This window comes from Agelaius phoeniceus, chromosome 17 (genome assembly GCF_051311805.1).
Source record: "Agelaius phoeniceus isolate bAgePho1 chromosome 17, bAgePho1.hap1, whole genome shotgun sequence".
Taxonomy (NCBI): domain Eukaryota; kingdom Metazoa; phylum Chordata; class Aves; order Passeriformes; family Icteridae; genus Agelaius; species Agelaius phoeniceus.
In genome coordinates this window covers 2,150,804-2,262,103 of record NC_135281.1, presented here as the reverse complement: position 1 = coordinate 2,262,103, position 111,300 = coordinate 2,150,804, and the positions used below count along the sequence as shown (strand labels likewise).

Below are 111,300 nucleotides of genomic sequence, written 5' to 3'. Positions count from 1 at the left end.
TACGGGCAGACATTGCTATGTGAAGTAAGGCACTGTGTAGGAACACACCAGGAGAACACAACGTGTGAAGAACTGCAGAGGAGCAGAGATCAGCTCACCTTGGAGCTACTGAACTCCACACAGGCAACCAGGGAATGAAAAACTGGCTGGAGAGTTGATGTAATCAATTAGCCTTTTATCTACAAAATCCCCTGGGATTAAATTAAATTAAGTAATGTAAAAGATAAATGTGTGCCCTGGAATAATCATGGGCATGGAATAACAGTCAATGGAGTAGGGATGGCCGTGCCTGAGTGTGAACCAGCACATCCAGACACCAGGCTCTAAGACAGCTGGGATGAATCATGTCCCCAAGGGACTATCACTCTCCATGGACTACAGCTGAGTGGGATGATTAGTTTGGATTAGCTGTCTGGTCTCTGGATGCCTGAATTCAGGATGAAGCCTCAGCAGGACTGCAAATGGCAAGAACACTGCATTGATTGAATCAGAAAACAGAAGTTGGCTGCCAGTTGGCTGTGAGCAAGGGCAAAGTAGGGATGGGACAAAACTATAACAAAGCTGCTGGCACAGAAGTGTTAGGGGTGAAAGTAAATGCTAGAACAGCTTCAAGACTAAATTAAAATGTGAAGTGAACACCCAACCCAGTGTAAGGAAGTTTGGGAGAGTAACAAAGGGAAGGAGCTGTAACATGGTGAGTGTTTTTCTGGAGCTGCTTTGCCAGGGTGATAACAGAAAAGAAGTGTACCATCACCCTACTTTTTGCCTTCCTAAAGAGCTGAAAAGAGTGTGAATTTTAAAAGAGGTAATCAAATGCATATTTTCTGCTGCTGATTCGATAAAGGAGATTTGTAAAGGGATTTGCACTGTTTGCTAATGATCTACTCTCCCTCCAGTAATTTCTCATGTCCTCAGCACATGAAAGCACACACGATGTAAACATCTCCAGCCCAGCTCGTCAGGCTGGGCTCCTTCAGGGTTGGTGGGGAGAGGCAGAGACTTCCAGGAGTCAGTTACCTCACCCTGCAGCAGACACCTGGAACAGGTTGGATGAAAGGTGCCTGGGAAGCTCTTATCTCCCCCCACTGACAGCAGGAGCTCGGGCTGCCCAAGTCAGTGACAGAGGTTTGCCATGCACACATCTAAAATTAGATGTGTCCTGTCCCTGCTGTCTGGCAAAAGGGCTCTAATTGGCACTCCAGAGGCTGATTGGCCAACACAGGATGTGGGAATCTCATCAGCCTATTTTTGCCAGCTAAAAGCTGGGATCTTATCTGGAAGTCTTGTCTACACACCTTCTGCAATCAACAGAGAAAGACAAGGGGAAAATTCCCTCTGGCTGAACGCACGCCCCAAGTGCCACTGCCAAGTCAATGTCTCTGGGCAGCTCTGCTCTGGCTGATAACTGAGCTCAGCATTAGGCAATACTTCATTCTTCCATCCCACAGATGTTCTTGGAGCTCAGCAAACACAAACACCTTGCCTGGGCTCTCCACAGAATGTACCTGCTGCTTCCTCTTCACGCACACATGGAGGCAGCCTGCCAGCCTGTTTCCTGATAGCTCTTGGAGAGCATTCACCCGGGAACACTAGAAGCCAGATTTCCTTTTTTCCCTCCTCTATTTCAGACTGAAACCCAATCTTCCATCTCAAAACATCAGGGTGCTCCTCAGTGCTGTACCAGCATTTCTGGATGGCACTGCACAGCAGTGCTCCACTGCAGGATTCACTGGCCAGATGCACTCAGCCAGCACAGCTGGATGAGAGAAGTCCCAGTTTTAGTTCCTGCACTGAGCTCTGTCAGCACTGAACCCACAGAGCAAAGTCAAATATCCCCATTTTTTGTCCAAGATTCCCAGCCATGGTGTTACACAATCCAAGCACAGTGGCAGCACATGAATTCCATGTTTCATCTTTACCATTCATTTGTTAAGACCCTCTCAATCAGGGGAGAGGCAGCCTCACACCTGCACAGCTGAAGGAGGGCACTGGACACCAGTTGCCAGCCACAGGCCAATGATCCAACCACAAAGGATGTCAGGGGAGCAGGGACCCCCCAGCCCTGCTGCCCCTGCCCAGTGCTGTGCCCAGCACAGAGCTTCTGTCCCGTTGCAGCTCCAAGGTCTCCACACCCCTGTGCCATGCAGGGAAGCCAACGTGAGTCCATGGAGCTGCTGCAGTGCAGCCCCGAGCTGCTCAGGGGGCTGATGCTCAGCTGGCAGGAGAGGGACACAGAGCTGCTTCCTTCAGCTGCTGCCCCAGACTGAACATGGGAAAAGCACTTCCAGACACCCCTTCTGTGTCTCCTTCCAAAGGGAATCCACAGAGACAGAACTGGGTGTTGTAACATCACTGGGTCTGGCTACCAGCAGGAAGAGGGTGCACAGGGAAGGATGTGGGACCTTGAGTAAATCTGCCTAAGATGCCTGGTTTTGACAGGATGTGGAGCAGCCCAGGAGCTGGCAGGTGGGATGAGGCATGAAGGATCCCAGCTCATTGTGATGCAGTTATTAATGAAGGCTCTGACTCCTCACTTCTACAATGAGCACGAGGGAGCTCTCACCTCTGGAGGAGCTGCAGCAGCTCCCAACAGGATCCAGGCTCAGCAGCTTGTGCAGGGCCCTCCCAGATGAACATACCTGCACGAGACAGCAACAGCAGGACAGAGGATGCTGCTGGTAACAGATGTTGCTCTTTACATGACAAGTTAAACTGACAAAGTTTGTTTTGGAAAAAAAAAAAACAAAATGCCTTTTTTAATATGCAGAAGGCTCCCTAAAAGATTAAAAAAATTCAAGACAGTGTTTGGAAGTGTTTCCACTAACCTGCCCCAGGTCCCTCTGACAGTTCTATTGCCACTTGACCTGAACTCCCTGGCTGCTCCCAGCAAATCACATCTGGAGCAGCCACCGAGATGTAACAGCAGAAGGTGGAATCCCTCCCATGTGAGCTCTGCATTCCCAGTGGAAGGATGAGGCCCAGCCATCACTTCTGTCCCACAAATGAGCAGAGCAAGCTGCCCAGCAGGTTGAATGACTGTAAGCAAAACAAGCACTCCCTCAACATGTTCAGCAACTTCAGGAAGAACACATGTAGGATGCACAGGGCCTTTTTTAACCACTGCCTGAAGAAGGGGCAGTGGTTGACAAAACCCTCACCAGATGAGTCTGGGAAGGATTACAGGATTGTTAATACTCAACTGCCCCATCAGGGTGCAGGAGGCCGGGCAGCCCATGGCACCCACAGGTGACAGTCCCTCTGCAGGCAGAGGAGGGGTGGGCACTGTGTAAGCAGCAGAGCCCACTGGTCACCCCTGCTGAGCCTCAGGGTCTCTCCTATGTCCTTGTCAGCTTTCCCAGGCTCTCACATAAGCTGCTGCCCTTTCCTTGCCTTCTCAGACCTTCAGGAGAACATGGAGCATGCTGAGGGCCAGGCTGTGCTGACACAACGTGCCCAAAGATGCTGATCCTGTTCCAGTGGCACAGGGACATCGTCACCCAGAGAGCTGGGACAGGTGTCCCTCCAGCCTGGGAGAGCTGGACACAGTGCAGGTCAGTGGGAAGGACAGGACACAGGTTCATCACAGCTTCTTGCAGAGAAAAGAGCAAAGAAGCCTTGATTAGAGTTCATTAATCAGGGAGACAACAGAGATCAGACAAAGCAGGGCAGATGTGAAGAGGCAGACGGGGAGGGAAGGAGCCCATACAGAGAAGTCTCCACCAGGAACCCTGGACAATGCTCTCAGGCACAGGGTGGGATTCCTGGGGTCCTGTACACAGCCAGGAGCTGGACTCTGATCCTGATGGGTCCCTTCCAGGTCAGGGTGTTCCATGATTCTAAATTAGCTGCCACCAGCATCAGCCAAGAAAAATGCTCGTGTACAAGGCTGTGGCCAGGACCAAACCCCACACTGGGGCTGAAATAACCACTCCATTTGTGGCACAGCTCTCTTAGCAGAAGAATTAGGAAGACACAGCAGTTCTAGGTATGGATCAACTTAAACACTTTAAATTCCCTACAGTGGGACTTTTCTCTTCCTGGAAGGAAGGAAGCACCCAGTGCAGCACCCCTGGAGAGGAGATCAGCAAACCTCTCCAAATGCTCAAGCACTACTCCAGCACATCCCTGGGATGCAGGCAACCACCAGGATTAAACCATTCTCCAACAAGTAGGAGAATGTGGAAAATACAAGTGGGTCATAAGGTAGGGCATGGCTCCCAGTGCTCCTCAGAGTGGTGCCAGGCAGTGGCAGTGGCACATGTCACAGGGACCAAGCTTGCACAACCAGTCCCCTCCCAGCTGATGCTCACCCCCCCAGCTTTGCTACTCTTCACCTACTCTACATTAATCTCATTTACAGCTCTGGTTCTTAGCTCTGGTTCTTGTTCTGTGTCCAGGTTCTGCTTCCCACATTTGCTGAGGCACGGGCAGGGAGACAGGAGAGTGGTTAATTCCAACTGCCAGGTCAGGAGCAGCAGTTCTGACCTGGGGCTTGGTGGGGCAGAGACACAACTGAAAATATCACCTTGGGCAAGGTGAGGATGGGAGTCACAAATCTGGGAAGTGGCAACAGCACTTAAGCACTGGCTAGCACAGGAGTGTGGAGATCATGGAGGATGCCTGTGCTCCCAGCACTGCAGCACTTTGAAGATGCAGGAGAAAACAGTTCCACACCCAAAGGTGGTGTGAGCACAGCAGCCAAGATGACACAGGAAAACATTTAATCACCTAAAATAGAGAGTGGGCATTGAAGAGAATCAGATGACTCCCCTCTACTCCAAAACATCTCAAAAATACCAGCCTAAAGCAAGAGACTTCCCAAGTTGGACCCTGAGAGGAAAAACATGCTCCTACTCTCCCATGGTGCAAAACAGAAGAGAGGAAAGACAGTGAGTGCTGATCCTTCTATCCACAGAGAGCAACCCAGGATCCAGCTGAAATCATGAATGCTTCCTAGGGGCTCATGTCTCTTCATTTTAAGACACCTGGAAAAGTTAAGAGTTAAGTTCTTTGGAATTCTAAGTGATGTCCAAATGCTGTCTATGAGGCAGGAGATCAGGCTGGATGGTGAAGTGGTTCCTTCCAGAAGAAATTCACATCGATATGTTCATTTAAATACAGTAAGTGCCTCTAAGCTGATGGTCTGAGACCACTTTCCAAAAACCCAACAGCATAAACAAAGAACTGTCCATAAGTGAAACACCTTCAATCATTCCCTCTGGAAAACTTTGAAAATAGGAGAAGACAGGCTTTACAATGTTTGGTTAAACCCCCTTTGTTCTGCTGCCCTTGAAGCAGAGCTGTGCATAGGAACCACTCACCTGCCAATCTCTGCTGCTGGAACACTGCAGAGGGCAGATTTTGCTACTGGGAATGTATTTTCTTTCCTTCTGTCTTATGTAAGATACTGGCAATGGCAGCTTCACCTCTTGAGAGCAACAGGGGTCACATTAAAATCCCAGAATGGGTTGGAAGGAACTTTGAAGTTCATCTCATTCCACCCCCTGCCATGGCAGGGACACCTTCCACTGTCCCAGGCTGCTCCAAGCCCCGTCCAACCTGGCCTTGGAGAGGTCCAGGGGATCTCTTGGGGCAGCCCCAGCTGCTCTGGGCACCCTGTGCCAGGGCCTGCCCACCCTCACAGGGAAGGATTTCTTCCTGCTCTCCAATCTAATACTGTAGGATCCTGTCTGGGTAACCAATGACTGGGAAGCAAAGTCTTCCCTGGTCCTGCGTAGCCTCCAGTGGATTTTGCCTCTGTAACAAATTACCCTTTTAACTCAGAGACAGTATCTGCCTTGTTTTCTCAGCAGGCCCCACACGCCCAAGCACAGCCCACTGCTGGCTCAGCCCTTCCAGCGGGTGGTGAAGGCATTTCATGGCCCAGGCAGGGATGTGATTACAGCCCTTTATCCTCACCCTAATAAAAGGTGCAGGGGCAGATGCCAACGACTCCAATCTGGCACCATCACTTGTGGAGTCTCCTGCCCATAAACACAGGGGAGGGTTCAGTTTGACCACACACTATCCCACATCCAGAGCACAAAGGTGTTCTCCCCTCCAGGCCAGCCCAGGGATTCCAGCAGCTCTCCAGCCTCGATGGTGCCGCGCTCCCAGCCCCTGTTCCCATGGCATGGAGAACATGAGCTCAGGTTTAAATTACACAGCAGGAAAGGGGTTAAAGTTTAAATAACTGTTTTGTATATGAATTAATGTATGTAGTTTTGAGCCAAAATATCTACCATTAATTTTTCCACCTATTTCAGGAGCAGTAAGATACACAAAGTAAAGTTTATTTTGGTACTTGGTATACTTCACTCTCATTAAAAATAAATTAATCAGCAAATTCCTACACAGCTCAGCCTTCTTTTATGTAAATACAAGCCAGCTGTAATGAATTACAAGGTGTTATTATCTCACACACACTGTATAATACTTCACACATAAGAGGTTTCTCTGCTTAGCTCAGCTTTCAACAAAAGCATCTTAAATAAACTGCAAGCAAGTTGTTTGGGCTGTAATGTTTTCACAGAGAAGGGATACACCTCACACAGAGAGAGGGGCTCTTTACATGCCTCATTTTATAACAAGTTAAACTGAGGAAGCTCGTTCTGGAAAAAAAAAAGCCTTTTTTATACACAGAAGGCTCCCTAAAAGATTAAAAAAAAAAAACCCCACAAGTCAGTGTTTGGGAGCCTCTATGCTGCATCCCACTGCTTTCTACACAGGGAAGAGATGGCAAATATTCCCCAACAGAAACACAAAGAAAGCAACTTGAGAAGGAAGAATAGTCACAACCAGGCAAAGTTTCACTTTCACCAGAGTAAGGAGTCACAAATTAAGGATTAAATTTGTAAATTAAGGATTATCACCTTCTATTTTTGCTTAATACTTTTATTAGGAATAACTCCTGATTTTATAGGGCTTATTCTTATCAAAAGGACACATGGCACAGAAAACAAACACACAGCAATTTAACCCAGACTGACATTTATTATTGACTCAGATTTTGGACAGGAGAGAAATAAAAACTCTTTTTGCCACTGACCTGGAAACAGCCTGGTGAACCATCCACCCACACAGAGCACCTCAGCCTCTGCTGATCTCATCAGTGCAGCTCCTGCTCCCCTAATTACTGTATTTGCCTGCACAGCCATACAAAGTTTTCACTGGTGTTGAAGGATCTTGCTAAAACCCCCAGACTGCTGCTGTAGGGGATGGAGGATGGCAGAGTCCTGTCCCAGGGACACAACAGGGATGTTCTTTTCATAAAGGAGTTCCTAGAAGACAATTCTACAAAGAATATGGAAGTATCAGCAAGGCAGACTGAACAACAAGTTCTGGGGCAGCTTTTAGTGCCAGCCCAGCCAGAACTGGGGTTTTAATCTCCCTCAGACAGCCAAAGTCACAGAGGATTGCTGGGGACTGTGCATTATTCTTTGCATTCTCTCACCCTTGTGCAACAAAACGGAGAGTTCCTAAAAGGGATTTTCACAGAAAACCCTTCAGAATGTTAAAGCAATTCTTAACTCCACTAATGCAAAGATGGACCATTCCATCTTGGTATCAGGCATTTAAAATATATACTTAATATCTAAGTATGCAAAGCTCAGATTTACAATTACAACCATTCAGGGAGCAGAGGACACCACTGTGTCTCTGAGTAGCAGCTCTTTAAACAAGGCAAGGGACAGAAATGTCTTTTTGAGAGAACTCTACATCATGGTGAATACCTGGTTTCCTAAAGGCAGAAGGCAGCTCTGTCCACGTCAGCAAGGGCCCCTCAGGTCCATAAAAAGGACAGAGGTTCTTAAAACAATGAGCATTTATTTGCAGGTGAAGATTCGGGAGTACGGCTGTCCAGGAGGCTACCGAGGCACCACGGATGGGAGAGCAAATGAAATGTTTTCCTTCCAACAGCAAACTGTTCTTCCCAACCACACAGCCTCAGCCCAGTCCCATTGCAGCCATGCTTCCCAAGCTGTTCTGGCACGTGGATCTCAGAGTCCTTCATCGTTGTAAACGGGGGACAGGGGCTTGAGGATGCTGCGGGCGTTGCTCTCCACCAGCGGCCGCCAGCTCACCTCGCCCGTGAGCAGCAGATCCTCCCCGCTCAGCGCGTCCAGGTGCTGCACCTGCAAGCACAGCAAGTCACTGCCACCTCCCCATGGCCCAGGCAGCTCCCTCAGCAGCTACACAAACACTTCGTTCCAAAAAAACAACACAACAGGGACATTTCAGCCTACTCTGCCATTTCTGTGAGGTGGACCTAAAACGGTCACTTCCGACTGCGAAGCGTCATGGGAAGGCCAGGATAAGGATCTGCAGATCCTCTGGAGTCACCTGCGTCACTGATGCCTCCTCTGAAGTTTGGCAACAGGGCAAAGAGGAGCCAGCAAAGCTGCCATGAGTCACTTCATCCTCCTGGTGGTTACTGCAGGGAACACTGCCCAGGCCAGAACCCCATGGAGAGCTCCCACCCTGCACACAACCGAGGCTTCAGCTACAGAAAAATGGCCTGAGCAGCAGGGAACACCTGGGGTTCATCACATCAAAGCACATGAGCTGGAAGAGGTGAACATGCAATGAATGCTCATCCTCCCAACAGAAGAATTCCCTGAATGGTTTGGGTTGGAAGGGACCTTAAAACCCATCCAGTGCCACCCCCTGCCATGGTCAGGAACACCTTCCACTGTCCCAGGCTGCTCCAAGCCCTGTCCAGCTTGGCCTTGAACACTTCCAGGGATGGGGCATCCACAACCCCTCTGGGCGAGATAGTTAGGATCTATTGTAATTTCAGGGAGTAATATAAGCAAAATAAAAAAAAAACAAACCCTCTCATCATATAGCAGAGGGTCAGCTGGCTGCCACTGGTCACCCTAGATATGGGAAATGGGGGAAAAAAAAAGTCATTCAAGGATGAGTCAAAGACAATCCCACCACCATTAGCTCAGGAAGGCTGGGAGAGCTGACCAGGGGCACAGTACATGCTGTGCTGTCACCATGTTCTCCTCTGGCACCCACTAACAGCCACTGTTAAAGACAGGATCCACAAGAAACTGGGGACAACCTGGTACACAATGTTATAGAAACAAAGGATAATTGGACAAGGAGTTTCTCAACAGGGGAATGAATGACCCATGGTCACAGAGGGTCACACTGGGAAGCCACCTAAGCACAGTGTCCTGTTCCTGACAGTCACCACCAGCAGCTTCCCCAGGAGGAGTTAAACACAGCACACAATGCTCTCTTCCTTGTTCATTTTCCCTCCCTCTCAGAATCTGTTCATTCACAGATTTTGAGTCTGAAGTGTTGTGGATTTAATAGCCCTGGACAAACTTTTCTTCCATAAATCTTGCCAGTGGCTTTGGAACCCCATGTGCAATTGCAGCATCCCAATCACCTGTGTCAATGCTCTGTCCCCACATTCTTGTGTCCCTGAATGCCTTTCCTTCCTCACCTTTCACATGCCTTCAGGACTTCCCAGAGATGTCTCCCATTTTTTCTCCCATTCTTTTTTTGGGCAGGGGATTCCACTCATTGCTACAAAAGGAGCAGTTTCACTGTCACCCTTAGTGCTCCTCTCTGAGCCTTCTTCAGGTAATGTTTGATCTGTTCTGGTCGTCAGCACCCAAACCAGACACATTGTTCCAGCTCACAATGGTACCAGACATGTAAAACTGGCACCACAGCAGTATTTTATCCTCTATTTCTTCCCTAGTAGTTCTGAGGATTTGTTTTACATTTTTTTAAACACTATGGAGTGCTGAACTGACATTTTTATAATAGAACTCAAAGCCTCATTCCTGTGTGCTAACAGTTCAGAGCTCATTGGTACCTATGTAAAGCTGGGAATGCCTTCCTCAAGTGCACCACTTGTCTGCAGGAATGATCTGTCTGCACAGAACCTGTGCTCATTCCTCCCCAATGTGCCACATTTTCCTGCCTGATCATTCTTTCCTATTCAACTGCTGATTGCTTCAGACCTATCCTTTGCTTGAATATCCAGAAATGCAACAAATTGCCCATGTGGCAAGAAATTATCCCAAATTACATACTTTTTATATGTGCTTGTCCCCAGCAAACTTTCCTACAGCTTCACCACTGAGCATCAGCAACCTTCAGTATTTAAGCCAGTCCCTCCCGAGAACTCTCTGGCATCCCCAAAGTGTCCTCAGTCCCTTAGGAAGCTCAGCCCCTTATTTCTCATTTTCTCAGACACAAACTTACATACTGTCTCTCCATACCTCTATCTGTTCCTGAATATGGTATTGGAAACATTACAGAGAATGATGTTGTGAAAGGTCTGGTCTTCAATTTCCTGTCCAACACCCTCCACTTTTACTCCATAACCTCTCTCACCCCCTTTCTTTGGTGCCCAAATGGATTTTATCCCACCATTTCCTAGAGATCTGGTTCACAAAACTCCTCTGGGCTGAGAGGACAAACACTACTCAGTGCTGCCTCCTCCAGGTTGTAACTGAAAGAATCAGAAATAATTCTGGAAAACAAACCTGTTTGCTTCTTTTCCTCAAAGGTCACCAAGAGACTTTCAAGCTCTATGTGCTATTCCACTATGAGGAGAAGCCCAACTCTGTAACACTGGTAACAATTCTACAACAAATTTGCAGGCTATTTCTGGCACATTTTGTCAAGCCACTCTGTAGCACAGGTCCAGAAATAGCTGAGCAGGACTGCTTTCAATATTCCATTAATTTCTCTGCAGCCATTTGTCATCAAACTGCAGTAATGATCTGTTCTCTCTGGTGCCCAGGGACAGGACCCAGGGCATGGCTGGAGCTGTGCCAGGGAGGCTCAGGCTGGATACCAGGGAAAGGCTCTTCCCCAGAGGGTGCTGGCACTGCCCAGGCTGCCCAGGGAATGGGCACGGCCCCGAGGCTGCCAGAGCTGCAGGAGCTGCCAGGGATGCCCAGGGTGGGGCTGTTGGGGGGTCTGGGCAGGGCCAGGGGTTGGATTGCATGATCCCAGTGGGTCCCTTCCCACTCAGGATGTTCTGTGATTCTATGATTCTTTAATTTATTCTGATAAATATATCAGGATAAATTAAAGAATGCTGCCTCTTGGTACAGATCAAGCACATTTTTGCAGCACTCTCTAAATATGGAAGCCAAGCTCACAGCTCTTATCTTAAACAAATGTAGGCAAATTAGTTTAGACCCTTCAACTCTTATGTGTACACTGACTAACATTATATTTCTTCTAAATAAAGGAAAAAAACCCCTGCCATGGGTGATCCTAGGGGTCCCTCCCAGCTCAGGACATTCCATGACTCTGTAATAAATATCATCCAGTTTTCAGATTTTTCCTTTCTTCTCCTTAAAAATGATCACTGAATATTAGAATCAGGTTTATTGATGAGAATGAGCTCAGGGAAGCAGTGGAAGCTGCCCGTGCAGGGCCGCACCTGTTTGCGCACGTACTCCACGAGCAGCTCCAGGTGCCGAGGGTCCTCACAGTTCCTGTTAAAAAGGTTCCTCCAAAGAGCTGATGCCAGAACACGATCATCACACAGGATTCCCTAAAGGGAAGGACAGAGGGGGATTAAAAACTGCACGTGAAGAAGGTCTGAACACGAGACACCCCCACTGATGTACTTGGCCCCTGGCCACGGCACCTGCCCCAGAGCCCACAGCTGCCGTGGGCTCTGCACATGGAAAGGCAGCAACATCACTCTTTCCCAGAATGGAAAAACAGCCCTGGCCTTAAATTAATTTACAGAGCAGCCTGTAACCAACCAATTTTCTGGCAAGTTAATTTGGAAAAAACCTGGGTCAGGGTATTCCTAATGTCGGAGTTGATAACTGCATTTCTATGTTATGAAATATTTACCATAAAAATGGTGATCTTACAGAGAAGGCAGCACCACCTCATGGGAATGTGTGAAATCTATGACACTTTAAAAGAAAAATTAAAGGATATTTAATCCAACGTTGCAGAACTGTAGTCTGGAGTTTGCTGTTTTTCTTTGCTTTTTTACTTTTCATTCTAAATGAGAGAGAAACCCTGCTCATCAAGAACTATCTAGATTTTTCCAGTTAAATCAAATTTTAGCTTTGGTTTATACAAGAACCACATCCATTAATGTTTTTTGTCCAAATTCTCTTGCACTTTTATTGTCTTTTTAGATTATGTAGTGCTGTCACCACAGGCTCATAACTCCTGTCCTCTGCTGACACATTTACCAAAGGCAAATGACTTTAAAATATTCAGTTAAAAATTTTAAAAAGTCAACATTTGTCTTTGATCAAAGCAAACATTTTGTTTCCAAAAAGACTGTCAACAAAGCACAAGCAGACACATCCTGGTTATACTTCAAACTAGATTAAACCTTGCATGTGTAACACTGTCCACAATTCTATGAGGTTACATTTACAATATAATAATAAGCAAATCACTGTGCAAAAAAACCAATATCATGATGTGAATAAGAGCATCTGAAGAGCAACACTCACAAGAGCAAAAAACCCAATGTAATTGTATTTTCCTCTTGAAGGTCCTGCAGACACTTGTGCAGAGTGGTGCTTTTGCCTCCCTGTCTTATTAGATACTGCCTGTAAATATTCTTGCATAGACTCCCTATAAATACTCTATAAATCCTCTCTTTGCTTTCAAAGTACAGCTGAGTACAGCAGTATTCAGACAGAGGAAATGACTTAGTGGTGGCCACTAAGGGATGGTGAAACAGCAGAAAGAACACCCTACCTTCCACACCCCTGGTTTAAATCCATATGCCCTGTGCAGTTTTCTTCTAAGAACTTTCATTCAAGGCTGCTTCCCTAATGTAATATTTCTCAAAAAAAATAGGCAGTGAATGTTTGCCCCACCTGGACTATTCTGTGTTCAGGAATTAGATGGTCTACTTGTACATTCCCTGGAAACAGCTTTCTTACCTCATCATATCCAAACAGAGCTGCATAGAAATTTTCTGCCATCCTTTTCAAGTCTTCTTTTAGAACAGTAGAATTAATCTGAAAAACAAACCAGAAAACCATCAGTAGAGGCTTTAAGGAAGAGATGAGGAGAAAATATTCCCAGTTTCACTGTGAGTGGACAAAGAGCCACCAGTGCCCCAGCCCACCTGAGTGAGATTTGGCTGCAAGCAGGAGTCAGTCCCTCTGGAACCCCCCTGACACAGCTGAGCTTGGTGTTACCCAGCTCACAACTGGCAGGAGCATCCCAGCCAACAGCTCTGCCACCAGCTGCAGGAGGGGAGAGAAAATGCTGCTGGGGGAGTGTGAAGCACAGTCCAAGAGCATGGAGACCCCTCTGTAGTCAACTATTGAGCAGCTATTCCAGACCTTCATTCATTCATCCATAGAAACTCAAAGGTTTTTCAATGTTTTTTTTTTTTTTTTTTTGTCCCCAAAGCACAGACTGCAGGGATGGATGTGCTACTACAGTGGAAGTACAGGAATGCTAAAGACAGAGACGCCACCCTGCCACTGCTCCTCCTGCACTGTTCAGACTCTCAGCCAGCAAGAACATGAATTCTGCCTCCCCAGCATCTCTAGCAGCTCAGACTCATAAGTTTTTGACTATGATTAAACTTCTTTCAGAGTCTGTGATGACACAGCAACTTCCCCCATGCTCTGTGTGACTCAGTCCAAGTTCCACACTGACCTTTAACTAAATTTAGTAATTGCTTCAGTGTTTGCTGGGTTGGCCTAAGCCACCCATTGATGTGAGAACTGACCCCATGTGAGCTTAAAATGGGACTGGACCAACTGCTGGGTGCAGAGGGATGGCTGAAATGCCTCCTGTGCATCTCCCTCACCCACACTGCCTGTCCCTCTTGCCTCTGCTCTTTACCTCTGCCAACAAAGTGATGCAGTTCCTCTCCCAAGGGCCCAGCTACACTTTGGTAAAGCTTCTTCTTTGTACTGACTCCCATGAGGGATCCAAGAGACACAAGGCATTTCTCTTCTACAGCTCTCACATGCTCCAGAAGTACAGAAGACAAGGCCAATAAGCCCTGCACACCAGCAGGACACTCAGGTGTGACACTGCACTTTGCAGAGACAGGATTCACACACAAGAGACACCAGCCCAGCACATCCACCACACTGGGAACCCCTTGTCCTGAATTCTCTCTCAGTATCTTTGTGAGTATTCACCTTGACAATTACACAACAGCTTTTCTATCAAAATATGAGTTAGTTTCTGTCAAGTGAACAAATTTCCAGTTCATATACTCTTCCCTTAAACCACTGTCTTTTTTCATCTGTTGGTTTTTATAGCAATGCACATAGTGCAAACACAAGGAAAATTCCTTTTATGTCAGTTACTCATATTTTTCCATTAATATAAACTATTAAAATTCATGCAGATATTTTATAGGCTATCAAGATTTGGAGACTGGTTATTACTGAATGTTTAAAAAAAGAACTAAACATAAGAAATCAGAGGGTTAAATGATGACTGCAACTTCTGTAATGACTTAATTAAATTTTTATTGAGTACATAAACTATGATGTCATTTCTACCCAACCATGCTCAAACCTTCTGTGCATGTCAGAGATCGTGGTTTTTCTCAATAGAACATACTTCTAAATAAGCTGCACTTCTACAGCTCTAATAAGGGGGAGCAGGTCTCATGTAACACACTCAATAAATTATCCTTCCATTTTAAACAAACAAATTCCATGAGTTATTATATATTTGCCACGCACTTTTTATGACATAATAAAAATGTTACCTCAAGGATTACTTAACACATACTACAAATGTTACAGCAGGCAACTGCAAGGGGCAAAGAAAACAAATAGTCCCATTACAGAGACAAGTCCTGGACTATACATCCCTGGGGAAGCAGCTTTCCCTACTAAAACCAAAGAGCAGCAGCTTTAGGTTAGCAAGAAACAGACTGATGAAGGAGATAAGCAAGTTAAACAAACATGGCAATAAATACATCTTAAAAGACAGTTTCAGATAAAAAATCTGAGTTTGGGGATGGAGCTGTATCTTATGCAATGAAATGATAGTTAAAGAAATATTGCAGTTTCTGAAGAATACAACTGGCATCAGTCAAGTACAAACACTGAAGGGAAAAAAAATCCTTCTTTATAAATCAAGAAAAATGAGCACATCCAAAGCAGTGTTTGCTGGAATTGCTTCCTCTTTCAAAGCTTGTACAAGTTCTTGCCACTGGCAAGTTTCAGGATCTGGTTGGTTGTGATTCTGCTGACTCTTCCACGGTTTGTTATTAAGAAGAAAAACTGCTAGAGAATTCCAAGTGAGTAATTGCTAATAACAAGGAAAAAATCAGTAACATCTGGAGCTCTTCTTGGGACTTTGCCCCTTTGCCTTCCTTGGAGCAGCCCAGTGCAGAGCTGTCACTGGACAGATTTATGGGCTGAGTGACACAGGACTGTGTTAGTTCAAAACAAGGAACCCATTTTTGGTACACATCTCACCTTTACAAGACCTCTGAAACAAGGAAATGTACAGCTAACATTATCTCCCTGCTACAGGTCACAACTGTTCTCTGTGGGCCTTCCTCTGGGAGCCTTTCTGTTCTGCCTGTGGGACAACTGCAGCAAGCAGCTGCTGGATTTTCCATGTCACAGCGAAGAAACCATCTTCAGCCTCAGGGAATTCATGTGCATCATCCAACAGCCACGTGCTGAGGGTGACTCTGCAGCTCAGTCTCACAGAAGGTTTTGTATTCTAAGAAGATTTTTAGGGAAGTAAGAGCACAGTGCTCTCTTGCACTGCTGGCACATAGCAAAAGACCTAACACATGGCCATGGTGTTCAAAGTGAATGCTGCTCTGGAATTAGTCCACGTCAGTGTCCTCTGAAGGACCAAGAGCTTCCTCTGGAAATCAATCTCCTCCTCCTCCTCCCCACTTGCTTTGGCTCACAGTGCAGAGTAGGATCAGTGTGCACAGACTGGAAGGTAACAAATGACAGGGCAAGAGGAACAGCCTCAAGTTGTACCAGGAGAGGTTTAGATTGGACATGAAGGAAAAGAAACAACAGAAAGACTTTTAAAACACTGGCACAGGCTGCCCAGGGCAGTGGTGGAGTCATCATCCCTGGTTCAAAAATCGTGTGGATGTGGCAGTTGAGGACATGGTTTGATGGTGAACATGGAGGTGCTGTTACACTGACTGATGGGGACTGGATGATCTGGATGGTGTTCCCCAATCTTAACAATTCTGTGGGCTCTGATGTGCTCTGCCTGCTCAGAGGTGCAGCCCATCCCCTCAGAGCAGGACAGGGCATCCCTGGCAGTGTCACTGCACACCTGTGTCCTGCCAGCACTGCCCCAGCTGGGATGGCCATGGGCTGCACTGCCTTGAGCACTGCAACAGGAGTTTCTTTCTGCTTCAGCTTTTGCCCAGCATGTGTTGCACCCTTAAGCTACTTTAACACATTAATCCTTCCATAGACTATAAAGCCAGAAGGGGCACTTCTAACTGCCTTGTACAAGCACTAGTCATTGAATTCCAGGCAGCAATTCCTCTCTTTAGGCTGTAAGTTATGCTTGAACTAGACTTTTTTATGAAGAGATTTCAGCCAGAAGAAATGATTAGATCATAGAACCTGACCCTCTGCATATCACAGACCATTACATTTCACCGAGTTCCCCCTGCCCTAAGCTCACTAAGTTGTGTTTGGCTAAAGCATATCACCCTCACAGTTGAACATGTGTATCTCATTTCATATTTGAATTTTCTGGCTTGGGTTTCCACCCCCTCATTCTCGTTATACCAATCCTGCTAGAATAAATAGCCTCTTCTGTACAATGTGTTTGCTCCTGTACCTGTACAGGATGCATGTGCCAGCAGAGTCATCTCTTCAAACCAGGACTGGGCTCTTCCAGGTGTCACACCACACCAGCAGCACCCTCCTGGAGTGGTCAAAGTTGCAACAGCAAAGCAGTGGTTTATGCTGATACAGTACAAATTAATCCATCCCTTGTGCAAAACAAGTTCCACAGGTCTGAGTACACTCATCTTGTCATGGCTGAGTCCACTCTGGGGGCTTCTGCAGCCCCACTGCCATAAACATCAGCCACTCTCACTGACACTTCTGACTGCTGGAGCAGGAATATCAACAAAAGTTCCTGAAGGAGATACAGGACTGAACTTCCATGGTAAAAAATGCCACTCCACAAATATTTAGGTTTTTTAATGCCCCCTCTCTCAAGCTGGAATAGGACAGAATTACTTGTAATATGGTTTATGTTATTTATAAATAATATATAAGCACTCGCAGTTATATATGGGCTTTTTGAGTGTTTGCTCAAAATACTGTGTTAAAACACACATGACATTAAATGGGCAAACACAGCCCTTTAATTTCATCCTGTAACATCACTACTGCTTGCAGGACAGTAATTTCAACATGACTGAGACTGTAGCTAGAATCAAAAAGATTAAATTAATAAAAAAGATTAGGAAGAGTCCTGTAGCAAGGGGCCATAACAGCCAGTTCCTTCAGGCACATACTTGTGAAATGACAAAGGTATTAAAGAAATTATTTTTCCAATCTTCAATTTTTGAGCCTTTTATTAACTGCTCTGCTACTTTGTCTGCAAAGCAGATCACTGCTTGTAATTAGCCACAGCTTGAGTCCCGTATGTTTTAAATATTAACTCTTCTGACAAATTCTCTATTTTTTAATTAGAAGTAATTTTGTAATACACCTCCATAATCATTAACTTCAGAGAACAATCTTTAAAGCCTTCTTCAATATTCAGTGATAACCTAGCACAATATTCTTTTAACCTAGACAAAAGGTAAATGTTGGGTTGTAGCAGAACCAGCTCCTGCCAAAATCTTCAATCCATAAAATACACCATGTTAATGGAAAAAGTTGTGCGTGCTCTACCTTCACAACAATTGTGCAATCATCAATAAGTTATACAACATTACCTACATCTTTCAGCAAAAGCAGATGCTCACCCCTACCTTTCTGCTACCCAGAAAATGAAGTTTGTTCCCATCTTGCAGTTTATTAATTTGGAAGCTCTGCCATGGTAACAGTTACAGATGCAGAGCAGATCACAGTACAATCTGATCTGCATTCAATGGCTTACTCCAAATTCCTGCTTCCCTGCAGAACGTGGCTGGCAGAGTTCACTGATAACTTCTCAAGAGAAGGATCAGGGAGAAGAGGTCAAATTGCTGTGCTCTGTCAAGTTGTGCTGATTCTCTGTAAGGTGAGCAGCTGTCAAGGGATTTTCTTGTAATGCCTCTTGAAAAACCTAGTTGCTAAAAGCCTAAAGCTAACCAATGTGTTTCTGAACACACCAGAATCAGGAATTCAGCCTGATAAACTGATAAGGGCTATTTCAGAACCAAGTTTGAAAGAAGCACCTGGAGAGACAGCAGCAAAGGCAGATAAATCATTAAGCACTCATTAACCATGAGCACTCACAGAGTTCCTGTAAAGCTCCAGCTCCTCACTGAGTCAAACCTCAGGGCCTGTCAGGAAGTGTCACACACCAGGAACACTGACCAGACCAAGGGGCCACCTACCAGGGTATCCTGCCTTCAACAGCAACCAGAATCCCTGAGAAAAGGCCAAACCCTAGAAAAGCTGATATATACTCCCTCCAAGGATTCTCCCAACTAATTTCAGCTAAGGATACTTCCCAACTTTTGCTATTTGTTTAGAGAGTAACCTCCAGAAGGTCTCCATGTCCAGCAGCTTGTGCAGGGAACTTTCTGCACTCACCATGTGCTTCAGCAAGAAGCACCCTGGTCTGCTACCCCCAAGGAGATCAATCTCCTCCTGTGGGCCCCCTGAAACTGGCTCCTGCTGGCTGCATCTGCTGGCCCAGTCTTTCCACAGGATCAGGCAGTGAATTGCTCCATCACCTTCTCAGAGCACTCAGGATTCTGAGGGTCAGAGAACGATCCCAGACTGGTTTGGGTTGGAAGAAGGGACCTTCAAGCCCATCCATTTCCACCCCTTACCATGGGCAGGGACACCTTCCACCAGACCAGGTTGCTCCAAGCCCTGTCCACCCTGGCCTTGGACACTCCCAGTCCATCATATTCCAGATGTGATCCACCCATAGAGAAAGGCTTCTGAAAACTTAATAAAAGTCAAGAACAACGAAATTCCAGGCATCATAAAGTGCTAAACTAAATTAAACATCTTAGCTAACATTACCAGGGCTGCAGAGACAGGAAAGGTGACATCCATTCTGAAAAGTCTTTCAGCAGAAACAGGTAAGTACAAATTAGTAGAAAATACAGTAGATGAAAATAAAAATCACAGTTAATTATGACCAGTAATATTCAATGCTGATAAAGGTACTTGTAGTAGGTGTTTAAAAAAAACTCCATAAAACCTATTTAACAACATGCACACATTTGGCAGCTACAGTTTTGAAATGGATCTTTAAGAGAAAAAAATTAAGTTGAACAATTCAATAGTGAAGAAAAAGATACATAAATTTTAGGAATTATTATGAAAGGAATATAAACCAAAAGAGGAACCCTATTCTGCATAAATCCATAATGTACTGCATATAAAATGGTGTGCATAATTGTTAGCTTTTGATCTCTGAACAAATCTAAAAGTAGTAGAAAACACACAGAAAAGACCATGATGACACATAGGAGCAAACACTCAGGAAACTTTTCAGGATGAAATGAGGAAGAAGAGATGATGGAGAGGCAAAGTCACAACTGGTATCAAGCAGATAAACAAGGAATTATTGTCCACTGTTTCTCATTAAAAAAGATGTAGAAAAGAATCTAATGAAATGATGAAATAATATTTTAAAATATAGGTGTTTTCTCATGCAACGCATTTAAGTGGCAGGAGTCACTGCCACAGGGCATTAAAGAGCAAAAATGATGGAAGAGGTAACAAAGAGCTGCACATTCCTGGAGGATTCCTGTCAGTGATCCCCGTGCAGCTCTCAGGTTACTCCTTAGTGAATGCCAGGAGAATGTACCAGAAGGAACTGACCCACAGTTCTGTTTCTTATCCTTTATCCCAAATATCTCTGGTCATTGGCAGCCACAGCACACACTGGATCTTCATCTGACAGCAGCAGGAGCTCTGAACATGCTCAGCTTTGTCCCTTTTTTGCTGACCTTTGCAGATATTGCTGGTATCTCTCCTCTCTGGGTCTCTGTCCTTTCCTGCCCTGACTTCCAGCAGATCAGGCACAGCTCATTAGATGATCCTGGACACCAGACATCAGATCACTTTGCTGACTTGGCAGGAATTTCACCTGAAAAGTGCTAGTGCTATTAAAAAACCCTGCTCCCTTAGCATAGCCTTTAACACCCTCATGGGAAGAGGCTACATTTTATGTAGCAATATGAGCAAGAATGATCCCGCTCATACCAAACAGGTCATCCTCCCCTAGGGGAAAAATAGTTAAGAACACAAAAAACCATTTTTTCTCCAGAATTTGGGACCAGGACAAGCTTCTGTTGGAGGGGAACAGCAAGGCACCCATCTCCTCTCCTAAAAAAACTGTCCAAAAAATGTTTGTTTCATTTCAAATGGAGTGACAATTGCTAGAGTCCATACAATTAGTCAGCAATTAACCAGCCTAATTCTTACTGCTACAACCTTCATCCAGTGACAGAGGCCAGGACAAAGGCAAATACTCACAATTACTATCACCTTTTCAAATTCATTTCTGTATGCCTGGCAGACTGGCTGATTTGTGTTTGCTCCATCAGCCTCCCCACTCTCTCCTGGCAGGGCCCTGCTCGTACGTGACCTGTTTGACATTCTCCCATCAGTTCCACATTTGGGTAAAATTCTAATTTGAAGTCACATTGCTTTCACCTTCTACCAATATTCTGCACCTTCTGGTTTCAATCATAAGCTGAGAAAAACCTGATTTCCCCAAGCATTCCTCCTCCCCAGGGCTTCAAACACACACAGGCCACAGAACAGTTAACAGTTAAATATTTTCTTGCCAATATTTTAAGAGTGCAGAAGGTTCCAAATTGCTGGTAAAATAAACAATGCCAGACTGTGAAAACTCCTGCCTGCCATATACTCTGATGTTAACAAGAGTTTCTTTATTACTGTAACCTTTCAGAAGAGAACAAAAATTATTTCTCTACCCTAGTTCTGCCCTCAAGTAAAAGGCAAAGGAGGAAAGCGAACCATGAAAAGGCTGCATGGTAAGAGATTGTGAGTTTTCCATCTTACTTCTGCATTTCATTCAGATTCGATGCTGCTGTGAATAAATAAACTTCCAGAAGATCCTAAAAACATGGGCAAGGATTTTTCCTTACACAGTTTCCTGAATAACACGGATTAAACCTATATATGGGTTATCTTCCCTCCTACAAGGACATAATAAAACAGGAAATACAAAGAGGTAAATTTAGGATGCTCTCAAGGAGACACATTATTTTTAAGCTCTTGGTACCTGGCTTTGTCCTCTGAGGCTTTAGTCCTGTATTTCTACCAATTACAGGGGCTCTGACACTTCCCCACTTTTAAAAAATGAAGTCTTCAAACAGCCCCTCCAAACAGAATTGCTGGTACTCAGCATCAATGAGACAAGTGACTCCAAAGCTCAGGGGACACCCCCTAAAACCCCTGCTCACCCACAGGCCTGCCTTCTGCTCCCTGCCAGATCCTTCTGCATGCCCAAGCCCTGTGAAAACCCTCTCAGACCAGGGTTGTTCATTTTACATTACAGACCAAGACAGCAGTGACCCCATCTCCCATCCATGACAGCCCAGCCATAAAATCGTCCCTTTTGTGTGCATTTACTCTCCTGGCCTCAAGGCCCCCTGACTAACTTGAAAATCAACATGATGAACACTTTGCTACCAACTAAGAGAGATCTCCATGATTAGATATGCTGGTATTTTAAGCTTTGGCATTATTTCCTGACCTTTGAATGAAATAAAAACATTCAAGCTCTTACGGAAGTGTAATCGGAATTAACTAATTAATAGAGACAAAGCAAGTGCTGTGTAAGACCAGGAAGAGAAGAGGAAGACTGAGGACAGAAAAAGGAATAGAATCCATTGAGATTCCCAGAATGGAAAACAGAAAAGCACCTCAGTATCCCTAGGCTGTACAGAAGTTTCCTATGCTGTTGCTTTAGTAGGGTTGTAAAAGAAACCAGAGGAGTCAGCAAGTGTGGAAGCAGGCACTGGGATTGCTGCAGGGATTGCACTTGCACTTCCTGATCATTATCTTTTCTTCTCCTGTGGGAGCAAATAGCAAAGGCAGTCAAAAAAAAAATAAAAAAGTTTCAAAGAGCTGCCAGTTCTGTAAATGGATAAAACGGGTCAGAGAACTCAGAAAATGGAAGCAAAAAATAAACAAAGCTCCAGCAATAAAATACAAGACTCACTCCTGAAGTGGAAGAAGATATCAGTGACTTTCTATCTGCAGAGAAAAGCACAAGCAACAATGTGATTAAAATGTATGGGAACAGCAGAGAAGCTCTCAATGGTTTGTTTGGCTCGATTTAGAACAGACTCTGGTCTTGGCATTATTTCTGTTTTTATGGAGGAGCTTGAAAGCACATTCTGGGGGAAGAACTTTCCCTATATAACAGACACAGAGTAATATAACACTGAAAAATACATAATTCTGAAGAAAAGGTATCTCTAGAAAAGGTGCCACAAGGCAGCTTCCAGTGTAATTCCTGCAGGCACTCAAGCAAGGCACAGAACATGCCAACAATCACCTTACAGTAACAGGATCCAACACATCTGGGAAATTTAAATTGATTTTTTTTGTGTCAGAATTGATTTTTTTATGCCAGAAAACTGGGGCAGGCCATCTGAAGAGAAACCAAGCATTTATTATACCTTGATTTCAATACCAGCTATCCTCAGCATGGCCCAAACATTCCACCAAGGTGTGCTGGTTCCACAGATGCTGTCTCTAGAACAACTACATAACAAACAACTTGAGAAAGAGATCCATATTTCAAAGCTCCACGTGCTGGTAAAGCTACATTTGCATCATTACAGTTTGTTCCAGACAGCATCACAGCTGAGATAATTCAAGGTAACATTCCATGCACATGCACTATCCTAGATATTTAAGTTATTAAGATTTCCAGAATCAAATTTACTGAATTTCCTCTGGAAAAGTACCTACTATTATTCATCCATGAAATGACAAAGTACTGGAAACTTAAGTGTGAACTTTCAAGCTCTTTGAGAAAAGATCAAGGGTTGATTAACTTTTTTTGGTGATGTTCTTGAAACAGTAACTTCAGGTAAAACTAATTGTACAATGTCTGGTATCCTATTTTAAGAAAGCCACAAAAACTATACAGAACAATTTTCTATCTCACTACTTTGGCAGGGATTTAGTTTCATTGTTGTTTTTAAAGGGAACTAGAAACTGGTGAAATTTTATATATTCCAACTGGTCATCAAAAATCGTAACATTTTTCTCCTTAAAATGTCCTAGTAAAGCATTTCAAAATATACATAGATAATTTAAAACTCAAACTTCTCTTCTTTAGTTTTATAGGTATTTAAAAACCTTTTTCAACTGTACTGAACACTATCCTCTGTCTCCTATCCCAGTCCATTTCCTCAGATAAAATCAATACCTTCTCTGCAATGTTTTGCTTCAGTACATTCCCTTCATCCCAACTCCCCGTTCCAGCCCCAAAATACTGCACCCACTTTCCTCCTGCCCCATTCTCTCTCAAAAATGTAGTTTCACTCCTGTGCATCCAAAACTGACTCCATGACTCCCCATCAGATTTTAGAGGCAGGCCTGGAGAGGACCCCTGGACATCCCAGGGCAGCAGCTTCCCACTTCAATTCATACAAAGATCAAGTTCTATTTCAAATTTGTATCCATTTTACACCCTGTCCTCTCATCCTCTAAAGCCATTCTACAACTTGCTAGTCTCACCCTGACCATGCCTTCTCAGTCTTTAGTCACAAGGCTCAAACTTTTTGTTCTCCACAGTAAGAATAACCTAAACAGAATTAAACTGAGTTTAGGAAATTCTGTAGCTCCTGTAAGGGAAATAAGCATTTTTAATCAACTGAAATTTTCTAATTATGAAAAGACAGAAAATAGTGCTCAAGTTCCCAGAGCCAATTTCAGCTCTCAGTTACATGTATTGATTCTGATGCTGTTACTTCAGATGTACATGAGTGTAATTGAGAGCAAATTATGGGTCACTGGGTATAAACAGCTCCAGCTAAAAGTGTAACAAAGGCTGTATTGTGCTACACACAGCAGAGCCAATAAACGAATTCAAAAGACACCTAGATGTGTTCCTGGAAAAAAAAGGGGGTAGGAGTCTAAATGGTCTGGTGGGAAAACAGGAAAGTGAGATTATGACAAATTAAAACAGATTTGGCACACTGGGCTGGACAGCCCCTCCTAGTCCTATCTCTTTTAGAACATTTATTTATTATAAAATGAATGGGTGGCTTTTAGAACATTTATTAATTATAAAATGGATTGTCATTTTGCACTGAAAACAACTTTAATTTATTTCAGCAGCAGAATGCCACCACCACAAACATGACCAAGGCAGGTAAAGTGAGCCTGCAACCAGTTACAAGTATTGGAATAAAGCCTGGTGGATCTTCCTGAGACACCACAGGATTTGCACCCAAAAGTATTAGTGGGGGGTGCTTGGAGGAGGGAGAAGGAGTGTGGAGGTTTTTTTGGGTTGGGACTTTTTGAGTGGTTGAAAGTCTGTTATTTATTTATTTAACCCTCATATCTCCTGTCCTGTTATCAGCTGAAATCCTGTTCCAGGGAATACCTACATGTCCTTCCTATCAACTCTGCAGCTTCATCTAAGGGTATTAAAACACACTTAAACTTTTATCACAACTTTTAAATCCACCCTGTTACTAAAGCACAATACTGATATCAACCAGGTTAATTCTCAGGTGGCTCCAGAACTCCCTTAGGGAGAAAACAGCAGCAATGTCCAGTCCTGAGAGAATTCCCTTTGCAAACTGATGAGGCAGCTGCCAGCTTGCACAGTGTAAATCTATTCCCTGCAAGCCACGAGGTGGAGATCTCTGGCAAAGCAGGATCCAAAGGAAGTCTTTTACCCAGCCTAATGTTACTATTAACACTTGGAGCCATTGCATCAAGCCAATTTTTCTGTTTGTTTTTAAAGTTTGATAGAAATGTCACTAGTGGAAAAATTAAGTAAAGAGCACTGGTTAGCCACAGAACTGGACACACCTGGCTGCAAACCCACCAAAAGAGACTGACTTCATTAGTACTAGGGACAGCAGAGTAAAATTTATATCTGAAATATGCCTGCACCAGTAGAATTTGCTGAGGCCACAGACTCTCTGTGTGTTTTTACAGCTGTGTCAAGTTTGGGTTTCTGACTCTTGCCGACATTCAGGAGTGCTGAAGGAGCTCAGGCTAACAGGTCCCAAAACTTTGTAGCAGAGATTTAGATCTCAGCAGTTTTAACAACCAGGTTTTGAAATAATACAAACTCAATTTGGAGCTGGAGCTGATGTAAATTTGCAGTTCAAATGCTTTACATTCTACCCCTTTTGGCTCCAATGAACCAGTTAAGAGCAGATGGCACATTTCAATAAACCATCAGCATCACCTCAGGAATACAGTGTCCATTTTCTGCATCAAGTGCCAGCATTGTTGCTAGACTGGAAGCAAGCTAAAGAACTGCAACTTTGTATGTCAGCAAGTTAAACTAATTGCATCCAGGCAGCAATTCCACCCAGATGCTCTGTCACTTGTACCACAATACAGGAATCAGAGTTAAATCTTTACCTCTGATACACTGCATGAGAGAAAAGGCAAAGAATGTAATTTCCTAACCTTCTAGGATCTATGCAAATGAAAATTTAGTTCTCTGAATGTAGTCAGTAAAGTTTCTTTTCACTTATCTTATTTCTGAGAAAGACTCAGATTCTGAAATTTAAGAGCATCAACACAGGAACATTAGTGTCATCTTCTTTTTATCTACTATTGTTGATGTGTTTGACCACCTTCTTTTGGAGGCAGAATATTTACTGATTGCAGGACTACATTACTTGAAAATAGATTGCTGGTATACATATCCTTCCATCAGGTCACAAACCCTCTGTCATTACCTCAGCTTCAGTTTAAAAAAATCATTAGGGATAAAGAGGTCAAGATGAATAAAAAGCATGTAGCACTTGGGAAACTGCCTTTTATTGGTCACTCAAAACTCCTTGCAATTGCCAAAGGTGAGAAGTGAGAAAGATTTCAGTCAGGGTACAGCTCTGTGAAGGGAAGGAAGGTGAGTGGAGAAGAGTGAACAAGCATGGAAAAAACAGGAACTGCCTGTGCAGGGGCATGAGTGAAGTGGGATATGAAGCCAGAATCACTGGCAAAGACAAAGGAAAATGAAGCAGTGACAAGGAGCAAGGGAACTGGTAACATCTTCAAACATCAGGGCAGAGATAATTTTCATCTAACATACAGTAAATATTACCAGAAGAGACCAAAAAGTTTATTCATCTCAACAAAATCCCAGAACTTTTGGGTCATCCCATTCCACCTCCTGCCATGGCAGGGACACCTTCCACTGTCCCAGGGTGCTCCAAGCTCCATCCAGCCTGGCCTTGGAAACTTCCAGGGATCCAGGGGCAGCCACAGCTGCTCTGGGCACCTGTGCCAGGGCCTGCCCACCCTGACAGGGAAGAACTCCTTCCACATGTCTGACCTAAATTTCCTCCCTTTCATTGTGAAGCCATCCCCCCCTTGTCCTGTCACTGCAGTTCCTGAGGAAGGGTCCCCCTCTGGCTTCCCTGGAGCCCCTTCAGACTCTGGACAGTGCTTGGAGGTCTCCACACAACCTTCCCTCCTCCAGCCTCAACAGCCCCAACCTTCCCAGCCCATCTCCATAGGGGACTGACTACAAATAATGACTGAAAGATCGGGAATAAATAAAAGATTAAAAAACCAAACCAAACCAAACCACTGCAGATAACGAAAGCCCTCCCCAAGACTACAGTGAAGAGAACATTCCTGATTTCCAAATTTACCCCCCAGGAGAGTCCACTCTGCTTTCTCACCCCCCCTCAGTGCCTGCTCAGGAGTTCACTTCTCACCCAAGGAGGCTCATTAAACCAAGGGGCCCCTGTGCAGCTCAGCTGTACTAAATACACCCAGGTGTAACTGCCTTGCAGATTAATCCCTGAAATGTGCAGCTTCTTCCTCTGAGCATCTGCTATGGCCACGTAAAGGCTGTGTTAGCACCAGGCCACAGTCTGGTGACTTACAGGAATCACAGCAGGGCAAGCTAAGCACACTGGAGATTCCACTGCAGGGTCATTCCTACAAGGACTGCACAATTTAAATCCAAGGGTGAACTGACCACATGCCTAACTTGACAAGGCAGGGAATAAATGGCATTTCTGCAACTTCAGAGCTCCTTGCAGTTGCATCACACAGCAACCATGCTGCTGCAAAATGCATGTATAAACACTTCAGGGTACAGACTGGATAAAAAGATAAAGACACTGATAGGTTTTTTTATACTTCAAGGAATTTTGTGGAGAAATGGGATAGTTTAGTTTGCATAAATGGAAACCCTGTGCATCCGTTTAAAAATAACTGACTGCAAACACTATTTTTTCCCCTAAAGTTTACTGTAAAGCTCTCAATGCAGGCCTAACCTGCAGCATTCTTCACTTTGGAGCCCTGCATGGCTTGGAAGGGCAGCAAACAGCCAGCTCTGCTCCTCTTTTCTGACTGCTGCTTCCTACCCTGCACAGAAATCTACAAGCCAGCACTTTGTTCATATAAGACAAAATTAGGGACAAAAGAAACAGACAAATAATTTTCTTTTCCAAAGGTCATTTTCTCCATGGAATCAGACAGATACTTTCAGGTGCTTTGGAAGGCGACATGTTTGACTGGAGTTTGTTTTGGGTTTGGGGGAATTTTTTTGCTTTTCAAGAAGAAGAACCTTAAATTTACACCCAGAGTAAAGATCTGAGCTGTGTATAGCTCCTAGAGAAAGCAGAATGAACCAGAGATATGATATGGAAGGCATTGGATAAGGACAAAAAATGCAGAAGCTCTTTCATTCAGTCTTTTTCTCCAGTACATCTGATTTTTTAGGCTCACTCACACTGCCCCACCAGAAAGAGGAGATTCCCACACTGGAATTTATCTAAGCACATTAACATAGCAAAAAATCCTCAGATATACGAATTTAAATTTAATTCAAAGAAGATTAACAGGATGTCTTGTCTTTAAGAGCAATGTGCAACAAAGTAAAGCTACAGAAGTCCCAACAACTAGGAACAAATCCTACTGCTAAAGGAATAACTGAAGTTATACCAGAACCAACACCTTCTAAAACCACATACAAAATAGAGAATCAGAGAGAAACTTCTTGAATTTCTAATGTGATTGCATCCCAAATCCTAACTCACTGGTTAATTCCCTTGTCTGGCACCACCAGGAACATCCTGGCAGCTTCTCCAATAGAACTGACAGCTAAGGCTTAACAAATAAGGAATTAATTATTGCTATATGAAAACTGTCACTTCTCTAACACTGAATCACTGAACAGTTCTCTTCCTTTTTGACAACACAGTTGTTGCCAGCCCTGTTCTCCCACAGAAGTGCCCTGAACACAGGCAGCCTCACCTGCATCAGGTCTGCTATCACCTACTTCCACTGCCTCTGCAATGCCTTCTCTTCAGGCAAACACCAACACAGGACTGGAGAAACACTTTTCTTTTTTTTGTGATAAAGATTAGGTATAGTGAAAATCCAAAATTAAAGATACACTAAGGACTAGGTATAGTCATGTGCAGGAACTTGACAAAAACCCCTTGTTGATTAACTTCCCTTTTACCACTTTAGATACTTAGAACACTCAGAGCTCTTCTGGAATTACTGAAGTTGTTGCTATAGATTTGGCACCAGTCACATTCCTCCCTACCACAGCTGCTTATTCTTATCCCCTTTCTGTTGTAGCAGCATCCATTCCTGCAATCACATGGCAAATCATGTAGGAAATGAATCAATTTCAGACAAATCAATACCTTTATCCAGGCCACAATGCACTTTCAGAAACAAGGACAGTGGCTCAATACAGCAGCTGAGGGAATGAATGGTCAGGAGTGAGGGCTGCAGGTACCAGCTTAAGCTAGAAAAGGAATCAACCAGGTGGATTCTCGGGCATTTTTCTAAGATATTTAAATCCAAAAGAGCATTGAAATATGAAATCATGAGGATTAACACCAGCAGAGAGGACTTACCCCCATCACCTTCCCACGCTGTTCCACGTCCTCCCACATGCAGTGCACGATGTAGCGGCACATGTACTTCCCCGTGCGGCCCTCCTGCTTCAGCCGCACCAGGCACATCCTGCAAGAGCACACACCACTCAGCTCCTGGGCTTTTTGTAAAAGGGAGAGAGTAAATTAAATACATTCCAGCTCATTGAAGATTTTTCTTACAGTGTATGTTTGTGATCAGGAGGAAAATACTACCGGGTTTTAATTTTTTTTTTTAATAAACCACTACAAACATTTCCATTCTGGACTCAGGAGCTGCATCTGATGGATTTTGGCCAATCCAGCTATGGAAGAGTGACAGTGGACTCTATTCTTACTGACAGTACTGTAATCTAGTTAAACACTACTGCAACCTAAATTCCTCAGCCTTAAGAACACCTCACCCTCTGGAGCAGGAACACATGGCTTGTCTAATCCCAGGCTCCGAGCCAGCTGTAGCTCAGTTGGTCACTCAAGTGCTGTAAGAGCCCAACTAGCCAAGCTGGGAAAGCTTAAGCAAGTTACAGACTTCAACCAATCCACATTAGCAATGTCCTAAATTACTTCAACTACAGGAGTATTAGGATACATGTCCAGCCACCTGGCAAAACCTCCACATGCAAGACCAGCTCAGAGGTTTGTAAGTGCACTGTGAGATCTTAATGAGAACATCAAGTTGAGCTGTTTTACTTTGTTTTTAAGCACTAAAGGCACTTAAAACTTCATTGCTGCTGTTCTGTCTACAAAATAAAAGAATAATTTTATTTTGCTTCTTACAAAACATCTGTAAAGAGCACAAACTGAAGCCCAGGCTGATTCCTTAGTGGGCTGGGACCAGTCCTGTCACCTGTCCCATCTTCTCTACCTCATTCAGCAACTCCTGTGCTCAAAGACAGAAGTGCCTGTCCAGGACTGACTGAGTGACTGCAGATGAGGTGATGCTCAAACACTGGAGCTCAGAGAATCCACTGCTTTTCACAGGCATGCTAGGAAGGAAACTGCTCCCTGTAAAACCAAGAGAGCAGAGCTGCAGGAAGCCACTGTGGAGCTGGTGCACACTAACAATGGTGAATGTGCCACAAGAGCTAATAGGAAAATATGATTATTTATTGTTAATAGATTCATTTCTTTAGTGAATATAAGATCTGCAGGCATTAAAAGTATTTGGTGACCCATGAATGCCAGCTCCACAGGGAAAATCACAAACACCTGAAGTGTGCTGAGATGACCTGTAAAGGGACAGATGTCCATCTTTATGATGGGTTCTATCTTGTGTACAGATTAGTAAAGGAAACATTTTTTAACCTGTTAAAGAAGTAAAACTTACTGCCAGAGACAGGCAAAGACAAAATCTGAAGGCAGCAAAACCCACAGCAGTCCTATATTCTTCTTGCTAGTCAGAATCACTGTCCCACCACACAAATGCAATTAAGATGGTACCAAAACCAAACCCTCATTTTCTCACAGAAGGATGGCAAAGCTTTCTGTTCAAACAGTGGTCAGAGAGCAGCTGTCATAGAACAGCTGCCCAGGTATGAGACCTTCTACAAAACAAATGCACAAAGAGCTTAAAACTTTCAGTTTACTTCTACCAGTTTCAAAACCTTTGTTCCTCTGGTGCATTTACGTAATTGAACTGTACAAAGAAGTGAATTACTGAATTGAAAATTCTTACTCACTCTTAGCAAGTCAAAGAGAAAAAGCCTCAGTTAAAAAGACTAATTTTGTGTTAAGAAAAGCATTTTTATACTTCTCTTGCTGAACGGCTGAACTCAGGGGTGAAAACTCAGGGGCAAGAAAGGCTCCCCCTGAGCATAAATAGTGTTTCCTATCCTGTGTGCCTTGGGTGGTGGAGAAGCAGGAGGAGAAAGCAGTGCAGAGACCAACAACTGGTCAATGATGAGCAGCACTGGACTGGTGTGCAGGGGAAAACCTGCTACTCATGGAGCCTAAAAGGGAGCTCTTGTGTTTGGATGCACAGTGCTAACACAGAGCTGTTCTGCAGCACCATGAGTGAGATCATGGAATTTTGCAGCTTATTTGCAAGTTTGGTAGTTTGTTACTACACCTGCTGTCTGAGGTGACACAGACTTTTAAAACCTGTAAACCTCTTAACCAGATCACCATGGCCTGAAACATTTCATCATTTCACTGCACAATCTGTTCTGTAATTTAGTCAAATACTGACTCATCTCCATCAAACCCTGAAAGGAAAATTACTCCAAACTATCTTTAGAAAGCTGTCTACCTCACATTAGTTGTGTTGGATAATTTTTGCTGTATTTAAGTTATGCAGAGAGATTATCTTAGAAGAAAATCTTAGAATCTTAGAAGAAAGGATAGTGGAAAAGGATCAGGAGCATCTGTAACTCAACCCACATCAGCTGAGATGTAGTTTCTCACAACAGCCTCAGCCAGCTTCTGTCAGTGTTCCCCGAGTGCCAGACTGGCCTAAACACCAGAAGTGGTGGTTGACACCCCCTGATCACTGCTGTGAGGTGCCCTGTGCCAGGCCCCAAGGTGTGATGAGCCATTAAGGGTAAAGCCCACTTGAACCTTGCTGTACCTGGCCACTCATTCCTGCTTCCTCACTTGCTCCAGAGCAACTATTTCTGCAGCTATGCTAGAGTTGCTCAAAGAAATTACTCTGGCTTAACACTACAAATATCAACAGCATTTTTGGAAGGCTTTACTCTGTTTAACCCACTCATGAACAGCTGCCAGCTTGGGGGATAGCAGGAAACTCCTGGACTGACTTTTCCATCAGCTCTGTTGTGACACTGCACTTCAGGGAATGATGATTATCAGCAGAATTCTGAACAGGACCTAATTAGGTTTGCATGTTCTCCTGTGCTCCAGCCTGGCCAGCTCCCCACCACTGCTGGATCCAGCAGACAGAGCCCAGCCTGGCTCTGCAGCCTCCTCTCCCCTGGGGCCTTTGCTTAGGCTGCTGTGGCCCAGTCCCTCACGTTATGGCAGGAGCAACTAAATGCTGGAGACATTCCAAATAAACTTATTCTTAAAATCTCTCTATCTGACTACCCTGATGCAATTAAGACACAAAACATAGAGTTTATTCCCTTTCTTCTGAAGCACCACATTTCAAAATGCCACTGTGTCCTCAAGCATCTCTGTGCAAATCAGAGAAATCTTTTCTGGCAGGAGCTGTTTTCTACATATACTTGGTGGTTTTCATTCCCCTCTGGTCTTCCTGAGGCTGATCAAAACTTTCCTAAGTGCAGATTTCCTTAAGAAAAACAATGCTCAGATAAATTTTTGCAACAGGTCTCTGAGTCTTTCAAAACAGGAGTTGTAGCACCACTCAATTTGATCCTAAATACTGCAGAGATGTCACCATCTTGGTGTGGTGAAAATGTGAAGGGAGCTCTAGGTATCTACATGACAAGTACTGAACCAAGACATTCCTCAGCAGTCACCCAAGTAATTTCTTTGGCAGTTTGGTAACAGCTCTGGATTCAGCCAATGCTCCATTTACATGCATGGGAAAATGCAAACCCAGCAGAAGAAATAAAGAGCTTTTCTAAAGGTCTGGACTTCTAAATATAAACCAAGAGTCCCTCTGACATCAGAGGTGTAAAGTAACAGAAAGGGCCTATGAAAACATGACATTCAGGAAAGAATAACCATGGGTTGGTTTTCCAAGTAATATTGATGGGTTGACTTTTTAAAGCATGATTTTAGCACTGCATTGGAAAGCACTGGAGTGTTTCTAAAGGAACATTATCTTATAAAGAAGCTTGCAACAGCAGAGGCTAAACATGAGAGCCTGAATTCCTCTCTTTTTGAGTGGGGTCAGTAGGAACATTCTGTTCACAGACACAGAAGTAGGAGCCCGAGATTCAAAGAGAACCCACCAGAATGTGTAACACAACAACGTGCCCTGACAAGCACTTTAAGTCTGTAAAAGCTGGGATACAAAAGCATGGAAAAATTGACCAGAACATGCTGGGCAATGGCAACAGTAAGAAAAGGAGACAAAGTTTACCAAACTAGGGAAAATTATCAACTTCTCTGGCTCCAGAAGACACTCTAAATCAGTTGAAAATAGGCTGCTGAAATAAGAAGGAAGAAGTATCTAAGAAAGTTGTGCAGACTGCTCTGCTAGGGGCAGCAGGAGCAGATGGTGATCAGAATCTCCTGGCAGGCTGCTGTCCACCAGATCAGGAGGATTTCTAGCCCCTGAGGCAAATGGTCCAGCAGGAAAGAGGAGAACTGGAGCCTTCACACAGGGGTAGGATGTCCTTGACCTTGTCAAAGCTAGCAGAAGCACTTCTGCTCCCACTTTACTGAGGTCAAAGTGCCTGAAGAAAGAGATCCCAGAGAACAGCAATAAACCTGCCTGGGAAAGCAAAGTATGGCATGGCAGGATGCTGGTCACTGATCTCATCACAGGTAAAGCATTTCCCAATGAGCCAGGCAGTGAGCAGGCCTGTCACAGGCTTCTCTGTGTCCTGGAATATCAAACCAGATCTCTGACTTGTGGTCCAGAATGACAGTGCTGCCAGGTACACAGAGGAACCAGGCTCATAAACCCTAGAAAAATTAACTTCTAGTGCTAACCTCCACACCTGAATTTTCACTGCTGCCACAGTGAGGCAGAGGGATTTGGCTCTTTCCTGCTTCTGCAGGATATTGCTGTCAAACTGTCCACCATATCTCACATGTAAGAGTATTTCAATTCTCAGCAAATCTCCCCATAACATCAGCTCAAAGTGCAGCAACTCTTGGCCACCTTCAAAAGAAGCCAATGTAGCTTTGATCTTAGAAACTTATGCCTATCCTATACCAGTTTCATCTCTGTCATAGTTCTCTAGCTGATTTTTATAATTAATCTTGAATTTGATGCTGTGTATTAATCACAGGAGACATTGTCCCATCAAGGAGAAAGCAAGATGAAAAAAGTGTGTTCTCTGCAGATTCATCTAAACTCTCTTTGGTTTTCCCAGATACTGACAAGCAGTCTGGTTTTTAACACTTATTGCACTAGTTTTCAAAATACCTATATGAATTATTAGCTTATCAATTCATTTTTTTCCCACAGGGAACAGTAGGAAAAACTGCAGATTTCAAGGGTCATCCTTACTTTGTTCCACTGATTTCATTAATTGATTATTATTTCAATGGTTCTGCTCATTTATTCACTCTTTAGTGTAATGAGCTGCCCCATCTTTCACTATATTGAGGAGTCAGGAAATTAAAAGGAGAGAAGGGAAAAAGGAGGAGGCAAGGAAACAAGGGGCCTTAAGAGCAGCTATTTCAGTACAAACTTCCTTTCAGCCTTTGGACAGCCGAACCCAAGTCTGTGGACTTCAGTTCCCTGAAAGATCTGGCACTTAAAAAATTACTGTACTCCCTTGTGCATCCTCTGACCTTTATAAGCATGTAATGCTAGATGAAAACCTGATTTTTTTGGCTACTATTTTCACAAACGAAAAAGGGAAAAAACTTCACCTTTAAGGTGTTAAATATTTTCACATGCAGCCAAGCTGGCATTCACCACCCTGCACGTACCTTTCAGAAGTGAAAGAATAAATGCCAGTGCTATAATTTGTTAAATGCTTCTCATCACCACAAATTCTCCCAATTTAAATGACTTTTACATAAATTTAAACCTTTCCTAAAACACCCAAGTAGGATTTTTCCACATAGCCTGATCAAGGCTTTTAGAAAACTCATGGCAAAGATCATTCCACTAGTGAGGGATTTTGAGATGTAAGAGATGTCAGCTTCTCTATAGGACCTACTGTTCTTCAGCAGAAAACAGCTTAAATTCAGTCATCAGTAAAATGAACATAACCTCTATTATCGACCATGGATAGAAGGCTGTACTTTTTCTCACATTAAGTCGTATATAACTCCATTTCCTGAAAATAATTGTATTACTATTTTGTCTTTCACTTACCAGACATGAAGCTGGGCTACTAGAAACCATGAATTCAAAGTATCAGGCATTTGGCATCCTTGATGGAAGGGAAAAAAAAAACACAAAACCAAAACAAAACATTAAAATGAATTGAATCCCATTTTGTGCTTAACAGAAATTCACTGTACCAAAATGTAAAAGCACTTTAGTAATTTATTTTCAGCAATAACAGTACATACATACTGGAAGCAGACATCATTTACTGTCATGCTTGTGCTTAAACTCTAGAACATACAGCCACAGGATGCTGTGGATCCTGATAGATTTCAGGTGTTTAGAACCCACTTGGATAACTTTTACAGAGGAGGAAAATTCCACAATGGAGAATGAGACAAACATGTGGCTTCTAGCCTGGAGAGTCTCAAAGCAGCAGTGACTAACACAGAGGAATCAATGGATGCTTTGCTCCATTCTTACACTCTTCCTTCCCATGTGCTGCTGTCTCCTGCCAGGGACAGAATTCTGTGTTACCTGAGTCTCTGCTCCCACTCCACTGGTTGGATTCACTCCATGGCTGCACAGCCCACAGCACTCTGAGTGCTCCAGCCAGGCTACATTAGGATTAAACCCATCAACCAACCACAGAAACAATCTGTTTCCAGATTCAGCTCTACTCCCACAGCCACTGTTTTCCCAGAGATGGCTTGTCCATATGTGTGTTCACAGGATGGATTTTCATGTGCTGTTAGGATGTGAGGCTGGAGATTTAGGCCACGTGGAACAAAAACCATATTCCTCTTCCTCATGCTTGAAAAAAAATGAACCTGTGGGTTCTGTGCATGCCAAATCCTTTAGCTCCTGTCAATCTCAAACCTTCCTCCCAGGCACACTTCTGCATCTGTTTCCTGGAGAAGGTTTTAAGGCAAGTCCTTAAGGAGAAGGATCTGAGGCAGTCACCTTGGCCTACCCAGCACTTGGTGTTCTCTTCTGAGCTGTTCAAACCTAGCTGGAAGAAGGCCAGAGAGCCTTCAGAAAGTGACTCTACAATCAGATATGCCCTAGGGAAGTCAACCTCATCTTTTCTGTGCTAAATAGATTCCTTCCTGGCTTCTATACTTCTCTGCTGTCAAGTATTACAAAAGAGATTCACCCAGATCATGAAGCAATGCTTTCACAGCCTCTTTCTTTTTATATGCCAGCTCTGATCAGAAGAACCAAACAGATCACCACTATTCCTCCCTCCCCAGAGAGATGACTCCACCAGGCCTAGGAGGTGCCAAGGTTCAGCACCACTGCCCATCCATCACCTCTAAGACAGTACAAAGACACTAACAGTGCATGTTTGGAGATTAAACACAGGTCTCCCTCACCCTTCTACCCTTCTGGCTCACTCATTCCTATTAGAAATAATTCCTGTGCCTAGAAATGACTACTTTGACCTAAAGCCACGCCAAGGCATCTCTAACTAGGGCAGCAGCACACAATGCCTGCATTAACCAAACCATCTCAGGAAAGGAAGGTTCCACAGGCAAGAGGCAAACACTCAGTTCAGACAGAGGTTTCTCCAGTAGGAGTTCCCATGGATCAGTCCCCCACCACAGAAATCACTCTGCAGTGGAAAGCAAAGCTCACACCTCCACTCCTGGAAACACGGAAAGTTTTTAAAGACCTATTCAGTACCCAGGAGGCAAGAATTTTTTCTTTAACTTTCCAAGAGTTGCAATTCTATTTTTATAAATCATCTTTAACTTCTATATTTGGACTGTCTGCATGGTAAATTTAAAGGAAGGGTGGCTCCTTTAAGCAAAAGCAAGAAATTTTTCATGATGGATCATCTTTGCCACTACAACAGCTTCAGGAAGGACACAATGGGATAACATCCACACATCCTACAAAAGAATAGGTGTGCTGTGGCAGTGTTCCCCTGAGTGTTGCAGGCAGCAGTAGGAGCCTGGAAGGCACTGAGTGGTGCCTGTTATGGGAGACATTAGAATTAAGAGTCCTGTATCCTCCAGCCTTTTTTGAGCTGCACTGAGCCCCACTAGGAGCCATCCAAAAGCCTCATTTGGTGGGACAAGCTCTCTACTGTTGCAGCTGCCTGACTCTAGAGAATTAACAGCATTAATAGTTCAAGTTCAATTCAAGGTAACCCTACAGTGCATATTCAGCAGCCAAACTCCAGTTCAGCTCTGAGTATTACCTGCCTGATGCTCAAAGTTCTTTTGACCTTTCAAGTCTGAGGTCAGGCATGAAATTCTCTCCTCACAGGCTGCCTCCTCTGTTGCATGGGAACTACCCAAGCTCTGTGCCAAACCTGGCACCAGCAACTTTGCTATTCCCTCTGCTGCTTCTCTCTTCTCCTTTAAACAAGAAACAGCTGACATCCTAAAATAGCTCCACTTTCCCCATAAGCAGCACAGTGCAGACATTTGGGATATGGGCTCTAAAGTAGAGTTCCCAAAGTTTTGTCCATGAGTGATCCAATATTGAGAGACAAAGGCATGGCAAGCACAATAAAATTAACTGCAGTTTTATACTCAAGAATCTCAATTAAAACACCTTCTTTATATCCTGCAGTGGCCTCATAACTTGCATAGCCACAGTCTGTATTTTGGGAACTGCTGCTCCAAGACATATACAGAGATAGGCAGTTCACAGGGCTCTCATACTGTGCCACAAAAAGTCTCAGAAATTCCACTGGGCATCAGCAGGAATGCAGTGAGATAGAAGAGAGCCCATAAGACATGAAATGGACACTGTCCTAGCCCTCCACTACACCATCCACTCTTTACACTGTCACCTCTGTAAGACAGCGACCCTGCAAACTCCCCACAGCAATCCAAGTTCCAGAAGGTCACAGTGCAAAATTGTTCCTTATTCCACAACAGAACCACACCACAAAAGCACATCCAGAACACAGAGAAGGGCTCTGTGCAGAACTGGTTCTGCTCACTCAGGTTAACGAGCCCACGAGTGGTTTCACACATGAATGGCTGCAGGTTTCCCAGGTCAGCTCAGCAGGTTAACAGGGCTCACACACGGCCAGGAAGGAGCTAACAAGCTCTCCAGAGAGCAAAGCTGACCCTGAGCACTTCACCTGATATCAACACCCTCCAGCTAGAGCCAGAGGGGCAGCAGAGCACAAACACAGCCCAGGTGAGCACATGGCTCAGACAGCACCATCGTGCCCTGGGGCTCCCGTGGGCATTGGGAGAGGAGCGGCACCCACGGAGCACAGGCTGGGGCACTGCTCTGGTGCAGCACAGCACAGGGCACAGGTACTTGCCTCTCCTCCTACCAGGCCCCCAGGCTGCTCCTTCAGGAGTGAGCAATGGGCTTAAGCAATGTCCATCTTTAGCTGCTAGAGGAAAAAAACCAGCTCCCGACTGACACAGTTTGATGCAGACATGGTAAACCAAGTGAAAGTTTGGTATCCTGCTCCATGCCATGTTCCCCTCTCAATTATGCACTCCCTAGCACCTGCTTTGTGCCACAGCTGCTCTCCACCAGACCCTTCCATGTGCCACTTTAGCTCACCAACACAGCAAACCAGGATGTCAGTAAACTGGGCTGTTTTCCTTCAGTGACCTGGACATTCCCCAAGGACATAGCTGTGCAGTCCAGAACAGGGCACAGGAAGATGGAGATGTGAGACTTTCCCCTTTGGCTGCTACTTCAACTCAGCTGCCCATGGAACCACAGCCTAAAGCTTCTCCATGGCAAAATCCTGTTAAAAGCTTCCCACTCATCCCACACTGCTTGTTTTAGGGGAGCTACTTTTTAACATGGATCACAAGCCTGTTAAATTTTTGAGCTAATCCCCCAAAACAGTTTAACTTCTATGTGACAGAAGTAAAAGAAACTTCTTTTACCTGTTGTGATATGAAAACAATGATTTCTCTTTCAGAACTTGTAGTTCTTCTTGGAACTACAAGCACTGACCCCCCACACCACAGGTGATCCTATACCACCAACAGGTGCATCATGCACTCCATCAATCTCAGAAAACTACCTCGTTCCTTAGACAACAACTGTCTCAAATCCATGCAAACATACCCTACTCTTTAAATACATGTTTTCTTTTTAAAACAGTAAGACAACATCAAAAGCACAACTGAAGCTATTTTACTCTGTACTGAACCTGAAAAATCTGTGCCAGAATTTTTTCCACAGACAAGTTTAGAAATGCCTTTAAATTTTAAGCTAGGGCAACGTTTATAGATCGTTGTACAATTAAACAGGGATAGTGAAACATCAGTTAAAGACAGCAAAGCCCTTGTCTGAGAGGTAAATACCACAAACAGAGCAGACCCTATCTGAGCAAGCCTGGGAGGGCACTCAGCTGGGAGAGGGTGTGCACAGGCAAAATGAGGTTCCCAAGTTTTGATCACTTGAAATGAATCCTACTGCTCACAGAGTTCTCTCACTCCTGCAACCACTGAAACCACATCAGAGGTTTGGAAAATCTTCTGAAAAACACTTGAAAATTTTGCAGTAGCAACACCATGTAACAAACCACCCTCACTATGCTCTGCACTGGATGAAGGTGTCTCTTCAGCATGAGGCAGCAGCCCCAGCCTGTGCTGTAAGGAAGCATCTGGCAGCTCAGGAATCCATGCCAGATCAGCTAATGGGTTTACTACCAGCTAAATCACACTGACACGAGAAATAATTCACCTAAGAAAAAAATACTATTGCAGCTTACATAAGTCTCAAAGTACATCTTCCCTCTTCACCAGCCAGGTTTGAAACTATTCAAAGCTGCAACAGATTTTTTAGCTGATAGTTAAAAACCACTGTGTACAACATCAAAAAAATGATCCCAATCCAAGCCACTAATATACCTACATACTTATAGGAAGGACTTGTTCTATGTATGCTCTAGTTTATATACATATATATACACACACTATATAGACTATATAGACTGTTCTAGTCATACTCTCTACCCAGTCAAGAGATGTGTCCTGATTTAATGTTGTCAGGGTCAGTAAAAAATGTAGAAAGTCTCTTAAGTTGTACCCAAACCTCCCCCAGCCATAATAGTGACAGGTGATCCTTGTGACCTAACTGACCTTGTATCATTACTAAGTTGTGCATTAGTGGATGGGGGTGATTCCCTTATCTGCATCCCAGTTGTACTGGGGATGGCACAGGGTAGGACACAGAAACCATCTGACCACCATAAAAAGGGAAGGGATATTTGGATTCTTAGTTTATCCCACCCCTGGTAATAAAAAATGGGAATATCCCTTGAAGTCCAGGCTATTCCAAGTTGTTCCCATCCCACTCCTGTTCCTGTTCCCCACTGCAGCAAGGAAAATGTAACAATGCCAGACTCCAGGGTCTGCCCTTGTACCCCTGTCACTCCAGAGCTCAGGGGAATGCTGCAGTACAGTCCCCTTCCAGCTGACTGTGCCCTGGTAAGGTCTGACAAATCTTTTTGTTGTTGCATTTCTCATCACAAATAGATCCAGTGAGATGACTGCAGTGTGTGTTCCCTTCCCAGGGCAGCAGGCACACGCCCTCAGTGCAGCACTTACTGTTGAAGAACTCCTCGAAGTCGGTTTTCTCCACGCAGCATGCGTACATGCGCAGCGCCGCCACCTTCAGCTTCTGAACAAAGGGAAGAGACAACACTTGAAGCACTCATCACCAGCTGGGGAACGCTGCTGGCTTTGTCCCTGAACACTGTGAACACTGGTGAACACTGTCCCTTTGTCCCACACTGCCATTTTCTGAAAACACTTCTTTTGAGAATCACCATCGCTCGAGATTTTCAGGAGCACATTAAACTATTAGATCTGCCGGTAATGGCATGAGGATAACTAATTTTGCCTTGAAGGAAAAAAAATTATTAAATGTCTTCCTGAATATCCTTCCAAATCTAGTGTGCTAAAATACTTGATATAATTACAGAAAATATAAATCAAATGGTTTTCCTTACAGAGCCTCTGAAGATCCCAATTCACAACTCCTGGTTTCCTCCAATAACTTTAAGTGATGTATACCACTAAGAGTGTTTTGTGTAATTTATGTTTTAAATATTAAAGAAGTTGCATACCAGACATGTCCTAAAAATAGCTTTTTTTTTTTCCTAGAAAAGTGACACTTGACTGATTATAAGAGTGAGAAAGGAATCCCAAATGATGAACAACATGAGGTATTCCTGCGTGCTTTGGCACTTCTCATTTTGTTCCCAGCCTGCCACTGCACCCAAAACACCTCCAGTGCATCATCCAGAACACAGACACATGTGCTGAAGCTTCAAAGAGCACAATAATTAATAGCAAAAATCTTAAAGAGAAATGGCATTGGGTTTGAATTGCTCTGGTCTGTTTTTTTTGTTTTTTCTAGTGACATATACCAGTGATCATCTCAGTGCTCACCATACTGTAGGGATGAGCACCCTGCCTGCTAAATGGCAGTTCAAATCACCAAAGTAATCCTTTGTGTCTCCTTCAACCAAAAGGAAAATAAAGAAGTTGCAACTGATTGCTGAGGAAACACAGGAGCTCATTTTTTTTCTTATTCAGTAATCTCAGGCTTCTGTCAAAAATCAAACATACATCTAAACTTCTTGAAGTAAAATGATTTGCATTGCTTACAGGAGTTCTGAAGGTTTCCCTTTTAAAGGAAACACTGCCTGGCCTGTGAGCAGAGATCTCCCTGGTGAGAGTCACTGCCCCAGAGCAGGCATTACAAGACATTAAAAACATATTGTAAAAAACAGTCCCCACAATCCAGCCTTTAAATAATGCAGGTAACAAAGGAGAAACTGATGAAATTTAATCATGGAAGTTTTAGGGTGTAGAAGTGTGGGGGAAGGGAGAATAAAACAGAAAAAAGCAAGAAAAATATTAAGAAACTTCCCAAAGATCTCCTAGAGAGCACGGGCAAGGCCAAAAATGAACTCAGGTCTCTTGGGCCCTAACCACAAAATAACTCTCTCCCAACTCAGGATCCCCAGCCAAAAGCAGGCAGTAAAGAGCAGCAATTAAGGAGAACTCTGAAATCAACACTTAGAGCTAACAAGAATCTTTATTACAACAATATGTACACAAGCACATGGGAGAGAAACTACAGCCTCAAGAGGTTTAGCATCACCTGATTAAAGCAACTGATTTTAACCAAAATAACTAAGCCTGTTACAAGTCATTTATCTTTGCTTTACACTTTCTGAGGAGCAGCATGCAATCAGCAACAGTTTCAGATCAGTCTCTGGAGAGGTGCACTCTGCCTTGCAGCTATTCAAAGCACCTTAAGACTTCCATTATTTTTAATCTTTTTATTCAAATAACTGGTTTTCATTTCAACACAATTGAGCTCAGTCCTTCTTTCAAGATGCCTTCTCCTCTCATTCTTTTGTACTCTTCCTTAGTTCTGAGAAAAACAACTATGAATTTAATCTTTTTTCTTCCACATAAGGAACCAAAAGCATCTCCCACAGAGCTGCTCTCACTTAGTCAATGTTAACAACTGCTTTATGAAAGGGCATTTAAAAAGAAAAGGAGAAAGAGCAGGACCTGTTAGTGACTCTGCCCCAGTCAGCTACCACTGAACAGTGATTTGAGCAGCAACCACACCATATCTCACCACTGCCTGCTCAGCAGACCCTCCTGGTAAGGCTCTTACTCTGTTCTATCTTCTCAGATAGCTGAAGAAATTCAAGAAGGATTTAGACTCTACCCAATACAGCATTGTTGCATATGTGAATGATGGCAATACATAATGGAGGTTCAAGACCTGGATTATTAATTCCTTATATTGGAAAACAGAAATTTACACTAAAACTTATCTATTAAGTACTGCTCCTATCATAAGAAAAAAATGTGGAGTGTTTTTGGTCTGCTTTTTAGAACTATGAAACAAAAAAAAGAATTATTAAATTACTGCTTTACCCATCTGCTGTACTTGAGTGGTCCTGTGAACCCCAAGGCTTCTATTATCCTTGTAAAAGCACCCACTTTTTCTTCAGATGACAGCAAGGAATCTTTTGCAGAAAGATGCTGTAAAATTGAAATAGCACATATTTCAGTCTCAGCAATTAAATCTGACACATTTTAGTTAGCAAAGTTACAAATTTAACAGAGAATTTTAGGGCTTTATTGCCGCCTTTCTTTGTTCAACAAAATTAAACACTGTTTAGATATCCCCTGAAAATATTTCACTGGTTTTCATATGTGCCATTCCTCTGTTTATGAATACAAACATTGCATAACCACTGTGATAACAATTGAGCTTCCCATTGGAAGCTCACATTCAAATACTTACAGAAACCTGCTTTCCAAAATATGGCTCGTATTCTACACTCTCATATTCATTCTAGGTGTCCTTACTTGGGCTTAAATCTTTTGCAGATAAAATGAGCAAACAAATCACAGAAACAGAGTAAATAAAGCTAACCTTTCACTCTTCCTCTCACAGGCATTCTACAGTAATTATACATTACACAAAACAATCAGCTCTGTTTTAAAACCAATGAAGATACATGAACCCACCATTCTTACCAAAGAGCTCCCCCAGACTCTTACTCCCCTTCCAGTTAATCTACAAAGTACTTGCAGAAAATCCAGATCAGCAAAGTACTTAGTCAGCAATGACTTGCAGTGTCTGCAAACATGAAGATAATTGTTCTTTTCCAGACTCACTACACACCTTAAACACCCCTGAGCTGATGTTGTGGCTTTAGCCCAGTGGACAGGTGGGGATAGGGGAGAGAATTGGGAGGGTAAAAGTGAGAATATTGAAGGGTTGAGATAAGGGCAGTAAAACAAAAGCCAGAGACACAAGCAAAGCCAAAGGAGGAATTCATTCCCCACTTCCCCAGGGCAGGCAGGTGCTAAACCATCCCCAGGGCAGCTGGGCTCCATCAGAGTAACAGCACATCAATGTCCCCACTTCCTCCTTCTTCCCAAGCTTTATATGTGAGAATGATGCTGGATGGTCTGGACTGTCCCTGGGGTCAGCTGGGACCAGCTGTCCCCACTGTGTCCCTGCTGTGTCCCCACAATTCCTTGTGCACCCCCAGCCACTCCACTGGTGGGGAGAGGAGCAGGAAAGGCCTCAGCCTTGTGCCAGCCCTGCCCAGTAACTCAAACATGCCTGGGATATCAGGGCTGTGTCCAGCACAAATCCAAACCACAGCCCATACCAGATACCAGGAAGAAAATTTACTCTCCCCCAGCCCAAAGCAGCACAACTGGTAAGAAAACTTTATGGCATTCTGCCCCAGCAGCAGCCATCAGCCAGCTGTAATCTCCACTGGTACTCCAGCAAATAATTCCCATGAATTAAGTATGCACTATAGACTTTTTGCTATCAACAAATTACTTTTAACCTATCTATTGCACATGAACCTCCTAGGTATGATTTGAGGAAATACACCTGAGAGCCATTATAACCTGTGAGAGTAATGAGACCAGGATGCCAGCTCCAGCAAGGATCAGGAGCAGACTCTTGGGGATGACACAAAAGCAGAGAAATACAGCACACACACCCCCAGCCTTCTGGGATGTACCTGCCCAGCTTCTGACAGACATTCCTGCACAAGAAAATGTCAGCTCCAACTGGCTACACCTTCAGTATCCCAGTGGCATTTGAAACTATTTAACCTCAGTAACACAAAGTTGTGGTATGTTGGGTTTCACAGTTTAATCATGTTTAAAAAAATCCCTCGTGCCTTTTTAAAATCCAACCTTGTAATTTGGACTAGATGACCTTTAAAAGTCCCTTCCAACCCAAAGTATTCTATGATCCTTGGATCCTCCCAATTTTCCCATAAGAACCTGCAAACAACCATTTCCTATCCCACTTTTCAGTAACTTTTATAGGCCAGTATCATACATACATTCCTTAGTTTAGAAGGGTCCTAAAACAGGCTATTCTCATATTGAAAGCTTTTCCCCTTTCTGATCATTCTCTATAGACTTCCTAGCACTAATATAGTAGTGTTTGAAATGGCATGAATGGTGAGTAAATACACATTAAGATACAGATTAAAATACAGATCCATACTCTGCACAAGTTGCTATCATTAATTAAAAACTAACTGTAAAGGTGACAAAATTATAGCTCTGAGACAGAATCCATCCCTGTGTATATCCACACACAAGCTTGAGCACTTGAGATAAAATACTCTGCACTTGTGCACTGTTCATGGATGGCTGCCAATGCCTTGAATCCTGCCATGCCCAGCGTTCAGGTAAATGGGGAGAAACACACCCAGCACCATTTTAATATCTGTCAAGCTCCCAGGCAGTGTAACACTGCCCAGGAGCTCCTGTGATACTCAGCTCCTCTCAATGCTGGTCATTAACCCTGCTCACCTGGTGCCCTGTTACCAATGTCTGCAGAGGCACATCCCACCCTCTGCCACACGTGATGGACCCAGTGATTCCCCTAACACGTACCTGGGAATTTAAACCAGTTTTTATTTAAACCTCCTCTTCAGGATTATGCAGTGCAATACTCCCTGCTACTCTACAAATGGCTCCTAACCTTCCACCATAACTCCAAAATCCCCCTCCAGCCAGGCAATGGTAGGAACTGCTGAAGGCAGAGCTTGTGTCCAATAACTATTGCCACGCTCACTAAATCAACGTTCATCTCCTCCACAGGAATTCAAATCACACTGAACCTCTAATGAACCCAGGTAAAACTTCACTACATGCCTCTTATCTATAAATGCATATGAAGTCTCCCTCTCTAAGGTTTTTCATTATGCAGAGAAAGTTAAAAACCAAAATTATCTCAATTTGTCTGTTCTTAGCTCATCACTAAAACAAAGGCTAACCAACAAGCAGCTTTCTCTAGGAAATGCCACGTTTCTTGATTCTTTCTTCTGCAAGGCAGCCTGGACTAGCTCAAAAGATGGTGAAGGGATTTAAGCAGAGTGTGCTTGGTTCAACCTGTGGATAGAGGCCTGAAGCTCATCCTGTCAATGCCAGGACTGCAGCCAAATGCAATTAAACAATCCTGTAAGTATCTATAAAATCAGATCTAGGAAACACTGGGCTGAGGAGAGGGTAAACTGTGTGGTGCTTAGTTGCCAGCTGGGCTAAAACCACAACAGAGAGAGAGAGAAAACTTTAAGAATGTATTTTATAACTCACTCAAAACAAGCTCGTGAAGACACTGTGCAACGGACATAAGCCTACCTCAGGCTGCCTTTCCTGCTCAATACCTGAAAGGCAGTGCTTAAAGCAAACAATCATTTTAATTTTGACACCAAACATAAACTGAAACATCTGGAGCTCACCATTAATTCCAAACCACTTTCCCACCAGGACTGCATAGTCAAGTTCACATTTCAAAGATGAGTAAGTACTTCTCTATTCAAAATAATGAAGTTGCAGTCCAAAAACCCACCTCAAACCTACAGTGTTGTAAACTGCTTCCTCTCTGGTCATAAATCCTGCCTGGCTTCTTACACCATGGCTATTTTAACTGAGAAGTTTCCCCATCCATCTTTCAGCCCTTGTACCCCTCCCCTTGCCCTTTCCAATACACCAAAACAAATCTTGAGTCCTGCCTTGAAGATTTTCATGGCACTCCTGGTTTGTTTGAGGTACTGTCCTGTTACCCAGTGCTCTCCCAGAGCTGCTCTGTAAGTGCTGCCTGTGCAGGGCTCAGAGCAGTGCAGGCAGGAGTGGGGATTAGGGGCATGCACCATCTTTGGGAGTCTGGATAACAACTTTAGCTCTGGCCATGATAAATTGTGCAATCCCTTTGTATATGCTTCAAACTCTGTCTGCAAAATGTTTGCTTTATCTTAATAGCTGAAAAATACTGAAAAATTGACTACAAGAAGGAAAAACCCCTAGCTGAGGACTAAATGCAAAGACCAGGCAAGGGGTCTTCACTTGCACACTTCTGGTTTTACTTCATTTTTTCTATCCATGTCAAAATAACCAATTTAAAATCCTTCTTAGTGTGTACCTCTAACTCCACACCAGCAAAAAGCACTATTAGCTAGATAGCAAAGTGGGATTATTGTTTTCATGGAAGTTTTACCCATCAGTCCCTAACTCTTTTTCCTTCTGTCATCTCACTTTTCATGCATGTGTTCCATTTTGCCATTTTCTTCACACTGGATTAACAAGATAGATATCAGGATATTTATTAGTTGAGAGATGAAAACACCCTTAGTTTAAGTAGTGAACTGATATTATGGAGTTGATTCATGCCTCAGAAAACTTCTACTCCAAGACAAAAGACAATGCATGTACAAGACACATAGACCACAGATTAACAAAATAGTACAGATGAACAGTAAATTGTTACACAATAATTAGCTGTTATTAGTAGACTGCATGACAATTTTCAGTGTTTAGAAGACAGCAAAACTGTCACCACACATTATTCCCAAACCAAAGAATAAGGAAACATTTTTTCACCTCTAGTATGTGTGGAAGGAACATCTGCCCCCAACACCCTGACTTAATTTCTTTCCTAACTGGAAGAAAGCCCTCAGCCTTGCCAATGAACCTTCACCCTGATTACCCAACTGTACCTGCCCCTTCCTATGCCAGCCCTTCATTTTCTGGAAAGGAACAGAATTCCTTCCCCAATTACCAGACCCATTGTTCACATTACACTACAACATCTTAGAGAAAGGCTGAATCCTCTCCTATGTGTTTTGCCTCCTGTCTCTGTAGAATCCCTAGCACACGTGTCCTCCAACAATAAAACTTCCCAACTCTTCTCACCTTACTCGTATTGTAAAAGGATCTGTTTTGCTGTGTGATGGCTCCATTGGCTTGAGTCAATCCACCACAGAATTTAGAGAGTTGGAAGGTGCCAGCCTTGTGTCTCTAGTAGAAATGATAAAAGAAAAGAAAAAGAATTAAGAGACCACTGATTTTGCATCAACCACCTGTAGTTTTCTTCCAAATCAATTAATTCTGGCTAATCCTGAAAAGCTCTGCATCACAAATAGCACAAATTTATTATAGCAACTGTTACAAACAAAATGGTTGCCTATCCTTAATGCTCCAGACCACATTTTCCAGTGTTCCATAAATGCACTGATGGAATGGACTGGTAGAACACTGTACTCAAAGACCACAGCCTCTCTGCTTTGGCTCTCACATAACTCCTAATTATGGGGTTTGTCTCTTAATAAAGAATAATTGTTTTTTCTGACTTAGCAGACAAACAGCTATTTTTATCTACAACTTTATAGCTGGTTAAATTGCTTTTGTGGCCAAGACTTGAGAAAACACAAATTGCAGTGTAAATGCTACCACTACAGCCCCTATGACTTCAATCACAGATCTAGTGCACAACAAACTCTCAAGCAGGAGCAAGGATGTGGGCTGCCCAGGAAAGAAGCTGCACACTGAACAGAGCACTCTCAGTCTCCCAGCACACCCAGCTTAGCAGTACCTTATTTATCAATTAACTCAGACAGAGTAAATATGCTGTTCAGAGCAGTCATCCCCAGATGTGTACTGAATGTAGAGTAAGCCCAACTTCATTAATAATTTCACAACTGCTCATTTCCACCTCTAGTCCCAACAACATGTGCTACTGGTGCAAACTGGTGATTTAATAGCAGGGTTAGCATTCTGTGTCTATTCCAATTTTCTACATATTTTTCATTCCTTTATCATTAACTCCTATTACTTGATGCTCTAGTTATTTACTCTGGACAGACACACTCTGGCACTATTCTGGCTGTCCCACAACAGTGAGCCAAACTGCAAAGCTTCCACTGCAACAACACTAAATGTGCTGTGCAAGGTAAATATCCATCAGTACTGGGAAGTCCAAGGTCACTGTACAGTGGAGATGCTCTATAAAATAAAGTGTTCTCTAAAATAAAGTGCTGGAAACAGCATGCAAACATGACTGGCTCGTAATAGCTCGTTTGGAAAAGTAACACCTCCATTTGGACTTCTGCATTTAATCTTCTCATGACAGATCATTTGAATCTATTAAAAGACACACCTGGACATGTAACAAGAGTGGGAGCTCACTCTTGCAGCAGCAGAGAGCTCCAGAGTTGCCTTGGTATTTCCACAATACACAGTGAAGACATCACTTTTGGAAGCCTCTTTATTGAAAAACTCTTTCTTGGTAATTTCAGATCATTCCATTTTTCAGACACTTTAACACGCAGTGATGTCTTACCTGGAAAGCACTGCAGAGCATCCACCTCCAGGGGCCCGGGACTGCGGGGCTCTGCAGCAACCCACAGCACCCTGCTGTCCACTGGGTCACTCCAGCCTGGCAGCTCTGCAACAAGGAGAGGACACACATATGCAGAAATAGTGTAACGGCCCCTCTGCTCTCACAGGTTTTATTCATTCATGCAACAAAAACAACATGGAGCTGTGCCAGGGGGCAGGGGGAAGGGTTTAGGTTGGGTACCAGGGAAAGGCTCTTCCCCAGAGGGTGCTGGCACTGCCCAGGCTGCCCAGGGAATGGGCACGGCCCCGAGGCTGCCAGAGCTGCAGGAGCTGCCAGGGATGCCCAGGGTGGGGCTGTTGGGGTGTCTGGGCAGGGCTGGGCATGGGGACTCAATGATTCTTGTGGGTCCCTTCCAGCTCAGGATATTCCATTATTCCAACAATCCTCAGATTCGACTCCCAACTTGTACTTGACAAGAGTATAAATTTTGATTATGAAAATATTTTGCCTTCCAGTACAAGTATCCAACCCAAGTCTGATGGCAGAAACAGATGAATGGAAGGAAATGGTGGGCTGTCTACATCATAAAACCACACCACAACTTCTCTGTCTATACAATAAATTCAAATGCTTAAGAAGCATTCTTCAATTGACTGAGTAAGCTCTAAAAAGCCCTCATCCAACTCAGCTTTTATGCATCCTTCTCTTACTTTACTCAGGCACAGCTAAGAATTTTTGTATTCCAAAAGTATATTGTCCCCATAAATTTTAGTGAAGATCATTATTTTCTGTCCTGAAAATGTCAGCAATACAAAGAAGAGGTGGAGCTTTTTTTGCCTACACCTTCTTTGCACCTTTCACCTTCTGCAATATTTAAGTTAGTACAATATTTGCCTCCTTCATACATACACTACATCAACACTGGAAATAATGTATGGAGATGCCATTTCCTAATAAAAATAGCTTCATTTTGGTTGGCCACAAAGATGATTAAGAGACTGAAGCATGCAATGTATGAGCAGAGAATTAGTTTTGAGAAACAAAGACTTGAGGGAAATCTTATCAATTTGTATTAACATCTGGTGGGGTGGGCAGTCAGACTGTCCCTGGGGGTGCTCAGTGAAAGGACAACCACAAGAGCAGCAGATCTGCCCAGAGACAAGAGGAACCAACACAAAGCACCCCCAGTTGCTGTCCCCCTCCTGTGACCTGCACTGTCACCGCTGTCCCTCAGGGGTGGCCATGGGCCTCGCAGGCTGTCCCTCAACTCCAGAGCTGCACTTGGAGTCCATCAAGGGAACTGATTTGGGGTTTTAAACACTGCCCAGGGAGAGATGCTGTCCCATGACAAACATGGGCAGTGTCCACTGCTACCACACCTTCCCACTTCTACTGCAGCAAGACTACTCAGGCTTCTGATCTTTGGACCTAACATCATCGTCAGCAAGTGAAATGATGAAAATGACACATTTCTATCCATAAACCATTTCAGCTGAGTCCCACAAAGTACCTCTTGACATAATCTAATGTTCTGACCCAAACAATTTAATAAACACTTCATTGAGAAAGAAGTAACCTTTTTTTTTGTGAACAATTACTACAGGATTCCAAGGATCTGACAGAGCTTTTTTGAGGCTTTTTCTCACTAACATGCCCAGGTTAGAGCTTGAACCTACTGAGGTTTGGAACTGCTGAAAAGCACAAATGCAACAAAACTGGACAGAGACATATGAAAACAAACAAAAAAAAAAAAGCATAAGCACACTTAAAAACTGAGATGTGATAAACAATCCAGTAATAAAGAAAACAGACACCAGGAGATAGCAGGGAATATGAGGAGCTAAGGAATTTTCTCTAAGCCAGCATCACTCTGCAGAACACAGCCTTCCTTTCAAATTACAAGTGCTTCTTTTGCTTCCCCCCTGGGCTGAAAGAAAATGTACCAAGCCTAAACTGAACAGGATTACTCAGGAATAGTCTGCAGACAGCTGCCTTGTCAAGGCAGAGATGAAAGAATATCACTAGTCTTCTAAATCCTCTTGGCAAACTTTTGGAAAGTCTAAGGTAGCAGGCAAGCTATTTATCAAGGTATCTTGGGCAAAAGCCAGATTTATCATAATGCCAGTATTAAGGAGCAGAGCTGAAATGTCAGGGCTGTATCATACACCAGGAGCTCAAAGTCAGACAAAAACCAAATTTTCCTTATTTCCAGTAGAAGGAAGAAATACAGAAAGTTTTAAGACTCATTTTCATACAATTAGGAAACCACTGAATTCCAATGCAGAAACACGTGTGGAGAAATGCCAGGGATGAGCAGTTCTTGAGCTGAAGCTGAGCATACTTCAGCTCACAAAAATGGCAGGTAACTACATCATCTCCTCTCCAAAGAGAAACCTTTCTGGTCTGGCTGAAAAATCAAATCAGCTTACTTTGCCACATGAATGCCAGCAGCAGCAGCCGGCTGAGGAGCTACCCAGGGACAGGTAAGCCCAGGAGGCAAATTCTTCCCCTTCAGAAGCAGCTTTCATTGCAAACCCTGCCCTGGGGGTGAGGCTCCACAGACAGCTGAGCCCTCCTGGTGCCTCACTGCTTCCCTACTGCCCTCCCTGTCTGGCTCCCCCCTCCCTGCCTGCCGACCATTGATTCTTCAATGCTTTCAAACTGCACAACCTGTTGTCACCGTTCTGCTGCTCCAGCACTTGGATCACGGGGGCCAAGAAAAAGGCAGGCAACAGAGCAAGGACAAAGCACAGAGAAAGGGCAGGGGTGGGAGGAGAAAGCAGGAACTCAAGGTCGCTGCATTTGAGCTGCTCTTGGCAGGTTTGTGCGTGGCTGCTCTCATCATGAGTTTGGAAAGGGCAGGGCTCAGCACGATTCGGGAAACCACACCCTGAGCCATCGGCTCAGAGTACCTGGGGGACTGATTTCATAAGTGGATATTGCCCCCGTACTAAAGGCCTTTCCCGTTCCTGGGACATCTGTCCCCACCTAGCAGTGCTGGGTGGTGATGTAAGATCATATCCAGGTACAAAATTCCGTGTTCTAGACAACTTGCTAAAGAGAGGAACTCTGCCACAGATGTTTTAAAGGCTAATAGAAAGAAAAAATGCACACAAATGAATGGGAAAGAAGAAAGGAGTGGAGGCATCGGAAACCCACACTTTCACAGGAACCCAAACACTTCCAATCTGAATCACAGAACCACTAGAGCTGGAAAAGCCCTCTAAGGTGATCAAGTCCAACTATTACTAAACCATGTCACCAAGTGCCGTAACCACATGGTGTCTGAACACTTCTAGGGATGGTATCTCTACCACTGCCCTATGGTGGTGCCAGTGCCTGAGCAGTACACAAGACTTGGAATCTTTACACTACCCTTGCTATCAAACAGCTCCAGAGTGAGAGGGGAAGGTCCCATAAGGGCAATGCCCACCCCTTAGGGCACACACTGAGCCCACTGGCAGGCATGTGTCTCCAGCTCCCACCAGGAGCCCAAACCCTTACACAACAGAATCATAGGATCAACTAAGTTGGAAAAGACCTCTGAGATCATCAAGTTCAACCTACGACTGCAACACCATCATGTCAACTAGACCATGGCACAGAGTCCCTTGAACACCTCCAGGGATGGTGACTCCACCACCTGCCTGGGCAGCCCCTTCCAATGCCTGACCACCCTTTCAGTGAAGAAATTCCTCCTGATGTCCCAGCTGAACCTCCTCTGGCACAACTTGAAGCTGTTTCCTCTCATCCTTGTTGCCGAACCCCTCCTGTCTATTCCCTCCTGTCAGGGAGTTTGTGCACAACCAGAAGGTGCCTCCTGAGCCTCCTTTTCTGCAGGCAGAGCCCGCCCAGCTCCCTCAGCCACTCCTGGTGCTCCAGCCCCTTCCCCAGCTCCGTTCCCTTCCCTAAACACGCTCCAGCCCCTCACTAACCCTTCAGCAAACACAAACTCCGCGGGAAAAGCTCGCCCCGCTGCTTCTCCAGACATCGGGTGCGAGGCCACAGGGCGGGAAGCGGGAGCAGCCCCCGCTGACACCCCTCGGGCTGCGGGGGGAGGCCGCCACAGGGGCGGCGCGGGGACAACCCCGGCTCCACACAGCGCTCGCCCCTCAGCACCAGAGCTCTCTCCCCTCCTTCCTCCCCTCCCTCCTCCCTTCGCTCACCAGGGCCCGCGCCAGCGCCGCCATGAGTCCCCGGCGCCGCTTCCGCCGGCGCGGCCCGGCCCCTTCCGTGGGAAGCGCCGGGCGGGCGGCGGCGTGAGGCGGGCGGGCAGGGAGGCGCTGCCCCGCGGGATCGGGAGCCTTCAGCGGCGTGAATCAAACCGATAATGGCACGCTCGAGAGAGTAATTATGTAGTTGTGTTTCCATGGGAAAGAGAGCACCTTTCCCTGGTATTTAAAGTGCAGGTTATAAGCTACCCATGGGAGGTAAGTGTTAAGGAAGCTTCCCATTCTGAAACGCCCTGGCAGTCAGGCTGCCAAAGGTCAGACACATTCACTGCTGGAACCGAAGCCCCTCCACAATGGGAGGCTCAAATGAGCCGAAGGGTGTCCCTGCATGCCCCACTCTCACACAGTCAGACCAGGTTTCCCACAGCAGAGTCTCACGTGTCTCATTCCACAAAACAATTCATTTGAGGCGCAGGAGCACAGAAACAGCTCGAGCCGGGGCCTCCACGGAGGGACTTTGAACCCCTGGGCTGTTATGCCTTGACAGTCTGAGCACAGCAAAGTCTCAGCTCTTCCTCGTGGGTCTCTGCCTCCTGTCCCCCTCTCCGTGTCCATCCACTTCCCTGGCTCCTGCTGTTTCTCAGTGTCATCACCTGGACCTGTCTTTGTGCCTTTTGTTAACCAGAGGCTGGCAGCTCATGGCTCCCACCAATAGCTCAATCCACATTTCAATCTGCAGTTTGCAGGCCGAGTTACCTGGACCAAATTTATTTCTCAACAGTAAAGCCTAGCAACAGCTTTCTGACCTCTCACATCTTGTGTAGGAGCAATCCCTGGATCTATTCAGTTTTGGAGCTAATTTTGCACCCAAATTGCAGAGGTCCAGTCCAGAAAGTGAATCACAGCACCTTTCCTGGGGAAGGGAGATACCTGTTCATCCTGTTGGTGCTGCAGGTGATCATCTGCCTAGTGCTGGTAAAGGCCAGCAAGACTTTTCTGCCTTGACACCTTTTGTGTGTGAAAAATCTTCGGATGTATTCAGTAGTGGAGGTGGTATCATAAATTTTGGTGATGGACCCCTGAATGGAAATGACTGTGCTTTTCCATGGGAATGAGAGCCAGTAGCCCCAGGGTTCCAGGTGCAGATGATGGGCTGCCCAACAGGAGGTAAAGACCAGCAAGACCCTTCTTTCTTGGAGCCTGTTGTGTTGTAGCAATCCCTGTGTGTGTTCAGCCTTGGAGCTGAGTTCCTGATGCCAAACTGGGATCTGCATCTAAATGACGCCACCTTTCCTTGAGAAAGTAAGCACCTAGTCCTGGTTTTGGTGCTGCATATGATCATCTGCCCAATGGAAATGAAGGTCAGCAAGATTATTTATTTCAGAGTTGTGCAAGCCTGGGAGCTTGGTGATATTCAACAAATCCAGCATGCCCTAGCAGAATTTGCCCCGCAAATTTTTTAGACACAGAAATTCAGAATTAGGAACTTCCCAAGTACAGCCCCTCTATTAGGATCAGTTAGTAGTTTCTATGCAGTTACATAACCCAGGAGCCTTTTTTTCCTGTAGGCATGAAGTAGGTATTACAATGATCATAGTTCACCTATAGGATACATGGACCTTGAGTATTTTGCTAGGTTAGCAATGTAGACATAGACATACATCAACATCCTGATTTACTGTCCCTAAAGCTTGTTAGAGCAGGAGCATCCCCTACCCATGTGCATGGGTAGGGGATGTTCCTGCTCCCTGTTCCACTGATGGGGGCTCCTTTCTTGATCACTAGGCTTGAAAGTACACAAAGACCTTACACCAAAGAACATCCTGACTTAAGAAAATCTTGACATATTCCACATTTTTGCAACAGTATGGGAGGCTCCAGGTCTGTGCTGGGGTTTGGTTTGGAAGGGGCAGAGGTAGCAGATCCGTGCCTGCCCACTGCTGTCAGCGGTGTCCTGGGCTCTGCCCCGGGGCAGCAGGGAGAGCAGCATGGAAGCAGCAGTAGCTCCCGTGGTTGAAGTTGGTGAGGCCATCCTGGTTGCCCCTAGTATCAGTGTGAGCCTGCACTCATGTCACCAGGAAAACATGGCAGAGTCCCTCACCCAGAGTCCCCCAGAGCCAGCAGCTTGCTGTCAGGAGCCATCCCGCCTGTCCTTGTCCTCTGTTCCCTGCCAGGAGCCATCCCGCCTGTCCCTGTCCCCGTTCCCTGCCAGGAGCCATCCTGCCTGTCCCTGTCCCGTGTTCCCTGCCAGGAGCCATCCCGCCTGTCCCTGTCCCCGTTCCCTGCCAGGAGCCATCCCGCCTGTCCCTGTCCCGTGTTCCCTGCCAGGAGCCATCCCGCCTGTCCCTGTCCCCGTTCCCTGCCAGGAGCCATCCTGCCTGTCCCTGTGCCTGTCCCTGTCCCTGTTCCCTGCCAGGAGCCATCCCGCCTGTCCCTGTCCCGTGTTCCCTGCCAGGAGCCATCCCGCCTGTCCCTGTCCCGTGTTCCCTGCTCCTGGCTGCTGCTGGCACCAGCTTTCACGAGGCCACAGAGTGAGCCTGAGCAGTGACCCAACGGGGTGAAGCGAGCTGGCTTGTTTTGCCAGGTTAGGCTGAATCTGGATCACATCCACATCACCTCACAAACGCCAGTGCTGGTGCAGATGTGAGCAGCAGCAGCTGGGGCAGGGAGCGAGGCTGCGCGGCCGGCGGCAGCGCTGGCTCGGAGGGCTTAGGGAACTATAACATTCTCCTCCTCTCTTTCCCAGCACGTTAGCTGGGATGTCAGCTTCTCAGGAGGGCAGTAGCAGCTGCTTTAATGGCCCTGAAACTTCACAGTAGTCCTTAGAAATCTTTCATATGTTCTTAAATATCAGGCCTCAGGGGGCCAATGGAATCACCTGTCTGGAGTTCTTATCCACAGGCATCCCTGATCCCTCAGCTTGCAGCTGGTCTTTCCCGAGATGTTCTGCCTCCCCACAGCTATCTGCTGAAAGGGGTTTAACTGTGTCTGACAAGCTGTTTAGTCGTTCTGACACGAGGCAGGATGTTGAACAATGCAGGGGACTGTGGGATCTCTGTTGGTGAAATGCTACATTTCATTTTGTTCTTGTCCCTGCAGTGAATTCCAGGCAGGAAGGTTAAAGCTGGTTTTGCTGTTTTATGTTTGCTTAGCTGCCCTTCATGCATTACACTCAAACCAATATTAAATACCATTGTTGACAGCAAATTTTTTGTAGGAAGGCGATGGAGAGGAATGGTTACACTTTTCTGAACCCTCTTTGTCATTAATGAGTCACAGCCATTAAAAATGAGGATGCTCAAGAGGCCCTAAAGTGTGTAGTCATGCAGAGAAAAGGCTCTTGCCACCAGCAGTGTCTCTCAGTGATGTGACATGGTCTGTCCACTACAATGGACACTTTCCAACTCAGAGCTGTGTCTGATAAATATTGACACTTTCCTGGGTTTGTGTTAGTCCTACCTAATGATGCACAGAAAGATTCTGACACATTTCAGTTGGAGAAAGTTACTGTCCCACCTAAGATTCCTCTGCCTGCCACTGTTCCATGTAGCACCAAGCCCTTTCCCTGTCAGTCTGTCTGATCAGAGCTCCTTGAGGGAACAGAACAGCCTCTGATGGGACATGAACCCAGAAGACTTCGCTGTGGACCTGAGTTTCAATTTTAGTTTCAGTTCTGAAGGGATTCCCTCAGTCAGAGCACTGGCAATTTCTTCTCCTTTGCACACATTTTTGCTGTCCTCAAGCTCCTCCACTCAGCTCTGCTCAATGGGCAGCTCCACAGCTGTGTGGGTCTTACATCTGAGATAATGAATCTTCCATGTGGAAGATTCCCTCTTCCTGGGAGATTGTCACCTGAAGCCACTAAAGAGACTGAGAAACTTGTTATGTGTTTTCTGCAAGATGTTGGGGAACATCAACAATGGCCTCAGGTGCTCATGTGGCTGAACAGGAAAGAAGGATCAGAAAGGATATCATGATGTTTAATGTATATAATGAATTATAAAAGACATTTCTTACTATTTATAATAATAACTCATTTATTAATACATTATGTTTAATAGGCCTACTGATTTGGTCTCAGTCCTGTCTTCTCTCTAACCTCTCCCACGCTGGTTCAGTGGTCATTACTACAACTCTCTTTCCTTTCTGTCCAAATTAGCAAGGAACAATAAATAACTTTTAAACGAAGACATTTAAATATTTGATCTTCCTGTCCTCCTCATTCCCCATCAGCACATATAATTTTCTTTTGAATGTTAACATAGCACATGCTCTTCCTGTTTTCACACAGAAAAGCAGACTGATCATTTTTATGCAGGCCTGTGCTTTTATATTTTAAAATGTTAAATATGCACATTAACTGACCATCTTGATATAAAGTCCTGTAACAGCATCTTGTATTTTTCTCTTCTTGGACACATGAATCAAAATCAAGTGGACAAGGTAATTGTTAGCCCAACGTTTACTGTGGGGAGCTCCCTCCCTCTGAAAAACAAACAGAGCTTTAGATCAGGGCAGAATTACAAATCTTTCAACTTCAATCTTTCCTCAGCTCATTCTGAAATTCCTGTCTAAGTAAAAATTTTAAATTGTATTAATTTTCCTTTTTTACCACCTGCTCCTGCTTCTGCAGAAGTAAAGTCAAAGGAATCTCATGGTCATGTGAGGAAAGAGGAACTGTCCATGTTGCCTAGGACAAGCAGAGCTGGGACATTCTTGCTAACAAGAAGGAAAATAATCCATATGGGTATTCCAGGACACTCTGGAGATCATGATAAAGTGAAACCCAATAGAAAAATTCAGTTCAAGTCCAGCAGGTCTTATTAATTCTGCTTCTGTGCCAATAGTGCAGGAGTGCCAGCTGGCCCCACAGCTACGTGAGTATCTTTCCTGGTGCTCCAGGTTGTGAAAGGGTTGTTCTGTACGTCCCACCTGGCACTGCCTCTGTCTCATGCACTCCTTTAGGACTGGAAGTGCAAATCAGTGATAACATATACCTTGGAGCACTGGTATATGTGGATTGACTTCTTCCAGAGCTTTCCTGGATGTGTCTGCTCTGCTCTTAGCAGAACTCTGAGTTCCAGCAGAGTGGTGAGGGGCCATCTGACCGCAGGGGAAACCCAGGTTCACTGGATTCCTGTCTCTGGCTGTTGCTAAAGGAAAAGGGCTTTTCTAAGCTTGAACTGGTAGTTCATAAACAAATTTGTCATACTTTGCTCTTGCAAAATTTTTCTCCTTTTCATATGGAGTAAATCTGAACACTTTGAGGCCAAGTCCACCCTTAGGAATATGTTACAAGCTGAAAAAGGACTTTTAATGGGAGAAAATTATATTTTAGCAACATAAAGGTGATTAGTCCTCCCCATAAGACTCAGTTGGGGGTGTTAGTGTGCATACATTTTTCTATTGCCATTTCTCAGGAAAAATGCTATTTCAAAATATGAAATTAAGATGTATTTTTCAATAAAAATACAATGCTTACAATTCACTCTGGACTTTAAAAGGTTTGGCAAGTATGGAGATCAATTCCCTGATCTGGAATTCCTTGGCTAGAGGTGCACAGAAGTCCTTGCTCTGGTCTCCAGAAGGGAGTTACCCTTCTTCTGCACCAGTGCTGCAGGAGGAAAAGCAGACGTGAAGCAGAGCAGGCTGCTCAGTGCTGCACCTCGCTGAGTTTGGTGAAGCCTGGCAAGCACAACCTGAACTCCATGGCTGAACTATTCAGGAGGACTAGAAATAGGACCTGGTTACTTTTTCCAGGCTTTTATATCCTAATGGCTGCTGCTACTGTTAAATATGATAAACTCCTGTTTGTTCACGTTAGCTGGCCATCAATAGTCCCTGTTTGCCGGGCAAGCCCAGGACGTTCCCCTCCCCACCTGTCAAATCTGGAGTGTGCTTTGGCACCCTGCCACTGCAGAGCCTCAACGACTTGAGCAGAAATGAGACATCCCAGTACTTAAGCTGCCTCTGTTTCATGAGCTTTTCTTCCCATCTGTCTGCTTTCAGAAGAAGAAAGTGTTTGCTGGTCAGAGAGGTTTTCCACTTGCGCCTCCTTCAGCTTTCCATTACCTCTCCGAGGTTATATGGGGTGCAGGGCTATACACTGTACTGTACTATATGCAGAGGTGTTCAGACTTAATTTATTCCCTTCTCCTGGATAAAGATTATTGCAGCTGTGTGTTTTGGAAAACTATCAATGAAGGGAGTTCAGCTCATACAACACACTTTCAATAGGGTACTGTACTCTATATTTCCAGGTTCTGTTTTAATTACACTTGCATATTACCTTGGAGGAAGCTGAAATCTGGAAAATGTTTTCTCATATACCATGTCTTAAACCTTTCTGACCTTCTGTTTTCTACCAAGTACTTTTATGTTTGTGATGAAAACCATATAATACGGGGCAAAGTCTGGCTATCTGGGATAATCTACCAGAGACTGTCAGTCCTTCCTAGCAAAGACCGAGCAATTCTAACTGAGAAATGTCCCCACCATCCCTCACCCCACCACCTTCCAGCAGTCATTCCTTCTTCTGTCCCTTCACATGGCTCCCAACAAGAGCCCCATGCTGTGAATAGGGCATGCAGTGGCAGGGAGAGGCTCCTGCTGCTCCAAAGAATCTTGAGGGACTGAGTTACAGGATGGCTCGTGCAGTGCCAGCATGCTGCCTGTATCCCAGAAAAACAAGGAAAAGGCCCAGACTCATTAGAGGAGCTGTGTACAGCAGTGCACTCCTGCAGCTTCTTGGAGGCTGGTGAGCCAGAGCAGCCCAGGAGCCCCTGGGGTGCCTGAACAGCTCTGCCTGGGCCAGGGGAGCAAATGCTGCTCTGGGGTGTCTGTACTGGCTGCACTGGGCACCACTGGAAAAAAAAACCAAAAAACAAACCTACCACCCAGTGTCCAGAATTTAAACCTCCTCAAGACAGCTGGCACTGTGCTGGGGGAGCATGGCATTGGTGAGAACGCCAGCATGGCACGTGCCCTCTGCCAGGAAGAAGTGGCTACAAGCAGGTTACAAGCAGGTTACAAGCAGGTTACAGAGGTGCCCAATGGACTCACAGCAAGAGGTGCAGAACTCCCCCAGTGATGTGAGAGTACGTGATTCCCAGGGCTGACAGCAGAACAAAATGTGTAGGAACCAGGCAGCTGGTCCAGAGCAGCTTTCAAGCCAACTTCAAATCCATGCCAAAGAGAGCACATCTTGATTTTCACATCCTTGGGTTGTCTGGAGAACGTCCTGGGACAAAGGGTTTTAGTGAATATGTGTGAGCAGCAGAGGGTTTGTCAGTCCCCTGCCCAGCTCTTGGAGCCCAGCACTCCACAATTCCAGAAGTACAGATTGCTGCCTGCATCCTTCTTCTATGACTTCTTGAGGAGCTTGCTCCTCCCGGAGGCATGGAATGGTGGCAAACCCTCCAGTCTGGGACCTTGAGCTCTGCTCTGGAGCCTGGCACTGACAGGGCTCATGAGGTCCCACCTTCACTTGTCCCAACACCTCACCCTAAAAAGCAAAGTAACTTTTACTTAATAATGAATAACAGGAATTGCATAAATCATGTCAAGCAGGGACTTTTTAGTGGCACTGAACTGGTTTTTAACTCAGCTGTAAACAAGGATTTTCAACTCTGAGGCAAGAACTTATAAAATGGAAAGCTTTTCATTAGAAAGCAGTGATTATGGAAAAGCAGGCTTGGTCATAATAGAAAGCTGATTCTGAACTCCTAACGTGATGCTGGAACTGAGAGGGAAAGCTGATCCCCAGACTGTAAAGGTCAAAATCCAGTAAAAGTAGAAAGTTAGTAGTGCCTCTGTGGTGTTGATGAGACTGTTACTGCAACATTAAATGAGTTCTGGTGTTTACATACTAAAAGTATTTGGAGAAGTGAGAGCCTAAAGGAAAAAACCCAAGAAGAAAAAAAATCTGGTAACGAACGTGCATAGCAGAAGCAGAACAAAGTTGCTCGACCTCTTCCATAGAAAATAAGAGAAAAACATTCATCACAGTCTGCACAGGTAGAACAATGCCCATGGGAGTAAGTTTTTTCATACTGTAGACAAAGAAGCCAATTCAGTAATTCAAAGTGGAAACTGGACAGTAAGTAGAAATAGCTGCTTATTAAAAAATGAAGTGCTAATATTCCCAGAATTAGCTTAGAGCTGAATGTGGTGAGCTTTTTAAAACTTTCGGTCTCTAAATCAATCCTGGATCTCTCTTTCCAAATATGTAATACCCAGCTATTACATAGCGTCATTTAATTGCACAGAACTCTAAATATAGAGTCTTTAAAAAAATAGATGGTAAAAGAGACACCAATCAGCCAGCCATGCTCCTCTAAAGGACAGTGGCCAGCCCCTGTAAGTCCCACTGGTTTGAGCCACCATGTCCGAATTTACCAGTTTACTCCGAGTTTTGGGATTCATGTGGAAGAATGGTTTTGCCAAGTTAGACCATGGATCCATGGAGCTCATCTTCTATAGGGAACAGCAGATCCCTACAAAGAAAACAAAGGCAGGACAAATGTGCAGCAAGGTTTTCTTGGCAGAGCTTTTGAACTTCCAGCTGTCAGGGGCTCAGAAAGTCCCAGAGACTGGTGGTCAACAGCTTTTCATGGATTTTTCTTCCTTTTTTTTTTTTCCAAACATATACAAAATTTAGCATCCCAACCAGGGTGTGCTCAGGACTTCTGCAGCTGGGCAACCCTCAGGGAATCAGTGTCTTTCTTCTTGCTTCAAGCCTGTCCTGAGCCACTATCATTTGGTGTACTGTGGTTCTTGTTTGGGAGAAAACTTGCCCCCAGTTCACATTCTTAGTCCTCACCACTTTTCCTTCTTGCCCAGGCGCCTTTCACTGAAGGGCTCCAGTCTCATTACTTTTCTCACAGAAGCTGTTCCATCCTTCCTGTCCCTCTTACTGCCCTTCTCCAGCTCTTTTGTATCCCAAAGTGTTTCAGAGTTGTGTGCAGTGCCTGCATATTGTCTTCTCATTTATTCTCGATTTCCTTCTCAGTCATTCCTAAAGTTGTATTTGCTTCCCTGATTGCTGTAAAAACTGAGCTGACACTTCAGGGACTCAGAAATAAAATGTTTTACCTGGAGTAGGTAGAGTTCATCAGGCCAAATGATCCTCATTGTTCTTCTTGCCCTTATCACCTGCAAATTAAATTGCCATTCTTCAACAACATTTTTAGATTCAGTCAGTATCAACAACCCCATGATTTGATTATGACTGCCAGTTCAGAACAGTCACCCTTTAAAGTACTGAATTAATTTCCTTTTCTCTTGAGACTCCCAAACCACTGGAATTTCCCCAAAATCCCAAGATTTATTAAAAATCAGTAGGCTTACTGGTGCAGGTGAAATGTTTTAAAACTCTGACAATGCCAGCACATGCTCCTCATCACTTTCTTATCTTACTGGCATGGGGAATATTTCATTACTGTTGGAAGAAGTGAATTATTCCTTATGGCTTTTTCTCTTACCAAAAATATAATGTTTTGAGAGACAGCCCCACTGTGTTTTGAGATAAAGAGCAGGTTATTTTTCTAGAATTCCAAAAAATCAATTTGTGTTTAAAGTTTCTGTATTACTGGAAGATTCCATCTTATATTTTCTGGAGTTTATTGATCAAATATTGTTATGCTCCTGCCAGTTTCTCAAGTCCTTTCTTTTTGTCCTCTCTCCTTCCTCCCACTCAGTGTTTGTTGCCTGTCTCTGACTAATCCAGCAGCTGTTCTCACAATGCTCCTGAACCACCAGGCTGCTGAACCAGCTGTTTACCTAACAGCACAGGAAGTAAAAGAATCAGTCAAATGTGGAAGCATGTACTTTAAGTCCTTCCTCGAGGTCATATCAGCTATTCTCCAGGGGTGTACCGGGGTAGGTGTCTGTCTCAGCTCTGCTTTGCAATCTGTCCAGCTTCATGCCTGTGGGGCACAGGCAGGAATGTGACTTTCCCAGTAGCAGTGAGAGACATGGGGAGTTCCCCTTCCTGGTGCCTCCAGGCAGGCAGAAATGCAGCAGAGAAAAGGAAATGGGCCCAAGCTCTCATCACCTTGGCAATTAAAAAACCTCCCAACAAAACCAGGGACTCTTGTGTTTAATAGGAGCCTCTCCACTCCTTTTTCTCCTGCACAGTATGGTCCTCTCGTGCCTGCAGCTGAATCCCAGCAGGACAGAGGGACCCAAACACCAGCCCCTGTCCCCGACCAGGAGGCTCATTTGGGACACCGTGCCTGGTGTCACTCACCAGCTCCTGCCTGGCACAGAGGCTTCAGCTCACTCTCCCGGGGCCTGGCTCTGCCCTCGTGCTGTTGGGAATGCTGCTCACTTTAGTGCTCTGAATCAGCTGCTGGAGCCAAGGGCTGCTGAGAAAAGCACAAAAATGCCAAAGTTAAGCACTTTGTAAAGTCCAGAGCTACCTTTAACCCCAGGCTGCACCTCCTAGGAGAAGACAGACTGCTTGTGCCTGGGGCCCAGCACTGTGATCAGGGGCCTAGGGCCCACATCTGTGATCCACCTGAGGTCTCATAAATGAAAGTCCCTCATTCTGCAGACTCAGGTTTCTAACCCCTATGAGTTTGAACTCCCACCACAGCACACATGGCCACAGGTAGTGTTGTGGGAAAGTTACTGCTATTTCTGTCTGTTCAATGCCACTGTCAGAAGTTATTTGCCTCTGCTGAGCTTCTGAAATATTGTACCAGCAAAGGTGTGGCCACAGGACCAGGGCAGGGATCATCCTCCAGTGCTGGGCACTGGTGAGGCTTCACCCCAAATCCTGGGACTAGTTCTGGATCCCTCATGGCAAGAAAGACATTGAGGGGCTGGAGCATGTCCAGAGAAGGGCAGTGGAGCTGGGGAAGGGTCTGGAGCACAGGTGTGATGACAAGAAGCTGAGAGAGCTGGGTGGGTTCAGCCAGGAGAAAAGGAGACTCAGGAGGGAAGGAAATTGTAGCCAGGTGGGGGTTGGTCTCTTCACCCATGTAACAAGTGACAGGACAAGAGAAAAACATCCTCGGGTTTGCCAGGGGAGATTTCGGTTGGATACTGAGGTCAATTTTTCATAGAAGGGGTGGTCAGTCTTTGAACAGGCTGCCCATGGCAGTGGTGGAGTCACCATGCCTGGAGGTGCTCAACAATGTGTGGATGTGGCACCTGGGACATGGGTTAGTGGTAAACCAGGCAATGTTAGGTTAAGGGTTGGACTCCGTGATCTTGGAGGTCATTCCCCAACATTAATGATTGTGTGATTCCATGATCGAGCCACCTCTTGATCTAAGCCTGCAGCAGCTTCTGGCCTGGAGCCCTCAGAAAAGCCCTGGAAGCCACTAGCAGGGAGGACAGGAAAGTGCTAAGAAAGAATTACTTTCACCAAGCCCTCAGAATAAGGGGTTTTTTACCTGGTAGGCACATAGAGAGAATTATAGAATCATTTAGGTTGGAAAAGACCTCTGAGATCATTGAGTCCAACCTTTGACCGATCCCTACCTTGTCAACTAAACCATAGCACTGAGTGTCACATCCAGTTGTTTCTTCAACAGCTCCAGGGATGGTGACTCCACCACCTCCCTGGGCAGCCCCTGCCAATGCTTGACAACTCTTTCTGTGAAGAAATTCTTCCTGGTGGCCAAGCTGAACCCCCCCGGCACACCTTGAGTCTGCGTCCTCTTGTCCTTGTGTTTGTCACCTGGATGTGTCAGTTCCCCCAGCAGCCCTGCCACCCACCCAGCTCCTGTACACTTGGAGGTGCATCCACTCTGCAGCTCCTCCTGTGTTTGCCCCACCTTAATATTCAGTCTTTCATCCAGACCCAGCCCCTGCTGTGGGGGCTGCCTGTCTGTGTCCCCCCAAGAGCCGCTTGTCCCCAGGTCCTCTCCCCCAGCCACGTTCCCTCCTCCTGCTTCTCCCCTCACTGCCTTTAGCCCTTAAATCCTCCCTAGCTGGGTTCCTGTAACCTGATCACCAACCCTAGAGTTAATGACTTCTTCGCCATCTGAAGTTTATGAGCCTTGTTTCACCTTTGCAGAAAAGAGAGCTGTGGGGAAGGTATCCATCCCCTTCTCTCAGCATGGGGAGAACCCAAGTTGTGCTTCTCTTCTAAAATTTCTGGAGAAAGATTAATGTTTTCAAGGCATTTGCATGAACAAACTGAAATGCCTCTGGTTTTATCAGTTAAAGCCTTATTTCTGACTTTATGCCACAATCAATGGCATTGTGTAAAAACAGGCAGATGGAAACTGGATGTGCAGAAGCAATTCCTTCATTTTAGTTCCATTTAATTAGTTGAATAACATTTCTCTGGCAGTATGATGGGCAGAGCCTGCTCAGCCTGGATTCCTGGATGGCAAATTATGGCTCAAGATATTATATCAAATAGATTCTAAGAGAAAAAAACAGTGAAAAGAACATTTTCTGTCCCCTAGCAGAGGGTCAGCCAATTAATCACTGTTATTGTTGACTAAGTCATTTTTTCTTGACAGCTGTGCCCTTCAAAATGACATCAGGGGAAACTGAATCCATTTGCATTACTTCAGCTGGCCAAATCACTGCAGAAAGTTGAAACTAGTTCTGAAAAAAAACAACCAGGCAAACAGGGACATCAGTGAACTTGGAATGACAGAATAAATGGGCTATTCTGAGTACTCAGCAAAGTGCATTTACTGCTCTGTATTTACTGTTTTTCAAAAAATGTTAAGATTATTGTTTATTGGATTTGTTGAGAAGCAATGAAATCTCCTGCAATTTTATTTTGAAATATCATTTTACTACCCAACAGCAATAGTAAAATCCATAAAATAACACGATTGACCAGGACTATGGAGTAAAAAAAATATTGTTTGCTTTGTACATTCTTATTACTCTTGGCTAAGATGTTATAAAAGCAGTATCTTTTAACACCTTTTATTATACAAGGGTCAAGGGGTTTTTATGTTTCTTAAAGAAAGCTTCAAATAGCCCACATAGCGGGTTCCTGCATCTTTCATATGGCTGCTGTATAAACAAGCCCATTTTACACAGGAAATGACATAACCATGTAAAAGTGTACACGGAGTTTAGGCACATATTCAAACACTAATGGGAATGCATTGTTTTCAATGGCATACTTTTATGTTTACCTATTGAGCTTAGTACCCATATTTTAGCCAAATACAACAAAAATTATCCACACATACCTGTCTTATAGTGTACTGTTTATTTGAAATTTGGACCTTCACAAAGACTCTCGTGGGACAGATAATGACCCTAAAAAGTAAATACAAATGAGGCATTCTCAGTGAGAGTGAAACCTGCCATCATAAAGGTGGAAAGCTAAACTTTTAACCTGTATTGCTTTACAGCTCAGGTTTCTGCCATCCAGTTGCTCACATCAACTCACCCATGGGAAGAAAGCCGTAACAATAATTTAGGGTGTCTATCTTTGCACATTATATAATGACCTGGCTGAAGAAAGTAGTGCCAAAATCCTGGAGTCATAGAATCACAGAATCACTCAGGCTGGAAAAGACTTCCACTGAACCACATCAGCAAATGTCACATCTGCTTGTTTGCTGAACTTCCAGGGATGGGTGACTCCACCACTTCCTTGGCCAATGTCAGGTTCTCTGATTTCTCTGTTTCTCTCCAGTTTCTGTGCCGAGTGTCAACTCCAGGGTGTGCCTTATTCCTAAACCCCTGGGTTTGGAGGGGAATGAAGATTGAGTGAACCCTGCCTGGGTATTTCTTTTGTGCTCATCCATGCCATTCATGTACCTGGAGAAGTTTCAATGCCTGTTTCTGTCCACGTTCCAGGTAACTGAAACTGAGACTGCCAGGTAAGGTCTTGACAAGATTGGCAACAATTTGTGAGAAGACAGAAGTTTGTTGTGCCTGGGGATTCCAATGCCTCCAGCAATGTACCAATAAAGCACCTATAGGCTAGTACACATTTACACCATGGGCAAAGTCAGTAGAGCATTCCAGAACAAAATAGTGTAGAACTGCAATTTCCAGGCTTTTCGGACAATTTCACAATGTAAATGCAAAAGGACACACTGGTCATCACAATATTGGTTTATAGCTAATGGTATCAAACAAGAATGCTCAAATTTAGAGCTAAAAGTGAAAAAACCCTACCTTATTCCTATGTCCATGATTATAAACTCCTCACTTTGAGCTGAACCAAACTTGAGCAGTGCCAGGGCTGTCCCTTCTGGATGCCACCACATTTGAGAGACCAGCCAAGCAAACTGAATGTCATGTTACCTCCTAACCCAGACACTTGGGCTTAAACTGCTTCTGTTTTGGCCAAAGCCGTTTTTGAAGCAGTAATAATCCATTATGATTCCAGCATTTTACTGTCTGTACCTTCAAATTTGTTTAAACTGATATTACAGACCTATTGATGGTTTGGTTTTTTATTTTCCTTTCTAGGTATAACTCCCACCAAGCAGAATGTAGGCTTTTTAATGATTACCAAAGGATATTTGTTAAGACTTCAGTTTGACAGTATTTCTTTTCATTTTTCCTCAGATCATACTGTTTACTTTGGGATAATTGCAAAACTATGGCATATTTTCCATTTAGATGCTGATACACACTCAATTTAAATACCATTTACCTGAGCTTTTATTTTGCTTTATTCATGCATTGAAAAACTCATACAAGGACAGCAAGAAAGAACCTCAGAGAGGTTTATACCTATTAGGTTTTAGAAACTTTCTGTTGTGACCAGCCTCACCAGGACTCTCAGGCCGATCACCAGCTCTGCAGAGGAATTTTCCTCCTCAGATTTCCAAACTATCATGCCTCATGACTCACCAGTGCTCCTGTCCACCACAGTTGTTACAGCACTTGATGAATCCAGGTGTACTGAAGCAAACTGCCCCGTGCAGGCAGTCCTAATCCCAGGAGTTAACTTGTCTTAGCTTAGATTTGCTGCAAGTGTATTTAAATAGGCAGTATTTGCTATTTTAAACTGATCACCCTTAGCCATTGAGAAACCTGTGTGGTTAGTAACTGGCATGGCACAGCTGTGTCTCAAAGGTCAGAGCAGAGATTTCCTTGGGAACGTGCAAACAGCATTCCCAGAGTGGGAGCTGCACATGCCTAAGGAAAAAAGGAGACAACCCTTTGTCATGGTCATTGAGCAAACCTCTCCAGGAGATAGGTGGAGCCAGTGCTAGAGAAAGCTGCAAACACACCTGAGAACAGCCAGGAGCTGGAAAAGAACTGTTTGAACAGATCAGGGGGAAAAAAAACGCCTGAGCTGCCCTCCTGGCTTTGGACTTGGCAGGGGAATGTTTTCGCTCCTACTGTAGCAACAGTAAAAATCAGCAGTATTTAAATCAGGTTTTAGTAAAGCTTAGACTTGTAGTTTTGAAAGACTGGCTGATGAAAGGCAGGTAGTGCTGGGGCCAGTAACTGCTGTGCCTGGCCTAAGGCTCCATGAGGATGAGGAAGAGCAGGACCTGGAAAGGGACGCTGGGAGTCCAGAAGGGAGATGGGGAATCCCTGCAGGCAGCCCTGACCCACTGAAAAGACCCATAAAACACCCGAATTTCTATGTGCCTGCTGCCCTGCTGGGCATTCACCATCGGGGCAGGGGCAGCTTTCTGGCCCCGGGTGTGCAGCAGGTGAGCAGTGCCTGCAGGCAGGAAAACCAGGCAGTGTCAGCCCCTCCAAGCCAGGCAGTGCCAGTCTCTGCAGGCAGGAATGATGGCACTGAGCAAATCCCACAGACCAAATCTCCCTACAGGGCTGTTCTGCATCCCTGAGCTGCAGGTGAGGGCACAGGGCAGGTCCCCTGCACAGGGGTTCCCCAGGTGTCTGGCAGCAAGGATGCTTATCCAGGTGCATTAAGCTGGTTAAAGGCTGAGCTACCCAGAGAGTGCAGGAGGAAGGGCAGAGCTTTATGTCACTGTTTATGGCCATTGATCAGGAATTTAGGATGGTTTGCTGCTGGTGTGAGCTGGAACATGTCCAGACTGGGGCACTGAGCAGAAGGACCTTGGGGACTGTACTCAGCTCCCTGCCTCTACCACACACCAGTGATGCTCTGCAGAGCCAGGAAATCTTATGACTCGATGGTCTAAGAAATATCCAACCTTAGCATTTATATTTTGTACTATGGATAAACTCCTTCAGTAATTTCTGTTGGTTCATAGGACTTTTCTGATCCATCTGTAGTTGAACATTTGGTACCTAGTTTTGTGGGTGGAAACATACAGGGGCAATCCCATTTATAATCCATGTCTGTAATAGATAAAGGGGATATACAAGCACACAGCCCGTGGAGGCTGGAATAAATGGATACCAAAGCTCTTTTGCAACCATCTGCATAACTCATTTTTGCCCCAAACACATCAAGTCACAGTGTCATTCCCCACCAGATCAAACCAGGCCTTCCTTTCAGATCTTTCTTTCAATGTTTCCACAGTTTCTCTCTGTGGCAGCAAAATACACAGACATGTTTTGCATACCCCTGGTATTCTGCTGCATGGAAAAGTCCCTTTCACTTCTATTTATTGTACAAAAACATAAAACAATTTCTTAATTGTGTTATAATTATGCAGAGTTGGACAGCTAGGCACAATGCAGCACTGTGTCAATAATTTATTACATCTTATGCCATAATTGAACACTTTTACTATGAGCACTTGAGAACAACTTGGACCTTATACAGAATAATATATTTTGCTACATAATAATGGAAAGGTGGATACTTAAGAAAGATGTGTAGCTTGGAGGAAAACATACATGGAAGCAAATACCTCCTGCATCACCTATCTTTATGTAAAACTTAAAACTAAGCCAAAATATTATATTTAATGACCCCTTTTTATATATGCATAGTTTCAAGAGCTAATCAGAAGGAAATCGTATTACAGTGCAACTATTTACACCAAGATGGGGGCACACCAGAACACAACAACTCTTGTCAACATTGGGACTCTTTTCTCACATTTATGAATGGACAAAGCACATGGGAATCAGACAGAAATTCATTCTCAAGAACAATGTTCAAGGAACAAACAGGTCATATCCACAGCTCACTGATATCATCTCTATCCACTGCCTTGAGGCTAAAAGCAGGAGATCTCAAGGTGTACAGATATCATCTTCTCTGTCATGGACTTCACTTAGAGTCAGTCCTGTGTTGCCAGCGGCACAGGGCCTTAAATCCAGCTGTGTTACAGCATTCAAATGCTACGGCAATATGTCCATGGAGAGACACAGAAACGCTGGATTTATTGCTACATCCTTGTAAACACACTTACCCTAGGGGTAAGAAATCTAGTTAACCTTGTTTGAGGAGAAGTTATGTCCAATGTGTCAAATTACCTTTCATAACATATTCACGTGAGCAGCTGTTCTGCTACCTACAGCCACAGGACTCCACCACCATGTCCTCGTACTGCTTGTAGACCACGTTGTTTGCAGAGTCAATGAAAAGGATGCTGATGGGGCTCAGCCGGGTTGGGACGCAGCAAGTCGGGGGCGTGGACTCGGGGTCCATGGAGTTCATTAAAGTCTGGATAACTGCATGGTTGGTGGGCTCCAGGTGGGACCGGAGGGGGAATTCACAGAGCCCTTCGCAGTGATACGCCTCATACTCCAGGGGGGCTATTATCCAGTCATCCCAGCCCATATCCTTAAAATTCACATGGAGGGCTTTTCTGCTACACCTCGCCTTCAGATTCTTGGTGGGCCTCTTGCCTTGCCGTGTTGCTAGAGGAGCTCTTCTCTTCCGCCTCTGGTTGAATAAGTACTCATAAACAGTTTTGTCATCTTGGCCAGATCTAGCTTTGATTTCATTGAAGAATAAGTCTCTTTTTTTTGTCCTCCCAAACACCAAGAACAGGGCCTTTTCATTGACCTGTCTTCCTGTTCTATTAAATCCCACACTCCTGAGATCAACAGCTCTCCCCCTGTCAAAAGTTTCCAGTTCAAAACACAAGTTAACCAAGTTTTTAAAGTTTCTGAAAAGTTTCCAGATGTCAAACACTTCCCACTTGGGTGTATCGGTGATGCTGACAGTCCGAGAGTCCAAGAGTGTTGAGGCCTGTCTGTTTGTAGAGCAACTAAATAATTTTACTTGGGAAGTTTTTCCAGAAGAATGAGACTTCCAGGTATCAGAAGGTTTTTTTCTCAATATTCGAAGCTCTGCTCCCAGCAAACCATCTTTTTCTAATGCACTGATGTCAAAAATATATTTTTGTTTTCTTATAGTTGGTGCTCGCTCATCTAAAAAAAAAGCACACAGATTTTTAAATGTATATCAATCACAAAGCAATATCACGTATTCAGTTCTCAATGGTTTTCTTCAAATTTGCTTATAAGCCTCAAAGTTAGCCCACAGAACAGAAAAAACATTTTTTGTCTAAGGGATCAGCCCCATGCAGGGACTCAGAAGAACTCAGGGACTCACCAGAGAAATGAGTTTCTGAGTCTGCCTTGTGGAAATCTTTCAATTACCAGTGGGCATTTTCTACCTTCAGAGTTGTGAGTAGCCAGTTAAAAAATAATACTTTTTCAGGGCTGAGCATTCACAGAACCTATTTACACTAATATCCTACTTAAATTACTGAAAGAGAGCTTCAGTAGTGGCCAGGCCTTATGCTGGCTCCAAACATGAGCAAATTTACCCTTAGATGATGCAATAGTAAATTAGTCCTTTAAAACTAGCATCCTCAGGAACTGCCAGACATAAGGATAATTGCCTAATTAACTAAACCCCACGTAATTCACAATTTTTCAAACTGGGCAGAAAAAAATTCCTCACTTTATCCTGACTTTACATTTGCTTGCTTCAGGTGGTGAAGAATATGGCTGAGCCATATTCATTCCAGTGAGGTGACATTAACAGAACCTTCCAGTGGCAAGCTGGGAACCTGAAGGCAGCACTTGTGAGCAGTGCATCCTCCCTTCCCAGCAGCCAAGCTATTAATGAAGAGATGGCAAACAAATCCAGTCCTGGTGAGTCTTTCATCACAATTCCTTCACCAGCCGTGTTGCTTCCTTGAGAATGTGACAAAACTCTTACAAATGTCACTGGAAGCAAGATGGGGCTCACAAAGCAGGGTGGGGAGGTGAACATCATTCATTGGGAGGTTGGTTATTTCTCCTGTGAAAGCAGACACTAGCCCAAATTTCCAGAAGTGTTTGGAACAGGAATGTTCCAAATCCGGAGTCCTGGATGTTACTACCCTTGGTAGCCTGTGTTGAGCTACGGGCTCCTTGGTGCTACCTGAAAGTTTTAAGGTAGTACAGATACACCCCCCCACAGGACAATGACCCCTGGGTCTGCAGAGTAGTTCCTCACAATTCTACCTTGAACAAACCAGACTGTTGCTTTTTGGTTTTGGTTTTTTGTTTTGTTTTTCACAGAATAGCTCTGTTCTTAGCATATTGTTTGTTTTTAGGCACACTACAATCTAACATTAGCTGTTTCCATGAGCTAGTTTCCAGCTAGCTAGGAAGAAAATAAGACAAAAATCCAAAAGGTTTTAAACACCTAAGCATGCAAAGACTCATTGATTTTCAACAATATGCATCTAAAATACTTCCTAAATGTTTTCTTTGGCTGCCACACAACCATCTAGTCCTGCCTGTAAATGAGTTTCCAAGATAAGTCAGGAGGACAAAATCTGCAGCAAAGTTGTGTGATTTCATTAACATTAAAAAGAGCTCTTTGACTTTTCCAAAACATGATTATTTTCCAATACTCTCTGCATTTATAAGCACACTCAGACATCTCTCTCTGTCCACACTCACTCACACACAAGCTCCTTTCTTACCTTGTCCTTTGTCTATAAAGCTGGTTATTGTATTGGCAAGTCCAGCCTCCAGTTTTACACTTCCATTAACACCCTTTCTTTCTGCATCTGAGAGAGTCCTGTACAAAGAGAGCATGTATTCATGTGGCGTTATCGGGGGATGTCGGAAAGTTTCCTTAGCTTCCCTCTGGGTTACAGGCTCTTTAGTCTTTTTGGTTTTGAAAGAATCACTGTCAGTACTGCTTGTGCCAGTTTTTTTCAAAGCCACCTTGCTGCTAAGATTTTGAACCTTTGGAGTCACTGTCCTTACTCCAGAAGGTCTGCTGGGGAGATGTCCTACCTTGCCCTCCGTGGCTGCTGTTCTTGAGGGAACCTTCTTTGAGTCATCGTTCTTGGCCAGCAGAGCTCCAGCCTGAACAGCACTGCTTTTAGTCCTGGCCTTTGAGGTCCCAGCACTGTATCCATGGCTTGCAGTCCTCAATGTACCTGTCCGTGCAGAGGGATTCCTCTCCTTTCCTTCTGCTTTCAAAAAACCTAGTTTAGATCCTGGATTACCCTGGCCTGCTTCAGAATTACTCAGCGCTCCAGGAACTAGATCCAGAGACAGCCAAGTCAAATGCCAAAGCAGTAAAGTGAGAAAATGCAGGATTTTCATCCTCTGGTCTTCCTCTGAATGCCACTAAAGAAAAACTCAGAAAAGGTTCCTCCAGTTTGGCAGAAGAAAACATGAAAGAAATTAAAAACCAAAGTTAGCAAAAATGGTTTTCGTTTGAGATTAAAACATTTCAGATATCGTTGTTCAATACTTGTATCCAGTCCCATAGTGGAAATGCTCATGTACTCAGATATGATCTCCCCTGACTTCAGTTAGCAGCTATAAAGAACTTGTTCTTGAAAAGAGAAAGTTTACCACCTCGTTTTCTTCTGTAAAACTGACTGAAAACTTGAAGGAGTCTTGTTTAAATCCAAGGGTTTTTTTTTTTTTTTCCAAGAAGGAAGAATGGCGTAATGCTGCCTCTGTGTTAAAAGGTTTTTTTAAAGTTTTGAGTTTTGAATCCTTTCCAGTGAAAATATTTCACACACAGAGGCCTGCAGGTGCTCAGAAATCTTTTACAAACCTGAACTCTGGAATTGGAAACGGAATTCCAACAAACCTATTTAATTACTCTCTGATGTCATGCTGTCTAAACTAATTTAACTGCGATATATTTCTTTAAAAAAATCTTCTTTACCCTTTTCATTAGCATGAGTCATACTCTGCCTCATGTGAAACAGCTCCACAGGCTCAAAACTCCAGAGGATGCCTTTTCAAGTGGCAGTATGACCTCTGCCTCAGCCCTCGATGAACTTCACGTTCAGACAGGACAAACTGCAAGATCAACAACTGAGAGCTGTCACACAGTCCACTGGACACATACATAAACTAATTTAGAAATAACTCATGTAGCTCTTTTTCCAGAGAACTTCTAACAGTGCCTTCACTCCGTCCCCCTGTGACTGAAGGGCTGTGCTGTAACGCAGGCGCTTAACGAGGGTAACATTTAATTTTACACAAACTCAACAGGGCCGTGCCCGCAGTCAGTGTATTTTGGCTTATTTATTGCTGCGCTTAAAAAACCCCGTGTCAGCGCAGCTGGAGAAGCAGCTCCTGCCGGAGGGGATGCCCCGCGGGGCGGGCGCGGTGCAGCGGGGCAGCAGTGCACCCTGCAGGCAGCCATCCTCCTCCTCCTCCTCCTACTCCTTCTTCAGAGCCACTCGGGACCTGGAGGCAGGCGAACCCAGTCTTTCCTCCCGAGACTGCTGAACACCAGCCTTTGTTTTAATTTTAGATGCAAAATGTCCAAGAGCTGCTGACCCCGGGGCGCCAAGAAGGCTGCGGGTCAAAACCAGAGCTCCTCGCTGTCAGGGCTGCCCTGCAGCTTTCAGCCAGGTGTGTCTTTGATAACCTGCACAAAATGAACTGTTGTTCAAAATGAGCCTTCGGGAAAGGAGGCACTGGGCTGGACTCAGCAGGGATTACTGGGACCCATCTCTCATCTTGCACAGATGCTAAGCCCAGTCCTTCTGCAATTGCCTTTCTTTTTGAGTTAAGATGAAAGGAAAAAGGTACACCACCTTTTAGCTTGTTCTGTGTGTGCTGTAGCATTCCCCACCCACCCTGACCAGTATCAGAAGCAGTGAACTGCTTTCATAAATAGCAACCTGCATGCCATGAGGAGCTCTGGATGCTTCACTTGTTTTGATGGAGGAACTGAAGGATAGAAGAGTTCAGTGATTTTTCAGATGTCACAAATAAGGTAGATTCAAATCACAGTCCTCCTGATTTTGATCTAATGGCCCTTCCTCTGAAGTCAGTTGTACTTTTGATATTTCCCTACAAAATAAAGCAGCTTCTCCTGGGAGTTACCTTTGGTGAAACCATTCCCCAGCAGTGACTCCACACCATCCCATGGCCCTCCCAGCCATACCATCACTTTATCCTTCCCATATTGCCCACCTTTCTGCTGGGTGGTGTGCTGTTCTGCACCGTGGGGGTATTGATCAGCTTGCCAGTAAGCCACAAAAGTAGCTAAATGTTGAATTTCCACTTTTAATCTATCCAGCTTCCAGTTTTCACATTGCTTGTAAAAATTTAATATCTTTAAAAGGTTGTTTGCTCTATCAAACTTGGCTGAGATTTGCAAACAGATTTACAAATGACATAAGAGATGGGACGTGAAAGAGCAGGAGGCTGGACAATGTGATTACATGGGCCTTGTCTTAGTAAATCAAATTAAAGCATGATCATTGATATGTTCAAAGAATATTTACATGTCTGAGATTTAAAAATCTTAGTGGGCTGGACAGAGCTAGGCAGAAAGAAAAAGGAAAAGCAAGCAAAACAAGGTGTGCAAACTAATCTCTCTCTTTAAAAGAGGCTCTCTTGAAGCAAACACCGTCTTAGTGCTTGGAACCATGGGAGCACAGATGCTGTGGAGTGCACTGAGCCCCACAGACCCCAGAGTGGAATGCTGACCCTGAACAAGACCCACAGACTGGGGGGTTCCTATCATCCCTACACCAAAGTGGAGTCATTCCAGCTGGCTAAACTCAAACTCCACTGCAGGAGTTCAGTGTGTAGCTGGAAACCCTCCTGCTGGGGAGGCTCTGGATTACAGGGCACAGCGGCAGTGGTGCTCCAAGCCTCCCACTGCTCACCACCAGCCACATTTCTGTGCCACTCCCCTCGAGTGGTCAGGTTCATGTAGCCCATGTGTCCTCCTGAGCCTGTTCTGTGACAGCAGCTCCTCCCTCACACGGTTTGGGTGGGATTTGAAAAGGGAGGGCCACCTGTGTCCCTGCTCCCTGAAGTGCCTTTCCTCCTGTCCTCCAGATCCTGACATTATGCCTACATGAGCTGTGACGCCTTCTCAGACAATCTCAGCCCTTCTGGCTGTCCAGCATGGTCTAGAGGAAGGGATCACTCTGAGAAGCCAGAGGAAGATTTCACAGTGTTGAAAACACTGCCATTCCCTGAGGATGAACAGCTCCATTGGATATGTGATGCCAAGAGTTAGAATTTGCTCTCTGCTGCAAACTTGCAGTTGAAGCTGCACATGGAAGCCTTTAGAGTGATCTATCAGGAAATTCATTGTCCTTTCCCAGGTGCACTCATTTCCAGAAAGGACTTAAAAGATTGAGTTAACTCCATACATTAGGCCATTTGCTGTCACATTGTTTTGCTTATTGAAACTAATTATCATTCTATTTCTGTGAGGATTTAGACCTCTGCACCATAGCTCTTGGGCAACTGCTTTTTAAAAGTGAAGTTATAATTTAGGAAGGAACTTGACAGCTCTGTACTTTTCAGAAGGAAAGAATTGCACAAAATCTACAGATGTTAAAATTAAAACTTGCTTGTCTTGGGCCAGAGCAAAACAAATGTAATGATGCTTCCACTTCCATGTGAAGGTGGCATAATTTAAAACAATGTTGTGCTGTTAAATAAAAAGTTGGAAGTCCAAAGAAATAATTGTGTCATTGGTTATCAATAAACTTGGCTACATGTGCAAACAGTAGTGAACTACAAAGCACAGAATCATAGAAACATGGAATATCCTGAGCAGGAGTGTTATTTTTGTTTCTTGATTCCACAGATGTACCTAATTTCCCCAACTCTGAACTAAGTGGAATTTTTTTTTTCTTATTTTTGGTACCTCTGCCTGTTACCAGTTAGAGAAATAAAGGGTTTGTTTCAAGCTTCTTCAAGCCTATTCACTAACAAGAGTTCCTGCATTTGGTATACAATGTTAATTAGCCTGAGTTGCCTTTGATAGGTATTGTTCATCTTTGCAATAGAAGCATGTTTAAATGATTCAAGACTTGAGAGAGAGATCCCGAGATGCCAAATTACTTTGCTGACCAAAGAGAATTTTGGTGGCAATTCATTTATTCCACCTCTTTTTAAAAAAACAGAATGTCAGTGATGAAGCATTCACAGACACGGGAAAAAGCAGGGACTGAAAACAAGCCAGCGTTCTTCAGCAGCCAAATACAAAATGAAACATATTTTTAGCAATAGGGTTAACTTAACTAACTCCCAGAACAATTCCCGATGAAATGCAGAGGGTTCACTATCACTGTATTTTCTGATTACATTCCCTGCCGGAGCGGAAGCGCCCGCAGCGGCCCGCGCTGGGCCCGCCACGGGCAGGCCGCGCCGCCCCTCACGGAGCCTGCGCTGCCTCCGGCCGGCCCCGGGGAGCCGCTCCTCCCGCCGCCGGCGGGGCGGGACCCTCGGGGCGGGCTGGGCCGGGCCCCGGGCTGGGCTGGGCCGGCCATGGCGGGCAGCGCGGGCCATGGGGAGCTCAGCCCGGGCTCGCTGCGGCGGCGGCTGCGGAGCGCGGAGGAGGCGCAGCAGCGCCAGGCGGGGCTGGTGCGGCAGCTGCAGGACGAGGTGAGCAGCGGGCGGTGCCCGGCGGCGGGGAGCGGGAGCGGGGCCGCCCGCGCTGCCCATGGGGACTCGGCGGGAACCTGCGGGGCCTCCCCGGGCGGGCGGCGCCGAGCTCGGAGCTCGGGGCGGGGAGGCTCCGGGAGCGCCCGTCCCGCCGCGGTCTCGCTGCCGAGCCCCTCCTGATCTCCGTGCCTGCAGCATCGCCGCTGTTCGGCCCCGTTAGCGGGGTTTGTCCCAGGCAGGAGTCGCGCTGGTTTGCTCGCAGAGCAAGTTTGAAAACTCATTTCGGTCTCTTCAAGGACCCCCTTGAACAGCCAGCTGTTGGCTCGGGGTACGCGGGGGCCATAGGTCACGTAGAGCTGCCCGCGGCCGTCCCATCGTTCTGCTTGCTGCCGCTGTCTCAGGTGAGCAGACAGCGCTACTCCTGAAAGAAACCCCGCCCCAATCTCTGTCATAGTACAGTGAAACTTCCCTATATTGCAGTGACTTCTTGTGGAGCGTATCAGAATCACTCTTGGACAGAGCCAGAGAAAAGTTAATGTGGGGTGAGTGGAGTCTATAACAAGTTGCTTCTCTCATGTTCATTCCATTCAGGTACTGCAGTACCAGACCTGGTGTCGAGAGTTGGAGCAGCAAATGAAAGCTGGAGGGGTGAGTGTGCTGCAGGTTGTGAACTAAAAAGGGTGTATCTAATGTTCCCAAATGTAGACCAATAAAACCTCTACAATCCAATTACAAGAAAGCAGATTTTTACTGTCTGAGGTTTTAGAGAAACACTGTGAATTTTCCCATCAGTGTTTTGTCCATTTGCCATTCTTATAGCAGTCAGTAGTCCCAGAAAACCCAGTTAAGGATTTTAATTTTGTGAAAGTGTGCTTCATTGGAATTACATTTCTGCTGGGTCTCAGGTGAGGACTGTGCTGTGTGTTACAGCTGTCCTGGAGAAAGAACCAGTTGAAACAGCTTTTTGGAAGTCAGGAAGGCTGGTGGTCAACATACAGAACTGGATTTGTGTATTTCTTTCTGCTTCATAGCTAAAGTAAAGCTAGAAGCCAAAGGGTGGAAGAATAGGAGAGCATTCCCAGGCTTCAAGTCCAAATCAGCACTTGAGGTTGTGAAGTGAGGACACATAATAGTGGGAGAGTGAGGAGAGCTACTCACACTAACACCCTTCCCTTCCTCCCTGTAGTCACAACACTGTTACACCTGGAAGAAGCATGAGCTCCTGAGATACCCAACAAATGGATGGGAAAATGGTGAATGCTGACAGTTGTGGAGGAAACACTATCATTTGACTAAACATTTCCTTTCTTCTTAAAGGGATCTCTTCCAGGCAGGTGGGAAGCCACAGCAGACCCCAGCCTGGAGAAAGCACTGCTTCAGGTGGAAGAGGAGCAGCAAAGGTACAAGGAAGAAGCATTTCTTCATACTTGGTATCCTGGATGCTCATGGAAGTGAGGGAAAACCTGTCGGTGCTACCTGGTCTCCTCAAGGGGAAGCGGTTGGGCAAGCTGCTTTGACAGGAGAAAGGTCCACAATCTGCTTTCTGTGGTGCAGTAATAGTGCTGTGTGCTGAGTGGCTCTGCTTTGAGTGGGGAAGTGGGGTGTGTATTCTGGGTGAAAGGTCCCTTTCCAGCCAAAATTATTCTGTGGTTCAGTAGGTGAACGACTCTGGACAGTGCTATAGAAAAGTGATGCATCCAGTGACCATCAGCATGAAGAGGGGGCAAATTGTTACTTGTGGGCATCGTCAAGGTTGAAGGGGAAACCAAAATCATGGATGGAAATTGAAGGCTCAAAGCACAGAGAAGCAAATGAGGTTTTCATCACAGAGAGATCTTAGTTAACCCTGTAAAATGCTTTTACTGCCTCTCAGACAACAAAGTCATTGTTAAAGGAGCTGGAAAATCACAGGGATGCTGGAGAGCTGTTGTTCAGTGACCTTCTTGTTGTTTCTCTCTCTTTCCAAGGTGTGAGAATCTGGCAGAAGTGAACACTCTCCTGCGGGAGCACCTTGATAAAGCCAGCGAGGTTAATTCTGCCCTCAGGGAAGATGTTGGGAAACTGACGGCGGATTGGATGAGGGCCCGGGAGGAGCTGGAGCTGAAGGAGAGTGAATGGCGCAGTGAACGGGAGGTGAGGATGGGCCAAGGGAGTGCCAGAGTGGAATGGGAATGGGAATGCCTTTTGTTCCTTGTTGGGGTACCTGCTGCCGATTCCCTGACTTCTGGGACTCTGGCTGGGCCCTCCCAGGGGGCTCCCCTGTTGGGGGAGACCCTCCTGGAGCAGTCTTGTGTCAGGAAAGAGAGACACACTTGATCTTTTCGGTCTTCAGGTTCTTGTTTATTGTTATCTTATGTAGAGTTTTGCACTCTGTCCACACCAGGCTCAGTGCACTGGAAAAGCACCACGAAAATGACCAACAGTATTTTGTTACAAGGTCTTTTAAAGCTAAACTATCCAATTAAGAACTGACACCTAGATTATTTTGCCTTTTAACCCAATAACTGATCCCAAAGAGCCCACAATGCGGACTTCTCCACCCAATTACAAAATGCCACCCAAACCCATGAGGAAGGAGGAAGAAGAAGCATGAAGAAGAAGCCCAGGATGACACCCTGTGCCCTCCATCTTGCTTCCATCCACTACATACTAAAAATCCTAAAACCTAAATTTCTCATCAAGTGATGCACCTACACTACTCTCTACAATCTACTTCACACCCTAGTGGATTCTAGTCTATTCTGGAGTTTAGGAAACTTTCTCCATGAATGAGGGTCAAAGTCAGTGTTCCCCTGGGGATCAGGGCACCCCAGAGCAGACAGGAAAATATTCCTGGTGCCCTGGGTTTCCACAGTTCCTGGCATGGAGAACTTGCTGTGTGGAGGCTGTGGCTCTGCTGAGGATGTACTGGTGCTGGACAGGGGTGTGGGAGGGAGGAGTGTCAGCAGAGGGTGCTGGGGGGAGATGCCCACCTTCTGTCACTGCACTACTTGGTCAAGAAGATAGAGCTGGGGGCACTGTAGGGCAGTCACAGGAACACCTTTCTCTATAACAGTTCCTTAATCCTGGTTTGAGCAATTGAGACCAGAGAGGTCTATGTGCGTTCAGACTCAAAGTGGCCAACACAGGAACAAGACAGCCCTCTTGTACTGACTGCTTGTTGTAAGCCAACCTGGCACTGGCCTTGAAGGAGTTTGTGTTCTTCTGCTGGGACTTTGAGGTGGTGAATCACCATCAGCTTGCTTTGCTGCCACCCACTGCCATGGGAGAAGTGTGGGTGTTCCCCTCTGGGCAGGTGGTTCCCTTCTGTGAGCCTTTGTGGTGCCTCTTCAGTCCCTGATGCCCCTGGTGCAGTAGTTATTAAAAGGCACCTGGTGATGGTGATTTACTCCCCCCTGTCTGAGAGATGTTACAGTGACAGTGAAGGCTGAATTGGCATTTCTTTTTGTCTTTGCACGTTTAGCTTTATGACAGCTACTTAAGGGGGGAACACGCCCGCCTGCTGGGGCTGTGGCGGCAGGTGCTGACCTTGCGCCGCCTCTTCCTGGAGATGAAAACTGCCACAGACCGGTGAGTGGGGACTGGGGCGACATCTCCTGCAGCAAACGAGTGCCTTGCTTCCTTTTGGGTCCTGCCTTTTGAACCTCCATGTTGCATTAGTTACAGCAGAGGTAGGATTTCTCCTTTGGCAGTCAGAAGCAATGCCATTCAGCTTTGAGCTGGTCTCCCAGGAGTTGGCTGGCTGCTGGTCTTCTGTCATGGACATATTTTATGAAAAATCCTTTTGTTATGATCTTTAGAAGCTGAGAGGCCTCAGAAAAAAAATGTAAACAAAATTATCTGCTGTTGTGGAATGCAACAGGTGCATCTTTGATTTGGCTCATGTGGTTGTTTTTAATTAATTGCCAATCACAGTCCAGCTGTCTCAGACTCTCTGGTCAGTCACAAGATTTTATTATCATCCCTTCCTTTCTATTCCTTGCTAGCCTACTGATGAAATCCTTTCTTCTGTTCTTTTAGTATAGTTTTAATATATAATTTTCTTTTAATATAATATATATAATAAAATAATAAATCAGCCTTCTGATACATGGAGTCAAGATTCTTGTCTCTTCCCTTGTCCTGGGACCCCTGTGAACACAACCACATTCTTCAGATAAAGGTGAAGGGTTTGGGCCATAAGGACAGCAGAGGCTGTGAGCAGGCAGTGACTGTGATGATGTGTGGGCATGTGAACACAGGCACAAAAATGCATGGAAACCTGGGAAGAGACTCACTGAAGCTGTGCATGCAGCATATAGAGTGGTCTCTTTTATGAAATTATAAAAACCTGCCTTTAAAAAATCTTACCAGATTTCCCACTACTCCTAAGAGAAAGATGATTAATGCATATTTTTTCCCTTTTCATTTCCAGGATACATTTATTCTGGTCAATTTGTATCTACTTACTCCTCTTCCAGCATTACTGAGAGAAAGAATAGCTTCTCTGCCCTGTTACTGCATTTGTTCAATTTGTTTTGTTTAGTTTGATACCTCTTTTTATGGTTGTTTCCTTGTTCTTGGACTCTCTGAAGTTTTTTTCTCCCAAGAAAAATAGTGTAGCCATAATAGTACCTTCTGGTGTCAACATGCACTTTCAAACTCTGGGTTACTGTAAACCATTTGTCTTAATTGATTATTATAAGTCTCCCCTATTGTGTAGAGTCTGCCTGACCTGCTATCTAGTACTTGTGTTGTTTGTGCTTTTATGTTACAGCATTTCAGGCTGATTCTTACACTACCTTTCTGAAATGTTTTATTATATAGGTATAGTCTTGAGCTTCTTAGTAGTCCAAGTGGGGATAATGGAGTACTCAAAAGCAGAGTATATAAAAACTGGGGATCTTGGTAAAATTCCTAATATCTAGTAATGATAATTACAGTATGTTAATAAGAGTAATTAGAGGTGCTTCAGGCCTTCTGGCCTGTGCCGTATCTTACTTCTTATATCTGAGAAGAAAACAGACTCCACACTTGGCTACCTGGTAAAGTCATTGTTCAGCTGTCAAGATGTGTCCTGGTCCCCAGGTGTCAGATGAATGACTTGTCCCCAGCAAAGACATCACCTTGTCTGCCAGCTCTTCCTTATGCATGATTGCATGCTTCAGAAGTGAATCAGCTGATAGAGATGGTGGAGTGAACATTGGCTTTTTCTTGGTTCCTCTTCAGAGATTTGTCAGAGCTGAAGGCAGAACAGATGAGGCTTTCTGGATCTATTCTTGTGAGCTGCTCTCGCCTGAACTCCTGTGTGCAGCTCAGGGAGTCCATCCCTCTGGGTAAACCTGTCCTGAAGGATCAGGCAGAGCAGCAAGTGGAACCAAAAATAAACCAGACAGCTCAGGAAGTGATAGCCTTACAAGTCAGGTGTGACATGGAGAAGAAAGAGCTTCAGGACAGGTAAAGTTGTTTTAACTTTGCTATTACCGCATTATCTTTTGTAGGAACTTCTTGGGTTCACAGACGGGCTGTGCTCACATTTAGAACTGCCCTGCACAGCCCTGTGTCTGTCCCCAGTCAAACTCTTGCCTTCAACAGAAAGGATGGAAAAAAGTACCTGCCTGACAGAAATTCTTCCAAGTAAGACAAGACTGAAGAAGAGATAGCCTCTGATAGTGCTTTTGCTGTTAACCGATTCTTGGTGAAAAACTGAATTCAGCATAAAGAGAGTTGTGTTTCTTGTACAGCCCTTTTACTTTTCAGGGCTGTGTGAAGGAATTGAGAGGAATTTGCCCAGGGCCACCATAAGCACTGCAGCACCTCTCTGCTGACAGTTCCTTGCAAGACTGAGTGCAGAGGCCTTTGGGGCAAGAAGTTCCATTGTGCAACATCAAGCCTATTAACCTGCAGAGATGAATGCTGCCTTTGCTGTGTTTTCTGGGTTGAACTTTGCTATGCTATGCTTTGGGGAGCTGCTTGGCTCTTTAACAGGTGCTGGTGTGCAAAGCTTTTGGAATGGCACGTAGACCTTCTCTTCTCAGGGTGATGGAGCTCTCAGCCTTGCTTGTACAGTCTCAGAAGCAGAACGAGGAGAAGGAGAAGACCATGAAAACACTTAACGACACAGTGGAGATTCTAGTATGTTTTACCTTTACCTGGGAGATAGCCCAGTGTTTGCTCTCCAGCCTGAACACAGAGGTGTGGCTTCCTCAGGAGAAACAGTGGTAAAGATGCCCAGTGTATGGGAACATCAGGCACCTTACCAAAATATTCCTTGTGTGTTCAGCAGATGTGGAGTCAGTCCAGATGCAGGCAGTTCCAGAGGAACTGCAGACAGTTCAGGTGTCTTCCTCTGAGGGGTTGCACCAGTGCTCTTCCACCTGTGACTTTAGGTCTCTGGGGATCAGAGTTCCTTGGAACTGACCATTTAATAGCAGTCTATAAAAACTAGCTTTTGGTCTTCCTTGTAGTTTTAGTAGAGAAGAAATGGAATAGATATGGACAGGAATATACTGGAATCACTAGAGCTGAGACTTAGCAGTGTGACTGCTACTGAGGATGGGAATGCTGCAGATGGGAGCAGCTCTTCCGTGCCCACTCTTTCTTTATTCTGTTCTCAGGAATCAAGTTGGATAGAGAAAGAATTTGCAGCTTCATTGACTAACAGTGCCAAAGAAGAGAATCTTTTCCTTCAAAAGCTGATTAAAAATATCACTGAGGTGAGTACAGACCTGGTACAGGGACCACATCCCTGTAAATTTGATTTTGAAGTATTTGAGGAAGGCAGCAGACTGGCCTAGGGACTAGAGATACATGTTGTGTACTATCTGTGTTAACTGCCATTGCCTGTTTAATTTTTAGACCACTTTTCTGACACAGAACCTGTTCTAGCTTGTGAGTTGCTGTGCTGTGACAATTCAGTGAGCCATTAGAAGTTCCAGTACCTTTGCCTTCACCACCCCAGAGGTCTCTCTTGGACTGTGTTTTTGGAGTGTGCTTCTTGACATTTGTGTTCCTGTGTTTCTTGGGCAATTCCCTCACCCTCTTTGAGCAATGGGTCTGCTGTTCTTCACATCTTTATGAAAGGTCACTGTCTCAGTCGATGCACTTGCCTGTGCTGCTCCTTCCTCAGTGTTCACTGACCATTATAATCTCCTGAGAATTACAGCTTTCAGGGGTAACCTTAACTTAGTCCCAAAGTTCTTGTAATAGTGAAAGGTTTAGTTGTCAGCTCTTCTGCACAGCTGCATGAAAGTGAGTGTTCAGGCAGCCTCCAGCCACTTCACATGTGTGAAGAGTAGCTGTATTCAGAAATCCCAGGAGTACGTGTAGCCACAGGGACAAACCTTTGTGGACTGAAGAAACAAGAAAATTGAGTTTTTTATGACTCCAGGGTAAAGTGGGAGGAAAACGAAAACAAGATAAAGAAAACCAAGTAGAATGAGCAAAGACTAACAGCTGGATGTGGGCTTTCAGATGGTGCTAGATGACAGTGACAGCATGGTCAGCATTATCTGCACTGGCAGTTCCCAGCATGCAGACTCTGGGCACATCTTCTCAGCTCCGAGATGTGTTGATACAGGGCGTGCCTTTGGACTGGTTCTGGAAGCACTGGCAAGGATGCGAGGGGCAACACGGGTGAGAGCTTTGTGTCTTCCCCAGTGGCCACAGGCTCAGTGCTGAGGCCTTGCTCAGCTCAACACCTTTCCATTTGCTCAGCCACTTGAGGCACTTCTTTGCTCCTTCATACTCTTGCTCCTGCACTGCTTTGCTGGTCTTCCCAGCTCTGTGTTCTGCTGCTTTTCTCTCCTTGATGCCCACCCTCTCAGCACAGCTTTTGCCTTCAGGGAAGCTGTCTCAGCTAGCTCTTTTTCCAGCTCTCTGGAGCCACCTTCCTTGCTCCTTATTGCTCATTTGTGCTCCTTCCCTGCCTGTTCCTGCAGGCCCTGAGAGAAGAACTTTCTGCTAGGCAGGACTCAAACAAATTCCTGCTGCAGCAGCAGAGGCATCAGGAAGAGAAGTGCAGGGAGGTGCAGCAAAGGCTTGAGCAACTGGAGGAGAAATGCAAGAAGTCCAGCAGCCACCAACAGCACCTTCAGTCTTTAGTAGAAACACTCAGAAGGTGAGTCTCTCCTCCTCCTCCTACATTCCAGAGGCAATCTGCTTCCAGGTCTGGGAGGTCAGAGGTGTCCTGGGTGAAGAAATCACCTGCCTACCATGTGTAGGCCTCAGTGTGGCTCTCGAGCCTTGTCCTGTCTGGGTTTTTCATGCTCTACTGGGACTCCCAAGGCTGTCTGGGAGATGCAGAGCCATATTGGAATAGAAGACTCCTTCTTTTCGTCGTGCTGCTTCCCTGAATTCTGTTCTTTGCGTGCCCCTGCCCAGCCACTGCTTGTCACTGAAGGAAGGCAAAATCCTGCCTTCCTTTCCCTTTGCCTCTGGAGGATTTCCTTGGGAGGGAAAGAGCAAGGTCTTCCTTAGCCCACTGCCCCCAGCTCCATCCTGGAGTGCAGAAAATGGCATTGCTGACTCTACAGGCCTCTTGCTTCTTCTGACTGGGCCTTGTCTCTGCAGTGACTGTGCAAACCTCGAGAAAACCAGGGAAGAGCTACAGGAACAGCTTGGATTAAGGGAGCGAGAAGCTTCATGTCTGCGTCAGAGTAACACTGAGCTGCAGATGAGGGAGGAGTCAGCCCAGGCAGAAAAGGCAGAGCAGCAGGACAGGATGGAGAGAGCACGCCGTGAGCAGGAGCTCCTGTGAGTGTTAAAGCTTTCTCTGGCAGTGCTGGGCTTGAGGAGGCCCAGTGTGAAGGAACGAATGGTGCCTGCTCCTCTCTTGTAGCATAGACTGTTTTTCTATACAAACCTCTTTCCCCTTCTCATAGAATGAAGGACCTGGCTGCACTTGAGGAAAAACACTCATTACTGCAGAGCGAGTTGGTAATCAAGAGACAGACACTGGAGAAATTGCAGCTTCAGAAGGATCTGCTGGAGCAAGAGAAGGATGAGTTTGCCATGGCTCTGGAGAAGGTATGGACACCTTGTTCCTAGGCAGCACTTGTGGGAGTGGGAGCTGTGCTACCAAGATCACCTGAGATGCTGTTTCTGGCAGTAGAAGAGAGGGACACTGTTGTTCTTCTTGGAAAAAGGTGATCCAACCAGACAGGCTCTTTGGGATCATTGGTCCCCATGATCTTACTGAGAGCTCTGCCCTAGGAATAAGTCAAAGACACCCAGGAGAGGTGGAGTGGCTGCCTGCAGTCTGGGATTTTGCTGCCCTTGTTGTCCTATTGTTCTTTGCCTCTCCAGGCAGAGCGGTCAGTGGCAGAGCTGACAGGGGCTCAGAACAAGCTGAATGCTGAAAGAGCTGATCTACAGGCTGCAGCAGCAAAGATGAGCAGCATCAATGAAGCTCTTGCATTGGACAAAGTGCAGCTGAACAAATACGTGTGGCAGGTGAGCAGAGTTGCCAGAGATGTGCCAGATGTTTGTCTCCAGCTGCTGCTGCTTCTCAGCCTTCTTATCTTGGCACAGTCTGCCCAACTGACTCTGGCAGCATTCCTTTTGTGTCTGAGACAATCTTTCATAGTAATTCTTCCTGTACTTTATTTCCTCTATGTTTCTGTGATTCTAGCTGGAGCAAGAGAAGGAAGTTTTGTCTGCTAAAGTGGATGAGATGGAGAGAGCAAAGATCTGTGAGCAGGAGAAGTTGAACTTCTGTGAAAGAGCAAACAAAGAGCTCTGTGCAGAGAAAGCCCGGCTAGAGAAGCTACTGAAGGAAGCAGAGGAGCAACGGGAGGAGCTGTGGCTGGAGCTTAGGACACTGGGAGAGGAGAAAGCAGAAACCCAGGAGAAATTCCATCAGGTGACCAAAAGTATGGTGCATCCACGTGGGCACTGGGCTGCTTGGATGAGAGAAGCTTTACCTGGTGGATTCTGCAGTGGTTTTGTCAAGGGGACATGTAGTAGTGCTCGAGGTCACAAGGCTTTGCTTGCTCCTTTTTGGAAATGTGTGGGTGGCTTGCAGAGCTGTTCCACAGTTCTTGGAGTTGTCCTCTGCTTCTACAGAGTCTTTCAGTCCACCTGTCTTTGTTGGCCTCTTTTTTGGCTCTTGATAAGTTGCGAAGAGATAATTGTGTTGTCCATGAATCTGAGTGGGTGGCAAAAGAAACTGTGGCAAAAGGATCAAATTCTGTAGCTCTGAATCCTTTTTCTGAAAAAAAACCAGGTCTGCACGTTTCTGTTGATGCTTTTTGTCATGAAGTTGGAGCATGTCCATAGAAGGGAACGGAGCTTGGGAAGGGTCTGGAGCACAGGTGTGACCGGGAGCAGCTGAGGGAGCTGGGGGGGCTCAGCCTGGAGAAAAGGAGGCTCAGGGGGCACCTTCTTGCTCTCTACAAGTCCCTGTGACAGGAAGCTGCAGCCAGGTGAGGGTCAGGCTCTGCTCCCAGGGAACAAGGGACAGGAGAAGAGGAAACAGCCCCAAGCTGTGGCCGGGGAGGTTTGGATTGGATGTTACAGGATAGCTGCAAGAGAAGGCTATGTTTCAGAGGGTCTCTGTCAGACACTCTCAGGTCTGGGCAATGTGGTAGGTTTGGCAAATGCACAGCAGAGGTTTTGCTTTGGCCACATCAGCCAGACATCCATCAGTCACTAAATGTCTGCTCAGCACAAGAGCCATTTCCCTGCCAAGCATCCTCTCCTTGCAGAGAATTGCTTGGAATATGTGAGGAGGTGACACTTTGATGTGGGTTTTGTTCTTGAAAGGAGAAATCCTGTATATTTTCCCTTGATTCAGCAAGCAAAATTGTTTTCCCCAACCTTCCTGAAAATGTTCAGTACTGAAATAGATACAGAGAGAAATTTTGTTAGCCAAGTGGCAGTTGTGGAAGGTGCAGTGGTTTTGGGTGGCAACACAGAGTTTGGAGTAGGGATGTTTGTTGGGAAGGAGCTGTCTGGGCCCGGGCAAGGCAGCAGGGCCTGCCACAGCACTTCCAAGGGAACAGTGCCAGAGGCTTTTGGCAGGCCAGGCTATCAGAGCTGCATGGGGCAGATGCTGTGAAACTTTGAGGCCAGAGCACAGGTGCTCCTTGTCCTCTGGCTGCCTGAGAGGTGGCACTGGCTGGCTCTGCACAGGGCTCCTGAGGAAGGGCTCCAGCTGTACCTTGTCCCACTTGCAGGTTTCCCAGGAGCAAGAATCATTGAGCAGGGCTCTGGAGCAGCTGAGCCAGGAATCCTCTGACCAAGGGCATGAACTGGCCCAGGTGGGCAGAGAGAAGGAGCTACTGGGCCGGGAGAAGGCTGCCCTTGAGGGCCGACTGGCAGCCATGGAGCGCCATCAACATGACCTTTCCAAGCAGCTGGCAGAGACCAGGTAAAGGCAGGGCAAGACAGGGCTGAAGAGCTGTAATGATAAAAGTGATAAACACTACACAGAGATTTATTGTATCCTCTGTGCTTGTCAGATGTAGATTTGGCTGTTGAGGCCAATTTGGCCTGGGTTGTCTGTGCTATGGCAGGCCATAAGGAAGGCCTGGGCAGTCCCTCAGAGGCCCTGCTCTGCTCTGGAAATGGCCCAGATGTGCCTTCTCAGGAGGAGTTTCCAGCTGACCCATTTTCCATCCTCAGGCGTGGGGATCTTGAGCCACGTCGTCCTGGAATAACCGGCTGTGGGTGTCTGGAGCAAGCAACTCATGTCTGTCCATCTTTGCAACTTGTAGGTCAGCAAAGGAGAGCCTGCAATCCAGGCTGTTTGCTGCTCAGCAGCAGATATCACAGCTGGAAGTCACCAGGAACCATCTGGAAGCTCAAGTGCTCATAATCACACAGGCCAAGGAGGTGATAGAAGGTGAGAACCTCGTGTGCTTTGTTTGTGGTGCTGCCCCTGACTAGAGAAGCTGAGCACCCTGTAAAGGTGTCTCTGTCCACAGAACTTCTGAGGAGTGGTGGGGCTGGAGGCACTGAAAGGGCCTGAGGTCAGTAAAGTCAGTCAAGAACGTGAATCTTGCTGTTGGTCATGTTTGCAGGAGAAGTGAAGTGCCTGCAAGGTGAGCTGGAAGCAGAGAGAGCTCTCAGGAGGCAGGAACAGGAAGACACAGCTCAACAGCTCCTGCAGGCAGAGCAGCAGCATCAGGAAAGCCTCAGGCTTCAGGGAACTGCTCAGCAACTGGAAATAAAGAAGCTCCTGCAAGACCTGGTAGGGGACAATATGCTTCTGAATTGTCCAAGCCAGCCCTGTGGGTTGGTGCAGCACAAGCAGAGGCTGAGGGTGTGAAAGGGCAGCAATCCTCTGCCAGAGGCCTCTCGCTGCTGGGCTGGGCAGCAGAGCCAGCAGCTGAGACTTGGAGGAGTGTGAAGGCCCCCAGGATGGTGCTGGGACAGTAAATGCAGCCATGGCTTCAGTGATGGTGTAAGAGGAGTTCCAGAGCAGGTTGGGCAGTGCCCACCCAAAGCGTGGCAGCCCAGGGCAGGATCATCCCCGAGTGCCATCTGCCACAGAGCAGATGCCAGCGTGGAGCAGATGCCAGCGTGAAGCAGATGCCAACAGTGCTGCTGGCTGCAGGCGTGGGAACTCGTTTCCTTTCTCCCTGTGCTTCCATGGTGGACAGAGGGATTAGCTTTGGTCCTGAAGCAAATGGAACAGGCCCCTTGTTCCTGGTCCTTCAGTCCTTGTGACTGGGGCATCAGAGAGGGGAAGGTGACACCTCCTCCTCTGAGTGCTTGGACTCGGTGCTTGGGAAGGTCTTTGCCAGCAGAAGAGGTTCCACAAGTCTGTGATTCTTGCACCTGCTGAGCCTCCTTTTGAATTCCCTGACAGGACACAGCTTCTCGAGTGCAGAAAGCCAGTGCTGTTGTCTTTTCCAGTTGGAGGTTGTGGGAGGGATGGAGCTTCACATCTTTCAGCCAGGAGCTTGCCTGGGGTTTCATCTTGCAAATTTTTCCTCCCCTCCTCAGGCAAGTGAGCGTGAAAGGCACCGTGCAGAGATGCAGGAGACACTGGAGCAATGGGAAAAAGAGAAGGCAGAGAGAGAGCAGGAGCACAAGAAGGTGCTGTTTGAGATGAGGCAGAAAGTTGCCACCCTGCTGGCCCAACAAGAAGAGGAACAAACTAGATTTGAAAATGCCAAGCAAGAGGTAATGATTGTGAGAGGAGAGCTGGTGTGATTTTTTGCAAGGCTGGAGCTGTGGGAGATGGCAGGATATGGGGCTGTGTGGAGCATGCCCTCTGTGTCTCCTGCATTGAATTAGGGGAGGTGAAAGCTGAACGGGGCTGTCTTTGGCCCCAGGAATGAGCCCTCTCATAGGAAGCCAGGCAGAAACATCAGCTGTCAGCTGAGATTTTTGTGCTGCTCTTGTGCTCTGTTGTTCTAAGATGCACCTCAGGGTATCTTCGCTGTTCTCCTTCTGCTGCCCTTTTGGTGTGTACTGGTAGATGTTCATGGCCAAGGTGAGTTTGTAGGACTTTTCTTTTGTGGGCATGGGAAGGGTGCAGCAGGAACGCTGACAAGAGAAAAATCTTTTAAAAGGCTTGCCTGGAGTATTTCTGAACAGTAACACAGAGATGTCTTCTGGGCTGTGTTTTAAGTCACTTCCTGGGAAGCTGTGTCTCCCCCAGGGCAGGCAGTGGCCCAGGGGAGCAGCAGCCAAGTGCTCTGAGAGCACGTGAGCCCATCAGTCTTTGCCCATTGCCACACGGATGCTGCAGGAGGAGCATGAAGCCCTCTGCTCTTTCCTCCTGTGCAGGTCCTGCTGGAAGAGCAGAAGGAGAAGAGTGCTTTATCAGAGGCACTGCTCCAAACTCAGGGAGAGCTCAGCCGAGCCCGCCAGCAGGTGCAGCAGCTCAGGCAGGAGGTGACAGAGCAGCAGGAGAAGGGGCAGGTAAGTGTGAGTAGGCAGGCAACAGAGGGCAGGGCAGTGACAAGGGCACAAAAGGCAGCTCCTGGGACTGAGGAAGCAAGGGCTGCTTCAGGCCCTGGGAGCACAGAGCCTGGTAAGCTCCAGAGCTCAGCCCCAGGAAGGAAGGCTTGCAGTGGAAGCAGAGCTGGGTAGAGCAGCCAAAAGAAGCAGCTGAGGGAATGGGATTTTGAGGCAGCAAGTGGAAAAAGCTGAGCCTGAGGGCAGGTCCCAGGAAGTTGCTCTGTATTTTGTTGCCAGACCATCAAGGCAAATCTGCAAGGGGAGCTGCAGGAAGCTCACAGTGAAGCCCAGGCAGCACAGAGGAGGCACGAGGAAGAGCTACAAGGCCTCAAAGAGGAAAGGAATCTCCTCCTTGAGCAGAGGGAGGCTCTACAAAAGCAGGTGAGTGAAAGAGCAGTGGCACTGCAGTCATGCAGCGAGGGGTCTGTGGCCTTCTTGCTTTTCCATGGCAGAGCAGCAGCTGCTGGGGTGAGCCCTGGGGCTGTCTCGTGCTCTGGGGGCTCCATGGCAGCTGCTCTGAAGGACACTCAGGGCTCTGCTGAATGTCAGCTGCTGCTCTGGACAGCTGTGCTAGTCCTCTGTGCTGCTGGCCAGCAAGCAGCAGCATGGATTCCTGCTGGCCTCTTCTTGCTAGCCTTGCTTTGGCAGGTGCTTTCTCAGGTGCCCTTGCGGGTGGGCCACTTAGAGAGTGAAACAAGTTGTCCATGTCCTTTGTGCATCTGGTGCTCTCAGGACAGGGAGGAGTGGAAAGTTGTCCTTTACCTTTGCTCACAGCCTGTGCTGTGGCTGAGTGTGAGAAGCTGTGGCTGTAGCCTCTGACTGCTTTGTTCTGTTTGACTGGAGGTGGCAGAGTTGACATCTCAGCTGGCAGCCTCCCAAGAGTGCCAGGAAAGGACTGCACAGAGAGCCCAGCAAGATGTGAGGGAGGCCCAGGAAGAGTCCAGGCAGAAGCTGTTGGAGATTGAGCAGATCCAGAAGATGCTGGAGGAGGCAGAACATCAGAACAAGGAGCTGCAAGTGCATCTGGAGTACTTGGAGAGGGAAAGGAGTCGATTGGAAGAAATGGCTCAGCAAAATTCAGAATTGCAGGCTTCCATCAATGCCCTAGAGAAGGAAAAGGCCAGGTAAATGAAAGCCTGTGGGACTCTGCATTGTGCTGAATGGATTCCCTCTTTGCCATCTTTGCACCTGCCAGGGGCTCTGGCAGCAGTTCCTAAGTGGCAGATTCTGACCTCTCCGTGCAGACACATCTCATTGTCTGGATGTTGAGTTTCATCTTCTTTTCTTTCAAGCCTTCAGATAAAATTTTTCTGAAGATAAAGGCTTTGGGGGCAGCCCTTTCCCTCTAGGGGTTATTGTGTTGTTAGGTGGGTGTGTTGACACTGCCCGAGGTGCACTGTAAGGAGCTGGATACATCCATCAGCTCCACCTTGGGGCCTGTAACTTGAAGCCTTTGGGGCCTGGATCAGCCTGGCATCTGATGCTTTTTGTTGACATAAGACATGTTAAGTCCATGATTTTTTATCTTAGCCAGATGAAGACAATCAGAGAAAGGGTAAGGGTGGAGGCACCACAGTGGCTCATCTGGTCCCACCTCCCTGCTCACACAGGGCCGTCCCAGAGCACATGGAACAGGACTGCATCCTGACGGTTCTGGAATGTCTCCAGTGAGGGAGACTCCACACCCTCCCTGCGCAGCGTGTTCATGGTCACTGCACAGGAAAGAATTTCTTCCTCCTGTCCAGGTGGAACTTCCTGGGCATCAGTCCCTGCCCGTGGCTCTGGTGCCATTGCTGGGCCCCAGGCAGCAGAGCCTGGGCCCTGCTCTGCCCCTCCTGCACACAGGGACAGCCAGGCCTGAGGGCCCCTCTCAGCTGGGGCTCCTCTCCAGGCTGAGCAGCTGCAGCTCCCTCAGCCTTTCCTGGGCACCCAGATGCTCCAGGCCCTTGCTCAGCTCTGCAGCCTCCGCCTGCCCCGCTCCAGGAGCTCCTGTCCCTGCTGTGCTGAGGAGCCAGAGCTGGACCCAGCACTGCAGATGTGCCTCCCAGGGCTGAGCAGAGGGGCTGGATCCCCTCCCTGACCTGCTGGCAATGCTGTTCCCGGTGCTTTCCAGGATCCCAGTGGCCCCCTTGGCCACAAGGACCCACTGCTGGCTCGTGGAGAGTTCCTTTCCCACCAGGACCCCCAGGTCCTTCTCCACAAAGCTGCTTCCCAGCAGGTTGGCCCCAGCCTGTGCAGGTGCCTGGGGCTGTTCCTCCCCAGGTGCAGGACCTTGCTGGATTTCAGAGGGTTCCTCTCTGCCCATCCTCAGCCTGCTGAGATCCCTCTGAAGGGATGCCAGCCCTCATGGGGAGGCATTGCTTGCCTCATCCATGCCATTGATGAGCAAGTTCAACAATAGTGAGTCCAGGAGTGAACCCTGGGGGACACCACTAATGACAGGCCTCCAGCCAGACCCTGTGCCACTAATTACAACCCTCTGGCTTCTGCTGTTCAGCCAGTACTCAGATCAGCCCATTGTCCGCTCCTCCAGCCCCTGCTGCCTGAGTTTCCCAAGGAGGATGTTGAGAGTGACTGTGTCAAAAGCCTTGCTGACATCAAGGTAAACAATATCCACTGCTCTCCCTTTGTCCACCCAGGTAGATGTTTCATTGTAGAAGGCAATCAGGTTGGTCAGGCATGATTTATCTTTAGTGAATCCAATGCTGACCATTCCTGATCATCTTCTTGTCCTTCCATGTGGGGAAGAGGGCACCTCCAGCATGAGGTACTCCATCACCTTTCCAGGGATTGAGATGATTCTGACAGGCCCATCGTTCCCTGGGTCCTCCTCCATGCCCTTTCTGAAGACCAGAATGATATTTGCTTTCTTCCAGCCCCCAGACACCTCTCCTGATCTCCATGACCTTTCCAAGATAATGGGGAGTGGCCTCACTCTGGTGTCCACGAGCTCCCTCAGCACTCATAGTCACATCCTGTCAGGGCCTGAGGACTTGTGGATGTTGAGTTTGCCCAGGCATTCAGTAACCCAGTTCTCCTTGAAAGGAAAATCTTGCTAAGGGATAGTCTTCCTTCCAACATTCCTTCAGCCTGGTCTCCTGGGCCAGAGATCCCTGAGGGCTGGTCTTGTCCAGTACAGACCAATGCAAATAAAGGCACTCAGGAACTCTGCCTTCTCTGTATCCTCTGTTACCAGGGTCTCCCCTCCATTTAGGAACAGACAGAGACACATCATCCTTGGTTTTCCTTTTGTTGCTGATGTATTTTAAAAAGTCCTTTTTGATGTCCTTGCCCAGATTTAATTCCAAGGTGGTCCTTGGTCTTCTTTGTTTCATTTCTACTTAGTCCAACACTGTCTCTATACTCATTCCAAGTGGCCTGAGCCTGCTTCCATCTCCTGTGTATTTCCTGCTTGCACTTGAGGAATAACAGAAGTTCTTTGCTTATCCACTCAGGTCTCTTGCCCCCTTTGCCCAGTTTCTTGCTCACTAGGATGCATTGTTGTTGAGCCTGGAGGAAGTGATCCTTGAATATCAGTTGGACCCCTTTACCCTGCAGGACCTGTTTCCATCTGCTTCTTTCAAGAAGGTCCCTGAAGAGGCTAAAGTTAGCTCTCATGAGGTCTGTGGTTGTAATCTTGCTTGCTGCCCTGCTTTTTCCTCACCCCCAGCTGAACTTCACAGTCTCATTCATAGGCAGTGCAGCCAAGGCTGACCTCAGGCTTCACATCTCCAAAAAGGCCTGCCCTGATGGTTAGGGTAAGGTTGAGCACCATGCTGTTCCTTGTGGGATCCTCCACTGCCTGTGACAGCAAGTTGTCATCAGTGCTTCCCAGGAACATCTGCACTATGTGGCTTCTCCAGCTGATGGCAGGGAAGCTAAAGTATCCCACAAGAGCCAGGGCTGTGACTTTGAGATTGCTTTATGTTGCCTGTAGAAAGCCTCATCTACTTCTCCTGCTCAGGTGGCCTCTAGCAAACACCCACAGCAATGTCACCCTTACTTATCTGTCCTTTTATTCTGACCCATAAGCTCTGGACACACTCATCATCTACCCCAGACAAAGCTTGACACATTCCAAGTATTGCCTCACATAGTGGTCAACTCCACCACCCCTTCTGAGGCACCCAAGGATATGAATGTCTCTCATGGCCATCTGTTACCTTGTTCTACAGGCTGACTCTGTCTCTGGAAGAAAAGGATCTGAGTCTCAGAACCCTGGAAGAAAACAACCTGGCCCAGATCAATCAGGTTACTCAGCTTCGTTCTGCCCTTACCCAGGCCGAGGAGCTCCACTCAGAGCACAGAAGAGAAGTGCAGGAGCTCAACGACCAGGTAAGCTGTGCAGTGGCATCCTCTTCTCCAGGGACACACAACAGCACCTTTGCCTTGCAGGCCCCAGCCTCTTTCCCCTGCCAGCAGCATCCACAGCTGCCGTGTTCTGCCCGGGGCTGCTGCTGCACCCTGAGGCTGAGGCTGGATCTGGTGTCTGCTGCAGAAGTTTTCCCCCCCCATCCTCTCCCGGGTCCCAGCAGGAAATGTGGGAGGAGAAGCAGCAGCAGACTCCTCTGGAGCTTCTCTGTCCCTCTGTTGGCAGTGTTGTCCCAGACAGAGTTGGTGCCTGTGCCAGGCACTGAGCAATGTGGGGACACAGAGGTGGCTGTGGCAGGCTGGGCAGGGCACTTCCAGCACAGCCAGTTCAGCCGCTGTTCAGAGCTGCAGCCCAAGGATGCCCATTGCCTCCCTTTCCCTGTTTTCTCTCCATTTGCCTCCATTGCAATCCTTGCATCTGTGCCTTCTGGTTTTGGCTTGAAGTCATTTCTCCTTCGTTGCTCTCCCTGCGGCCCACTCTGCTGCCTCAGGAGCAGCCCTGTCCCTGAGGCTCTGTGCATCCATCTTCCAGATCCGGGCCCTGCAGGACGCAGTGCTGCAGATGGAGGCTTCCCAGGCAACTCAACAGAAGCAGCTGCTGAAGGAGCTGGAGGAGTCTCAAGCAGGAGAACGCTCTTTGAGGGACTCTGTGCACGTGCTGCAGGCTGAGGTGTCTGAGCTGCATATGAAGCTCCAGAGCTCTGATGACAGAGCAGAGGCCTTGGCCACAGAGTGTCAACAGGCCAGTGGTGCCCACCAGGAAACTCAATCCCAGCTGGACAAACTGCTCTTAGCTCTCCACCACATGATCACGGACAGCAGAGACTTGGTCACTTGGAGCTCAGGCAAGTGTGGGAGCCTGGGTGAGCAGGTGGAGTGAGGGGGTGTTCCTGGTCACCCTTGTATCTATCACACACTCACCCTGGCAGTTTAGGCTGACTCAGGCCTTGGGAAGTCTTGACAGCTTGACTTCCCTGCAGAGACACAAGTCCATGTTTGTATGTAGAGAAATGATCAGAGTCAGAAGGGAGACTTGGGCCTGTCAAGCCCATGCAAGGCCCAAGTCCATGTCAAGCCCAGGGCCCATGCAGTTGTCTCTGGGGCAGTGCTGGCATTAGTGGTCATCAGAATAATGTCAGCCTGTGACACACATCCTGCTGCAAAGTGAGCTTTAGGACAATGACCAAGGCACCTCCTCCTAGGTAGAGAGGCCTTGTTTGTTGGAGACCACTGGATTAAATCTTGAAACAGAATATCTTCTCTTTTCAGAAGAGGGTCATGTCATGGGCCTAACTGCTTCTCAGGCTGGGGATGTCCCCACAGAGCTCACAGTGGACAGAGTGGCAGCAACTCTGCAAGACCTGCAGCAGCACCTGGAGCATTCCCAGAAAGATCTGGTAATGTGTGCCCAGTGCACCCAGAAATCCTGTCTTGCTGCTGGGCTGCTGGACAAGCACTGTGCCAAGGCCAGGATGGGTGTCAGTCCTTGTAGGGGGGTTGGCTCACTGGCATGGGGAGGAAGGAGGATCACAATCACATCCACCAGTACTGTCTGGCTGCCCTCTCCCACACTGGCTATTTCTTCTTTAGTGTGTGTAGTCCTTTGTCTCCTGCCAGCAGTGGCAATGACAGGTGATTCTGCTCTCTTGTCTTTTCCAGAATGATGCAAGGAAGAAGATACAGGCCTTGGAGCTGGAGCTGGGCACGGGGCAGGATCAGATGGACAATCTCAGAGCCAGCAATCAGGAGCTGCAGATACAGTTGGATGAAAGTCGGGCAGGTACAGCTTCTACTCTCCCAGCCACTGCCCCATCCTGTCTCTCCAGTGGGGTTCTTTGATGCCACACAGAGAAAAAACACAGTGCCCAGACATGGCAGAGGGGAAAAACAACCAGCAGGAGATTTCTCCATCTGAGTGCCAGTGAAAGCTTTCTCTTGAGAAAGGTGCTGTGGCTGGCAGTGCCCTCTGGCTGTGCTAGGGCTGATCCCGTGCACAGCTGGTGCCTCTCAGGTGCCGTGTCTGTGCTAAGGAGCTGTAGCTGGATGCCTCAGCTCCATTCCCCCCAAACTCCAGGCCCTGCCAGAGCCTCCAGGCTATTGGCCTCTCTGGAGCAGGGCTGCACAGGCATCCCCTGTGCTTTGTCTCTCTTGGCTTGCTCACTCTGCACAAGGCCAAGAGCAAACACACTTTTCTGTCCCTCTGAACCCTGCCCCTTTCATTTCTGCCTTTTTCTCTGCCGGGAAGTTTCCTTCATTTCTGTCACCTTTGGAGCCTTTGTGGGCTTAGGGCCTGGCAACCACAGGCAGGTAGAGAAGACAGTGCTCTTGTCTCTGCAGGATGCACATCAGTTTAACTTGACTTTTCTTTTCCTCTTCTCCTTCCCTGCTGCAGCAATGTTGAGGGCAGAACACCAGAAGACCTCTCTAGAAAGTGCCTTGAAGGAAGAGACCATTGCCCTAAAGGAAGAGGCTGTGGCTCTTCGTCAGGAGGTGGCATCTCTGAAGAGGAAATTGGAAAAGCTGGAGAAGGAAAGGAAGGATGTGCTGGTGAGATTGGCAGATGCCACAAAGGGCCATTTCCTAGCTATGTTTGGACCTTGTGTTCATAGTTCTAAAGAGCACCTTTTCCCAGTTTAACTTCTAATTGCATTCTTCTGAATAAGGAGGAGAAGATGTTGTAGTCATGGCAAAGCCAGTTAATGCTGAGGCTGCTGATTTTCCTCCCTGCTGGGCTTCTGTGCCCTTGAACCTTTAGTTCTCAATGTCCTCAGTGTCCCTACTGACATTGCATGGTTTGGGGAATTCCTGGTGTCCAATCCCATGTTCAGATTTCTAACTATCTGGATCTGGAAAGAAGGGGAGAGTCCCAAGTTTGCTGTTAATAGAAAGGTGTTTGGCCTTGGCCATGGGAGAGCAGCCAGTGGGGAGAGAGGAGAGGAAAGCCAAGTGCTGATCCCCAGCAGGACGTGTGCCTGCAAGGGGAGATCTGGTCCTGAGTGGCAGCAGAGAATGACAGACTGATCTGGCCATTGCTGCTCCCAGAGAGGGCAGTGGGGCTCTGGGGCATGGAGCCATGGGAACTCTACACAGGAGAGGTGGAAAAGCACTGCTGTCAGCCCAGCCCCAGGGAATGAAAGGCTGCGGCTGTTTGCTCTTTCCTTCCTCCCTGATGGAGAGCACATCCTCGTGGCACTGCCTGAATCCTGCTCAGCGGGCACTTGAAATCCTGGCTGCAGTTCTGGCAGCTCCTCCCCAAAGGAGCCCTGGAGTGGAGCTGCAGGAGGTCAGGCAAGGGCAGAAGGGAAGCTGGGATGGGCTGAGTGAGCTGGGAAAGATGCAGCATCAAGGGGAGGGGGGCCCAGCAAAGCTCTGCAGCATGCTGAGAGGCTGAGAGAGAGGGGCAGCCTGTGCCTGCCCCTGCAGCAGGAGTGCAGATCTGGTTTGAAAAGCAAAGTGAGAGAGGGAATGAGTGACCCTTTTTCTCCCTGTTTTGGCAGCATGAACAGGACAGGCTGCAGGCAGATAAAGAAAAACTAGAGTGTGAGATAAAACTTCTGGAGGAATCGGTCACAGCCTCTGAAACCCGAGCAAATACAGCAATAGACAAGAATCACTCCCTTGAACAAGAGCTTCAAACTGCCCTGTCCACGTTAAAAATTAAAAATGAGGAAGTGCAAAACCAGGGGAAGAAAATGGAGATTCTTCAGAAAGAGGCAGCAGAGACCAAAGCTTTGCAGGAGCATCTCGCTCATGTGACTGCCATCCTTTCAGAGAGGGAGGGAGAAATGAAATTGTACCAAGAGCAGATGAGAATGTTGGAAAAGCAGAAAGAAATGCATAAAACTGCTCTTAATCAGGTTATTAAGGACATTACAGAGAAAGAACAGAAGACAGAATCCCAACAGGAACAGATACAGGAGCTGGAGAAGCAGCAAGAAAAGCAAAGGATTGTTTTTAGCAAAATGAGCCAAGAGCTGGAAGAGAAGGACCAAGAGATCAGATCCCAGCAAGAAATGATAAGGGAGCTGGAGAAGCAGTTAGAATTGCAGAACTCTGCCGTCAGCAGGGTGAGCAAAGAGCTGGAGGAGAGACACCTGGAGATCAAATTCCAGGAGGAGAAAATAATGATTCTAGAACAGCATGGTGCAGTACAAGTCAGAAATCTGCTTGTGGATCTTGATGATATGGAAGGAAACCTGAAGGAGAAAAGGTTGGAGCTTCTTTCTCTGACTCAGCAGATTCAAGAACTGGAAAAGGAGAGAGAAGATGTGAAATCTCTAAATGCTAGCCTTGAACACCTGAGAACTGTTCTTAAGGACAGAGAGAATGAGTGTGATGCTCAAAGGGAAGAGTTAAGGCTTTTGCAGCAGCACAAAGAACAGCAAGACAGGCATCGGCAAGAGCTTCTTGATAAAGTAGAAATCATGACACTTTCTTTATCTAAAAAAGAGCAAGAGCTTGAGTCACAGCAAAAGCAAATGCAGGAAGTTGAAGAAGTCATGGAAATGCAGTTAAAAACTGTCCGTGACCAACTGGAGCAGACCTTAGCAACCTTAAAAGAAAAAGACAGACTTATGGACATCCAAAAGCAACAAACAAGGAGCTATGAGGAAAAAAAAGAGGAACAGATTAATGTCTTGCACAGAGACTTAGAATACTCTAGAACAATATTGAAAGAAAAGGATTTAATGATTGAATCTCAGAAGGAACTGATTGAGACCTTCCAAAAACAAAAGCAAGACTCTGAACAGCAGAAGCAAATTCTGCATTGTCTTCAAGTGGAACTAAAGGAAAAAGAGCAGGAAATTTTGTCCCTTAGAAAGCAATGTGAGGCATGCAAGGAAAAGGAGGAAAAGCATGAAGCTGAGCAAAGAAATTTCCATGCAACAACACTGACTCTGAAAGAAAAAGAAGACAAGATTTGTGTTCTGGAGGACACCATCACAAAGCTTCAACAGCAGAAGGAAGAGACAGCGGTGCAGGCTAAAGCCATACTGCAAAAACTAGAATATGCTGAATCTTCTCTTGAAGCTAGACATCAAGAGATAGTGTCTTTGCAAGAGCATGTCCAGGACCTTCGAGAGCAGAAGGAGGTGGCAGGCAAGCAGGCCAAAAGTCTAGAGCAGGATCTAGACAAAGCAAGCGAGATGTTGAAGAAGAACCATTTGGAGTTCCTCAAGCAGACAGAGCAAATGAACACATTCCAGCTTCGTGAAGAAAGCATGAAAGTAGCACTGACATCATGCCAGAAACAAGTGACTCTACTTGAGGAAGTGGTGAGGAAGAAAGATGAGGACAATGACACTCTTAGGCAAAAACTCCAGCATGTAGAAGAAGAACTGAAGACTCTGCAGAATCTCCAGCTTAGGCTAACTGAAAAGAATGAAGAGGTTAGACATGATGGAGAGCAAGAGTTCCTGAAAGAAACCTTCCCTGAGAGAGAAGGAGAGATCAAGGCTCAAACTGAGCGAAAGCAGATAGAAGTGGAAATAAGAGCTCTTCGGGAAGATCTCCAGCATGTTCAGCAGACTCTGACAAAGAAGGATAAAGAGATCAAGTACCAGACAGACAAAGTCAAGTATTTAAAGAAGACTCTGATAGAGAGAGAGCAAGAGCTTAGGAGGCAGAGTGAACTGCTGAAAGAATTAACATTGGCTTTGCGATGGAAAGATGAAGGGGAGACTCTAAAGAAACAAATCCAAAAACTCCAAAAATGGGAGGAAGAGGAAGTAGAGAAGAGGAAAATTCTCCAGGAGAGAGACTATCTCTTGCAAAGGCAGGAGGAAATTACCCAACAGTTAGAAGCTGAGAGGGAAGCCAAAGGTGAAGAGTTGGGGTGTGTGGCTGCTGCTTTGAAGCAGAGAGAAAGCAGAGAACATGAATGGAGAGAGAACGCTCAAGTCCTGAGTGCTGCACTGAGCAAGAGTGAAATGGCCAATGGGAATCTGAAGAAGGAAATAAGCATCCTGCAGAGAATGATTTCAGAGAGAGACACAGACCGATTTCGTCAACAGGTAGGCACTGGGATTGATCTTCAGTCCACTCCAGTGTCCCTGAATTATTCCAGAGATGTTTCCCATGAAGAGGTGGGTCTCTATCCCTGTCAGTCCCATTGGGTAAAGCAGCCTGGGCTGCAGCAGGCAGCCTTGTCTGTCTGCCTGGCTCCAGCCAGACACCATTGACTGCCAGATTGTTTCCTGGTATGCTGGAATGACTGATCCAGCTCTGGAGCTTGCTGTTCAAACCAGCTCCAGACCAAAAGCTGGGCATGGGGAGCTGCTTCTCCTGTGCCCATGCAAAGGGATGCAACACGTGGGGGTTTGGATTTGGTGGAGCAGCTGAGCAGAGTGATGAACTAAACCCAGCTGAGTTTTGTACCGAGAGGGCTGAACAGCACCTGCACTGCTGGTGCCTTGAGGATGCTTCCTGAGATGGAGATTTCTGAGGGACAGCTTTTCCTGTGTGTTAAAAGAATGGGACTAAGCCTAGTCAGATTAAATGCTTAATTGTGCATTCAGGACATGTTTGTACTGCAATCAAAAAATGACAGAGGCAAACTTGTGTGTAATTTTTCAAAGTGGACTTATTCAGTTCCTGCTAGTGGAACAGTTGCAATAGCCTGTGCTGCAGCTTTGCCAAGAATTTGCCTATATTCTGGTGTCCATTAGTATATTGGCATGTAAAAAGTGCTACTAAGAAAACACTATTTATGGATTATACATTTACTTATGACTTGAGAAATATTACTTGCAGCCTGATCCAGGATGCTGACAAGTATTGAGATCTGTTGATGGGAAGTAAAGATGTGACAAGGGCAAGAAATGTGAAAAGAGCATGAGATTTCAGTTACATCCATGTAGGTCAGGTATGCAAGAACATTCAGTCGGGTAATGCAGTAGCATCCACACAGATTGGTTTACTGCTTATACCAAGACTGCATTTATAGGTGCTCCAAGGAGCAGTTCGTGAAGAAAGGCACAAAGGAGAAGGAGGAAGCGGTTCCTGACTAAGTTCCAAGCAATGCTTATGGCCTGATTGATAACGTGGTATTTTCAAAGAGCAGTTCTGTATGAGGATGTAACAGGTAAAGAGAATAGAGAAAAAAACTGCACTGTTTTATCACTGCAGAAATGCATGCTTCACCCACATCTTGCACATTTGGTTGTCTAAGGACAGAGAGCAGAACTGTAGGGAAGAGAATTTACAGTGATGATCAAAAAGGATGACCAGAGATGGTAATTAACTTCCCCAAGGGGAGTAAATATTTAAGTATTCACAACTGAGAAGAAATGGCTGAGAGAAAGAGAGAGGCGGAGACACTACAGAACTTTGTAAAACAATGAAATGGCTGGATAGGAAATTAATGCTTTCAATGTCTGAAAACAAGAATGGGGAACACTGAAAAAAACTAGCAGGAAGCAGATCTGGAAGATCCAGAACAAAGTATTCAATTCTCCAAGAGGATTTGGAGGATGGTCCCTAGAGAGAGGGTGTGTTGTTTTGGCCTGTGGACAAGGGGAAGAAGAAGGCCCTTAGCACTGTCCATTCATGCTGTGGTCACTCTCCCCAGTGTATCAATTCTGACACCCTTCTAACCTTTATGTGGCACCAGCTCATGGCATCTCCTTTCTGAATGCCCAGCAGGCTGTTGCTGAAGGGGAGCAGCTGTCATTGCTGTCAGAGAAGAGACTCATGTTGCAGAGCCTGGAATGTCTGCAGCAAGCAGTTGCAAAGCTGGAAGATGAAAAAGTGGAGCTCAAGCAACAAAACACTGAACTCAGGAGGACTCTTGAGCAGGTAAATTGGGCTTTGACTGCCTCTGCAGAGCCTCAGGCTCCTCTGGAACTTGGCACCTTAGCCCAGGCAGTGCTTTGGAGACCTCTGCTTGTTCCCTTGCCTCTCCCTGTCCCTGCTGTGGGCACACCCCTTTGTTTGTTCTCTCCTATTGGAATAAGATCCCAATATTACCGGGTGGAACATGCCTGGGCTCATCTGATCCTTGCTGCTGGACCAGAGGTGGCAACTGAGGTATTTCACCTCAGAGACACTTTTGGCTGGCTGGATGTGACAGCTGGCACTTAGAACAAGTCTAGGCAAGCAGGAACTCAGTTTTACCTCTGGTGGAAAGGCTTTAGGCGATGGTGAAGGAGAAAAGGAGACGGGATTCTGCCCAAGGGTTTAATCCAGAGCTTTATTCCAGGGTTACAGGTCTCTGAATCTTGTAACAACTCCAACAGAATAGCGACCACATGGTCCCAGTGTCCTTTTAAGCCCCAGGGACAGGGGGAGGGAAGGGGTAGGTATGCCACCAACCAGGTAGGAGGGGGGAAGGCTCGGGAGAGAAGTGGCACCTAGGTAGCCCAATGACCCCAGGGCTGAGAAGCATCTTTTGAACTTTTGCCAATCAGATGATGCCTTGCTGGAATGTTAAGATTGATGGACAGCACTTAGCAGGAGGCAAGGGGAGGGGAAGGGAGAAGGTATTGGCACACCTGGGAAAGGACTGGGATAGCTAAAACAGGATATTGCATCACACTGCGACACTCTCTTGTGACAGCCCATGGCTTTCACAAGGGCACCTTCACTGCGCTGCCTCCCTCCCTGGCCCCGTGTCCCTGCACACACACACTGGCCTCTCTTGCACAGCCTCCAGCGAGAGCTTTTTGCCCCCACTGTTGTCTGGTGCACTTCAGGGTCTCAGAGCAGGGCTCTCCTTGCCTTGCTGTCCAGAGGTCCTTTTGCTCCATGTTTGCTGACAGGTTTCTGTGACCCTCTCTCCCATCCAATGTGCAGGTGGAACACGAACGGAGGAGACTGAAGAGATGTTTTAGGGGTCGGTTACTCCCAGATGCCTCTGGATTTTCTCTCTCTGAGTCTGACAAGTGCAAGTTGCCTGCTTCCAGACAGGTGAGAACAACATTTTCCTTGGTACAAGGAGGCTTTGGTCACACAGAGGAATGATGAGAAATCCCAGTGGCAGCAGCCCTCCAGAGATCTAATAGAAGGGAAATATTGCCTGTGGTTGTGACCAAACAGACTGAAAGAACATCCTTTCCTTTTCTCAACAGGAGGAGTCTCATGCTCACTGCAGTCAGCGCTTAGCTGAGTTACAGAACCAGGTGAGGAGTAGGAAAACTTTCCTGCAAAGGCTGCTGTGGCTCTACTCATGGGCACAGCTGTGCCTGCTGCTACAGCCCGAGTTGTGTTTGGCTCTCAGGAAGTGAGTACAGCAGGTGTTGCCAGTTGTGCACCTGTTGGCAACAACCAAACATCCTTTACCTTGGTCTTGTCTCTGACTTGTCTAAGATCAGGCGGTGGGGGAGAGAGATGGGATGAAATTCAGAACATTGGAAGTCACCTGAAAATATCAGAATCATAGAATCATAAAATGCTTAAGGTTGGAAAAGCCCTCTCAGATAATCTAATCCAACTATTAAACCAGATTGTCAGTCCCAACACTAAACCATGGCCCAAATTGCCACGGGCACATTTTCTGAACACTTCCAGGGTCAGTGATTCCACTACTTCCCTGGGCAGTCTGGACCAGGATGTCCTCCTTTGTTGCCTGTTTCCATTTTCCCTTGACTCTGTAACAGTGGAGCTTGCATTTTAGCAGAAATCCAGGGACCTGAGGCCATGCCAGAGGTTTATTAATCCACTGGGCTTAGTTGTCCACATTCTGCTCTGCTCCTGTGTGGAATGCTCTGAAGGCTGGGAGAGGGAGAGTTTGCTCCCTGTCCCTCAGCTGCCTGTCCAGCAGCTCAAGTAGAAGAGTCCTCCAGTATCTCAGAGGAGCAGCAGCCCTCGTGCTGAGGCACAGCCTGTGGAGAAAGGGGTCAGTGACCCAAATGTGTGCTCTGGAAATCAGAGCTGGGTTCCTAAATCCCTCTGGAAGTGTCTGTAATAGACCTGTGGTGGCTGAGGGATGCACGTGGGAAAGGTTTGGCAGCCTTGAAGTGGACTTGTTGATGCTCTGAGCTCTGTTGTGTCTGGGAGCCTGTTCCTTTGCCCTTGCCCAAGGGCAGAGTGTTGGTGAGGGCTGGAGTTGGAGGCTGTGTCTGCCCCGAGAGCCGGTACCATGGGGCTGCAGGTGCTCCTGCCAGCGTGGGCTTGTCTGAGCCGGGCCTTGTGCCTCTTTCAGGTGTCCCTGCTGCAGTCACAGCTGGCCCAAGAGCGACAGCACTGTCAGAACTACATTGAGAGCTGTGCAAGGACCAGCCAGGAGCTGTCAGACCTTCACCAGGAGCTGTGCTGCTCCTTTGCAGCTGTGCTCAAGGAGCCCAAAGCTGCTGTTCTGGAAGAAGAGACTCGGAAGCTGGATCAGTCTCTGAACCTTAACTCGGCACTGACATCCCTGGGCCATCAGTCTCTGGAGAAACAGCTGGAGCATCCAAGACCCACACCTGTCAGAAGCAATGATGACCTGAGGTAACAGCACCTCTGGTCTCCATTTGAATGGAACAATTTCTCCTAAGACAAAGAGCTTATGGATGTGAGAAATGGGATCAGCTCCTCAGGACAGGGCTACTCCCTCCCTTAAACATCCGTTGGTCTCACATTCAGCTGGTGTCAAACCTCACCTTATGTTGAGGATTAGGATCTATGAAACATTTCATGAAGTAGATGATTTCTGGGATCAAAATGTGAATATGTGAGAACAACAACATAGGTCAGGAGAAGGATTGGTATATGGAGAATGAAGCCCAAACAAAAAAAATAATCCTTGAACAGTAAGACTTGTGGGTGACATCTGTCTGGGCAGCTACTTAAAATAAAAGGACACAAAGAGTGCGCTACAAACAATTAAAGTAACAACAGTTTGTGGTGTTTGCATTTGCAAGCATCTCCTAGGGACAGGTATTCTAATTTTTTTTAATAAAATGTTTTTCAGAAGAAAATTATACTCATTTTCACTGGCACAGTGAGGCTACTGCAAGCTCTTACACAATTTCCCTTCTTGAGGGCAGAGGTGTTCCCTGCAACAAGTAACGAGAATTTGAGGTATTATCCAACAAAGGGGTGAAGAGTGCACAGCAGGGACCTAAGTTCAGTGAGAAATGGGGCTGCCCTTCCCTTCTCCCTTTTCTTCCCTTTTTCCCTCCAAAGCACTGATGGCTTTGCCCCAACAGCAGCCCAAGGGACAGCTCAGCTGCTCTCCACAGGCTGTCAGTGCCCAGCTCCAGCCCTGCCACAGCCCGAGGCCACAGATGCATGGGGAGGGTGTCCTGGTGAATCGTTAGAACCGAAAATCATGGACAAAGACTCTCTAACTCATCAAAGTTAGAAAGTGTTATGTTTATTACACCGGTGGGTGGCACCGTGGGGATCGTCCCTGAAATGTGTGATTGTGCCACACAAGGATTTTTGCCTTCCATTTATTTCCCAAAATAATACATATGCATACCCCCAGCACCTCCAATCCCCGCTCTGTATTAAAATGAGTTTATTAGTCCTTCATGCCTCCACAGTTCTTCCCTTGAATTGGGTGGGTGATCTCAAACTGGGTCAGTGGTCCCAGGGATTAAGTCAGGAAAGTCTTTGTCAGGTCTCTGGGACCCTCTGGCATGATCCAAGCCCCCCTGCTTCATGATGGATTTGACATAGAGTCCAAGTGATGGGCATTGTCCTACTGGTTTCAGTATGTTCCTGTAATGGTTCCCCTGCTCCACTTCCTTCTACAAATGAGTTCACTGTGGCCACAGCTCTCTTCACAGAGAGCAGCAGGCACAACATCCCAAGGATTTTTCCTGTGGAAGGCAGTGAGAACCTCAGAGAAGAAGAGAAAACAATTCTTATTTCTAGTCACTGCTCCTGTTGTTTTTGCACATGTGGAATGTGTTATGGAGATTGTTTACCAAAAGTGATTTTGTTAATTGGACACCGGTGAAAGTTGTTTTAAGTGATTAGCCAATCACTCAAAGCTGTGTCCTGGCTGTCTCAGACAGTCACGGGTTTTTCTTTAGTAGTATAGTATAGTAATAGTAATAGTATAGTATAGTATAGTATCTTTTTGGTATGTAATTTAATATAGTGTTAGTGTAATATAGTATAGCTTAATAAAGCAATTGTTCAGCATTCTGAATAATTGAGTCAGAGCACATTGCTCCCTGCCAGGGGATTGCCTTTCTACCATAGCTAATAATATAACAATTAGCTTTAGCATCTAATAATCATTAACCTATTGTTGGTGTACCAGCTTCAATATGAATTGGTTCTAACCCTCAGCTAAAATCTTAACCCTTTAAAATCATGATTCACTGGGCAGGGGGAGCTGCTCTCCACAGCGGCGGAATCTCCTTCCTATGCTGCCCACAGTGCTGGGATGCAGCCCAGGACATGGGTACTTTCTGGGCCAGTGCAGGGAGAGGTGTCCTCTTGACTCTTATCCTGTCAGAGTCTTATCTTATCCTCTTAGCTTGTCAGCCCAGCAACCCTGTATCTACAGGGTCTCTAGGTCATCTATAGGGTCTCTGAGGAGCTGGCCAGGCTCAAACACAGGTGAAGGAAGCTGGAACCCTCTCCTTGGTCCCTTCATACAGCTGCTTTCCTGCCCTAAATCCTCTTTTCTAGTTCCCCCAGGATGTGACAGGTTGCACAGGGCGGAAGAGTGGAGCAGGATGTGGCTGGGGGGATGTCTCACCTCTCACCACCAGGTCCAGGGTGTTGCTGACAGCAGACCATTCTCTCAAAGCATTCAAGGTGTAGCACTGGCAGCTGTAGCGGCCGCTCTCACCTTTCTGCACGAGGGAGAAGTTGTGGTCCCCTTGTTCCCTGAGGAACACCTGGGCTTGGATCTGGCCCTCCAGGTACAGGTAACAGCCGGTGCTGGGCTGTGTGGTGGTGCAGAGGAACATCACCTCAGCTCCCGCAGCCACCTCGTGCCCAGGCAGGACAGAGAGGTTGGGTCGGGGCAGACGGAGCTCTGGGGGGATAGGAAAGGGAATGAGAAGGTGCAGAGGGCTTTGACGTGGAGCCAGGAGCACCAGGATCTCTTTGAAGCCACCAATGGCTCAGGCAGAGGTTAAGATGGTCCCCACCTCTCCAAGCCAGGGAAGAGGAGGAAGAACCCTGCTCATCATGTGGACATGGAAGCCAAGTGGCTGTGTACATCCTGGTGTGCCCCTGGGGTGCATGACCCCGTAACGGGGGAAACAGCCCATGCCTCACCGGCATCACTATGGCCATACTCCTCCTATTGCCAAGTAGTCCCCACAGCTGCATCCCTGTGGCTATGGCCTGATGCCCCTGGGCCTGTAACCATTTCCCCTTGTCCCTGCCCCATAGCCATGGTCCTCTAGCCACCCATGAATGTCGTCCTGCTCCTGTGCAGCTGCTATTTCTGAGATTAAAAGCCACATTCCTGTATGTGCAGCAGGGGATTGAAACTGTTGGGCCAAGAGGAGGTGCCAGGGCTTCAGTGCAGGGGGCAGAGCAGAGCGCTGGGTGCTAGGCACTGGGCAGCAGCAGCAGCTGTGGGAGTGGGCAGGGGTCCCCTGCAGTGCCCACCATGGCCCTCAAGCAGCCAAAGGCGTGAGTGGGTCTGGGGGCATCACTGGGGGTTTGTGGGGGACACAGGGCATGGCTGTAGCATTCTGGGGGTCACAGGGGGCTGTTGGTGGGGCAGGGGGCTCAAGGGGTGCTGGGGAGAACTGAAGGGTGACTGAGGGAGGTGGGGACTGCAGCGGTCAGGGCTCACAGGGAGGGGTTTTCAGGGGCTGCTGGATGTCTTGGTTTTGACTGGGAGGGAGAGAATTTTCTCCCCAGAAGCTGCTCCAGCGCTATTTTTGGTATTCAAAGTGAGAACAGCGCTGGTAACACGTTGAGTTGGAGCCCTGTCGAGCTCACTCCAAGGCAAGGACTTTTCAGTGTCCCATGCTCTGCCAGCAAGGGGGAGCATGGCCAGGAGACCCAACCCCAGCTGGCCAGGGGGATATTCCAGACCACAGAACCTCCTGCCCAGTGCAGAAACTGGGAGGGGGTTGGGAGCCACCGATTGCTACTGGGGAAGAGGCTGGGCATTGGTCAGTGGGTGATGAGCAACTACTGGGCAGTGCTGGCTTCTATTGCGTTCTCTCTCCCTTTCACTAGTCAAAGTAGAAGTAGTAATAGCAGTAATAAAAATATGTTTAGTTTTGTTTCAATTATTAAGCTGTTTTTGTGTCAATCTATAGGTTTTACCTGTTCCTAATTTCCCCCATCTCACCAGAGCAGCGAGCGGCTGCGTGGGACTGAGTTCCTGACTGGGGTTAAACCACAACAGTCCTTCTCGGTGCTCGACTGGGGCACAAAGAATTGAGATAACAACAGATCTGAGGAGACCATGTTAAAACAAAGTTGTAAGGATCTCTTGTATTTATTTAATAGCTCTGTGTCACAGCTTACTCTCATGGTTCCTGCCCGTGCGCTCACAGGTGCATTTTATAAAATCCTTCCTGGTGTGTGTGGTCCCGTGGGAATGTTCATCCTCCCTGGCTCTGGGCTAAGGTTATCACTCTGTTGTGGTTGGTAACACGGGGCTGTGGTACAAGAGGACGGCTGGAGCTGAATCGAAGCTGCCGGCTTGCTCAGCATTGCCGTCCCCGCTGGGCTTCGGGAGCCATCCAGTGGGAACTGCCAATAATTACACCCTTAGGCTTCTCTCCTGCGAGAGCCAAGCCATGAGACAAATCTTCCAGCGTGGTCTTGCCTTTGCCTTGCCTTACCGTTTTTATGAATAGAAGCTTGACTAGGCCAATATTCAAGCAGCAATCAATTTATTATTTAATATGGTAAAGTATGAGCAATACAGCGCTGGGTACAGTGGGGGAAGTTTTCCCTCCAACTGCACACTGATAATTGAGGGTTACAGGTATTTATAGGGGTACTCATCAGCTTTTTCAGCAGTTTCTATTTCCAGGTTTTTTTCTCATCAGCAATTTTTATTCCAAATT

General features: G+C 46.2%; 3 protein-coding genes across 3 annotated transcripts; 1 reads left to right on the top strand and 2 right to left on the bottom strand.

The window, feature by feature from the left end:
- Nucleotides 1–6,277: 6,277 nt before the first annotated feature.
- Nucleotides 6,278–53,467, bottom strand: UQCC1 (ubiquinol-cytochrome c reductase complex assembly factor 1). The gene is made up of 10 exons (XM_054644454.2): nt 53,408–53,467; nt 49,242–49,346; nt 47,816–47,920; nt 43,007–43,114; nt 40,649–40,721; nt 35,145–35,202; nt 29,204–29,312; nt 12,912–12,989; nt 11,426–11,539; nt 6,278–8,135 (listed from the first exon to the last, which is right to left on the bottom strand). The coding sequence occupies exons 1-10, from the start codon at nt 53,429–53,431 to the stop codon at nt 8,001–8,003; spliced, it is 909 nt and encodes a 302-aa protein (XP_054500429.1). The 5' UTR covers nt 53,432–53,467; the 3' UTR covers nt 6,278–8,000.
- A 17,302-nt stretch (nt 53,468–70,769) lies between these two features.
- Nucleotides 70,770–73,825, bottom strand: GDF5 (growth differentiation factor 5). Its single transcript, XM_054644329.2, has 2 exons — nt 73,192–73,825; nt 70,770–71,638 (listed from the first exon to the last, which is right to left on the bottom strand). The coding sequence occupies exons 1-2, from the start codon at nt 73,823–73,825 to the stop codon at nt 70,770–70,772; spliced, it is 1,503 nt and encodes a 500-aa protein (XP_054500304.1).
- A 4,066-nt stretch (nt 73,826–77,891) lies between these two features.
- Nucleotides 77,892–107,822, top strand: CEP250 (centrosomal protein 250). Its single transcript, XM_054644328.2, has 31 exons — nt 77,892–78,106; nt 78,698–78,754; nt 79,424–79,506; nt 80,074–80,239; nt 81,570–81,676; nt 83,315–83,542; nt 84,124–84,220; nt 84,703–84,801; nt 85,559–85,720; nt 86,026–86,204; nt 86,657–86,839; nt 86,968–87,112; nt 87,392–87,538; nt 87,717–87,947; nt 89,263–89,456; nt 89,803–89,930; nt 90,109–90,278; nt 91,037–91,216; nt 91,826–91,960; nt 92,237–92,380; nt 92,843–93,123; nt 96,175–96,334; nt 96,903–97,215; nt 97,640–97,767; nt 98,030–98,150; nt 98,763–98,917; nt 99,868–102,384; nt 104,012–104,167; nt 105,164–105,277; nt 105,439–105,489; nt 106,512–107,822. The coding sequence occupies exons 1-31, from the start codon at nt 77,990–77,992 to the stop codon at nt 106,800–106,802; spliced, it is 7,239 nt and encodes a 2,412-aa protein (XP_054500303.2). The 5' UTR covers nt 77,892–77,989; the 3' UTR covers nt 106,803–107,822.
- The last annotated feature ends 3,478 nt before the right edge of the window (nt 107,823–111,300 follow it).

Excerpts from the sequence above, each read along its gene's own strand:
- UQCC1 (XM_054644454.2), bottom strand. The coding sequence starts at position 53,431 with ATGGCGGCGCTGGCGCGGGCCCTG. Across the intron at positions 43,115-47,815 it reads CCTTTTACAATACGAGTAAG|CATCTTTCTGCAAAAGATTC; the intron begins GTGAGAAGAGTT and ends TCAATTTTACAG. Across the intron at positions 12,990-29,203 it reads AGCGTGGGAAGGTGATGGGG|ATTAATTCTACTGTTCTAAA; the intron begins GTAAGTCCTCTC and ends TTTGTTTTTCAG.
- GDF5 (XM_054644329.2), bottom strand. The coding sequence starts at position 73,825 with ATGAAAATCCTGCATTTTCTCACTTTACTGCTTTGGCATTTGACTTGG. Across the intron at positions 71,639-73,191 it reads CTTTATAGACAAAGGACAAG|ATGAGCGAGCACCAACTATA; the intron begins GTAAGAAAGGAG and ends CTTTTTTTTTAG.
- CEP250 (XM_054644328.2), top strand. The coding sequence starts at position 77,990 with ATGGCGGGCAGCGCGGGCCATGGGGAGCTCAGCCCGGGCTCGCTGCGG. Across the intron at positions 87,113-87,391 it reads TTGCCATGGCTCTGGAGAAG|GCAGAGCGGTCAGTGGCAGA; the intron begins GTATGGACACCT and ends TTGCCTCTCCAG. Across the intron at positions 91,217-91,825 it reads TTGAAAATGCCAAGCAAGAG|GTCCTGCTGGAAGAGCAGAA; the intron begins GTAATGATTGTG and ends CCTCCTGTGCAG.